At 44.2% G+C, this 122,313-nt stretch overlaps 2 protein-coding genes and 1 non-coding gene across 7 annotated transcripts; 1 reads left to right on the forward strand and 2 right to left on the reverse strand.

The window, feature by feature from the left end:
• Positions 1-25,471: 25,471 nt before the first annotated feature.
• Positions 25,472-91,249, reverse strand: DHX35 (DEAH-box helicase 35). Of its 5 annotated transcripts, none has more exons than XM_045528574.1 (22): positions 91,186-91,249; positions 87,040-87,173; positions 82,499-82,591; positions 73,752-73,829; positions 69,020-69,124; positions 67,356-67,417; positions 66,433-66,502; positions 64,071-64,130; positions 60,862-60,974; positions 59,467-59,563; positions 58,430-58,588; positions 56,246-56,456; positions 52,331-52,455; positions 48,677-48,731; positions 45,136-45,231; positions 42,381-42,475; positions 40,294-40,371; positions 38,826-38,955; positions 36,499-36,580; positions 34,068-34,139; positions 31,826-31,937; positions 25,472-26,654 (listed from the first exon to the last, which is right to left on the reverse strand). In XM_045528574.1, exons 1-22 carry the CDS (start codon positions 91,223-91,225, stop codon positions 26,610-26,612), a joined length of 2,112 nt encoding a protein of 703 aa, XP_045384530.1. In that variant the 5' UTR covers positions 91,226-91,249; the 3' UTR covers positions 25,472-26,609. The 5 variants fall into 5 exon arrangements, 4 of the variants coding, with proteins under 4 accessions (XP_045384530.1, XP_045384533.1, XP_045384531.1 ...); XM_045528576.1 differs by lacking the exon at positions 25,472-26,654 and adding an exon at positions 31,630-31,710 and having other exon boundaries at positions 91,186-91,231; XR_006729474.1 differs by lacking the exon at positions 36,499-36,580 and having other exon boundaries at positions 91,186-91,231.
• On the forward strand, positions 83,068-83,173 carry LOC123622926. Its single transcript, XR_006729668.1, has one exon. It is a non-coding gene; the product is annotated as a U6 spliceosomal RNA (small nuclear RNA).
• A 7,058-nt stretch (positions 91,250-98,307) lies between the features above and the next one.
• FAM83D (family with sequence similarity 83 member D) lies at positions 98,308-121,017 on the reverse strand. The gene is made up of 4 exons (XM_045528578.1): positions 120,422-121,017; positions 107,343-107,510; positions 102,305-102,429; positions 98,308-100,068 (listed from the first exon to the last, which is right to left on the reverse strand). The coding sequence occupies exons 1-4, from the start codon at positions 120,896-120,898 to the stop codon at positions 99,099-99,101; spliced, it is 1,740 nt and encodes a 579-aa protein (XP_045384534.1). The 5' UTR covers positions 120,899-121,017; the 3' UTR covers positions 98,308-99,098.
• Between the last annotated feature and the right edge of the window lie 1,296 nt (positions 121,018-122,313).

A 122,313-nucleotide genomic window follows, 5' to 3' on the forward strand; every position in this document is an offset into this window, starting at 1 on the left:
AGCCGCCTAAATGCCTGTCACAACCCCCTGCACTGCTGTCCATCCCCGTCACCTCTTTCCCATAATCTCCCCCCAGGCCACGTCAAGAGCCACCCTTACAAGCTCACTCAGAGAAGAGGGGCTGCACCCCACACAGGGGCTCCAAGGACCCTCCAGTTCAACATCTCTGGGCTGGGAAACCTGACTTCAGCCTTGGCCCAGGTTGGTCCCGGGGGTGGTCACTCAGGCCCCCTGGGCAGTGCAGTGAGCAGCTCCCAGCAGGGTGGCATGGGGACCATTCTCCAAACAGAAGGTGTCAGCACGGGGCTGGTTCACGGGCAGAGCATCTGCCTATGGTGACATTCAGGAGACTTTATTCCGGGAGCGAAAGGCTGGGTCTGAGCATGGACAGCCCAGCCCTGGGACCACAGGGGATAAAGCCCCCCCTCATCTGGGGAGGGGAATCAGACTCCCCCCCAGGACATTTCTCCAAGTCAGAGGCCCCAAAAAAAGAGAGCTCTCAGCATCTGCCTCTCCTGGGGGCGTTGGGGGCTCAGGTCCCAGCTGCACACTAGGTAAAGTTTCCTTCTCTCTGGGAACCTGAGGATTCTTGTCCCTTCTCAAGCTTCAGGACGTACAATCTGGCGCCCTACTCAGAGGGCCTGGGGTGGAGGGTTCCTGCCCCATCCCACAGCAGAGAGAGCACCTTTTCCAGGCAAATAGCCTTGGCTCCAAAGCCAGAAGCAGGAGAATGGAACACCTGGGTCTTTGGAACTTGCAAGAACCCACTTTCTCTGACACCCAATTTCTTGAGCTGAGCAAAATCCATGAAAAAAAAAAAGGTTGATCTTGTACAGTTAGCCCTGCTGAGTGTGAGCCTATGTATGTGTACAGCCCACGTGGGTGGCAGCCTCTGACATGGTCACCAGTGACCCTGACCTCCTTGTGTGCACACCTCGTTAATCCCCTCCCCTTCAGTGTGGGCTGGACCTAGTGACTAGTTTCTAACAAATATGGCAAAAATGCTAGGATGTCACTTCTGTGATGAGGTTATAAAAAGACTATTGCATGTGCGAGTGCCCCTCTCTCTCTCTCTGCTATGTGTAAGGTGTCCTATGGAAAAGCCACATAGCAAGGAACTGATGGAGACACCACCACCACCACCAGTAGCCAGCAGGAGCTGAATCCTGCCAACAACCTGTGAGTGCAAAGGGAAGTGGATCTGCCTCGCTTAGGTCCTCAGATGAGACTGCAGCCCCAAGAGTATGACAGTAACCTCAGGAGAGACCCTGAGCCAGAGGCATCCAGGTAAGCCCTGCCCTAATTCCTGACCCACGGAAACTGTGAGATAGTAAGTGTTTGTTGTGTTAAGCTTCTAAATTTGGGGGTAACTTGTTCCACAGCAATAGATAACTAACTGATATTCCCAGTACACCGAGCTATCAATCCTGTGTGTATATCTGCGGTAGATGCTTTCACTGTGTGTGTACCTGTGTGCATGCCGGGTGTTTATGTAGTATCAGTTACCATTGCCACGATAATGCTGCATAACAAATAACTCCAGTACTCATAGACTTAAAACAGCTATCACTGCTGCCAGGCCAGAGTCGGCAGGGTTCACTCATGCGTCTGTGGTCAGCTGAGGGCCAGGCATGGAAGCTCTGCTGGTCTTGGCCGGACTACTCATGTGTTTGCAGGTCAGTTGGCTACAGGATGGTCCAGGATGGCTTTGGCTTGAATAACTGGGCTCCCCTCCACCTGGTCTCTAATGGCCCCTCACCCTCTAGCTCAGGTGTGTTCATGTGCATCTGGACAGGGTTGCAAGAGAGCTAGTGGCAGTTGCAAGCCACCTTGAGGCTGAGGCTCAGGACCAGCTCAATGTCCCTTCCACCTCATTCTACTGTCCAAAGCAAGTGTCAAATCCAGCTTAGGTCAAGGAGAAGGGAAACAGACTTTATCTTTTATGAGGAGAAACTGCAAAGTCACATTCAAAGGGCATGGATTCTGGCAGGAGAGAAGGAATGAGGACATTTTTGCAATCTATCCCAGCTACCCAAATGTGCGGTGTGCACCCTTCTGTATTATGCAATCCTTATGTCTTCATCTCCAGTGTCTCTGACTTAAGTCAACACTCTGTGTTTAAGGTCTATTCACTGGTTTTCCTAGCAATGTGCACAGTGGTCACATGCAGACAAGTTCAGAAGTTGACTACATGTGTGTGCAGGCACTAAGTCTCAAGAGCACAAGCTCACTGTTTGCAAATAGAATGTAGTCCGTGTACACACAGAGACACGAGACGCAAACCTATTTGATAGCCACGTAGTCAATGTGTGCACACACCCAGATTTTCCTTGCTTTGTCTACAGTGTGTACACCCACATGCTACCACACAAGTGCACGCAAGCAGGCACACCTAGGTTAGATGGCCCAGTCAAAAGTGTTGACATTCAGACACGCACACATTTGTGCACATACAGTTTTAGGAGCTGTACACAATGATCATGTGATACCCACAGATCCACCCACAGGACCGTGGCTCTGGACACAGCGCTGTGAGTGGTCTGCTTACCACGTGCACACCGTGCACATGACCCCCCCACCTCGAGGCCACGTGCACACACATTCCAGGTGGGTGACCCGGGATCAGCGTGCGAACCCACCAGCAGGCCCACATGGGAACTGTTGAATTCGTCTCCACTGGGCTGTTTTCTTTCTGCTTCCAGAAAGATAAATGTCCTCCTCTCAAAGATGAGCTGTCGACCCCACAAATCACTGCTCCCCGGCGCCTGCACCTCCCACCCCCGGCCCTCCCCATCACTCATCCAAAGGGGAAATGCAAAGAGAAATAATAATTAGACAAGGACAAATCGCTGCGCTGAGTTGGGGATGGCTCCACTCAATAAAGGGCCGTTTCCCTGGCAACCAGGGCAGGTGCAGGGAGGCAGGTGGTCCTGGGAGGCCCACTAGGGGTGGGTGGGGAGAACTGCAGTCTGGGGCTCAGCCCCTCGTCCAAGTCCAGCAGGAGAAGTTTAAGGGACCCGGGATCTAGAAGACCAGGCAAGTCCAACCCCAACCCTAGGAACACTCACAGATTTTGCTTTAAAAGCACACGTGCAGGGAAAGGGAGATTAATGACAATATGTCAAGTCTTGTATTCTACATTAAATGGTGCAGAGCCTACCACTTTTTTGCAAAGACTTATTTATCTTTTACTTCTGAAGAGCTGAAATTTCTAGGACAGATATTTTATTTCTAAACACTATTTACTAAATACTATTTAATACTAAGTGCTGGTTTTAAAATTTTGGACAATATAAACGTATATAAAATAGAAAATGAAAGTTCCTCTCCTGTAGGCCCTGCTCTACTTCCGAGATGGTGCCATTAGCCATATCTAGAACTTTCCAAGGCACATACAAATAGAGACACACCCAGCAAGGTACTAATAGACCTATTCTTACATAGCACTTACTGAGTGCCAAGCACTGTTCTAAGCACTTTCTGTCCATTAGCTCATCTAATACTTATAATAACTTTATAAGGTAAATACTATCATATATCATTTTTTCGGATAAAAAAGCCAAGGCACAGGGAGGTTAGGTAACTTACCCAGGGTTCCACAGCCAGTGTGTAAAGTAGCAAAACCAGGATCCAAACTCAGGCAGCCGGGCCCAAGACCCAAACTCTCATCTACTGCACTCTACTGCCTATTATAATCCCTAAGACGTGAATTTCCTTCCTGTTTCATGCCTTTCTTTATAGAACACTTGATTCCTCCCGCTGATAGAGCTGGGGGGTTGGGAGGGGAAGGGCTCCAAGGCTTGTTAGAGAGGGGGTGAGGGAGCTGCACTCCGCCATGGGACCTGGAGGGCCGAGGGGTCACCAGCGCTGACCCATGAAACTTCAGAGCCTCGTGACGAGACCCATGTCCTGGCCAGGCACAGGGGAGGCTCAGGTGCCCATGTTTAGATAGGTCACGTGGCTCAGGACAGGGAAAGAGGCCATCTGGATGGAAAATCAGCCTCTCTTCCCATTTCACTGGGCCACATCGGCCTCGGGGGTCTCATACATTCCCAGGAGGAAGGATGGCGCCCTGAGGACCAGCAGGGCTGGGAGCCACCCCCACCCATTCTCTGCCCCTCTCAGCTCTGCTCTGCCCCGGGGGGCCGACCTCAGAGGACAGCTTCCCTGAGCCCCCTCACCCTCGGTTCCTGGCTGAGCTGGGCCAGTGGGAGCCACTGAAGGGTGGGTGGAGAGCAGGGACAAGGGTCTCTTCTCCAGGGGCCTTCCCTGTGTCCCCTCATTCCGGCTGTTCCCCTCTAATCCATGAAGCTTCAACGGGAGCAATTTCACCCAACAGGGCGACCAGCACTGGTTCCTGGGGAACAATAACCTCACATATCACAATAGTTTGTGACCTCCAGCAGGCCACAGCACAAAAACAGACAGACAGTATATCTGTGGTACTGAAATCTCATGGTGGCAAGGAGGGGACAATTAGGGGGAAAAAATGTCTCAAAAGTCTCCATGCTGGGAGGGGCTGTGCTAGCTTCCTAGGGCTGCCGTAAGAAAGTACGACCAACTGGCCGGCTTAAAACAGCAGAATGTGTGCTCTCAGGGTCCTGGAAGCCAGGAGTGAGGAATTGGGATGTCTAGAGGGCCATGCGTCTGCCAAAGTCCCTAGAGAAACATCCTTCCTGACCTCTTCCAGGTCCTCATAGTCACCAGCAATCCTTGGTGTTGCTTGGCTTGTGGCTGCGTCACTCCAATCTCTGCTTCCATCGTCACGTGGCCTCCTTCCCTGTGCTTCTGTGTCCAGACTTCCCTCTTCTTATACAGATGCCAGGCCCCAGATGAGGGCCCCCCACCCCGATCCAGTACGACTTTGTTACGGACTGAATACGTCCCAACAAAACCCACATGCTGAAGCCCTAACTCCAGCATGAAGTATTAGGAGGTAGAGCCTTTGGGAGGTAACTGGGTCTAGATCAGGTCATGAGGGCAGGACCTTCACGGTAGAATTAGTGCCCTTATGGGAAGAGGAAGGCACAGAGATTCTCTCCCCACCGGCACACACCGAGGAAGGGCCACGTGAGCCCACGGTGACAAAGGTGGCTGTCTACAACCCAGCAAGCAGGCCCTCACCAGACACCAAATCTCCTGGCACTTTGATCTTGCACTTTCCAGCCTGCAGATCTGTAAGAAACAAATGTCTGTGGTTTAAGCCACCCCGTCTGTGGTACTGTGTTAGAGCAGCCCAGCCTAACACAGACCTCACCTTAACTTGATTACATCTGCCAAGATCCTGTTTCCAAACAAGGTCACATTCACAAGCATTGGAGGTGAGGACTTGAACATATTTTGGGGGTGACACAGATCAACCCACAACAGGGGGCCATGAGGAAACACTGCCCTGTGCCCACAGACCCTGCGGGGACCTCCACTTTCCCCTCTTCTCCCCCCACCTCCTCACCCCCAGAGGCAGTAACGGCTTCCTGCTGTTGCCCATGCCTGGGTACCCCGACATCCCTGGCTGGTTCCTTTAATCCTGCCCACCCTTCTATAAACAGTCCCTCCATTAAATTCTCTGAAATTGAACCCTAGCATTGTTCTGAGCATTTTATGTCCATCTCTTTCCTGCCAGAACCTTGACTGATTCATTTTGATTTCAAAAAATAATGCTATGGCACATTGAGAATTCTCAGACACTGCAAGTGGAGCTGTGGATTGGTACAACCACTTTGGAAAACAGTCTGCAGGTATCTCGTGCAGTTGAAGGTGTGCACATTCTGTAGCTGCGGTTTCCTGTGCTAGATACCTGCCCTGGAGAAACCTGGATCCATGTAGTTCACAGACATGGAGTAAGAATGCTCCTGGCAGCATTGTTTGCAGTAGCGAGAAACTAGAAACCATCTGCAGTCTGTCACATGTAAAATGGTTCAATTATAGCCATTGCATATTATCTTTATTATTATTATACATTGTAGTCATACAACGAAATAATATTCAGCAAGGAAAATGAGCCTTAGTTACACACAGAAAAACATGAATGAATTCCCCCCCAAAACATAATGTGAAATAAAAAAGGTGAGACACAAAAGGATATATATGATATCATTCTATGTATGTACAGTTCAAAACAGGCAAAAGTAAAACATGTTGTTCAGGGATCCATACTTAGGAGAAGAAAATTATGAAGAAACGCAAGGATTCTACAAAATTTCTGACCAGCACTCTTTAAAAGTGTGGAGGTCATGAAAAAACAAGCAAAAGACTGAGAAACGATCACAGACTGGAGGCAACTAAAGAGATACGGTAAGTAAATGCAATCAGGGTCCTAGATCGGGTCCCGGCACAGAAAAAGAACATTTGCGGAAAAACTGGTGAAATCTGAATAAAGTTTGCAGTTCAGTTAATAGCACTGGGCCAGTGTGAATCTCTCAGTTTTGATGAACACACTGTGGTTGTATGAAATGTCTCCACTGGGGGAAGCCCAGTGAAGGGTATACAGGTATACAAGGGATATACAGATATATGAAGCACATACAAGAAATCCTTGTACTATTTTTGCAACTCTTCTGTCAAGCTAAAATTATTTCAAAATAAAAAATTTTTTAAAAAAGCAATGACAATTACTATACAAGAATAGTCACCTCTGGAGGGAGTTAACTGGGGGAGAGGCGCATGGGGGCGCACCACCGTTCCACGTCTTGGCCTGGATGGAGGATGTGTGGGTTGCTTTATATATAGTTTACATTTAACTGGGCAGCTCTGTTTTATGCACTTTCCTGGGTATTAGTTATTTCTCACAATTTTTTAAATGTTAACAAAAAGACAAAAATTATTATTAGGCGTGGCAGACACATGGACTAGAAACACAGGTGCCAAAGAGGAAAGAGAGGAGAGGGAGGCACGTGGTACCTTTGGTAAAGAGAGAAGGTGAAGGGAGGGAGAGGGGGAGGCAGGTGGCGTTTCCTTTACCCCAAGTGCTCGGTGAATTCCATACATACATACGGACGTTTTTGCACAAACAGGATGTTGCCACACATGTGATTCTGCTCCCTGGACCATATGTCGTGGGCACTGTCCTCATCAGCATCTACGCAGAGCAGGGCTCGTTCTTCACCCACTGCCGCAGTCCCGTTGTGCAACGAGTCTCCTCACTCACGATCCCAGCACGCCTCGGCCGGGATTTCCAGAGACTCGAACCCCAAAATGGAACATCCAGTCAGGGTCAGAAAGCTGTTGCCAAGGATTAATTAATGTGGAAATTTTTTTCTTTCCTGTTGCTATGTATTTATGTATTTTTACTAATTCTTATGATAACATATATATAACAGAGCATTGGCCATGTTGACCATGTGTTCGTGCACTGTTCGTTCGGTGACATTCAGTACATGCTCAGTGCTGGGCAACCATCACCATTATTCATCTCGAAAACCTTTTTATCACCCCAAACAAAACTCTGGACCCGTTAAGCAATAACTCCCCACTCGCCCTCCCCCAGCCCTGGTAACCTCTATGCTACTCGCTGTCTTCACGGATTCGACTAGTCCAGATATTGCACATAAGGGGAACACAAAACAAGTGTCACATGAGCCCTGTTGGGTTTTTGCCCCCCCTGAACTGTCTCCTATTCAGGCTGCAGCCTGGCAGAGGGGGAGGCTTGGAGCAGAGAAGGGGAGCGAAGGGGGGAATTCCTGGCTTTTAGGGTTAAGAGGTGAGATGTGGAAGAGGTGTGTTGAGCGAGCTTTTCTTCCTTCAACGGGAGGGAATTAAAACAAGGGAAACGTTCTAAGGTAGAGGGAGGAGAAGGGTTGGAGAATGGAGGGGTGAGGAAGAGCTGATGAATGTCTGGAGGGGAAGGCCATGTGTGTCCCCACCCTGCTCGGGGTCAGTGCCAAGTATAGGATTGGGGAGATCGTGCCTTGGATGCATTTGGGGACCTGAACGTGGAAGCGACATGGGCCCCATTTCCCACCTGCAATCCTCAGTCCTGCTAGCAGAGATGGCAGGGGAGATGCACAGCCGAAGGCAGCCCCAGGACATTTTCACAGCCCCAAAGCAGCTCGGAGGGAGAGCTGGACGATTTTGTGTGTCTGAGAAGTTCAGAAAAGTGAGCGGAGACACCACACAGGTAGGGTCACAGTGCTGCATGGCTCTGAGCAAATGTTGCAGGTGGGCTCAGTGTGGGCCCACGGGCACCTTCAGAGACACCAAAGTTGAAGGGCCACAGCCTGGCAAGAACTTACCGCATAAGCACCCACCATCTCCAAGTACTGTGCCCTCCCAGGAAGAGGAGGCATTGAGAGAAGAAATTTTAATTGGGGACCCTCTCAAATGGCCGGTTTATCTTAAATTAACTAGAACTCGTTTTCTTTTCTTTTGAAACTTTTTTAGAGATGGGGTCTCACTATGTTGCCCAGGCTGGACTCAAACTCCTGGCCTCAAAGGAACCCACAGCCTCAGCCTTCCAAGTAGCTAGATCTCCAGGCTTGAACCACCACACCCAACTTCAACTAGAATTAATTTTCTGCCATCTCATGGAAGGGGATGTGTATTGGGAGGGAGGAGAGGTATTGAGACAGAAACCAAATTCAACCACAGAATAACAAAAACTTACATTTCTTGCTCACCTGAATTTTGGGGACTAAGCGACCCCAAACCACTGTGCACATTTTACGTCTCGTGTCATTTCCAAATTGCTCTCCACAAAGGTTGCACCAGTTTGTTCTCCCCTAATACACACGAGTGTGCCACTGCCCCACACCCACGCCAATGTGCACTGCCAACCTGAAAGGTACGCTTGTTTTTAAGAAAAAAAAATTAAGTTCGCTTCTTTCTGACTGAACAATTGGTAACAGCGACCGCTCCGTGATATTATGAATTCTGTCCGCAGCAGCTCTTGGCATAGAAATGGGAAGGGAATATCACAGCAATTTTAATGAATTTGGAACAGCAAGTTCTTGGCTGGGAAAATATTGTGGCTTATTGAGGGATGTTGTTCCTTTGGGGGTTGTGAACATCATGTTCAAGGCAACATCCAAATGGAAATGACTTTATCAGAAGAACGCAGGGAGGGGATGTTGTGGGTGGTCTGCGGGGCTCATGGAGGACAGAACCCCGGTGCTGGGGCCCCCAGAGCCCAGGAGATCCCACCGCCTGCCTGGCACCCAAACTCTCCTCCTCCTCCCCCTCCTCTCCTTCCTCTTCCTCCTCCTCCTCTTCCTCCTCCTCCTCATCCTCTTCCTCTCCCGCAGAACCATTTCTCTACCAACCACCGTCACCATCTATCAGGTCTCTGGACGCCACCCAGGGCATCTAAGTCCTCTGTCAACTCTCCTCCTCTCTCTTTGCACCAACGCATGGATTCTCAGGGCTGCAGGAGGCCTCCGAAGTGGTCAAAGTCAACTACACAACACACGCCTACACTCCCCTACGGCCGTATCAGTGATGGGGTCCTCCCTCTCCCCAACACAGCCCGCCCCATCCTTGAACCCCTTGAGTGTAGGAAGTCCTTTTCCCGAGGAGCTGGAGGCTGGGTGTCCTCCAGGGACACACGGAGTCAGCAGAATCCCCCGTCTACGTGACGACCCTCATTCCTCCCAGGACGGCATCCAGTCCCCTGTATTAGTTTCCCAGGGCTGCCACCAGTGACCACAGACTTGGTGGTTTAAAACAACAGAAATTTCTTCCCATGCAATTCTGAAGGCCAGTCCAAAATCGAGGTGTCGGCAGGGTTCGTTCCTTCCGAAGGGTCCCAGGGAGAATTTGTTCCCTGCCTCTCTCTGAGCTTCCATTGCCGTGGGCAACCCTTGGCTTTCCTTGGCTTGTGGCTGCATCACTCCAACCTCTGCCTCTGTCTTCATGTCAGCTTCTCCTCTGAGCTTCTCCTCCTCTGCGTCCATGTCTCCTCCTTTCCTTATAGGACACTTGTCATTGGATTTGGGGCTCAGATAACCCAGATAATCCAGAATGATCTCATCTTGAGATCCTTAGCTAATTAAGATCTCAAGCTAATTAAGATCTGAAAAGACTCTTTTTTCCAAATAAGACCCCATTCACAAGTTCTCAGTGGACTTTTGGGGTACTGTCATTCAACTCAATACACCCTGTAAGTTTTTTATTCTGCCAACAGAACAGCCTCAGTCCTTGCGCCATTCCTTAGGTGGCAAAATGGCAACTCCACTCTATTTCCATTGGTGCTGGGGCGGTGTACCTAATTGCCCCAAATACCAGCAGACATTGTTCCATCTTTTCTACCAAAATGTCATGCAAACACTTGCCAAATGCCATTGCAGCTTCAAAACACTCTTTATCAAATTTCCATGAGCTATAAGGAGCAGCACTGGGAAGAGAAAGTGCTCAGTATGGACTCACTTAGCTCTGCCATGGACTGGAGTGAGGTTTCGAGCCACTCCAAGCCTTGGTTTCCTTGTCTGAGAAATGGGGATAATGATCCCCACCTCGTATAGCAATGCTCTGGCTCTCTGGGAACCTCTTCTCCATCTTTGGCTTCGGATTCTTCTCAGCAATGTCCTTCTCAGTTCACAGAATTCCCATTTCCTCCCCATTTCATTGCCTCCACCATTTCAAAGCCCTCAGCAGCTTCCTGGGCTACGGTTGCTGTTGTGTTCTGGTGAGGATGCTGCCAACAGCGGCAACAGGCCCAGGCAAGTTCACATTCACAGACAGTCTGGTCCAAGACCAGCAAACAAAGCACAGAGGGCCCAATTTTGTCTCAGTTCCTTTGCCAATGCCTGCCAACCTTCTTCACCTGGAGACACACACGGAACGTGACATATCCCCCAAGCTCGCTAGGTAAACAAGTGGGGCTATCCTGGCCCAAAGGCCCCAGCCTGGGGGCTCCACCGGTGCCAGGCCCCCTCAGCCTCTGCAAGGCAAGAAGAGATCTGCATCTCAGCATCTTTGGAACCATCTGTGGTCCACATTCAGTGCAAACACAGTGACCCGTATGTCTGTGTCACCTAATCCATGTAGTAAAAGTAATAATAAAGCAGGGCAAAGGAATTGAGAATGAAAGGGGTGTTGTTTTAGGTGAAGTAGCAGGAAAAACCTCTCTGAGGAGGCGACATTTGAACAGAAGCCTAAAGGAATGAAAGTGTGAGCCAAAGGAGGATCTGCAGGGAGAGCATGCCAGACACAGGGAATAGCAAACACAAAGGATCAGATCAGAATGTGCAGAAGAATTACTCAAGACATTTTTAAAATGCAGATCCCTTAGCCCCAGCCTCAGATATTCTGGTTTAGTGAATCTGGGAGGGACCTAGGAATCTATTTTCATGTGTCACCGGTAATTCTGGTGCAGGTTATATATTTCTCCGATGGTTTAGATCCTCAGTCATCCTCAATGAATCTGTTCTATGCTTTTATAAAATCCCAAGAGCTTTGGGGTTTAAGATCTACACATCCTAGAGTCAGCTGCCAAAGTCTGGCAGATCCTCCCAGCCCCTTCCTACACTTCCACAAGCCCTTCAGCAATAAAGAGCAAGATGGTGCCCAGCCAGGGGCTCTGGGATGAGGGGTCTGGGGGCCAGACAACTATAAGTGCTGGAGGGTGAAGGGTCTGAATGGTACGCAAGCCAAATGCTCCACCCCTCACCCCAATGGGCAAGGTAGAGTGATGGGAAATGCTCCCCCAAATGCAAGCTCAGGCTACCTACCTGGTCCCCCTGGTACCCACACTATGCTCTGAAATAGCGGCCCAGGCAGGCCTGGGCTCTGGAGTTGGAAATCTGGGTTCAAATCCCAGCTCCACTCCTTACTAGCCACATGACTTAAGAAGCGATTAAGCCTCTGAGCTTCAATGAATTCATCCAAAACATGCAAATAGAAGTAATACCTTTACCTTAGGGTTAGCAGCTGACACATAGAAATCTCTTAGTACAATCTCTCGTCCACAAAGGCATTCCATAAAATTTAATTCTCAATATGAGTGATATTATTTAATGCAAATAAATTCCATGTACGCACAATCCCAGTCTCCCAGTCTCAGTACAAAACACATCCCAAAAAATCAGAAAGTTATTGGAAGTGACTCTACTCTTTGCTTGGAACCCTCAAAGACTGGCAAAAGATGTCAAATTCATTACACATCACACTGCTTCTTAAAATTCCATGTGCATATCCTTTATTCTTTACTTTTCTCCCCCCACAGCCATCTGGGCACCCCCTCCAATTTCCTCTTTCTCATCTCCTGGCCTCAACCTTCTTTAACCCCTGCCATGCCAGCCCTTCACTCTTCCTCCTCCTCCTCCTCCTCCTCCTCCTCCTCCCTGTCCACATCTGCCTCTCTTTATTGTACAGCTTCACCTTGTAGGTACAATTTTCTAGTCCCCACTTTTCTGTCCATCCCCCTACCCCATAGTTATCACGACTGTCATTATAAATGTTGCATCTTTGGGGCTACAGGCAGAGAAAGTGGTGAGATCACTGAAAAACGAAGAAGAAACAGTTGAACTCACAAGCACACATGCTCACCCCTCAAAAGCAGATGTTGTGTGCTATGGCCGATGCACATAAACACGCAAGACACATTTGTGCACACAGACCATTTGTAAATGCTGTGTGCTGTGGTACATGTACATGTATGCACGCAAACAAGGCATATTTGTGGACACATTTGTGCTATAGCACGTGTCTGTGTGCGCACATGCCATGTATAAATGCTGTGTGCTGTAGCATGTGCATGTACATGCAAAGGCATGAACAGGCACATTTGTATGCATATGTGATATCGTGTGCACATATAATGTGCCTCGTATAAATGGTGTGTGCTGTAGCACAAGCACACACACGTGCCACCTGAGCTCCAGGGTTCCGCGGTCCAGGCCTGTGGCAAACCGCGAGCCCCAGGCCAAACCGCAGCCAAGCCAGGCCTCCCCCAGTCCATCCTCCCTCCCACTTGCCTCAAGAAACAAAGACAGTTTAGCAAGAACCCCCAGCTAAGCGGGTTTTCTAAGACCTTCAGCAGCAGCCGCGGGGCTGAGCTGAACGTCTCACTTTATTAGTGAGTTTGGCCTTGGGTGTCTGGCTGTTTGATCAATCCTGCCGGGGGTCAGTGATATTTCCTCTCGGGCCCCCCGCCCCCGCCCCCGCCTCTCCGCCGCACCTGATGGACAGCGTGCCCCTGGACCGCTGATCACCTATTGATTTTCCAGCCCGAGGCTACATCCGCCGCCAACTGCCATCTCCAGCCCTGTCACCGGGACCACTTGGTGACTAACTGATCCCCCAGCCCCTCCCAACCCCCCGCACCCCCCCTCACTAGCCTGACTTGCCCTTCTGGCTTTGTCTAATCCCTGCCCTCTCTCTCAGGGCTGAGTGCTGGGGCCGTGGACAACAAAATCAAGTTCTCCCCCCACCCCACCCCACCCTGCTACTCCCCAAGGGGGCCTAGCTTTGAAGCCCAGCTGCGTGAACTTGGACAAGTCACTTTATCTCCTTGTACCTCAGTTTCCTCATAAGTATAACTGGAGCAGTATTAGAATCGACCCATCATGTACGTAAGGCAGGCGTTTCCACTGCGTGTTCTGGGTATGTCTGGGGGTCCCGAAGACCCTTCCAGAAGGCCCATAAAAGTGAAACTATGTTCATAACGATACTAAGATGTTATTTGTTTTGTTTTTGTTCTTTGCTCTCAACAAAAGTTTGTTTGTTTTAACTCTCAGTGGAATATTCCAGTGGTCACATGACATATGATGGCTCATAAACTTGAATGCTCACACCTGTAATCCTAGCACTTTGGGATGCCAAGGTGGGAGGACCACTTGAGGATAGGAGTTCAAGACCAGCCTGGGCAACACAGCGAGACCCTGTCTCTGCAAAAAATTTTAAAATTAACCAGGCGTGGGGGCACATGCGTGGAGTCCTAGCTACTCAGAAGGCTGAGATGGGAGGATCATCCCTTGAGCTCAGGAGTTCAAGGTTGCAATGAGCTGTGATCATGCCGCTGCACTCCAGCCTGGGTGACAGAGTAAAACCCTGTCTTTAAAAAAAAAAATCTGAATGCAGAAGCAGGTATGAACTCTGGCTGTCTTCTATTAAGCCTGACATTATAGAGATTTCCAAAAATGTAAAACAATGCCTTGCGTCTTTCTCCCTATGTTTTGTGTGTTGGAAAATATAGTTATTTTTCATAGAAATGTGTTATTTACGCTAACATGTAGCGTGTTTATTATTGCTATTTCAAATAAAATGTAAACAAATGTTATTAAAATTACTCAGTGTTGACTCCTATAATGGTAAATAGCAACAGATACAAGCTACATTAACAAGAGCTCTTTGAGAGCCTCAATGATTTTTAAGAGTATAAAGAGTTCCTGAGGCCGGGCGTGGTGGCTCATGCCTGTAATCCTAGCACTCTGGGAGGCCGAGGCGGGAGGATAGCTCAAGGTCAGGAGTTCGAGACCAGCCTGAGCAAGAGTGAGATCCTGTCTTTACTAAAAATAGAAAGAAATTAGCTGGACAACTAAAAATACATCAAAAAAATTAGCCGGGCATTGTGGTGCATGCCTATAGTCCCAGCTACTTGGGAGGCTGAGGCAGGAGGATCGCTTGAGCCCAGGAGTTTGAGGTTGCTGTGAGCTAGGCTGATGCCACGGCACTCTGGTCCGGGCAACAGAGTGAGACTCTGTCTCAAAAAAAAAAAAAAAAAAAAAAAGGTCCTGAGACCAAAAAGTTTGAGAACTACTGGTACAAGATGCTAGCACAGGGCCTGGCTCACTGCAAGCATTCAGTAAATTATTACTATGATTCAGAGTGACTATCTTTGAGAGTTAGAGTGATTCCCCAGTTGAGCTGGGAGGTCTCCGGGTGCAGGTTTGAGAAGGTTGTCCCTGATTAGGGATCTAGTCCTTGCAGCCAAATGACACAAAGGCAGGATCCCTCTGCTGGCTCCTGGCAGGCCCTTCACCCGGCGCTCACTGTCAGCTTGGGGTGTTCAGCACCATGGCCAAGGGACGGGAGCACATGGCTGGACTTTGCCCGGGCGCCTGGCACGGGCTGCACCTCATGATGTGTGTGTGCTCGGAGCTGCCCAGAGGGAGGCACCTGGTGCAAAGAGGGAAGAGGCTGGAGGAAGAGATGTAAAATAGCTACTCCCCATTCAGCTTTCACCTGGTCGCAGGGACTGTTGTAGGCACTTCAGAAAAGTTAAGTCATTTGATCCCTGCCACAATCTTAGGAGGTTGTTTTAAAAATGTACCCAGGATGATTTTGTTGTAATCAGGCATGGTAGGTAGGACGGCAGAGACAGAGACAACTGCCTCAAAAGGAGAGTCTATTACTTACAGTTCCCCATAGGAAGGGACGCCACTCAGGGACACATGGGGAAACATGAGGGCAAGTCAGGAGGCAGAAGGAACACAGCAAAAGCGTGGACAGACGCATCTGCTGTGGAGTTCACAGGGAAGGGATGGGCAAGGCAAGGTGATCAGTTTAGGACAGGCTGGTTTTAATAATCTTAGTTTGCATCCAGGCTGTAGTGGTTGTCCCTAATAGTCTGGTACGTGGCCCTGGGGTGATTTAGGGCAGGGGGAAATTGGCTTGGTGTTTGAGACATTTATAAAGCAGGTGCTAGGGGCTATGGCCTTGGATCGGCTGGTTTGCATAGGAAAGGCTGCTTGCCCACAAGCCTTCGCAGGCTCTAGGAATGTGCTAGCCTTGGGAGGGGCAGCCCCTCCCTGGGTCCACCAAGCCCCAAGATGTTGAAGCATCATAAAACACAAAATATAACATGACTAACACAGAAGTGTATGCTATTACCTGCATTTGCAAATGAGGAAAGCGATGCAGGAAACTGTCATGCTGAGGTCACACAGTTGCTAGGTGGTGGCAGCAGGACTAGAACCCAGGTACTATGGCTCCAAAGGCCAAGCCCTTAACCGCCATGCTACTCTGCCTCACCCAGGGATGCTCCCATGTCGGGGCTGCTCACGGGCTGCTCTACAGTGACCAGAGCCTGGAGGGGATGGGGCCAGGGTCCAAGAGCTCTTGGTTATGCCCATGGTCTAATGGCCCTGGCACAGATGGGCACATCCCTGGGACCAGGCTGTAGCTCCCAACACCATGCCCGTGGGCAATGCTCCTCGGTAGCTGCCAGGCCTCCTGTTCCCTGGGCCACTTCCCAGGTACTTGGGCCACTCAAGGCTGCAGGAGAAATGCAGAAATGAGTAGCCTGGGTGGCTTGGACATCCCAGTGTCCCCTGAGATTCACAGAGGCCCCTCTGCTCCTCCTCACGGGGCCTCAGGTCTGCAAAGACCCTGATGGTGGAGCAGGGGGCTGTGCCGGGGGCCACCTCCCAGGGTCCTGGCCTTACCCCCGTCTCCCGCGCCCTCCCCAACTCCACTCTGCAGGACGCCGGCAGGCCAGGTTGACGATTAGAACCCCACAAAGGAGTGCTGGCGTTGTCATTTGGTTTTTCTTGTCGCTTATTACTATCATGAACTGGGCCTGGAACATGGCAGATGCATGCCTTCGTCGGGGAGGCGGTCAAGATTTAAGGACCTGGTGGATAAAGTGCGGCTTTGGGCAAAGGGGACAGAGAAGGGGACTCTGGCGCGGGAGGTGGGGGCTCCTTTCCCTCCGAGGCGCGCGGGCCGGGGCCCGAGCAGCTGCCCGGGCAGGTGGTGAGCGAGCACCGGAGGGGGACACGGGTCTGACCCCGCTCTGGGCCCTCTTATCCCGCAGGACCCCGAGCAGCACCGCGCGGGGGCGGGGTGGGAGGCAGCGTCCCGGCCGCCACACGCGGAGCGCCAGCGCCGCCTACCGGCCGCCGCGAGCAGCACCGGCCGGAGGTCCCGCCGCCTCGGCCTGCGCGGGGGACCAGCAGCGCCCGCCGGACTCGCGTGGGGGCTCCGGCCTTGCCCCGCGCGGGTCCTGGGTGCGGACCCCGCACGGGCTGCATCCGCCCTGGGCGAGGCTGTGGCCGTTTGAGCCTCAGTTACTCCTTGCAGGGGACGAAGGAGTGGGCGCTCAGCGTCTCCCACCCGCAGTGTCCCTGCACCCCCGTCCCCGACCATGCCCCGGCCTTCCCTGTGGTCAGTCCACCCCCGCAAGGTCCCCCCGCCGCACGCGCGCGGCACCTTCCGCAGAGGTCATGGTTGCCGCGTGCGACATTGCCTTCACTTTGAAACTGGCGTGGGTCAGAGACCGAAATCGAGGAACGTGGGCTGCAAGACCCACATCCAGGACAGCATCCTAGCTCCTGGGACGCGACCGGTGACCAGAACCTAGGAATGGCCCCCCAGCATCCTGGTCTCAGGCGGGTGGCCCGCTTAGCTGGCAGCTCAAGTGTCCCAGCAAGCCAGGCGGGAGCTGTACGGCCTCGAAAGTCACACAGCATCAAACCCTTCACACTACTCCATTGGTCAAAGCAGTCACCAGCCCGCTTAGATTCAAGAGGAGGGGACACAGGCTCCACCTCCTAAAGGGAGGAGTGTCAGAGAATCTGCAGCTAGCATCTGCACACCTAGGCACCAGCCCATCTATTGATTTCGGTTTTGTGGCCCAGGGAAGGTGTCACCTGGCTAAGGCATCTCCCGTGCTCCGCCTCCAAACTCAGGTGCTCCCTCCTGAAACTCAGGCTTGGCCCCTCCATCCCTGCAGGATGAAAGGTGGCCAAGAAGGGATTCCCTGAACCCGATGCACCCGGGGGCCATAAGGATGGTGCCGCGGAAAGGGGGTGCCACAGGAGATAGCTGAAAAAGCGACATGGTTTGACTCAACCGCCACTTCCTAAATCAGACACTTATGCGGAAGGGAGGGAGGTTGGAGGATGCAAGGAATGACGAGGAGATCGGGGCACTGGGGGAAGCGTTCTTCACCTGCCTCTGCCCCTCCATATCTGCTCTGCCAGGTTGCTAAGAGCCAGGGACCAGAAACACGTCCCCTCCTCCCCTCAGCCCCTCATTGCCAGGCGGGGATGGCAGTCCGGGGAGTCACTGCCTCCAGGCGGCCAGCAGAGGGCAGCAGAGCGCCGCTCTGGGCGCACTGACTCCAGGGCATGGAACCCGCCAGACACAGGCTGAGTCAGGGTGGGCTGCAGCCTGCCGGTGGGGTCGTGTTGCAGCAGGTGAGCTCCGGGCAGCAGGGACTTCGTTGTGTTGGCTGCCACGTCTCCCAGGCCTAGTAGGCAGAAGACACTGGATACTATTTGAATGTTGGGGTGAGCACACTGTGTGTATGCGTGTGCAGTTGTCTCTGATCTGCAAGCGCTTCTGGGTGTGTCCATCTGATCGTGTACGGTCCAAGCACAGGTGTGTCCTGAAGCCACCATTCGCCTGGAGCGTCCAGCAGCCCCACTCTTCTTCTGCTCAACACTTGCTCCCTCAAAAACCCAATGTCCCAAGCCCCGGGGCCAGGAAGGCCTCTGTACACCCCTCCCAGATGTACTACTCCCCTCTGCCCATCTGGGGAGCTCTCATCACTGAAGCCTGTTCTTTCCTGGGCTGTTCGTCCCATCTCCCTTAAATAAAAGGAGTGCTCCTTGAAGGAGGTACCTGAAGGGACCTGCAGACCATGCACCAGGGAGGCTGGGACAGGTGTGGAGCGAGGGGCAGCAGGGAGCCTGCTGTGACAGTTGGACTTGGAGGGAACAGAGGCTTCTGTTTACCGAGTAACCCCTGGTCCAGCACCTTTCTGGAGCTCCACGACGGAGCTCAGTCCTGCACCGGTGCACATGGCAAGATGGGAGGGAGGAAGGAAGAAGGCAAGAAGGGAGGGAGGAAGGAGGGAGGCAGAAAGGCTGTAAGTTGTTATCAATATTATCCCCATTCTGCCAATATGGAAACTAAGAGGAAGACAGAAATTGTGTTTTGCCAAGGGTCACAAAGTTATCTAATTGTGGGAATGGGGTTTAAGTCCACGTCTTCTCCAGACACATGCAATCACTCTCCTGAATGATTTCATTTATATGAAATTTCAGAAAAGGCACTAACCCATAGTGACAGCAAGCAGAATAGTGATGCCTGAGGCCAGGGGACACTGGGGGGCTGTTGACCACAAAAGATCATGAGGGAACTTTTCCAATGAAAATGTTCGTATTTTATTTTGGTGGTCATTGTGGCGTATTGGTTTGTCAAATGTCATTGCTTATCCTATTAAAGGAGTGCATTTATTATATGTAAATTATACCTCATTAAAGGTTTTTATTATTATTATTAATACAGGTCTTCTGACTCAGATATCAATTGTCTTGTCTCCACCACTCAGGTGACATCCAGTCGTGGTGTCACTGATCTGGGTCCGGTGGCAAGAGTTATTCTCACACCCAAAGACTGTTGGAATGCCATCTGAGCACAAACCCGATCAATCCAGAGAGGCTACAGGGGCCGGGTGCCAAGGCTCACACCTGTAGTCCCAGAACTTGGGAAGGCTGAGGTGGGAGGATCCCTTGAGGCCAGGAGGTCAAGACCAGCCTGGGCAACATAGTAAGACCCCATCTCAACAAAATTTTTTAAAAATTAAAAATTAAAAAAATAAAAAAGAGGTTGCAGGGATACAAGGCCCTTTAGTCCTAATTCTGGCTAGGCCAACAGACCAATCAATTGGCAAAAATCACACGTAAAAATTTACTCCATCTATGCCCACTCTGAAATGGGCTGGCCATTGTCACAGTTCAAGAGAGCTGACCTTGGTTTATTAATCTGGGAACAGGAAACCTGCCCTGTTTCCCTAGAAGCTGGGTTTCCATGACCCCACTCACCACTGGGACAGGTACCATCCCAGAATCTGCCCTCCTTCTGAGTCTGCAGCTGAAGTCAGGAACACCCAGGATGATCTAGAATACCCTTTTCCAAGCAATGAAGTTTAGAGTTAGACTTAAATGTAATAAGTTCCCTGGTGGCCTCTTCCAATTTGCATGTTGCCTCACTAACCTGGCCCCGATTTCTGCCCCCTACCAGGCAATCCTTGGAAAACCAGACACCAGTGCTCACTCAGCTGGTTCTCAGTGACCAGCAAGCCCACGGTAAGGAGAGAGGGAGCCACATCTGGGGGCAGCAAACACAGCCCAAGTTCACCAGCTCCTCAGAGGATAAAAACTCAAGGGATTTTTAGAGCTTTGGCATATCCAATTCCCTTTAGCCTCCTAACCATCCAGCCCAGCTCTGAAGGCAAAAGGCTCTGGAAGCCCAGTGCCAAGAGTTAAAGAGTCCCAGTAGGTTGAGAGTATAAATTCCATCGAGGCTGCTGATCGGCAGGAAGGACTCACAGCGACATAATGTGTCCTACTGGTTCTCGTCTTGGAAACATGGAGGAGCTCTGCCCAGATAAACCCCACGGGCTCCCATCCAGCGCAGCAGCCCGTGCACTCACAAACTGGGGGGTTTCCTGTGAGTTCATTTGCCTCTTTCTCTACTGAAAGGGGCTCAGGGCTGCACGCCTCGCAGTCCACCGGGCTCAGACAGCCTGCTGCTGGGGCTGGCTTCAGCTGGCCAGTGAAAACGAACTCTACCATGGGGCCTGTAGAATAAATAGGAGTTAAAAGGGTGTGACAAAGAGATCGTCTATCTGAATAAAAATGTGCTGTGACAGGGAATGTAAGCATCAAGACATCTTTGTGTTGTTCACCATGCTGCTCCGCCCCGGGGAAGAAGTGATTCCCACCAGGATGTGAGCCGGGGGCTTCGCAGCAGGCCCACCAAGGCCAGCGTCACGACCTCCTCACTCCCGGGGCCACCGGTGAACATGTCTAAAACCTCAGACAAGAAGGGATAAATGTCCTAAAATTCAGGTCTCTTCCGGATGAACACTTGAGGCTCCTTTGGCCCCACCTTGTTTTTTAATATTTCATTTTTAATTTTCTTTTATTGCATTCCTCGAATCCTACTCCCACCCCATATAGGCCACACTTTTAATGTGCATCTTCTTGTTTATATAGGTTTTTGCAATTGTATTTTTTTTACGTGGATGTATTTTTAGTTTCTATAAACAGTAGTGTCATATCAGTTTCTTTTTTCACTCAGCTATTTTTAAGGTCCGTGTTATATGCTGTCTGCGGCTTGAAACTGCTCCGTAGCACTCCATGGTGTCACGCACTACATTTTACCTGCACGTGTGACAGGTGACATTACTCCCCACCACACTAGGTGAGCCCCCGTAGACATGTCTCCTATGGACGTGGATGAGACTTTTGGTGGGGACATACATCCTAAAGCAGAATTTCGGAGTCGTGGGGCATGCACAAGCTTCATCTGATGAGCAGTGCGAGGCCCCTACAGCCCAGCAGCACGTCCATCACTGATCTAATGAGTGCAAACTGATAGCTGATTGTAGCTTTAGTTTGTGGTTTTCCAGTGACTGAGTTTGAGCACCTCTTCATTGGCTTGGTAGACTTTCGGGTCTGCTTCTATAAATTGCCTTTCCTTCCCCTTGCCCATTTTTTTTCTATTGGGGTTGTCTTTTTATTGGTGATTTATAGGACCTCCTTGTGTATTCTTGACATTGAATCCTTTGTTGGTGTCAACCATTGCAAACACCTTCTCCCAGCTCCCACACCTACAGGTAGGCCTTCTGCCAGCCACTCAAGCAAATTAAGTAAGCACAAGATAAGAGAGAAGACAGGGGGAGTAACGAAGTAAAATAACATAGGTAAATTCTTGAGTTTAAAACTAGTACATAAAATGCAAGATGAAAATTACAAAATATATTTACAGAACCATGGCAAAACTAAATGAGATTTTTTGTAGCTAAATGTACAAAATAAAAGTTAGAAACAAACAAGTAGAGCGTAAAAAAGACCAAGAAGTTAAACTAAAGGTTAAGGGGGAAAAAATTACTTTTAAAGAGCATAAAGAAAAATCACATCTGTATTCTTTATAAACCTTCACAATAAAAAGGAAATAATGCAGAGGTCAGAGAGGCAGAGATTAAGGGGGCAGGGCACGCCCACGAGTAAAAACGAAACACCAAAGAACGGCTGGGAGAAAACACGGTGACAGCAGACACTAAGCAAACCTAAGACTGGACCTGAAAACAGAATGAGCCTAAACCAGGAAAAAAACGACCAAGAGAAAAAGGCTGAAATAAACAAACTGGGGCAGGGGAGGGCTGGGACGTCCCCAGCACAGCCCAGCAGCAGCGGCCAGGGGGCGGGAAGGAGCCCAGGCAACCTCTGGATCACTCCTGGGTTCACCCATCAGGCTGAGACTAGCGAAGGGCCTGGCTAGGACCTTTGTATTCAGAGCCACTGGCCAGGCCATGGTCACTGGACAAGGACTCAGAAGCCACAGGCAGTGGCCAGTGCTGGGCCCCGGCCTGGCCGTGGAGGTTCTGGGGCATTAACCACTGTACCCCGGCACACCCACTCCCGCGTGGCCTCCCAGCCTTGCTCGCTGCCTACAGGAGAATCCACACGTGGGCGTGGAGGCCGCGTGTGCCAGAGGGCCCGGGGGAGCGCTGTGCTGGGAATCTCTTTGGCCCTGCTTAAGCGGGCAAGGAGACAGCCTGCTCGAACAAGTTCAATACCACCCAGGAGCGCACAAGGTAACAGTTCCACGATCCACCAGAGATGTCAGCGTGTCATCCTTGCTTGCTAGAGGCAGCAATGACCGTGAGGACCGTGAGGATGGCAAGCCCTCCCCAGACCACCTGCCATGCTAACTAGCTAGTCACCCAGCGTGACCAGCTGTTTGTCAAATGACTTGATTGCCTATTTCCAGTCCCAATGACTCAGAAAAAAAATACATCAACCTGACAAGAAATCCATCATCCTGTTCCATCATAAGTTGGAAGGCTGAGGAAAAATCCAGATGAGTCACTGGAAAGTGGAAAATATCTGATCTTACCTTGAGGTGAAGAAGGGATGTGGGGGCCGAGAGCTGCCAACGCAAACCCTTCCAGTGAGCTGCAAAGACAAGCCCCCCAGCTGCTCCGAAGTTCACCCGGGACTCAGCTGCCTGGCAGCGCTGACGGATCTCCCCAGCGCTGTGGGGCTGGTGCCGACGCTGCCGGCTGGCCCCCAGCGCACTCAGCCCCAGCCCAGGGGTGCCCGGACTCAGGGGTTTCATCAACCCACTTTTGTTTTCATTTCAAATTGGTTTTCAGTTGGGTGACTGATGTAGGATTGTTAGCATTTTATTTTTCCAAGGGAAACATTAAAAAACTACCATCTAATATCACCATCACTTCCTAAAACATTTTAGCACCAAGGAAAGACTAAAGGATGGTCTTTTATGTAAAGTTAAGCTTGGCCAGGCACAGTGGTGTGAGCCTATAATCCCAGCACTTTGGGAGGCTGAGGCAGGAGGATCACTTGAGCCCAGGAGTTCAAGACCAGCCTGGACAACATGGCGAGACCTCATCTCTACAAAAAATAGAAAAAATTAGCAGGGCATGGGGGTGTGCGGCTGTAGCCCCAGCTACTTGGGAGGCTGAGGCAGGAGGATCACTTGAGCCTGGGAGTTCGAGGCTACAATGAGCTATGATGATGTCACTGCACTCCAGCCCAGGCGATGGAGCAAGACCCTGTCCCTTTTATATAGATACACACACACACACACACACACATATATGAAAAGTTAAGCTTTACAAAATGCTCATTATTACTCGTTTTACAGAGAGTCACAGAAATCCACAACCTGCCTAGAGTTGAATCCCAAGTGTGCTGATCAGTGCTTTGGGGGCACAGGCAAGTGGGCTGGGGCCGGGGTCTAAGTACATGTGAGGGTACAACCAACCTGTGCAAAAACAAATTTATCACCTTTCTCTCCAACCTAATGTCCCGAACCCTCATCTGGGGGCTCCCTTCCCCCTGGGCTGCACATCCTCAAGTCTCCAACTCCAGTCTCCTTCCCCTGTGGTTCCCAAGCCCCCCACTTCATCAGAACCACCTGAGATGAGGCTTTTAAACTTACAGCTTCCCAGATCTCACCGCCAGATATCTGGTCCAGGGCCCCGGGACAGGGTCTCACGGTCATCCAAATTCAGGCACCACGGCCTGTGCCCCCCACCCAATCCTCCAACTGGTCAGCAGCAGACGTCCTGGCTCAGGCTACAAAATGACAGCCCTTAGCTGTCAACGCTGGGTCCTGGAAGGTGAAGCTGAAGGGCAGGGCTGGGATGCTGGGGACAACCGGGGACGGAATGGCAGGGCAGGCTGTGCCAACACCGGGACAAAACAGTAGAGACAGGCACATGGAGCTGGGGGACTGGGCAACTCTCCAAGTTCATGGCCAAAGTGAAAAGCTCAGCGGTGAGGGGACAGCCAGGGCAGCAGAACGTCAGAACAGCCTGTACTTTGACCAGGAAAGAGTCCTGTCGTGGGGAAGCCTCTTTGCACATTGCCCTGGCCTGCAACCACCCTGCTGGCCGCTGCAATCTCCTACTGTCCTCAGCGTCCCCTCTCGCCCATCGTGCACTGATCCAGTTATCTACCATCAAGCGTCTCCACTGCCACCCCTGTGCCATGCACACGGCCCAAGGGCTCAACAGTTGCTGACTGGACTGAGTGACAAGTCCAGGAGCTCTGACTGAACCAGGGGCTCCTAGTGACGGCAGTGTCCAACCCACAGGGGAACCTGCTACGGGAGAGAGCGGAGGGGCCTTTGCAAGCCACCAACACAGAAGCTCCCATCTCTGGGCCTCCAGGACACCACCTCCTCCACCTTTTCCAGCACAAATTCCCTCCACCCTCTCACCTTGCTCCAGAGGGAAGACACAGCGACACTGTGGACAATTTCTCTAATGATACTTGAAGACCCGTGTGGAGCCTGAGGGGACTGATTCTGCAGCACTACTCGGGGACAAAATATTGTGAGCTGCTGGGCAGTCAGGCCCTACTGTCATGCCTGAGGACTGGCAGTGGGGCCAGGGACGCAAGACCTACAGGAGAGAAAGTCAAAAAGCACGCAGGGGGGGACCGCTCCCTGACAAGGCCACGTGGGTCTTCAGGTATGTACAAAGGGGGCCCTTAGCCATTGTCGTGGGATTTTGCAGCTGCCTCTGACAATCCACAGCCATCTCCACACCCCCAGGGGCTGGGACGGAACACAGGATAAACACGGCAGGTCCGCCCTGGTGAGGGCTGTCCTCTGAGAGGTGGCAAGTGAAGACGGGCCTGCTTCAGTCTGCGCTCCCAAGACCACTGGCCTCCCACCTTGGATCTCCGGCCCCAAACCTGGAGCTGCGGCTCCTATACCTTTTCCTCTTCCACTGCGACATGAGCTTACAAGGATCGGCCCCAGGCCTAAGGCCAGACTTTAAAAATAATGTGTCTGCCCTCTCTACAGAAAGGTCCCAACTAGAAACTGGCAAGAATGAACAGCTTGTTGGAACTTCCTTTAAACGCCTCGTGCTTTACTCTGAAATAAGGTCTTGAGGGCGCTCGACCAGATGATCTCGCTTTACGGGGCTTCCCCTGTCCACGTGAGCCCAAAAGCTGCCATAGCATCAGCTTCTTCGCTAATGTCAGGCCCTCACTTGGAACAATTAACTGAACCACCTTAAAATACAGACCACGAGAGCCGCGCGTGGGAGGGAACACATTTACTTTAGGTATAAAGGTTTACTATTATTAACAAGTTATCACTATTATTTACATGTTTATAAAACAGAAATAAAAATGACATACGTGTTTGGTGCCAAAAGTGGCATGTCCAAACTAATATCAGTACAAAAATAAATTTTCAAGCTACGTGTTTTTAAAATAAATGTCATTGAAATCGTAAGGGGGGAAATCTGTATCGGTCGTGTGCTGAAATGCAAACATCATCACAGCAAAGCAGCCCTGGGGCAATGCTATAACCAGTGCCTGCTGGAAGAGCCGCCCCGTGTGCTCTCGCAAGAATCCAAGCAAACAAAAAACAAAGATACAGTAGTTATGTTCCTGAGCTACAGAAGTTTAGAGCGTCTAAACTGTTGTGAATTCCTGCTAAAGGGGAGCCCCTGTGGGCTGATAAACTTCACTAGTGCTCAGCCAGTAGCACCAGGACACGGTGGTGTACTCTGAGAGGAAGCTAAGCCCACTTGTGAAATCGAAATCCTTGACTAACACAGTGCAGAGTCCCCTGTGGCCATCACCAGTCCCCTCCAAGTCTCCCGGCTGGAGATAAACACGGCCAAGAGCAGAGAACAAACAGAAGCTGCTTGCTTGTCTGGGAAGCCCAGTGCCTGCCAGACATGCCCCTCGGTGATGGTGGCAGAGATCCCCAGCGTTTCCGAGGCCTCGTTCCTTTGTAGACACGTGCTTATTCACGCTCAGCAGAGGACCTCACAGTGGCCCCGGCAGGGAGAGCGCAGTCAGCCCAGCAAACCCTCTGTCCACCCCACATGGTGCTTCAGCCTTCGGTGGCCAGATTTCCTCCTGCTGGAAGTGGCATGCGGGGCTAGTGAGCGCGCTGAGTGCGCCAAAGAACGCAGCCCGGCCAACGCCCGCTCTGCCCGGGTGCAGCGCAGCGGGATGCCTGCCCATGCAGCGTCCTCCGGGATCCCAGCCAGGAATGCAAATGCTGAGGACAGTGGGAAGAAAGGGGCTAACGAACGGGCTGCGGCCCACTTCAGAGCAGCTGCAGGTTCCACAGGAGCTGGTGCCAGCTCACCCTGCCTGGGGCGAGGGGCAGCAGCACGGAGAGGACACCAAGCAGCCCCTGAAGCCACAGCTGAGCTCTGCTCACTGGTCCTGGACCTTGGCCCTTTTGGCTTTCAGGGACAGGTGCTGTAAGAGAAGAGAAGATACCACAGTTGGGGTTGGGTAGACAAAGAAACCAGATTCCAACATAATTCCCGTATGAATGATCCAAATCAAATCTTCCATCTGGTCCACACCTTCTCAATAACTGCTGTGTCCCTCAGGAAACTGTCTGGAGGGGAAATGCCCAAGTGACCAATAAAGGAAACAGACTTCAGGAAGCCGACAACAGCCCGAAGCCCAGCCCATGGCTGGACCTGGTTAGTGGGGCTCTGCAGAAGCTGTCAACAAAAGGATCTCTTTTTCATACACAGCTCTCCTTCTGGCCCAGCCCCCGGTGTCCCTGCAGCCAAACACCTGGGCTCAGAAGACTGGGCTCAGGCTGGAGATGACCTCAAGTTTCCACGAAGTTCCTGACAAGTACCCTCTCCTTAGGAACAAAGAAATCAATCAACATACGAAGTATCTCAACATGCCAGGTCCCCGTGCTCAAGGATGGAGATAAAGACATGGCCCCTGCCCTCATGTAGGGTAGAAGCCTGTGGGGAAGACAGACAGGAAAAGGATACCTCCCAGTGAAACTCTCTTTTCCTCCCAGAAATGTCAGTTTCTACCAGTATAAACAACATTCAGCATAACATAATCATGGGCATCAGTTAATAGGATTGAGGGCTAAAAATATTTTTTACATCCCACAGTAAAGCCAAAAGTGCTAGAAATCCTAAAATACGCATTTGAAGCAGCAGGTGTACATGTAAGTTTTTAATCAAGGACCTCTGCTCACCAACTGAGGCATACTTGATACCTCATTAATAATCATAAATAAGTAACTAAGAGGTAGCTCGGGCATGCTGCCGTAACACGTGCTAAGATCTCCACAAAAGGAACTCCCATCCCCCTGTCTGCTCCGTGCTGGTCTGCCTGTTCCTTAGTACACCCACGTGGCCTCGCGACATCAAGCCCCATCACCCACAGAGAGACGGCAGGCCCTGAGAGAATGCAGGGTATGAAAGGAAGCACAGCACACCACCAGCTATGACATGAGAGATGACAGAGTGAACAGGACCCAGGTCAGATTTTCTATCCACTCATGTCTGAGAAAGGACCAGTACAGGCTCTTGCAAAGGCCAGGCTAAAAGGGTTTTCCCCTAGATAACAAAGTTGTCTCCGAGAATAAGGAAAAAAAATTAAGGACTGAAAGGCAAATCTCTGAACAGGTCACCTGTTCTTCTCTTGTCCAGCTGTGGCTCTTGCTGAATTTTCCTGAATTCTCCCCTCCCTGCACTTCACCTAATGTGACCCCTACAGCTAATGTTAGACATCCACAGCCTTAGCTTGGGAATGGGAGGTGACGCCATTGGGCCTGTGGGGCCATTTTTGGTACTTGTGTTCTGGGAGGAATGTTGAGTATAAACAAAGCTGACTCTGAACCATTTTAGGCCTCTTTACAGGGTGAGAGCGACACTGAAAAACAACAGTGATGGAAAGTCACCCAAGGTGCCAGGAACAGTGCCGAGGATGGTCCGTGGGCCGTGGATGGTTGCGAGGTGCTGCACTGTGTTCAACAAAGAAACGTCTACCATAGATGGGCAGCTACCAGAGATCCGGAGAGTTCTTCGAGAAATCAATCTGTTTTGGACAAGTTAATAATAGAAGTGCCTTTGGACTATGTAGTCAAGAAGGGGACAAGTTTCTCTGGGCTTTTAGGACCCTCACTGTGCAATGAGGTTATTGCACTAGGTGATTCCTAAATGTCCCAGCCTCTCTAAAAATACTCTGATCACAGTAGAGGTGATGGGCTGAAAAACAGGCTTTTGGAGAGAATGTAGAAATTTGGGCTTGTCATCTTGTTCAAGCTTCTAAAACTATTTGCTCTTTAGTTTTGTGGGTTTGACCTAAAGAAACTGTAATTTTGAGCTGAGAAGGGAAAATGACTCAGCTTCTAGGCTAATTCTGTTCCTCCAAGATTCTAAATGAATCCAAGACAACTTGAGGTTTATCCCTCTCTAACTGCTTGCATCTCATTACTTTAACAAGCACTTTTACAACTGTGCCATTCTGGTTGGCATTTCTGATCACTTCTGTTGGACTCCTGAAGTCTACTGCTTTCCACCCGAGAGATTTTGAAAGAAAAGATTTTCCTTCACCACAAGTTCATTCTTATCAACCCAACACAGCAGAGACAACACACTCCACATTTTTATCAGTCCCTGCAGCTGATCAGGTTTCCAGCTGAAATGTCTCTGTTGGGACATGTGAAGAACTATAAAGGTTTGAAATGTTTTTTGTTTGACTGGATGAGAATTAAATTCTAAGATAATTTTAAAAGGGCAATTTCCCCTGACATTGCCAGAGGAGGAGGGATGAGAAGACCCTTCCCTTTACAAAGTCACAAACTCAAGTGTGTCTAAGAGTTTAGCAAGTGAAAACACAAGTGAAGCAGGACAGTGGCACTGGGAAGTGTCACCAACAGCAAGCAGCCACTCTTCAGCCTCGCTGATTGCCACTAAGCAGAAACTCAGGCCCAGTGTTATTGGATTTAATATTTCTTTCAAGAGAAACCATAAATCCACATTTAATGTGAAATCTCTCAATTTTTACATGTGGCAATCAATTCGAATTTTAAGTTTAAAAGCACTGCACAATCCAGTTATAGCCCTGATGGAGTAACAGGTCTCTGACTTTCCCTTCTGCTGTAAACAATGGCAAACCTGGACAAAATATCTAAAGTAACTGTTTTCAGGCATTGAACAAGGAACAGCACAAGGCTGTAATCCTTGAAAAAAAAGAAATCCATGCACGGTGAGCTCCATATTCATCCCAGGTCTCTGCCTGCGTCTCCAAGCCTGAGCACAGGGAACTAAATCTGAAGCAGAGAACAACAGTGTGCCCAGACACAGGAAACAGATGAGAATTGAGGGCTGTAGAGACAGCTGGAATTAGTAGGGAAGGGCATAAAAAAGTAGGAGCTACAGAAATCTACACAGGGCTACCCTGAAGTCTTTGGCTAAATAATAAACTACACATATACAGGCCAAGATTTGATAAGGGATAGAATTCTAACAGAGAATAGTTACTGGAGAGTTGTAAGCTGAGAAGGAGATTCTGGAGGTTTGTACAATGCTACAGACACTGGAGCTCTGACCTGTCAGACTGCAAAGACCTCCCTCAGTATCCTAGGCATTCAGCTGAGACATCAAAAAGGCCATGTGTAATTAAAAAAAAAAAAAAAAGCCATGTCTTAAGCATATGGCTACTCTAGACCTGCCCTATTAAAGACTAAAATCAAGGCTCAGCAGAATTAAACTGATGTGCCAGTAAATTGACTACCAAGAAAAAATTCAACATTCTATAAGAAAAAAAAAATGCAGATGTTCTACAACATAGGATCTATAACATTCCATATACAACAAAAAATTACTAGACAACAGAAGCAAGAAAATGTGACCCATAACGAAGAAGAAAAACAGTCCAAAGACAGAACAGACCAGAAATGACAGAGGCATTGAATTAGTAGCTATTATAAAAATGTTCAAAGATTTAAAGAAAAAGATGGATGTAATGAGTAAACGCATGAGGAATCTAAATAGAGAAATAAACTAAAGAACCAAATGAAAACACCACAATGGAAAAATACAATACCTGAAATGAAATATTCTCTGGATGGGTTTAACAGGAGACTGGACACTGCAGAAGAACCGATCAGTAAACCTGCAGACAGGTCAAGAGGAACTATCCAAAAAGATCACAGCCTCTGGGACAAGTGGGACATCATGTGCTCTAACACATATGTAACTGGAGTTCCAGAAGGAGAGTAGAGAGAAATATTAGAGCAGAAAAAATATTTTAAGGAATAATGGTCCCAAATTTCCTATGTATGACTTTAAAACATCAGTCCAAAGATCCAAAAAGCTCAATGAATGCCAAGCAGAATAAACACAAGGAAAATTATAGGTCAAACTACTAAAAATTAAAGATAAAAAAAAAAATCTTAAAGCAGGCCACGTTACACACAGAGGAACAACCATGAAAATGACTGCTGGCTTTTCACAGAACAAACCAGACTGCCATGAAATAAATTCTGTAAAGTGCTAAAAAGAAAAAGAAAAACTTTCAATCTAGAATTCTATATAGCAAAAATATCTTTCAAAAATAAAGAAGAAATAGAGATATTTTCAAATAAATGAATGCTGAGAGAATATTTCACCAATAGACATGGACTATAAGATACATTAAAGGAAGTTCTTCAGGCTAAAGGGAAGAGACACCAGATAGAAATCTGGCTCTACTAAATCAAGATCCACTGCGATGAGTTAAGGATGCACAGAAACCATCAAAATAACCAAGTGGTATAACCAAGCAGGTATAAAAAGCCATTAGAAGAGATAAAAAAAGATACTTTTGAAATATTTGATGAATTCAAAAGCAGGCAGTACAAAAGGCAAGGAGGAAAAAGAACAAAGACTAAATTGGACAAATAGGAAACAAACAGCAAGGTGGTAGGCTTAAACCTAACCATATCAATAATTACATTAAATAACTGTACTAAATTAACTTTCCAATTAAAAACACAGCGCAGACCAAACAGAATGAGTCTATGGGCTGAATTCAGCCAGAAAGTTTTGAATGCTGATCTACCCACCAGCCTCCCAAATATAACCATCTCCCAATTTAAAATCTTGTTAGAAGAATATATACTTTTTTTTTTTTTTGCAATCAATGATCATTTCTTGCAGAAATGAAGAAGAAAATAAAACTACAATCTGCTCTACAGTGCGTACTGCCCTGCCCTCGTGCGCATGGGCCTGCCATGGGAGAGGAGTGGACACAGTGATGTCGGCGTTCAACATCACCCACCAATGGGTTTAAGCCTACACACCTGTTTACGGTCTTTATAAGGCAATCCTCTTCAGAGAACATTTGTGTCACTCCTTGTGAATGAACACAGATCCAAAGTGTGATATAATTTCTTTAGAAATGGTTCAGAAGAGCAAACGGGGAGAGAGAGCTGAAGATACTTTTTTCTTTTCCTTACCAAGTTGGAGGGTTCTGGGATACGGTAACGGCCTTCTCAACCTACGCACTATTGGGGGGTGGGGTACAAATTTAGGGCATTAAATTGGAGAATAAATGCACATTTAAAGATAGGAAGAGGCTGCTAACAGGTGGTTTGGGTTACAGGTTCTGTTCATTCCTACCGTTCCTTGTTGATAAAAGTGTGGAGCCAGCTCCAACAGCCAGGCAGACTCAATGGCAGTCACATCTCTCATATAATACTTGGAGGTTTGTATAACTTCATTGTAGATAACCCTGAAACAAGAAAGAAACATGAGCTAATTTCCCATAGCTAATGATGATAGTCAGAAACCACGATTAGAGATGTCATGTTTTTTCTCTTAACCTTTAACAGGTATCTATCTATTCTATTCCAGGAACTGTACTAGACACGTGCATTTATTTGCTCACTTAACCCTACATGAATTCTAGGACATCTCAATTATCAGCAAAGGTCTTTCCTGGATCCTCAGTCTGCATTTACAGAACTCTGAACAGAGCCTAAGACTTAATTAGAAAATGTGGAAATAGAGGTAAAGGCTTGCCTGATTCTGAAATGGGCTGGGAATTAACTGTAAAGAAACACGAAGGAACTTTCTAGAATGATAAAAACATTTTATATCTTATTTGGAGTGTGAGTTACATGGGTATACACATTGACCAAAACTAATCTTTCATTATATATTAATATAAATTATACCTTTATTTAAGCAAAAAAAAAAAAAAAAAAGACTTATCTGAGGCTCAGGTAATAGGCAACCAAAGAGGCAAGAACGTCATCTCAAGTCCCCAGATTTTAGGAGTGCGAATTAGTAGATATGAGTTTCCGAGCTATCTGAAGTGTTGATTCAGGGTTTCCCCCACGACTGTAAACACGACAGCCACACTGTGTCTACCTGCCCCTCGAAAACCAGTAAATGAATCGCAGCTGATGAAAAGGAAAAGAGAGAGGCCTCTGCAAAGAGGCAGTGAGGGAGGGGCACTTTCCGTGTGGGTCTGCTTCAGCCCGGCTCTACTTACTCCCCATCCCTTCTTCGCCCTTCAGAGCTCCTTGAGAACGAAGCAAAGGCTTTTCTGTTTCTTTTAAGCAACTCCCCCCAAATTTAATCACCCCAAAGTCAGCAAACCCTTAAAAAAGGATCCAGAACTGAGAGGTTTGCCTTCCCTCTTCAAATTATCTTGTACACAAATGGCCATTGGGTAACATTTCTAAACCCAGAACTGACCAAGTCACTCTCTACTAAGAAGCTTCTAAGTCTACACTGGTTGCAGGATAAAGTCTCATTTCTTGGTAGGGGAATAGAGCTCAAACTTCACCACCCATCACAAACACCTGGAGGGCTTGTTAAACCAGAGTGCTGGGCCCTGCTGCAGTTTCTGACGCAGTAGAGCTGGGCATGGCCCAAGAACCTGCATTTCTAACACGTCTCCAGGTGATGGCTGATGTTGGGACGGAGACCACACTTTGGAAACCTCTGGTGTCGGATACAAAGTATGTTACCACAGACCTTTTTGCCTCTAACTTTATCTACTACAATCTTCCCTCCCTGTCTCCAAACATGCCCAGGGCTTCTCCATCTCCCAACTGATGAAGGACCAGATGTTGTTATCTTTAAAATTTCCCATCCATGGTTGATCAATATTTTGGTAAAATAAAATATAAATGAATTACTAGAAAAATGAAATTTAAAAACAAGACATACAAATTACAACCCCCCAATTTTTATGATTAAATTGGGCAAACATAAAAACTTGTCAAAATGCTACAAAGATGCCTAAATATCTACTTTCGACTTCCATACTTATCACTTCCTTCCCAGGCAGTGTTACGACTGGCACCATTTCACCCGCCACCCTGTGGGCCAGGCAAACCAATGATTCCCCACTGCCCAAAGACAGGAGGGTCCTTCACGTCCTTTTCTGCCTGATGACTCTCATTTCCACGTCAGAACAAAAGTTATCTCCATGAAGCCAGCCCTAACTCTCCCTGGCACATGAGATGCCAAACTCAGCACTTTATCCATCCTTCTAGCAAAGCCCTTCTCCTGAGATGCTGGAATCTGTGTCTGTCACTACGACAGGACTGTGGACCCCATTGAATTCATCTCTGCACAACTGTGTCCAGGGCAGGATTTAGCATCTAGCCAGTGGGTAAAAATGAATGTTTGATGAGTGGATGAATGACAAATATCACCATTTGCTTAAGGAGATCTTTGACAGAGCAGATATTCTATACACAACTCAGCCTAACAAAGTCAACCAACATGTATGGAACACCTGTATTCCAGGCCCTGTGCCAGGCACTGGGGACCCAGAGATGAACAAGAACTCGGCCCTGCCTTCAAAGCAGTTGCAAAGGGGCTTTGCAGCGGGAGGGGGATTTACCAGCGAGGCGGCTTCTCTGCATAGAGGACTGACGCAGGGTGGATGTGCAGCTCATGATCATCACGGATAGTCCTTGCAAAATAGAAGAGTTTTGTCTGAAGCACATTCTAAATACTTAGAGCAAGACTTTCCCACAGACGTTTTTAATATTACCAAAAAAAAAATGCATGCAGATTGAACTTCTCACAAATAAAACAATTCTCTCCATCCTCTCTTGTGCCCTTTCTTGACCCCCTCCCCTGCTGCCACCCCAGAAGTCAAGAATAAATCATGTGCAAAGGGAAGAGAAGAAAAGCAACATGTGGACACTTGGGAAAAATATTCAGAAATATAATGCTCTGCCTATGTTTACATTTATCTTCTGCAGGTATTCTTTCAAAACAATTTCCTTCAGGACAGAAATAATGTATGTGGTTTCTTCTATAAGCTTTTCTATTAAACAAAGTTAAATACTCAGGATAAAGACTATAGGGAGAGGTAATAATAGTGGGGAAAAAAGCTCAATATTGCACTATTAATTTCTCTGAAATACTGTATTTCTAATTCCAACTCCAATTTGATTCAACTTAATTCAAAAAATATTTACTAGGCACACAACGATCAGTAAGATCAGACCACAAAGGAACATTAATAGACCAGGATGCTGCTGCCCAAACCACAGTAAAGGAGTGTTCCCATGGGTGCCAGGGGTCTGCTGTGCAGGGGAAGAGCTTCAAGCACCATGAGCGAGCTCCTTGCCAGCACTGTAATAACACCAGGTCCTGGGATCCTGGCTGTCCCACCAGGTAGTGGTGAGGTGATCTCAAAGGAATGACTGGCTCTGGAACCTCTTAGGTGGCCCATATTTTTGTCACCATCACTGATGAAAGAAGTTTTCAGTGCTAATCAAAATTGCTAATTAATACTCTTCTTCAAGAGAGAGGGGGGCAATCCAGATGACAAGTTGGCGGTACCCACTGGGTGACTTCAGCCCTCTCCAGAGGGGGCTCACCTTCACCTGGGAACAGGTGCCTCAAACATGGACAACTCAATGTGGGGACGGGGAGCTCATACAATGGGCAACAGAACCATGATACTGATAGGCTGGAACACTTGGCCTGGAGTTATAAACAGAACATACTAGAAATAAATGTAAAGTGCTACACTTCCATTCCAACAGTCAGCTCCTGGGATACGAGATGGAGAAGACCTTGTTGCCAAAATACAAAAACGCTCAATGCAACTCTGGACTCATTAACAGAAGCCCAGTGTCCAGGACAAGGGACACCTTGGCTGGCCTCAAGATAACAGGACTATAATAGCTTTTGAGGGAAAAAAATTAACGACAAAATAATATGTGGAAGAAATCCAAAGAAGAGTTGGGGAGAAATTCTTTCAATTGTTCCTTTTTAAAGAACAGAAAACAAGAGCTACACTTTAAACAGGCTACAGTGGAGTTATGAAACAAAATGAGCCATGGGACAGAAAAGGTAGACTAAAAATAACAATTCAAAGAACTGGAATGATTTAGTTTGGAGAAAAGAAGGCTAACCTGGGCTTTAGTTTTTACAGTATTTTAATATATTAAAGGTTCCTAAGAAGGCATCAATGATTTTCTATGCCTAGAAAATGGAACTGGAAGAAACAGATTGCAGACTGTAGCTGGACGGACGTACATCCAACTTGTTGAATAAACACTTGGTGACTTCCAAGGACACCAAATATGGCCACAATGTACCAGAGTAAGTGGTGATGTCAGTCCTGCAGATCTCTAAAGACATAATAAACTACCCAATATTGTAAAAGTAACTTCCCTTGGAAAGATCATCTTTAATGGTTTCTTCTAGTCATATTATTCTATTATTAGAATTGAAACATTACCACCAGCCTCCAGGTGTGTAATTCTCATCCCTCTAAAATGTGCATTACAGCATGTAGATGGGCTGAATATTTGAGAACCATTTCCAGAAAGTTAAGACATTTTGCTTAAAGCTATACAGCTAACCTCAACTCAGTTCTGGAAGAAGGTGTGATATAAATTAAAAATAATTATTTAATTTCTCTACTATTTCTACATACTAGCTTTCTGTGGGGTTTGGGTCATTTTTAAGATTTCTCAGCCGGGCACAGTGGCTCAGGCCTATAATCCCAGCTACTCAGGAGGCTGAGGCAGGAAGATCACTTAAGGGCTTTCAGACCAGTCTAAGCAACATACCAAGATTCGTCTCTAAAAAAGTTTTAAAAATTAGCTGGGCGTGGTGGTGCGTGCCTGTAGTTACAGCTAGTGGGGAAGCTGAGGCAGGAGGTTCCACTGGGCCTAGGAGTTCAAGGTAGCAGTGAGCTATGATCACACCACTGCACTCCAGCCTGAGTGACAGGGCAAGGCCTAGTCTCAAAAAAAAAAAAAAAAAGATTTCTCTTTAACAAATGATTTCACAAAGTATCCTGTTACCTATAAGCTCCCGTAGAATGAAACCTCGCAGCATTTGCAAAGAATCCCGAAACAATGCACCTCAGAACTGGATCTGGATCGCCTACACAAGGAGCAGAGAGAGAAGGATGAGAGAGACCCTTGCCTGTCCTGTGCCCTGTGTGCTCAGGCCGGTGCTGTGATGTGCAGGGTCCAGTCCTAGCCCCACCCCTGCACTTCCCAATGCTGGATGCACCTGCGGACATTCCCACCTCCCAGAATGGCTGCTGAGGAGAACAAAGCTGGACTGCTCCTTGAACCTGGGGACCCTCTGACCCCCCTCGGCCACAGGTGATTGGACCAAGGCTGGGCACCAGAACCTAAGAAAGCTATGCCACAGGTTGCCCAGGGACCTCAGAACTCCTTGTCAGGAGTGATGATCTTTCCATAAGACACAAACTGGCATACTACACTACAATGTTATTTTTGTGGTTATCAGCTAAATTGTTTGAAAACTGAAGCAATTTTTCAAATGTTCCATTTTAATTGGTGTTTCTACTGCTATAGTAAACATCATCCATGAATAAAACTTCCCCATTTCTTACAGAATATCTGTAGGATACATTCCAAATTACTGTGGAAAAGGATAATGCCATTTTTATGGCTTATGACAAACAATATTTCATCAATTTTAAGACTCACTGTCTTTTTTTAACTCAATGAAATTAGGATAGCATTTTACAATTATAATGGGCAGCATTTTTTTCTTCCTTAGTGATACATAAAATAATGATGTACCTTACACATGATGGTATCTTAGATCCAAAGAAATATAATACGTTGGTAAGTTTGTTCCCTAAAGGTGGTACTATTTACAAAGCCATCAACAATATGTAAAAATGTCAGTTTCACTGAATTCTTACCAGTAATGCTTTGGCAAAAAGGGCTACTTTCTTTCATTTTACATTTATTTGTTTACTATCTATGTATTTCTTCTTTCGTGAACTTTTTGTTCCAATTCTTTGATCATTTATCAACTTGAAAACTAATGATTTTTTTCTAAATAAATTAAATAAAACCCTTCTATAATAAAGTTTTAAATCTTTGTTTATCTCATGACTGCTGAAAATATCTTTTACTGTTTGCTTTCTCATTTTTTAACATCTAGATGTTCTAAATTTGTACGTAATTTAATCTCCATGATTTTCTCTATTGTTCCTAAGCAAAGAACTGATAAATCCCAAATCTACATTTCTAATCATGATCTGATCCAAGATTCAGTCCCTCCTCTAGAAATTTCTATGTAAAACATGCATTATCAGAGGTGGTATCACTTCCAAAGGATGAAAATCAGTTCTTGAGGGCAGAGGTAGGAGGGATGCCTTAGATAGTACAATGGTCTGGGGCCCTCCGAAGCTCAACTCCACCTTACAAAATCATATTCCCTAGCATTTAATTTCTCTCATTTAATTTCTTGCCTCTGAGCCTCATGTTTCTTATCTGTAGAATGGGGATAACAGCAGCACAAATTTCACAGGTTGTTATGAACATTAAATGAATTAACATGTGAAACATCAGAATGCTGCCTGGACATATAATCACGCAAGAAATGTTAACAAGCACTAGGGGTGTTGAGTACCTGGCACACAGGAGACATTTAAGCCAACTGCTCAAAAAATGAGACATGTCCCTTCCTCAGAAGTGTGGTCTGAGCTGCACAGATCTGGCTCTGCTCATTCCCAGCTGGGTTGTCCTGAACTTAATTTGACTTCTCCCTAGGACTTCACGACTCATCCATAAAATAAGGATAATATCACCTACCCTTCATAGGGCAGGAGATTAGGGAGAGAGTATCTGTAGAACCCCTGCCACAGTGTAACCTACTGTATCCTCTATTGATGGTTAGTGCTGGCACCCAGAGACTGTGTCTTCTCTGCCTCACCCATACGGACTGCCCAGGCTAAACACATAGCACATGCTTTAATAACACTTGTACTTGAAAATAAAATGAAATATTTATTTGATAGTCATAAATATCATCCACTTAAAAGTAATTTTTCTTGCAAAGCCTACATGGGAAAGTCACTTATATGATGTACATTGATGTGAATGTTAACAATTCTTAAGTGTTGTCATGGGCTACGAAATTCCTTTAGTAAGAATCCCCCTCAGAAATAAAAATGAACTTCCTTGGAAAAAATATGCAACTTTACATTCAGCTTTCAGCTGATTCAGGGCAATTCACAATGTGAAACCTGGTGTAGGTACAGAGCACACCGTGCTGCCTCGCACCAGCCAGCACGAGAACTTTAAGGATGCGACCAAACAGCAAAGCAGAGAAGTCCCCAGCTATGGCAGCTTATTCTCACCTTCGCTAGACTTCTTGGGTACTTGAAACTTGACAAGAAGCTTTTTCAATTGTTCTCGTACAGTCGCAGCTCTGACAAGGCCCTTGTAATTCAGGAAATGTTCCTGACACCACTGAGAGTTCTTATTGTGCTACAGAACGATCCGGACAGAGAGAGTTAGAAAAACACAGAATGTTCTCAACTAAGGCTATATTGTGAAGATAACTTTTCTCTTTCCCCATTTTTCTATTCAATGGGACAAGATCTTCAGATTGTAACTGACTCTTTTTTGCTCAATATCTCAAAACAGATGTTAACCACCATGCACACATCTGACTGCACTGCAACCTCCCTCTCTTCACTAAAGGGCAAATGAGAACTTAATGGCAAGCAGAGTCGTTTTCAATCTTAAATACCTACATGAGACGTGAACCATTAGAAAGAATCACTTCCGTGTGGTTCTTTGTAAATCAACTTTTCTTCTTTGGTATGTTTGAGTTTACCACTCTATTATACTACAGGCAAGCAATATGACACCTGCCAATGTAGAAATAATTTGCAAATTATTTTTTCCCCAAAGTATGATTTTACTCTCAACAGTGTTTAATTTTTTCTACATTCTTAAGTAGGATCATTATATCTGAATGAAATTATCTCTTTGAGAATATACTTCTGAAATTATATTCTACACCAGGGAGGAAACTGTTTTAAATATAAGATTTTCCAAGAAGGCAACTACAGAATAATAAAATGTAGACCTATACCTACATTCCACTGGTAAAGAAAGCTTCAGATTAGAGATGATATATTGTGCTTATACAAATGAATTTTAACTGATTGAATCCATAAGACTCATAAGTTTTTCTAAAAACTTTTCATTAACTGAATAATCTTCCTCAAATCTCTGGTAAACCAAAAATTTAGTACTTCCCACTTCTAAAAATATTTTAACAATTTGTAGTGAGAACTTTAAGCATTATTATTTGCTCTTCATTTTATAGAATACAAAGAATAAAAATTAACATTGCCCATGGCTACATATAGGCAGGAGATGTGAATATGCACAAATCCTCACCCAAATGTCTTCTCATGGCAGCTGGGACAGCCTTGAAGATTCAACCCAAAACTGTAAGTTGCTCTCAGCCTCAGAAATATAACAGAATTCTCTACTCAAATGTTACTTTTCTGTCTAATAAACAGTGAATGTGAGATATTTTGAGGCGGAGCTCCGAGCCTGCTGCCACTGCACCATAGCTCCAGGCATGGGAAAGCAATAAGCAATTCCTGTGTTCTTCCAGCAATATAGCACCAGAAACCCAGGCAGAAAGCCGCACCCACCAACTAGAAGTACTGGCACTAAGTCTAATAGGAAAATAAAGGGGTCTCTTGGCCATTCCTTTATGAACTGAACTTCTGGGATCCTCACTCCTAGATCACCTCAAGTGGGTAGATGCGCTGAGGGGGCCCTTTGAGCAGTAGCTGTGCTTACTTTGATAAATGCTTCGTACACGTTGAGCATAGTGAGGTGGTCGCCCTCCTCCACGGCAAATTTACGGTGCACTCGAATCTGGAAAGAACAAAGCAATGTTTAGAAATCGACTCCTGTGAGCCTCTTTACCAGGAGGTAACACTGCATGATGAATAGCATATGGGTTATGGATTCAGAAAGATCTGGTTTGCACCATTCTAGCTCTGTGGTATCTTGAAAGCCCTCCGATTGGTTATCTATTCTTTCTGGATCTCCACCTCTATTTCCTTATCTGTAAAATTGGGAAATTAAACCTCTCTATCAAGATTGCTGTGGATTAAGATAATTTACTACTAAGTACTTGGCACAGAAATCTGATAAACACTCTTTTATCTCTCCCCTCCTTGATCCAGTTGGTATCATGGCTTTCATGTGAACTCCTCCCAGCCCCTGAAGGAATGCAGGCTCCAGAAGGGCAGGGGCCGACTCTTTGGGAGACACTAGATAATTCTAGGCTACCACCAGCTGCACAATCCTGTCAGACCCCATCCTTGAATTTCTCTTTCTGTAAAATCCTGAACAATGCCATATACTCCCATGGGTTAAAGGAGCAGCATATACAACATACACGCAAGTACACAGATACAGCCATGCATTGCTTAATGACAGGGATTCATTCCAAGAAATGCGTTGTTAGGCAATTTCATTGTTGGGTGAACACCAAGGAGTATACTTACACAAACCCCTACACACCTAGGCTATATGGTACTGCTCCTAGGCTACAAACCCACACAGCATGTTACTGTACTGAATACTATAGGCAATGGTAACACAATGGTTAAGTATTTGTGTATCTAAACATATCGAAACACAGAAAAGGCACAGTAAAAATACAGTATTACGAATACAGTCTCATGGTACCACCATCATATATGGATCCATTGGTGACCAAAATGTTGTCAGGCAGCACATGACTGTATATTAACTTCGGAATTTTATCCTTGAACCAAATACCACATACTCTTCCTCCCTTCTCCCCTTTCACTCATTCGTTCACAGATATTCACCAAGCACCCACTGCAGACCAGGCACTATTCTAAGCATATCAGCTGGTAAGAAGCACTAGAAGAGAAAAATAAGCAGGGAATGGAGACGGGAATGGGGGCCTATGTTGCAATTTTAGACAGAGTGGTCAGAACTTCTGTTTTCTCATCTTTAAAGCTGAGTTTGCTTGCCCTGAGGTAGGACTGTTAAAAAGAATAATTTAAAAAAATGAGAAAATAGACATAAGCATCCAGGCACAAAGGCAGGAAAACTTTGTGACTACAGTTATACACAATGAGGGAAGAGCTCAACAATCCCTAAGAAAGTCTCTCTCCTCCTTGCTACACATCCAAATGCAGCCCCTCCATGCACAAGGCTGCTGCCTGCTCCTCCAGCTCTTCCAACAGGAATCGACCTTGAACTTACCTGTGCCCTACCCTCAATCACTACCTCACTCTGACATTCTCTTCACCATAGAGACTTTTCCTTCACAGCCTGTCCAGCATTCACTCTTTCAGTCATTGCTGATGCCTGTGCCTTCGGCAGGGTCTTGGCATCTTGTAAGCTCAAATGTCCCACCTGCAACACCACCATGATGCAGTGTTGTGCCCAGAATCAGCCTGTGATGCCCAGGCACCTGACTTCTTATGTCACTAATATCCCCACCAAAGTTTCTACCAGAGCAGCCTAAATGACAACTTCCCATATGGAAAACTGGAAGTCAGGAGTTCAGTGGTTAAGGTCTGGGACTTTGGACTTCCAACTTCACCAATTTTGGCTGTGCAACCATGAACAAGTTACCTAATCTTTCTTTGCCTCCATCTTTAAACTATAATAACAGTATCTACCTCCCCAGTTTATACTGAAGATAAAATGAAATGATGCCTGTGAAATGTGTGGCACAATGTCAGGCATACAGTAAACACTCAAACTGTGAGCTGGTATCAGCTGGTATCAGCTGCACAGCTTTGTCCTCACTGGTTCCTGCGTAGAGTTTTAACAAAGAAAGTGCGGAGTGAAAGAGACTGAGTGGTATGAGCAGCTGGGAAGAAAGCCGGACTTACTGCCTGAGACTTCTGGTTTGAGGGGACCACAAAGATATTCTGGATCTGCATCATGGCTGCAATGCTTAATATTTCCTGAGAACAGCCAAAATTTCCTATAAAACAAAAAGCATGTTTCATTTCAAGCATACAATGTGCCAGCGAGGAGTGGAAGACATTTTCCCACATTTTCCTTGCATCATACTGTAAACTAACATCATATATTTTATACAGTTTAATTTTTTAAGCTTATAGTATACAAATATTTTGCTATGCCAAGTGGAATGTCCTATATGTGACCCAGATGAACAGCAGCTTTGCAGGACTCTGAGAAAGGAGCTGCTATTCCACTCTGCAGCTGTAACACCAAGGGACTCTGCTGTAAGCCCAGGTGGGGTCCAGACTGGCCCCATCACAAAGGGCAGGTCAGCTCCACACTGCTCCCTACTCTCGTGTGGACGTCCTGGCAGTAAGCCTGAGAGAAAAAGGGGACAGGGAATATGTGGGTTGTGTCCCTTCTGCTGTTTTGCTGCTCCTAGCCTCTTCTATGAAGTGGCCTCCCTCTCAAAAGGGCTCATCTCAGCTGGGAAGCCCGAGGCACAGTCAGACCAGGACAGCACTCTGTGGGCTGTTGCTAGCACCTGGGAACAGGGTCCCCAGCAATTGACACCGGGGCATTCAGCAAACTGCGCCGCCTGTCCCGTCTCCCCACAGCCTCCTGTTCACGAAGAATGTGCTCCTCCAACCCCGCACTCAGAGTCCTGTTTTCCAATGTAAAGCTAAGGGCATTTGGTTGTTCTAAAACAAAATTATACTTAAACTTAACTTTCACCATGCTGGGTCTGAAATACATCTTTATAAATTGCCAGTTGATATAAAAGTTAGACAAAAGCAAGAAAATATTATCTTTCCTGGGGTAGCGGGGAAGACAAACTAGACTGTCTAGATGACTGTGATTTCTAATTATGAAAAGATCTCCAGGTTATGTATACTTTTATCCTAGAACTCATGTCCTCACAAAAATCTGAAGGGGTCAGAGAAATTGGAACCCTTGTGCATTGCTGATTGGAATGCAAAATGGTGCAGCCACTGTGGAAAACAGTGTGGCAATTCTTTAAAAAAATTAAAGTTAGTGAAGCCATTTTGGAAAAGAGTGTGGAGGTTCTTCAAAAAGCTAAAAATAGAATTATCATATTATATAGCAATCCTACTTCTGGGTATATATCCAAAAGAATTGAAATTGATATGTCAAAGAGATATCTACACCTCCATATTCATCTCAGCATTACTCACAATAGCCAAAACATGGAAGCAACCTAAGTGTCCATCAGTGGATAAGCGAACAAAGAAAATGTGCTGTGCGTGTATATACACAAAGAAATACTACACAGCCTTTAAAAAGAAGAAAATTCTGTCACTCTCGACAACACAGATGGGACTAGAGGACATTATGCTAAGTGAGATAAGCCAGACACAGAAAGACAAACACTGTATATTCTCCCTTATATGTGGAATCTAAAAAGTTGATCTTACAGAAACAGGGCTGGGGGAGGATGGGGAAAGGGAAGATGTTGATCAGAAGGTACAAAATTTCAGTTAGACCAGAAGAATAACTTTTAGTGATTTATTACACTGCATGATGACCACAGTTAATACTGTATTATTACAGTTTCCAAATTGGTAAAAGAATAGATTTTTAATGTTCTCACCACAAAAAAAAACGGTAAGTTGGTAAAGTGGTAGATATGTTGATTGGCCTGATTGAATATTTCTACCATGTATATATAGATCAAAAGATCACATTGTACCTCATAAATATATATAATTATTGTCAATTAAAAATAAATTTTTAAGCACCCTGGGAGGCTGAGACAGGAGGATGGCTTGAGGCCAGCAGTTTGAGACCAGCCTAAGCATGAGCAAGACCCCATCTCTACCAAAAACTGAAAAAAATTAGCCGGGTGAGGTGGCAACCACCTGTATCCCCTGCTACTCAGCAGGCTGAGGCAGGAGGATGGCTTGAGCCCAGGAGTTTGAAGTTGCAGTGAGCTAGGATGACGCCCTGCATTCTAGCCGTGGCAACAGAGTGAGACTCTGTCTCAAAAAATAAACAAATAAAAAATAAATAAAAATTAAAAAAAAACAAATTTTTAAAAATTTAAACAAATTACCATATGATTTAATAATTCCACTTCTGAGTATATACCCAAAAGAAATGAAAGCCAGGACTATAATGGCAAAAGGTAGAAGCAACCTAAGTGTCCATCCACAGATGAATGGATAAACATAATGTGGTATTATACAAAGTCAGTGGAATATTATTCAGCCTTAAAAAAAGAAATCTTGATACACATTATGACATGAATGAACCTTGAAAACATTATGTTAAGTGAAATAAGTTTCTCACAAAGTTATGACTCCACTTATATAAGGTTCCAAGAGTAGACAAATTCCTAGAGACGGAAAGCAGAATGGTGGTTGCCAGGGGCTGGGGGTGGAGGGTTAGTGTTTAATGAGTATAGAGCTTCAGTGGGGAAGATGGAAAAAGTCCTAGAAATGGATGGTACTGCTGCTGCACAACAATGTGAATGTACTTAATGTCACAGAATTATACACTTAAAAATGGTTAAAATGGTAAATTTTATGTGAGGTTTTTTTTTTTTTTTTTTTTTTTTAATCACAATTGTGCCCTCCTCCTCAGTGTACTCAGAATTCAGGGAAATAACTCCTCTGATAATCTAAATGAAATCAACGTGAGCCATCAGGCTCCACCCACCTGATTCAAGCAGCATTTTAGCGAACATGGGATTCAAAGGAAACTCTGCTATTCGCATGCCAAGCGGTTCGGTTAGGCGACAGTCTTTGTCCAGACCTGACATAAGAACAACAAAAGAAATCAGAAGGCATGTACTACTGTGCTGGAAGATGTACAATTGTTAAGAGAATAAAAGATGATGTATGTTCAAATGAAGGTATCCAAAAGATGATTCATGCACTAGCAAACTCAGTCTGACACCAAAGTGCTATTACATTAAAAGAAGAAAAGATCTCCACTGAGCTCTGAATATCTAATTTTAAAAAACTGATACTTCCAATGACTTTTCAAGGACTTAATTAGAAGGAAACAGCCCTGCAGCCTTCTCTTGCTCTCACTCTCCTCAATCCACAACAGCCTCACTTTGTTCTCACTACTCCACAGAGGTGCTCTTTCCAAGGACCCAACAACTAGGCAGTGCCAAAAACAAAGGCCATCTTCTGTCCAGTCTCCGGCAGCATCTGACTCTGTGACCACGGCTCCCATGACCCCCTACTCTCCTGATTCTCTGCCACCTTCCTTGCTGTCCCCCCTCCGTCCCCACCTGGATCATTTCCCACATCCATGACCCAACAGGCCACAGATGTGCCAGGATGGTATCCCATCCCTGTGCTCTTCTCATACGACATGAGCAAGTATAAGGCCAGCAACTCGGAATCTAAATGCTAGCCCAGGTCACTCTGGAGCCAACACCAGACCTGTTTATCCAACTGCCTCCTGGAGAGTCGAGAACTGGGCTGACTCCTACAATTCCCACCTTTACCTCCTTGTCTCTCCACCACCTGCCAATATCTAGGTAGTATTGGATTCCAAGACCCCTGAAATGTTGACTACTGTTTTCCTAACTAAAATGAATGCTGCAAAAGTTCAGAGTAAGACAGAAAAGGTCAGTTCTCTTCTGTTCCAACATAATCACCTCTTTGAAGGTGAAAATTCAGCTTGAAACTAAATTAAGCTGGGGATTTCCCTCTACCTTTTCCAACTTAGTACCGCAGTGAAGAAATAGGAGATATTTTAAAATTCATTCTGTTTGATTGCAGAAAAATCAGCCTAATGAGAAACTCCTATGCAGCCAATGTTTTCTCATCCTCATTTCAGATTATCCCAGGAAACCTTGCTTTCAAGTGCCTATTACTTGCTCAAGAACAGGGAAGAGAAACCTGTTCTGACACACACTCACTCTGGGCTAATCTTATGTAGACTCAGCAGAAGGCCTTTTACGTCACTGGAGATCTTTTAAATCAGTAATTGGGCTATTCCTTCATAGAGAAGTATCATAAATATAATGAATGAAGAAGGACCCCTACTTCACCTCACACCAAAATATTAACTCGAAATGGATCACAAACCTAATGTAAGGGCCAAAACTATAAAATTCTTTGAAGAAAGCCTACGAGTAAATCTTAATGACCATATGACCATGGATTAAGCAGTGACATTTTAGAAATGACACCAAAAGCACAAATGACAAAAGAAAAAACAGATAAACTGAGCTATACAAAAACTTAAAACTTTTGTACCGCAAACAATACTATCAAGTAAGTAAAAAGCCAACTCACAGAAATGGGAAAAATATTTATAAATCACATATCTGATAAGAATTTGTACCAGAATATATAATAAACTCCAACTCAATAAAAAAAAAGATAACAACACAAATAAAAATGGGCAAAGGATTTGAATAGACTTTTTCTCCAAAGAAGATAGGCAAATGGCCAATAAGCATATGAAAAGGTGTACAACATCATGAGTCATCAAGAAAATGCAAATCAAAACCACAAGATACCATTTCATATCCACTAGGATGGCTAAAACACAAAAGACAGATAATAACAAACGTTGGCAACAATGTGGAGAAATGGACTCTCATACGTTGCTAGTGGTAATGCCCACCAAAAACTTGTATGCTAATATTCATAGTAGCATTATGTACATAGCCACAGAGTGGAAACAATCCAAATCCCATCAACTAATGAACAGATAAAAATAACGTGGTATTTTCATACAACAGAATATTACTGAACAGTAAAAAGGGATAAACTACTAATACATGCTACAACATGGAGGAACCTTGGAAACATCACGCTAAATGAAAGAAGCAGCTATAGTTTGGATGTGGTTTGTCCCCACCAACATTCATGTTGAAATTTGATACCCAGTGTGGCAGTGTTGGTGGGACCTAGTGGGAGGTGTCTGAGTCACAGGGGTCCCTCATGAATAGATTAATGTTCTCCTCAGGGATAATGGATGAGTTCCCATGAGAGTGGGTTATTAACAGAGTCTGGCTCTCTCTTGCTTCTGCTCTCACCATGTGATCTCTGCACATGTCCATGCCCTCTTCCGATTTCTGCCATGAGTGGAGGCAGCATGAGGCCCTCAACAGATGCAGCTGCCCAATCTTGGACTTTTCAGCCACCAGAACCATGAACCAAATAAACATCTATTCTCTATAAATTATCCAGCCTCAGGTATTGTGTTATAACAATACAAAGTGGACTATGACAGAAGCCAATTTAAAAAAAAAAAAGACCACATATTATACGATCCCATTTATATGAAACATCCAGAAGAGCCAAATCTACAGTGATAGAAAATGTCTACAGAGATAGAACCAGATAAGTGATTGCCTGGGGTGGAGGGTGGAGGACAGGGAATGGGGAGTGAGTGCTTGGGTGAGGGGTTTCTTTTTTGGGTGATAAATGTGTTCTAAAATTAGATTGTGGTGATAGTTGCACAAGCCTGAGAATATACTAGAATATACTGAAAAGCCACTGAAAAGCCACTGAATTATACATCACAATTGAGTGAATTGTATAGTATATATAAATTATACTTCAATAACGCTGTTTAAAAAAGAGTAGCACTCAGAATAAATCTCAAAAAACAAAACCTCCACTAAAGCTTAATACCAAAGTGAACATTAAATCAGTTGCGGCACCACTCACAGAAGAGCCAGTACATCCAAAAGAGGTGGATTCAGGCTACGATTTTCTCTATCTTACGATAAATGCCGCATTTTCAAACAACAGTAAATAGAGGTTCCCTGATAACATAATGTTTCCTTGCCCAAACAATAACACAAGCTGGTAATGAACCCAGTTCTCCACAGACAACTCCAGGAATAAAATGGTGTTAGGGAGAGAAACACTGAGTTGCAGGTTCAAGACATGATAGGGGGGATGGAGAAAAAGGTCCAAGGAGGTAACATCTGAAATACTGGTAGGGAATCGCCAATCTCTGGCTGCCTCTTAGATACGAGTATGGCCCTATGATGGTTATTAATAGCTTTTGAACTGGCTTGCTGTTATAAACTCACAGTCATAATTGTCCATCATGTTCTATGAGTCTAATTAGGGTCCCAACTTCTTATTTCAATAAAGAGTATCATTAAGAAGATTATATATATGGGGAGAACCAATCCTATTCCTAAAGACACTAGGGGCCCTCAAGTGAATACAACCTAACATCACATAGGAGAACACGTAATAAAAGATAGGCATACCTCCCAGAGCATAGAGTAATTCCAAAGCTTGAACCATCGACTGCGCTGGAGGGGGCTGCAAACAAAACAAAAATCCTCCTAAATCAATTTCTTTGGGCAACAGACATAAAAATGTAACCATTTCCTGCTCAAATCCACTCTCTCCTCTAACATGCCCCTTACTTCCCAGCCTTCTCAGCACCCGTAGTATGATGCAGCCTGTAGGCTCAGCTTGATTAAACGCTTCCCCCTGAAGCCCTCCCTCAGCCTCCCCTCCATCAGAAGCAATGGGTCCCTACCTCAAAGTCCCTCTTCACTTCCCCTAAACTCTCCTCAACATTTCTAACTTTCATTTCACAGGCTCAACCTTCGACCACACTGGGAACCCCAGGATACTACGGCACCTGGGAGGCCTTATCTCTGCATCACCCAGAGCCCCATGCCAGGCCTTGCCTGCGGTGGGTGAACAGCATACATAGAATTTGAATTGCTGAAAATAAGAGAGAATGCTAGAGAACCCGAAGTTAAGCAAAGCTGATGCTGTGACGTTCAGTCTGATTCTCTGGATCCACACCTCCTCCTTTCTTTCTACAAATCCTTACTGAGCACCTACTAAGTGCCAGACATTATTATTTTCTTCTAAGTTATTTGGTTTCTATAAGCCAGGTAAAATTATAGTACTTTTTCAAACTGCATAGCTTTTTTTCTGAATGCATTCACATAACCAATGTATTTAAAGGATTGCATTGTTTCAGCTCAATTTTACAGATGAGGAAAGTGAATAAAAGTAAGTAAAAGACATTTGAACAAGGTCATAGACGCAGGTGGTAGCAAAACCAGCAGCTGAACTCACCTCATTTTTTCCAATCTATTTCCCCCACTTGGTTTGCCAAGGAACAAAGTAGAACTTTTAAAAGTTGTAATGAATGCACACCCATGTACAAACACTTACGAGGGCAGAAACTAAACCTATCTGATTCATTACACAGAGAGTATTCAACAAATCACTGTTGAGCAAATCATGTAAGTGATCCACAAGCCTCCCCTCAGTGCCATGAAATCTTTCTTTACAAAGAGCCAAAATGTACAACACCTAATGGAGGAGCTTAAACCCTCTGGGGATCTCTCAGGAATAGCAGAGCTCTGAATTAGGTTATAACGATTACAGAAAAAAACTAACAAGCTCCTCTCTGACTCCTTTTAAATCCCTGCCCCTATTCCCAGTCAATAATCACCAATCAAAAAAATTTACAGCCCACCCCACCCCAAAATCATATCCATAGTATGTTCACCTAAACACACACCAGTATTTCTCTAAATAATCCTCAGCTGACTTGGGATCATATAAACATTGTTTTAACATATTTGGAATTACTGTGTATGCATAATTTTAATTTGTTCTTTTCACCACGTTTTTCTATTCTCATTGTCACTTGTGTCCAAAGAAGCTTCACAATAATTACTTGGGGTAGCTGCATAACACTCCTTCATGGTTATACTCCACAAAGAAGTCAATTTTCTTATTCCTGGGCAATTGAGTTGCTTCCAGTTTTTCACAACTGTGAATAACACTGCTAAATATACAAAATCATGTGTACCCTGTGATTTCAACTATAAAAAATACAATTCACGCGAAAATGACTAGAAGGGACTATATGAAGATGAATTTGTATGTATTTTTTTCCATTTTTCAATTGTCCAAAAGTTTTGTTATGATTTTTGTTTATATTTTGAAATTTAATATAAAACAATGCTATAAGCTTTACCATATATACAAACTTTTTTCTTTTGAATTGTTTTTTCAAGAGCAATTTCCATGAGAAAAAATAGCAGGCATTTCTATAGCTCGTTAAATATTATCAGAAAATCCTGCATGAGGATAGAAACAGAGTATAAAACCACCAGCAATATAGGAAGAATTTACTTTTCCAAACTGCATCAGCTCTGGATTTCATCATTCTTCTTCACAGTTGATCATTTAATTAGTGCAAAGGCTTCCTCTACAGCTATCTCCGCGTGCACTCATCTCTCTCCTAGAGAGGCTCAATGTGTCCTAAAGTCAGTTTATAATTTGTGCTGTTTCTTTCCTTTAGATTTTTCTTAGTGGATGTTTGATTTACTCTAAATGTTGTATGTATTTTACTCTAAATGTTGTATGTACAAATGTTGTTTGTATTTTTTAAGATATTTATCTGTCATTTCTGCCTAAGTTTTCCTTTAATCTTACATGAGGCTTTTCATCAGCTTTTAAAACTATATGTACTGCTCATCTTTTCTTTACAATATCTTTCACTGCACACCAATAATCAAAGGGTACATTTTCTCTATACTTATGGTAAGCACACAACTACTTTCTTTGGAGGGGTTGGTATTTGTACATTCTGTTCTTTCATTCACCTAGTTTACCATGACGTATGACATTAGGGACTTTATTATCCAAGAATCCAGACCTGTCACACAATACCAATACAGTTGAGATAGAACAAAGAGTAAAAATGCAAGTTACAAAATCATAAAAATTGTAGAAGGAAATACAAGTGAATACGTATTAACTGATATAGATAAAATAAGTGCTTCATAGTAAGGCACAGTGGCACACACCTGTAATCCCAGCTACTCGGGAGGCTGAAGCAGGAGGATTGCCTGAGCCCAGAAGTTTGAGACAAGCCTGGGCAACACAGCAAGACCCCATCTCAAATAAATTAAAAAAAAAAAAAAGGAGTGCTTCATAAGCACAAGAATAGCATAAAGGCAAAGATAGAAAGATTGTACCGTAATATGTTTACAAAGTCTGCACATTAAAAAACAAAGAGCCAGTAAAATACAAATAACAGAAAAAAATAGCAAAAAATATTACAGACAAAGGTTAATCTCTTTAATATTTAAAGTATTCTTGGAAAGTCACTAATAAACACTAATTCTAACAGATAAATGACTTAACAATTCAGAAGAACTAAAAAATGGCCAATTAAAAATTTACCTTATAAGAAATCAAAAAAAAAAAAAGGTAAAGATAACACCCACTCCCTCTCTGGGCAATCAAATTAGCAAAGCTAAAAGAAAGAAACACAGCATGACAGGAGCACCATGAGCTGGACATTCAGGCACTGCTGGAGCTGACACAGTACAGCAATCTGGCCAAGTATCAAGAGCTATGACAAGACTACAGCCCTTTGACCCAATAATTCCACTCATAGAAACCTGCCTTAGGAAATGAGCAGACTTGCAGTCAGCCATAGGGTCTTCTTGCAGCTCTACCAAAGCCCTCGGGGCTCCCCCAGTCATGGTGCATCTAGGCCCTCTTGCATCTAGGCCTACACACAGACTCGCTGTCCTGGAATTCTCCACCCCTCCTAAGATGGTGAAATCCTACTTGGATTTTAGGTTTCATTTCAGACATGACTAACGAGGCCAGGGGCTCTTCCTCTCCGAGCACTGGGCACACTGCTCTGTAATTGTCTCTCTCCCCCAGCCGACAAGAACAGGAGTTAGGTAAGAATGGGAATTGTGGCTGCCTTATCTGGCTGTTTTCCCCCATACCCTGCAAAGTACACACAACACATGACCTGAGGAGTGGGGAAAAAAAGGAAAGATGGCATGCCCTACAACAATGTCCTGACATCCCCCATGAGCTCTCCTGCCTCCCTGTGGCCCCAGACGGCAGGCAGGACTTACCGACATGAAGTGGAACCTGAGGACATTGTCAATTCCCAGTGCTTTCAGCTGCAGGATGACAGGTGCCAAATTGCTACGCTGCATCTCAGGAACAGTAGATTCAGGCAACTTGTCAAAGGCTTCCTCTGAGGATAGGAAATCAGAACTGTTTGGGATCAAATGTCATAATCAAATGCAATCATTGTGCCAAAGGGACAGTTTTTCTTCTGTACCTTGAACAAGAGCTCTAAGATTCTAGGAGCAGATGCATATGATATTACAATATAATGTTGTTATTATATTTAAGAAAGACCATTCTATTTAAAAAATACTTTCGATAAATATATTTGAACAATACACCTTTACAAAAGTTTGTCTTTTTACTTTAGAATGCTGTTTTTCAAGTGCTTTTTGTCAGCAAAACATTAAACCAAAACAACAAGTGTTTGTGGACTCAGCATCGGTGCCCAGTTACCAGCATGTCTGCTTGGGGTAGAGAAGTCAAGGAGGTAAGAACTGTATACATAAGCTAAGAGCAACTTCAAAATAGCTCACCAAAATAGCAACCAAAATACAACAAATGACCAAATCTTGTAACAGGCAAAAACGGTCCAAATCAATGAGCCAGACACTCAACATCACACCCAGAATCAGATGCTGCCCCAAACACATTAAAGAATGTTTACATATCCCATCAGGAACAAAAAGTGACCTTAAACAGGAATACACATCACAAGACAGAGATGGGGCAGAAAAGGGGGTGGGGATAGGAAGAGACCTCAGGAGCCTCTTTATAAAAACTAGGCAAAAAGGGTGGGGGTGGGGCGGGAAGAGGAAGGAAGAGATTAAATCATTTTTGTATATGTTCAGAAAGCTTATGGATTACATAGAGAATGCTCCACCCACAAAATCCTCTCACATCAGTCAACATTTGAGCTGATGCACATCCTTCTTAAACAACACAAGGGTGGCCCAACTGCTGTTCAGAATATAAAGCTTTAGTGAACTAAAGAATTAAAAAACAAACCAAAAAAAAAGTGTCACGAAGAAACAGCACTATCACTGAAGAACATGAAAAAGGTTCGCTCTGAGAAACAACCAATGTTCTATGGACTGACCGATAGAAATTGCCAAATGCATGGGTCTAACTGGAAGGTTCTGGATGACAGGCAACAGGAGGAAGTTCCAAATGGGATACTCCCTTCAGTTTCAAGAGCATTTTGGGTCCAGCTTTTTGGTAGGATGACCACATTTCCCAAGCACTCTGCTGACCAAGGGAGAAGGGAAGTTACCAGACAAGAGGACGACCCTGCCGAGAAGATGCTCACAAGCAGCAGGTGTTTCCTGTGAGTCCAGTGACACCCGAACTCTCCTGAGGACAGGAGTATGGGAGGCATTGGGCCAGGAGCTGCAGGAGCCACAGCCAATCCCCTTGCAAAGCTTCAGTGATATGAAGAGACCAGACTCGGAGGAGGAACAGGCGAGGCCCCATGAGTGGTCCTCCCAAAGGGAAACGGAGGCTCAGGGAAGGAGGACAGCACAGCCAGCAGAAGGCACCTAGGGCAGCTTCAAAAGGGAGCGGCCATTTGAGAGTATTTAAAGGATAAGGAGGAGCTTTTGGGCAAACAGGAAAAACAGCCCGAGGAAAAGGTATCTAAGTGGGACAGGAGAGGAAAGCCCAAGAAGAGTATCATTCAACTAGGAGGCAAGTGGGTAGGTGTAGGCAGTTAGTAGGAGAAGATAAGGTGAGAAAAAGTCCTGGAAGGTTCTGGGAGACTGTGAAGGGTCTGGGGTCTGGATGCTAATGCACTCATTGCTGTCGGGTGGCACCTCCCCAGCCCCACTTCCACTAAAACTGCTCCTGCTACAGGAGTCAGTGACCTTTCACCCAAATCCACCTGCCTATCTTTAGCCCACATTCTAGTACATGATTTCTATGGTGCATGAAATGGTGCTGGCCCTTTCCTCTTTAAAAGTAACTTGAGCTCCTTAAAAGCTAAACACAGAATTATCATAGAACCCTGCATTACCCAAATGAATGAAAAGCAGGTATTCAAATACACATACATGCACATTCACTACAGCTCTATTCACAACAGCAAAAAGATGAAAACAGCCTATCAACAGATGAATGAATAAACAAATTGTGGTTTATCTATACAATGGAATATTATTCAATCATAAAAAGGAATGGAGTACATGCTACAATGTAGATGAACCATGACAATGCTAAGTAAAAGAAGCCAGACACAAAAGGTCACTTACTGTATGATTCTATTTATATGAAATATCCAAGAGATAAATCCATGGAGAAGGACAGATTGCTGATTGCCAGGAGCTGGGAGTAATAGGGAGAAACTGCTTCACGAGTAAGAGGTTTTACTTTGGAGTGATGGAAATGTTTTGAAACTATATAGAGGTGGTGGTTGTACAACATTGTGAATATAATAAATGCCACTAAATTGTTCACTTTAAAATGGTTAATTTTGTCATGTAAATTTCACATCAAATTATTTTTAAAAACAAAAGTACCTTGAAACTTTCTCCTCCTCTGCATTTCAGAATGTCTTTTAGTCCTGGCTCTCCTTTTCCCACTCCAGCCCTTCCTTCTAGCATCTTCAGTGGTTGCCCTTACTTCTCTGGCCTTGAGTTCTGCCTATTCCCTCCCTGCCAAAATTCCTTCCCTCTAAGTACTTGCACACTCCAGCCTTCTGCCTGGAGTGCTGAAATTGAGCTCCCCTGCTACCCCTTCACCTGGATAACTACTGAGCTGCCAATAAAGTGAGGCTCAAACACCACCTTGGACATGAAATGCTCCCCAGGTCCCCAGCAGGGGAACACTGGGCCTGTTCTCTGCTTCCAAGGCTCCCTATTTTTTATGGCAGCCCTACCACACCATAATATGATGCTCTATTTGTGGATTTGCCTCCACCACCAGACTGTCAGCCACGTGGCCACAGACCATGGCTTACCTATGCCCCAAATCTCCAGGCTCTAGCACCACACCCAGCACAAAGCAGGTGCTCTGTAAATATGTGTTAAAGAAAGAACAACATCAAAGACTGAACAAGGACAATGGTAATCAGAAGGGAAAGGAAGAGATAAAAGGCAGAGCTAAAACCCCTGGACCTTCTTCAGAAGTAGCTACAGCAACGGAAACAAACAGAATTAAAAGGAAACAACCCTGGACCTGGTGAGTGAGTGCAGATGGATACTGGAGACAGGAGGGAATAATCAGTGACCTAGAAATTGAATCTGGACAACTGGGGAAAACCTCAGCATCACTCCCCACAAAACAGAAGTGCAGAGGAAACAGCAGCTCTGGGCACATCATCACCTGTAGGAAAGGCTGTATTCAAGCTGGAAAGAAAGCTCCTAAGGGCTAGGAGAGTGTGTATCGGAATCTCATTCTGCCCCCTCAGAGCCTAGCGTGGTGCGTGGCACAAAGGAGTTTGCCAGCTGTTTGTTTTCTATGAAAGACTGTCAGGACAGACTCTCCATTTTAGCCCAGCAAAGATGCTCGGAATCAGAGGTAAAAGTGGAACCCAACGTGAGGCCCCACAGAATTCAGGGATCTCAGAACAGGAAAACACCCACTAAACCAAGAGAAAGGTAAGAAAGACAGGACCTGAGACAGAGCCCGTGCTCCAGGGGCACATGGCTACAAACAGGCCTGCGCCCAGGCACCATTTAGGTTGGAACAGGGATGGCAAACAGGTGGTGACCCGCAGGCCAGCTCTGGCCGACAGGGAGCAGTGGCAAAGAAAGGCTATGTTTGCAGAGAGGAAGGCGGTGGGGGTCAGGTCACACAGGGCCTTGTGAGGGAGATGTGGATTTTATGTTAAGTTCTACGATCAGGGTAAATATTTGCTGCCTTCTCCAATGCCCAGGCTGACTACGAGACCGTCCAAAACCCTTAAGGAAAGCCACGATAACCTGTATAAAGGCGGTAACATTTTCCCGAGCGGCTGCGGCCCCCACGTCCTGCTCGCTGGTTGGCTGATGCCTGGGACACCGGCACCACCACCAAGCATTCAATAGCTGTCCTGGGATTGTAGGCTCGGAGTTTCACAAAGCCACAGTCGATCACATACACGACACCGCTGATTGTGACGGAGGTTTCCGCCACATTGGTGGCCACGATCACCTAGGTGTCCCACAGAAAGAAGAGAAAGAAGTCATTTTACTCGTTTTACTCCTAACAAACAACTAAAAATGCTAAAAGATCTGATGATATTTACAATATTGTACAATCTGTGAGAGGCTGTTTGGTATATTAGAAAGAGCCCGAGTTTCAGAGCCAGGGTGACCCGGGTTTGAAGTCCCCCTAGTCATGTGACCCTGGACAAGTTACTTAACCTCCTGAGCATCACTTTCCTCACCTACATAATAATATTTACCACCTCCCCCAGGGTTGCTGAAGGGATTAAATAAGACATATACATAAATTGATCAGAGTCTACTACTTGGCACACAGTAAATATTCAACAATGTTAGTTTTTCCCTTTTGCACAACCAAAGTAAATCACCATCTTCATTTATTCACTCACATTCTAACTATTTTCAGAAGGTGTGCGCCTTGCCACACACTGTTCAAGGTGCTGGAGATGTATGATGAACAAGACAGATACGGTCCCAGCTCTCCCAGAGTTTACTCTGGCATGTTTGGGGTGGAAATGTGCTAAACATAAATAAGAAGTTAATTTCAGACAGTGACAAATATTATAACAAAAATTTGACCAGGTAATATGATGCAGCATACAATATGTATAATATATATTATAATATTGTAATAAAAGGGCATATTAACAGTACATTGGTTAGCCAGGGAAAGCCTCTCTGAAAGATGACTTTGAATGGAGACCTGAATAACAGGAACCAGCCAACCCTACAGAGATCTAAGTAGAAAAAACAGTTCAAAGGAAGGACATCAGAGCAGCCAGAGTACACAATAAGTACAAGATGAGGCCGGGGAGGGAGGCAGAGACCAGATCATGCATGGCTCTGGGCCACTGTGAGATGTTTGCATTTTATTCCACGTATTCTGGGAGCTGCCCCCATGGGTTTTAAGCAACAAAGGACATGTATATATGGCACTTAGAAATTTTCTCAGGTACTTTTTGTTTCATAAATCATCTTATAAAAGTCATTTTATAAATCATCATTTTATAAAAATCTTCCTAATATTTTTATATAGTAGAGAGTTAAGATTTTATGCTATAAAACTATCTAAAAGTTATCATTTATGTTAGACAGCTACAAAAACTGAGACCAGAGGTTAAATAACTCATGCCAGGGCACACAGCAACTCCAGGGCGGAATCCAGGACTCCTGATTGGTTGGCTGCAATTAATGTTTCACTGGGCAGACTCGAGTTCCTCCATCCCAATGGCCAAGAGGCTGAGCACCCTCTTCCAAGTGGTCTGAAACTGGAAGTGGATCCTCAGACCATCCCTCACCTACTTTATTCTCTGCCACCTGTTGATAAACAGCTACTACAATATAAGTGGACGTCAGGCCAGTTCTATGCAGTCCTCATGTAATGGAAGGAACAGCACAGACAGGCCCAGGGGTACAATGAGCAGTGAGCAGACTGGCTGCCTGCTGGCTCCTTCAAACTGACGCTTTCCACCACACCCTTCCCCACCCCAAGTTCAAAGCTAAAGATTTCCATGCCACACCTTGAATTAATTGATTTAAACTTGGCTCTATAGGCAAACTGATACCTAAATGATTTAGACCATTCCTAGTAACTTATCTATTGTTCCTGACTGACCACAATCCACCAAAACAGTCCCACGAGCCAAGGCAATGTTGTGTCATGGGAAATATTGGGCAGGCAGAAGAGAAGCAAAGAGAAGCCACCTGCTCTGATAATTACTGTCAGAGTAACCCTTCTGTAGGGCGGATTTAGAAATCTTCACCACACATTATTTATGGTGTGCTTTTAAATCTACTACACAGAAACATGAACCTAAAACTCTGACAGAAACATTCCTGTTTAGCAAGTTTCACATCAATTAAAAAAAAAATCTTTCCAACATATGGAAAGGTTAGCAAAGGGGCACTGATGTGATTACAAACGGTTGCAAACACCCATGGTCCTCAAGAGAGTCTCACCTTTCTGACACTGCGCGACACCCTTTCAAACACTTTCATTTGCTCAAAGGAAGGCAGTCCCGCATACATGGGGAGCACTCGGAGGTGTCTCTTCATCCCAGTGCGAGCTAGTGCTCGAGCCTGCTCGATCAGCATAGATACAACAGTTTCTACCTCTTCCTAAAGACAATGAACCAGGAACCAAAGAAACCGAGATTAATTTGATTATCATTTCATCATACTGAAAGAAAATGAGAGTTGGGATCAGGATTTTCATTTTGGTCAGATTCAAGAATTTCACTGCTATCATGTTCCACTCTGGGATGGTATTTAATCAAATGCTACTGAACAATGATGCAAAGTGGGGTAAAAGTGTGTAACTAATATTAATTACTAAAAGTCTATGCTATCTGCAATGAACAGTAAAGTTCCCAATAAATAAAAACAATGACTACTCAGCTCACATATGCGTGTCAAACAAGCATTTCGTGCACATGGACAAGTTGTAGCATACAAAATTGTTGCACGCTTTCTCCAGAAAAGATTACTGCACTGAAGAAATGTTTGGCAGTGGAAAGAAAAGATTACAGGTGGAGAATAAGCTATGAACAGTGCTACCACTTGGAGTGCACACTTGGGCTTGTTCAGTTTTTCCTATTGCCACTTGTCATCTCTAGGATGAGTTGTGACACCTTTGTGTCACTGGGAAAAGAGGTGTGTATGCAGCAGCAGCACGCATGCAGCAAAATGTTCCTAATGCAATATCCCCTTCTGGCAAACAGTACAGCCCACTGACACAACTCTCTAATTTATTTTGGAATCAGCTAATAAATTTGAAATACATTTAACCCTTGGCAGACGGAACAGGCAGAAGCTAAGGACTCCCTAACAGTCTAGTTGGTAGATGAATGACATCACACCAAACAAGCATTTATGCAATTAAGTAACCACAAAATACAATAAAACGTGAAATAAATGACTGAGTAAATTAGCAGGGCGTGTGTTAATTTTGGTGCTGCCTTAACATGCCCCATCACAGAGAGGTCCGGTGGAATTACCTGGCCAGTAAGAAATGCTAATATGTCTCCATCACCCTCCGTCTGGTGAATTTTCACCACCGTTTCCACAGTTGATTTGATGTAATCTGGAACAGGACTGAAAAGACGTGGGATGAATTCATCCGTAGAATATTCTCATTAATTATAGATCAATTACCCTAATAATCTGGCAGCAAAGCATCCGAAAAGCTAGTTTGGGCCTGCCCAGCAGGTAATTAGTACATGGAGAAATAAAATAAATATTCACTCTTTTTTTTCCTTTGTTAAAATGCAGCATTCAGGAATAATCCATAATTATATACAAACCATGATTCTTAGCTTTATGTGCAAAGAAATAAAAATGATATATCCATGCAAGTAGATGTGCTATCTTTACCATGCAAAGACACAGGGCCAATGAAAAATCAGGGACTGTGGTCCTGGTGCTGAATCCCACACTCTTCCCAGCCTGTTTTCCCTCCCAACCACTGGCAGCATGTATGAGTCAGTGGACGCAGCTGATGGATGGATGTGCACTCCAGCCAGAACAACTCAGAAGTCAAGTCCACAATTCTCTGGATTTATCAGCCATTGGACCAGACTCCTGGTCTTTGCTTGCCCGGTGACTATGTACAGGAATTAGGATGGCTCCTTTCCTGTCCATGGGGCTCCTCCCAAAAATGCCAACCAGGCCTTCTCAACAAGGATGTAGAGAGCTGAGAACCAAATCATCATGTCACCAGCACTGCTCCCACTGACAGACACCCTTGTGAACTCCAGTTCTGATAATTACCAAGCTCCTTGCCTGCAACCTTTCCCCACTTCACTCTCTCCAACTGAGCTACTGGCCACAGATTCAGGGAAATGTGCACATCAGTGTCAAGAGTTTAAATTACAGGCCAGGCGCGGTGGCTCACGCCTGTAATCCTAGCACTCTGGGAGGCCGAGGCGGGTGGATTGTTTGAGCTCAGGAGTTCGAGACCAGCCTGAGCAAGAGTAAGACCCCGTCTCTACTAAAAATAGAAAGAAATTATCTGGCCAACTAAAATATATATAGAAAAAATTAGCCGGGCATAGTGGCGCATGCCTGTAGTCCCAGCTACTCGGGAGGCTGAGACAGTAGGATCGCTTAAGCCCAGGAGTTTGAGGTTGCTGTGAGCTAGGCTGATGCCACGGCACTCACTCTAGCCAGGGCAACAAAGCGACACTCTGTCTCCAAAAAAAAAAAAAGAGTTTAAACTACATTCAGCAGTGATGCTGAGCAGGGTTTCTGAACATTTTAGATCAATGACAGTAGACACAAAACATGCTCCTCCTCGTCCCCTTAGACCTGCGAGCAGATGCAGTTCCCTGTCACTCCACATTACAGACGGAGTTTTCTAATCACCACCATCAAGAATTTAAGCATCATCAAACCTTTGCAGATAAAAGATATCCACTGGGAATGTTCGCCCTTCCACTGTAAGGATCACACATGTATCCCTGGTTGGGTCACTGGTTTCATTTTGATTAAAGAAATCCCGAAATTTCTAAAAAAAAATAAAATAAAAAATAAAAATAAATTCTTCATTTCTCTCAGAAAAAGAGTTCATAGTAATTCATGGAAAGAAAGGTGTGATTCAAGTTTGACACAGGTTAAATGAGGCTGATGTGGAGCTCTATGTGGAAAGCACAGATGTGCTCATACAGTTATCAGTTTATAATGGAAACTTTTTACTTCAGTAGGTATGTTCCTGCCCCCACTGTTACTGGTTTTAGGCCACTTGATGGCAGGGATAGTGTCTTCTCCATTTTCACATGCCCTACAGGAGTTAGCGCAACAGTTTGTGTGGGGCAGGCCATCAATTGTACACGTCCCCAACACTCCCACAGCACCCTCTTGGGAGAAGTAGCTCTTGGCAGTTTCTGCCGAGCAAGTGACCACATCAAATTCAATGGCACTTGACCAACAGAATTGCAGCCTATGATGAGACCTGGCCAGAGCGGGGAAGGAAACAACAGCAAAGATCCTCTCTTGGGGTACGTGTGAGCCCCACACACAGATCCCCCATCATACACACAGATCTCACCACTACCCTCACAGGAAAGGCACAGGATGGGAAAGAGGACAGGATAAAGGGAGGAATGGCTCCAGCTCCCCAGGGGCCCCGCTGAATGTTGCTGAAGCCCCAGCACACTTTGCATCATAGCAAGGCATGACAAATTTCCTACTTTCTACCATCCCACTTAAAAAATTACTTCCAGGCCAGGCGCAGTGGCTCACGACTGTAATCCTAGCACTCTGGGAGGCTCACATGGGAGGATTGGTTGAGCCCAGGAGTTCAAAACCAGCCTGAGCAAGAACAAGACCCTGTCTCTACAAAAAATAGCAAAATTAGCCAGGTGTGGTGGTATGCGCCAATAGTCCCAGCTACTACGTAGGCTGAGGCAGGAGGATCACTTGAGCCCAGGAGTTTGAGGTTGCAGTGAGCTACGATGATGCAACTGCACTGTAGCCCAGGTGACAGAGCAAGACCCTGTCTCAAAAAAAAATTACTTCCAGAAAGTCATCTGTATCAACTATAACTGCTGTAGGCAGATATGAAACAGGCTATTTTTTAAATCTCTGTGCCACACCAAAAGACAATGACAGGCAATTGTGAGCAATTAATAAGTATAAATTAACAATGAATCTAAGAAAAGACTCGGACATTACAGTTTTCAACACAACAAAAACCGCTTAGAATACTTTTTAAATTTAATTTGACAATTTTTAAGAGAGAGAGGGAGGTGAAAAACGTAAGAAATAAAATTGAGATGCTCTGTGCAGCTTGGCCATGGAGGAGGTAACTGGAGGTGAGGTTAGGTTTAGTCCTCAAAATAGCATTCCAGCAGATGTCACAGGTGAAGGAGATAAGAATTAATTAAAGACAGCCACAAAGAAGCTTTAACCCAAAAGTTATCATGGGCAGACCTAAGACAACAGACTCCTACAGCCTGTGAAAAGATCAGAGAAACCAGTCTGGGTACACACAGACATCTGTCTTAGTTATGCGGAGCTTTTTCTCTCTCCAAGTTGTTCTGCACCCCTGAAACCAGGAGACAGGAGCCAGGGGCCAGGCCCTTTCCACACTTCTCCCAGATCACAGGATTGGCCTCCTTACTGGCATCGCCACACCTACTCTGGTCTCTTCTACACAGCACCCAGAATAATCTTTCTAGAACCCAAATATGATCAAGTCATTACCCTTTCTCACACCCTCCCAACCAGACACAAGATGGAGTCCGTACTCCTCCACGTAGCCTATAAGGCCTTCCATCATCTGATCCCTGCCAACCCCTCCATCTGAATCTCCCACTGCTTCCCATTCAATCAAAATTCATTTGACCCAAGCACCTGCTCTGTGCCAGACACTGCTTTAAGTGGAAAGGATAAAACAATGGGCAAGACAAAGTCCCGATCTTCATGGAGCTTTCAGTTTAGTGATGACAGACACACAGTAAACACCTGAATATACATAAAATGTCAGGTAGTGATGAGTGCTAAACAGAAGCAAAATGATCAGAGTGGAAGGACAGAGAGCAATAGGGGTGTTTTAGATAGGGTCATCAGGAAAGGCCTCAGAGGAGATGACAAATGATCAACCTGGCATGAAATGAGGGGAGAGCCAAGAGAATGCCTGGGGGAAGAACAGTCTAGAAAGAGGGTCCCCCCAGAGCAGAAGCATGCTTGGGTTATTTTGAGGAACAGCAAGGGGATCAGTAGGGCTGACGCACAGGGAGCACTGGAGAAAGTGGAAGGAGATGAAGTCAGAGAAGTGGCTCGGGGACAGATCACCCACATGAGCCTGGCAGGCAAGGTAAGACTCAAAGCTCCTAGAACACATGATTTCACGCCCCTGTGGTTCCGTACATGCCTAGGGTCCATCTCCACCTCTGCACATCTGGAAAACGGCTGTGCATCTTTCAAGCCCAGCTGGGATGTCATCTCCTCTGAGAAAGGTTCTGGGCACCCCCAGCTGGCTGGAGTTAAGGATGGCCGACCTCAGTACCCTGAACACACTAAACTGGAAACACGTATGTAAGTGTCTGCTTCCCACAATGAGTCAGGGAATGTACAAATCACCTGTAGCTAGCATGGTGCTTAGCATACAGATATAGCAGGTGGCCAAAAATATTTGTTGAGGTAACTGCTGTTTGAACTATTAGCCAGCAAGAGAGAAAAATAATGTGAACTCAGCCATAAAAAATTTTAACATGGAACTTATTATATATACACAGGAGAAACTTCAATTATATAGAAAAATCTAAATATATATGCTATAATCATAAATAAATTCAAGAACATAGCCTCATACTGAAAAAAATTTAAAAAAAAAGAAGCTGCCCATGTATGGAGATAGTATGTTGAGAAATAAGACAAGTAGGTAATTAGGAACTCAATTAATTACAGACTAATTTCCACCCACAAGCTGAATGGAGTATCCTCTCATTATATGAAATCTAGGACATCTGATGGTCCCAAAAGGAAGGTAGGCCATCCTGCCAAAGATAAGCTCTTGCTACAGGTGATTTCCCAAGGGTATATCCAACAATTCCAGTGTTTGTGGGGGTTGCAGGGGCGGGGAGCGGGCAGCTGCTCTTACTTCTGCATCCAGAGTAGCTGAAGCCACAATCAATCGAAGATCTCCACGCTTTTTCTGAATCTAAAAAAAGAAGGCATTAGGAACAATGATAACAGTGCAATACTTAAGGATAAAATAATTTGATATCTAAAATTTACTTCAAAACAATTCAGCAAGTGTATTTTTTTTTTTTTTGCCAAGGGGAGCTTATAGATGAAACAAGATTGACCACAAATTAGTAACTCTTAAAAATCACAGGCAAAAAGGGGTTCATTATACTAATCTTTCTAGTTTTGTAAATGCATGGAATTTTCCAAAATAAAAAGCTTCTAAAAATATCATAGAAAGTATAAAGGAGCTTTAAAATCCAAATTTGAATTTACTGAGAATAAAACCATTTTTTCCTGATAGTTGAGTCTTGGGATAGTCTGAATCTATGTATATACAATTAAAATATGAAAAAGTATATCAAAACTAAATAATAAATGACAGCACCAAGACAGAAATATAGACAAAAGATATTAACAGTTATTCAAGGCCGGGCGCGGTGGCTCACGCCTGTAATCCTAGCACTCTGGGAGGCCGAGGTGGGTGGATCGCTCGAGGTCAGGAGTTCAAGACCAGCCTGAGCAAGAGTGAGACCCTGTCTCTACTAAAAATAGAAAGAAATTATCTGGCCAACTAAAATATATATAGAAAAAATTAGCCGGGCATGGTGGCTCATGCCTGTAGTCCCAGCTACTCGGGAGGCTGAGGCAGTAGAATTGCTTAAGCCCGGGAGTTTGAGGTTGCTGTGAGCTAGGCTGACGCCACAGCACTCACTCTAGCCAGGGCAACAAAGTGACACTCTGTCTCAAAAAAAAAAAAAAAAAGCAGTTATTCAAAGAAACAGATAATTAACAAGCATAGGAGAAATTATCAAATTAAGCTATAGCAAAAATATATGAGTTTTTTTAATCTATCACATTGGCAAGGATTTATTTTTTTTAAACCTAATACTCAGTGTTGGTAAATATTCGGTGAAATAGGCCCTCTTATTACGCTGTTCCTAGAAAAGGTGATAACGTGGTGGGATAATTCCTCATAAGTATCAAAAAGTCTAAATCTTTGGCCAAGGAATAAAATAATAATGACAATAATAACAGTGACAGCTAACAGACTGAGTTATGTGCTATTCCAGAGTTCCTGCATACAGCTGTAGAGTACACACTCTGCACAAAGATGCCTAGCTGAGGAAGCTACGGACATCTGAAATCCAGCCCACCCTTCCCCTCACCTAGCTATAGACAGATGGGACATCTTTGTTGATTTTGCTCCTCATAGTCTGGTTGTGACTCTATGCCTGGCACCATCCTAAGATTTTACATTATCTTATTTAAGCCTTAGAACAAATGATTTAGAGCAGCTCTGCCCAATAGAACACTTTTCAGTGATGAAGAGGCTCCTTAACTGAGCTGTCAAATGCAAAAGCCACTAGCCACATGTGGCTGTAGAGCCCTTGAAATATAGCATGTGTGACTGAGAAACTGAATTTTACAATTTTATTCAACTTAAATCTAAAAAGACACAGGTACAGACACAGAGACTATTAACCGCATTTTAGAGATGCATAAACTCAGTAGTTGGAATTTGAACCCAGGCAGTCTAACCTAGAGCCCGTGCTCTTAATCCCCGTGTTCTGCCACTTCTTCCTAGAGTCTCGTGACTGGGAATTTGTCAAAACAAACAATTAGAAGATACAGGAAGGGAGGCCAGAGTAGAGGTAAGGTGGAGAAGACCGGCCATGAGTTGTAATTGATGAAACCGCATAATGGGTACTTGGGGGTCATTATACCTTTCCCTCTACTCTGAGGTGTGTTTGAAACCTTTATAATAAAAAGTTAAAAAAAAAAAAAAAGAGAGAAACAAAATGGAACAGATTTAATTACAGAGGTGCTCACTGCAACAGTATTTAAAATATTTAAAATCTGGAAGCCATATAAATGGCTAACAGTAGGGGAAGAGTTAAATACTTTTATGGTAGAGATGTGATTACATACCCATTAAAAATAATGTATTCAAAGAATATTTAATGACACAGGGAAATGATCTTGATATAATGTTAAGCAAAATATGCAAGATACAAATTAGCACATATAATACAATCCCTACCATGTCAAAATGGATGCACATATACACACAGACACACAACACAGAAAAAAAAACAAAACATACAAACATTCTACCAGTGATTTTTTTTCTGAATGGGTAGGATTATGGATGATTTTAATTTTTTTTCCTTGGTATTTTGTTAGATTTTCCAAATTGCTATAATTACTTTCTTGACCAGGCAACAAAACAAAAACACACACACAAAAAGTTGGCAGTGAAGGCAAAGGCATACCTTTTTTAGCAAGCCAATGGCAATGTCAGTGTACAAGGTCCTCTCATGAGCTTCGTCCAGCATGATGGCGCTAAGAATCAGAGGAAAGCTCTCCGTGAGCACCTGAACAAACAACCCCACGCAACGTCACCGAGACCATCAGAGGGACTTCTGGGTATTTAGACCTCACGCAACCACTTGTATCAAAAGTAAACCCAAATCACTCCTCTTTGACAATCAGGTAATTCTTAAGCTAATAAAAATGGTGACATTAATATACCTTAATAAAAATACAGTATACTATTGCTATCTTTAAAGAGTTTTACCATCCACATTGAATTCCAATAGGATTTAGTACCTGATTTTAAATGACAACATAACCTATCACCCCACAAAGCACACAAAAATCAGAACAAGGCTCAGCCACCAGAAGACTGTTAAGCTTTAGCGAGAGTCAAAAAGGCAGGTGATCACAGCTGTCATGCATGTGTATCAGACAGTCAAATGTGACATCCTCTCCCAGAATACCAGAGTCTGGGTGGAACGGCTTTAATGCTATAGTGATAGACAAAGACACACAAGGAGGGAGAAAGTGATAAATAATTATTTGGACTCTGTGTATTACATTCAACAAAACACTGGCCAGTTAGAGTTCTCCACGGTCACCTTCAATCCTGGGGTGTGACAGAGGCAAGACAAAAAGGACAAGTCGACAGACTTTAAATAATGACTGGGATTTTAATGTGTACATTTTTGACTGTAAGAGACTATCCCACCTAAATTCTGAGACAAACATCAAGGGTCCCAAAAGCCAGGGTCAAGAGAAACACTTTGGGGCAGCTGAACACAGACATGGATCCCAGCAACTAACACAACTGTTTCTCAATCTGTTTGTAGACTTTGGAAACTTTAGGAAAGTTATCATAGGAAAAAAACATATTTACCTATATTTTGTTAACAATGGATCAACCATCATTTCCCTGACCAGCATTCCATCAGTAAGAAACTAAAAAATAAAAACACAAAGTTTTAGAAATAATTTATATGGTATATTAACAATTTTTTTAAGTTCAAATACAATTTTGTATTGTTCAAGTACAACCTCTTCACCAGCAAGTGTACAAGTCAATTTCCACAAAGGACTAGGAGAAAATGCCCCATTATCAAGCAGCGTAATTACTTACAAAAGACTTCAAACACAGAAGCCTCAGCTGGGGTTACAAATCTTTTAGCAGAATTTCACCTGCATTTATTACGTGAACATCAGCTAAGCCCCATTTCCTCTGGGCCTGCACCACTGATACGGTTGAACAGGCAGTGAAGACAAACCCGTGTCTACCCAAAGGAATATCAGGAGTCTGAGATAACTGTTCTTCAAAGAACATACTGAATGTGGTTTTGGGTGTTGTTACACCTACAAACAAATACCGTACGTTAACAAGGCTAAACATCTCCCCCGTATGCTGTATCTTAAGTGTTTTTACTTTTTTGTTTTTAAGAATGGAATACATTTCCATATTTTTCTTGGACTTAGTACTAACTGCCACATACACACATAGGAGCAAAAGTGAGAACTTGCCACCAATGACAAAGCACCGGTCAAGAACTAACTGCCTTAAAATTATAACCAAATGGAATACAAAAACTTTCTATGAAAGACTCAAAAAGAACCACGACGTTATGTAATCCACTGAAAATTATCTAGTTCAAGTATATTTGATGGTACAGAAGAATATTCCCTTTACCTAGTAAAATTAATGTCAAAGGTAACAAAATACAGAAATTTGAAAAACAGGGTCCATATTTTTACAAATCATTACATTGTTCACTTAGCTCATCTGATTATTTTCAATTTTCCTCTGTTGCAAATTGAGAAGTAAATGAGATTCTAATAACCAATTTGCATTTCATCGAAGCATTTTCATTTACTGTTTTATTGCACTATCTGATTAGACTTTGATTCTGGCATAGTGGTATGTAGTAGACACCCTGTTGAGTTGATTATACACTGATTACTATTGATACTAATATTTTTTTCTTTTTTCATTACAATAACTGGCCTGACAAGATACTAATATTTTAATATTAGCAACTAGGTCAAAGAACACATCTATAAAATCCTTTATCACGTAAAAATGGAAAGTTCTAACTAATGAAAACAACATTTATGAGTTCTATGCTTTATTAATATATACTACTCTTTCCCTGTTCTTAAGTCTTTTATAGGCTTATTTCTATAGTGAGATAGCTATTTGAGTTAGTGGAAAAACAATAAAACACACATAAGAAAAGACAGCTTTGAGTCCTCATTTGATCACCAATGGGCATGTAACATCAGGCAAGTCATTCAACCTCCCAGGCTCTCAACCTCTTCATCTGTAGAACCAAGAACTAAACCTTACTTCCAAGTTCCTTTCTGGGCTAAGATTCAAGGACTCTCTGAAAGAGTTCTGTACCTCCCAGGAGACTAACTTCGCTGAGAGCCAGGATGATTTCCTACACTTTCTGCCATGGTACCAGTATCCTGTACAGCAGTGAGAGGCTTGTTTTAAATTCCCCCCAAAAATCTTCCATATTTACACTAGGAAAAGCAGCTTGAGAACTTCACCTTAATTCTTGTAGCCAGCAGGTCGGTGCAGTCATCGAAGCGAATGCAGTAGCCCACCTCGTGGCCCAGCACTGCACCCCTTTCCTCAGCCACTCTCCCTGCAACCTTTGGGAAGAAAGATCATGCTGAAAATAGAGACATAGAAATTACTGCACAGAGCACACACTATGGAAAAATCTAAAGGTCATTTATTTTTTAAATAGTTTGTGAACATAGTGAAAAATGAGAAGAAAAGGGGCAGGTTATTAGAGAAAAAGCATCATGTAACTTTTGCTATTAACTCACACATTTATGTATCGCAGTTCATTCTATAATTGTCTTGGAGCAACATATAAGAACATACACAATAAAAATGAAATCACTTAAAGATGTTACAGATAAAGATCAAAGAAATTACAAATAAAATATCAAAGCCAATGAGGAAAATTTAAAACCATAGATATGCCAAAGTTATTAAAGTTCAGCCACAAGTTCAGCTCTAAATTTGGTGGCCAAAGCAAAAAGGCAAGTAAAAGAAATAAGATTCACCCTGTTCTCCAAGAAAGAGCACACCAACCAGCAACAACTTTTCATCTCCATGCCTTAAAACAAAGCCTATTACACTGGACCACAAAAGCAAGAGAACAGGAATGATCAAATTCAACACTGGGCCAAGTTCATTTTCTCTTTGGAGGCAAAAGAATAATGCTTCAAGAGCCAGACACTTAAAACAATTCACACCAGTGTCCAGCTACCAAAACCACTAAAAGGGGAAGTGAAGACTTGCTTAGAAAAAGGGGGCAGATCAGTACATGAGAAGATTAATAAAGGATCCAACCTAACATAATAAAGTAAAAGTAGAAGACAAAATCAATAATATATTATAAAGACCATAAAGTCTATCTGCGGATAGAATTTCACCCACCAGTATATGACAAATGAAAGGTGAGTATAGGAAAGAGAAAAGAATCCAAAGGCAGAATCCCTGCACTTCTCCAAGAGGGCCATTCAAAGGGTATTAACTTATTAATAGAAAATATTTGAGGCCAGGCATGGTGGCTCATGCCTGTAATCCTAGCACTCTGAGAGGCCAAGACAGGAGGATTACTAGAAGTCAGGAGTTCAAGACCAACCTGAACAAGAGACCCATCTCTACCAAAAATAGAAAAAATTAGCCGAGTGTTATAGCACATGTCTGCAGTCCCAGCTACTCAGGAGGCTGAGGCAGGAGGATCCCTTGAGCCCAGGAGTTTGAGGTTGCAGTGAGCTATGATCATGCCATTACACTCTACGCAGGGTGACAGAGCAAGACTGTCTCAAAAAAAAAGAAAAGGAAAGGAAAAAAAAAAGAAAATACTTGAAATAATAAATAAGCATAAAAGTAGAAGAGTAATAATGCTTATCATTTAGTTTAACTTAAAAGAAAATACAGAGTTTAACATTCATTATGTAAACTACCTAACTGAAAAAAAACCAAAGGGAAACAATACTGATAGAGGTTTCCCAGGGACCTGGCACGCCAACCCCCATGGAAGGAAGGAGTTCAGTCTCCCTCTTTCACAGGTGAGGCAACTGCCTCTCCCCCAACCCACCCACTTCCAGAGTCCTGAGTTGGGAACATGGCTGGTACAGGAGGTGGCCTGAGGCAGAGCTTACTGATTCAGCCATTCCACCCCAGCAGCTCCAGGCTCAGGAATGCAGAGGCTCCCTGCACTCAGCTTCTGAGCCAAATACAACCAGGCATCATCGCCCATCAGTGTTTAAGACACTGAAGAGCAGGTGAGGATCAGAAGTGGCTCTGCCTAGTAACTTGAAATCACTGATCTGGAAGGCCAAAACAGAATCAATCATCCACTGGCTGGTATATACCACACAGTCTTTCAAAATACCTTATGAAACCAGAAATTCATCCTACACTGCTTTTTACCTCTGGTGGTTATATTTCCCCAATAACCAGCATTTCACCAGGACAGCTTTGTTATTGTTAGTTTCAATTTCAACTCTATACACTATGTTATAGATCTTGGAAAATGGTACAAATAGAGAATATGTGCATAGAGATACTGGGAACTTACAGAAAAAATAGACTTATAAGAATGAACATAAATAAACAAATCCTCTCCATAAAAATATAATCATTTTATGGGTCTATAAAGTAAAAGCTAAACCTGTTTATTCTTTTTTTTTTTTTTCCTTCTCTTTTTGAGACAGGGTCTCGTTCTGACGCCAGGGCTACAGTGCAGTGATGTCAATATGGCTCACTGCAATCTCAAACTACTGGGCTCAAACAATCCTCCTCCCTCAGCCTCCAAAGTACCTGGGACTGCAGGTGGGCACCACCACACCCAGCTAATTTTTCTATGTTTTGTAGAGATAGGGTCTCGCTCTTGCTCAGGCTGGTCACAAACTCCTGGCCTCAAGCCATCCTCCTGCCTCAGCCACCCAAAGTGCCAGGATTACAGGCATGAGCCACCATGCCCAGCCTTGTTTATTCTTATTACTTCACTATTTGTATACATTTTCTATAAAAAGTATATATATTTATTTTCAAACTTTTTAAAAATTGTATCATTTATAATCACACTAGGTCATATTCTATTGGCTTTTTTTCCCCATTGCTAGAGGTTTCTCAGAATCTATTGGCTTTTTAATGGATTTTTATCCCTATTGTTTAAATTCTGCTCCTCATCAATAACCTCATCAGGTGGGCTGGACTAACATTATCTTTTTGACACCCAGTCACTGAGCACCTACTCCCGGCAAGTACTGTGCTCCACGCTTTCACAAATTGTATCTTATTAAACATACATACAGCCCATGAGATAGGTAAGACACCCCCATAATTACAAATGAGGAAACTGCAATAAGACAGGTGTTAGAGCTTTGCTGAATCACAGGTCAAGAAGGGCCTGGTCTTGAAGCCAAACCTAGACCATAAGTCTGACAAACACACTCATGACTAACTGCCTCTTCACAGTGATCAAGCAATAGCTTATGCAACCTGTTTTTAGGCTCTGAGATTGTTCTCAGATTTTAGTCTGCACACAAAGTACTTTCTGAGATGCAGCATTTCAAACTTGGCAGCTCTATTAATATTACATGGTTAATTTATACACTGTTTGTTCTTTCAAGAGAAAGCTTGTGGTTTCATGGAAGTCATCCATGGCTACAAATTTGAAGCTAAAATGCAAACTGATTAAGAGGTGGGATTCCAAACCACAAACAGGAAAAATTGCTGTAATTTTTAGGTAACTGAGTCACCTTTCAGTGACATAAAAGGTTAACTCTAGCATTGCAACATAGTTTCCAAACTGTTACCCCCATTTTCATACACGCACGCACGCACGCAGGCAGAACTTGTAAAATGTTTACCAATAATTTCTGACTTGAACACCATTCTAAAATGGACTTTGGGAAAAAGGATTATACAATAATTAAAACTCCACACAGAGTAAAAACAGAATTAATTTCTTAACCCAGTAAAGATGGCAAAATAAGACTATTTTTGCCCACATTTCCTTCTCTCAAAGCTAATTTAAAACCAACAAAAGAATTTAAACATATTATCAACAATAAACTTCATCTTCAATGAAAGAAGGAGACAGACACAAGCCCAAATAATACACCAGGAAGCACAGTATGCTAAGATATAACAGAGGAAAACTTGCCCAATATAAAGATCGATTTGAACCTGAAGATTAAGAGTTTTTCCATATTTAGAAAAAAACTGAGACAAAACAATCAGCATCAAGATATACTCTGGTGAAAAAGCAATTTTATAAGCATTTAAGTAGAAAAAGTAAGGTAAGAAGGTAAGGAAAAAGCCCCACTGGACCATAGACTTCTATACAGTGACCCTCAATGCCAAAAGGCAGTGAGGCAAAGTCTGCACAGCTCCCAGGGAAAGAGAATGTGAATCAAGAATTTTAAATCAACAAAGACCACAATCGAACATACTCAAGCATGTTAAAAAAACTTACTGAATGATAAAATTCAGCCAATTAAGAAATAAAGTGAAATGTGCAATTCAGGGTTAGCAAAACCATGGAAAATAATTAGTGATAAGCATTCAATCCATTTACGATGGAATTAAGGTTAAACAACTGTGGGAATTATGCTTACAAATATGTATCTTATAAATTTTGAAATGAAAATAACAGTACTATATCTACAACAAATGGAGGGAGGAAGAGTAGAAAGAAGAATATATATGCTAATTTCTTCTTCTTTCTTAACAAGAAACTATACCATGTAGTTTGAAAAACAAGTAACACCCTGGGATTTTTTGTAGCTTTTCAAGCTTCAATAAATTCTCTTGTGTTGAACAAACACTTGTCTAAAGTTCAGTAACTACTCTTGTTTCACTTCAGTTTCCTATTTTGTTAAATTCAACAAAAGCAAACATATGGTTATGATCTCATTTTTATTAATAAAATTATTTATGTCCAGCCAGCCAACCATTCATCTTTAAGAGAAGCTTGGAATAATGTTCACAAATATTCATGATGTTTTTGCTGGATGGTGAAATTTTGGATTTTTTAAAATTTGTTTTGTTTTTACTTCACTATTACTTAAAATGCTCATAATGTGCAGGTATCAATTTTACAAAAACATTCAAATCATAGTTCTTTTTAAACTGAATAATTAAATTCTTAAGGAGCAACTTCTATTTATTTGGAGCTTTTAGGAAATGGAAAAAGTCACAGAAGTAGAAGACGCAGACAGAATGTTTGCAATACAAAAAGAAACTCACTGTAACAGCAGCCACTCTCCGAGGCTGGGTCACTCCCACCACTCTTCCTTCGGCAGTCCAGCCAGCTTCTGCAAGGTACTACAAACAAAATCACATCTAAGTACACATCTGATACCACTTCTCCAGAAATAATGTCCCCCAAGGTGTCCCTGCACTGTATTTAAAATCACCTAGAAAGGAAATAGCATAGTTCTTGTCCCAGCAGAATTCTGAAAACTGTTTTATATCTGAAGGATCTGAGGCTTGGAAGGAAATGTTAGGTAGTTTCCTTAAGTTCACATCAATGCTGATCAACAGAAGAACCAAGGCACAAATTTAGCATTATGACTCCCTAGTCCCACAAAATTTCCATGTATTACAGATGCCTCAAGGAACAAAAAATTATACATGGGCCACTCAGAATAGTGCTAAATCTGTAGAACAAAGAATCTTAAAGTACATGCAGAGATGGCTCAATGTAAATATCAGTTATACAATACATTTTGGTCAAATTAAATAAAAATAGTTAGATTCTATATATATGAATATATGCCATTAGATTATATCGATATGTATCTAATTTGAGTAAATGTAATTATTTGATTTATTATTTGATATACGTGTATTTATTCGATTATATGCACTTAAAATTCAATATGAATAAAAGTGGTTATCAAAGTTACACATTCTTCTAAATGTCTGATTGTTTCACAGTGACTATATATTACTTCTATAATAGAAAAACCTTTTAAAAGCTACTGCGTGTATCTGCTCATTTGTTCAAAAGAAATAAAGGAAAGATAATATAGAAATGAAAAAAAATGGTTGTCTACAGGGAATGGGTGGGAAAGGGGCAGAAAGGGAAATGGAAACAGGGTGACAGAGATGAAGAGGGAGTGGAATGCTCTGCACAGATCTTTTCGTGTAGCTCTGACTCTTAGAACCATAGGCATGTTTCACATACTCTTTAAATATCCAAAAGACAAATAAAACCAACCAGAATGTAGACGGAAACCAGGAGGATATAAAACATTAACAAATGAGCCTTTCTGTACTACAAATGACTAACATAACCAAACTCACACTAAAGCCAGCGGAGAAGAAAAGAACTAACCCAAGTAATGATGGAACACAGCATCTTGACTGGATGCTTTAAGGCTACAGATAAAAAGAACTATATATAAATGCTGTAATCTAGTTAGTAAATGTTAGTGAATACCCAAATAGGGGTATGAGTTAGCAATTCTGAAACTATTTTATGTGCATACTAGAATTAAATGAACTTGTAAATATATTGTAGATAATGAGGACTGGGTTTCTCACTGTTGAAGAAAAGTTACAAATAAGGAAAAGCTAAAACGAGTCCTATGGTATTGGATTGGAATCAGAAGTATCAGCATAAATGCCTGATGTTTAATATAGAGAGACAGATACAGATTTATAGATGCTTTCATATGTATGGGTTAATATTCACACATATATTCCTAAGCCTGCTCACTGAGACTCACAGCAGTGACATCTCAGTAGCAATGAGCATGCTGAGATCCAGATCTTGATTCCTAAACACTGTTCTCCAATAAAAGGAGCCAGGGCTTGTTCAGGGAAAAGAGGAGCCTGAAACAGCTTGTGGTGCTAGAAAGCATGGAAGTAGTTAAAAAAAAGGATGGAGGCTTTTTTTCGTAAGAAAACAGAAGCTAAAACAAGAGCTCCTAATGGTCAAAGCTGGAATGATACGAGCAACAACAAAAAAAATGATAAAATTGAATTTTAACCCATAGTAAAAAATACATATCTGTGAATCCATACTGACATGCACAAACAATCTAACACATAAACAAATAGGGAAGAAAGGACAGTTCTTCCTGACAGAAGAGTCTATTTAATAAAGGGAGTGGGAAAGAGGAAAAAAGAAAATCATCACTGCTGCAGACAAGATGCTAAATTAGTGGGTGAAAGTTTGAAGAAAAACAGATTATTTGCAGTCTGAAAACATTTTCCCCATGATATATATCAACTGAAAGGGAAAGACAGGAGCTTTGCAGGAAAACCTGGCACCTTAACCAAGTGACCAAGGTTAACATCACCAGTGCAAGATACAGCAACATCACAAACCCCCTGATAAGTAAGATGCACTAAGAAGGACACAATATCATCTCTGTGGTATTCTTGCCAAAAATGCATAAGTTCCTTCTAATCATAAGAAAACATGACATAAACCCAAACTGAGGGACATACTACAAAATAAACGCCCATTATTCTTTAAAAATGTCAAGATCCTGAAAGCTGAGGAAAGACTGAGTAACTCTCACAAACTGGAGGAGATGAGGGAGAAATAACTAAATGCAGAGTAGGATCCAGAACTAAAAATGAACATTAGTAGAAAAAGCAAAGAGATTTACATAAGATCTGTAGTCTAGTATTATACCCATGTTAATGTCCTGTTTTTGATTATTGTACTGCAAGTGTGGTGAAGGTATAAGGGAATTCTCTATTTTTTTTGTAACTTTTCTATTAGTCTAAAAATAGTTAAAAATAAAGTTTAAAAATGACTGAAAATTGTTATAGAAAATATATGTTTTTTGCTATAAAAACTATCAAGTGGCTCTTGTATTAAATACACACACAAAATATCACCAACTGCCCCATCAATACAAATACAAAAACAGAACTACAAGGAAAATAGCTAAGATTCACGAGTACCTCACTAAGTGCCAGAAACTGTGCTGAGTATCTTACAGGCATTGCCCCATTTATTTTATTTTTATTTATTTATTTTTGAGACAGGGTCTCACTCTGTCACCCAGGCTAGAGTGCAGTGGCATCATCACAGCTCACTGCAACCTCAAACTCCTGGTTTCAAGGGATCCTCCTGCCTCAGCCTCCTCAGTAGCTGGAACTACAGGCACATGCCACCATGCCTGGCTAATTTTTCCTATTTTCTGGTAGACATGGGGGTCTCACTCTTGCTTAGGCTGGTCTCGAATTCCTGACCTCAAGCACTGCTCCCGCCTTGGCCTTCCAGTGTGCTAGGATTACAGTCGTGAGCCACCACACCCAGCCCCATTGCCCCATTGCCCCATTTAATCCACACAACAAATCCTATAAGGAAGGTAACATACATTATCACCAACAATACATACATGAGAAAACAAAGAGGTCAAATAACTTGTCCAAGGAAATGGATAAAAATCGAAGTGCTAGAATTCAAGCTCAGTAAACCAAAGCCATGACACATACATAACTGGGACACAATCTATCATCTAAATTCAAACACACATAGTTAATTTCTTAGTAGTAGTGTTAAGTGAAAGAAAAATAATTTTCATAAAAACAAACAACCTATCCATGAAGCTAGCCACCTCAATACACTATGAGTCAGACTTCTACTGCAAGCTCATGACTGCTGAAAGGTGGAAATTTAAAGACACTGAAAAAGCAGGTGTAGTGCTCATGTTAAGAGGCAGAGGGAGCTGGGCACAGTGACTCACACCTATAATCCTAGCACTCTGGGAGGCTGAGGCAGGAGGATCACTTGAGGTCAGGAGTTCAAGACCAGCTTCAGCAAGAGCAAGACTCCTTCTCTACTAAAAATAGAAAAAAATAGCCAGGCAACTAAAAATAAAAACAAAAATTAGCTGGGCGTTGTGGCAAGTGCCTGTAGTCCCAGCTACTCGGGAGGCTGAGGCAGGAGGATCGCTTAAGCCCAGGAGTTTGAGGTTGCTGTGAGCTACGCTGACGCCACCACACTCTAGCCCAGGCAACAGAGCTGAACTGTCAAAAAAAAAAAGGCAGAGGGGTGTCATGGAGGAAGATCACTAAACCGTAGGCTGAATTCCACCTCAGTTCTCCACTCTTCAAGGACCAAAAAAATCTGATCTTTCCAGCTAAAAGATAGAATTAGGAAGAACTCCACCAATAACAGTACTGATAACAATTGTAGTTAAGAAGAGCTTGTTTTCATAGCCCATTTTTTTGAAAGAGTAAAAAATATCATCTAGGTTCCACACATAGTTTGTGGAATTTTAAAACTAGTACGTCTTTGGTGCTTTAGCATGCTGTACTTTTCCAAGGCAAGACACTCCATAAATCCAGCAAAACAGTTTATTGAGAAAAACCTGCTTCATATACTTGCTGTAACCTTCAGTTCTCAGCCTTTCCAATCTTCCTAGGCCATAACTCAAATTTAGCTTCACGATAAGCTGGAAACTGTGACTGTCTCAGAGAAGGGAAAAGGAATGGCCAGGAGAAATGGGAATAATCCTCCACAGGAGGGGCAGCAAATATTTGGGCCAGTAACACACAATCTATCACAGTGATCTAGTCATTGTCAACAGCAAAGCTTAGGAGATTTGCTGTCCACCATTTAGTCCTTTGTTCTTTTTAAATTTTATACTGCGTATTAATAAATGCATTCCTATTCAAAAAAGTGCTTATAATAAAATACAATTCCATAAAATGATTAAATTCAAATGCACATGTGCTTTGAGCCAGTAATTCCATAACTACATTTATTCTATAAATATACCTATGTGCATACAAACTAATACATCTGCAAACTGACTCACTGCATCATCATGATAATACAAAAGTGGAAACAACCTAAACGTCCATCACTGAGGATTGGTAAAATAAACTATGTACACATACTGGAACCTATGGAACTGAATAAAGAATGATATTAATATATTATGTGAAAAAAAGACAAGGTGTGGAGGCATCACACTACCTGGCTTCAAAATATACAACAAAGGTATAGTAACCAAAATAGCATGGTACTGGCATAAAAACAGACACATAGACCAGCGGAACAGAATAGAGAACCCAGAAATAAATCCATGCATGTACAGCCAACTGCACATTGAGGAAAGGACAGTTTCTACAATAAATGGTGCTGGGAAAACTGCATATCCACATGCAGAAAAATAAAACTAAACCCCTATCTCTCACCCTATACAAAAATCAAATCAAAATGAATTAAAGACATAAATGTAAGGTGCCCAAAATTATGTAACTACTAGAAGAAAACACAGGGGAAACGCTTCATGACATTGATCTGGGCAAGGATTCTTTGGATAAGACTTCAAAAGCATAGGCAACAAAAAGCAAAAATAGACAAATGGGATCACATCAAACTAAAAACCTTCTGCACAGCAGAGAAAACAATCAACAGAGTGAAGAGACAACATACAGAATGGGAGAAAATATATGCAAACTATACATCTGACAAGGGGTTAACATCCAGAATATGTTATATAACAAACTCAAGCAACTCAACAGCAAAAAATAATCCAATTTAAAAATGGGCAAAAGATTTGAAAATAAACAAAAAAAAACTACCTTCATTTACTGTCATATTACCCAACTTGGAACCTTAGCCCCTACTCTGTTTCCTCCTGGCCATCTTTCCCCAGACTCAGCCCTCAGCAGGCTCTCTCTGTTCCCTGGTAGCTAAGCCTCGCTAGGGTGAACGACCAGACTGTTGCGATATATTTAGCATTGTTCCAAATATGTGCTACCCATCCCTGTGGGAGGATTATATACATTGTTACCCTGTGCTATCTAGCCTGGCCACGTAACTTGCTTTGGCCAATGCTATGTGAGCAGAAGGGCCACTTCGAGTCAGAAGTTTTAAGTGTCATCTCAAGATTCTGCCATGTACCACAAGATCAACAAGTCCCACATGAAAGCTGCACCGTCAGCCTCAGTCCCGATGATGACACGGAGTAGCCTCAAAGCCAACCCAAGATGACCACATAATATGAGCAAGCAATAAACCTTTGTGTTTTTAAGCCACTGAGATTTTCAGGATCTTTGTTACCAAACACAGTTTATCCTAGGCTAACTAAACAACCACAAACTAATTCCAAAACAAACTAAAATTATGGACTGTCACGTGGCCTTTTACCTCTGTTCTACATTCCTAACCTCACTACTCTGCAGTGTCCTCACGTGTAAAATGTAGTAACAGTACCTACCCCATAGGGTCTTTGAGGATCTGACAGATGTGACAGATCATAGATCAACACATGTAAATTGCTCCCTTTATGTAGCACTTATTACTGTTGTTATTATAATTACTTGTTACTATGATTATTATATTACTCTCTAAATAATAATCACCCAGTAATTTAACCTGGCCCTTTTCCTGTGTCTGTCTGTAAGACTCAAGTAACTTGCTGGGCTCTTAATGCCCTCTGCATATTCAGATACCTTTTTGCTGCAGGCCACCACTTCCTCTGCTGTCTGCATTTCAAAACGGTCCTTTCTCTGCTAGCTCATTCCCCTCTGCCTACCTTTCCCTAGCTGCACATTAGATCACCTGGGGTAACTTTTTAAAAATGCCTATGTCTGGGTCCCTACCTAAACCCATTATTCAGAATTGGAATGGGGGAGCAGACAAAAGAATTGAGAACCACACAGAAATGTTGTCATAGCCACAAGTCTGGACCACACAGTCAGTAATACATCATTAATATGTTCAAAAATGCAAAGGGATTTCATCACCTTCCCCTGGGAATCTCTCACCATAAAATCCTACCGCTGGACTTGCTCTCTCCAAGACCAACAACCCAGGACTGAATCATGTCTCCTGTTCCCCGGCCACTGCCGCCTACCCACCTCTGCAGAAACCTCACTCCTCTTTTGCTTTCTCTGACCATGGACAGTCTTGTGGTTCCTCTGCCATTTCCCTGGCTGCCATTTTGTTTCCTTTCTGCTCCTGACACCTAAATGTTGACGCCCCCAGGGCTTTGTCTTTGGTTTTCTTCTCATATCTTTCTGTTCCCTCTCACTCCTGCATGTATCAAGATGTTGTACCATCAACATGTGGATAATCCCACATCCATACCCTCTACGTGTGACCTCTGCCAAGTTTCAAACTCCCAATACAATTTTCCTATTAATAATGATGTCATTAAAGATCATCAATGATATAGGAAAAAATGTCTGTTTAAAAACCAAACATATTAATTTCCAACAAAAAAAATCTTTACTTTCCTATCGTATTTAGCACTACCACTATTCTCCAAGGCAGATCCTCCAAGGATCTTTGTCATCATAAATATCCATCTAGTTTCTAATTTCTACAGCCCCAAACTCTACAATTACTCTCATTCCTATCCTCCCCAGATTATCCCACTATCACCTCTTCATCAAGGACTCATTACACCACTCTTCCCTAGAGCACTGCAGTAGCCTCTAAGGCCTGCCTCCTCCAGTTGCTAAGTCATCTTGTATTTGAGTTTAAAAACGTCCCTAAAACTCAGCTCATGATGATTACATGCTTAGAAACCCTAAAAGGATACAGCCACTCTGATAATCTTAGACATTATTTACTAAAGTTGAACACAGGATCCAGCAATGCTACTCTTAGGTATAGCCCAGCAGGAATGTGCACATGTGTTCACCAAGACAAGCAACAAGAACGTTCATAGCAACACTATTCATAACTAAAAACTGGAAAGAACTCAAATGTCAATCAACACTATGAAGGATAAATAAACCACAGAATACCAATACAGTGGAATACTATATAGCAGGGATTGGCAAACACTTTTGTTTAAGAGCTAGATAGTAAATTTTTAAGCTTTGAAGGCCTTAGGGTCTCTGTTGCAACTGCCCAAGTCTGCGTTATAGCATGAAAGCAGCCGTGGGAAGTATGTCAATAAGCAAGTGTGGCTGTGTGCCAGTAAAGTTTTCTTTACAGAAACGGGCAGCCAGCTGGATTCGGGCCAAGAGCAGTAACCTGCTGCCCCCTGCTACACAGCAATGAGAATGAAAAAAACCACAGCTATACTCAACAACAGAGAAGACTCTCACACATAATGCTGAACAAAGAAGCTATATTATTCCTTTATAAAGTTCAAAAATAGGCAAAACTAACCTATGGTGTCAGAAGCCAAAATAAGAGTTGCCCTTGTGCTTATGTCTGTTGGGATGGAGAGAGAGGGCAGTTAGAGACCAGAAGACAAGATAGGGCTTCTGGGATTCTGGTCTTGTTCTGTTTCTTGAACTGCATGCTGGTAACACATGTGTATTCACTTGTGAAAATGTATCAAGATGTACAATTATAACATAGGCACTTTCCTTCACGTATTTTACACTTCAATAAAAATCAACCTTAAAAAGGAAAGAAAAATCTCTAAGGTCTCTCAACTCTGGTCACTTAATTATCAATCTTCACTCTTAAGTCAAGGTTCTTAAGACACACTCTGAACTCACCCTACACTTCTTCACTCCAGTATCTCTAACCACAATATTCACTGGATTGAAACACCTTCCCAGTCAGCTCCCACTAACCAATCATTCAAGGTCAATTTCAAATGCCATTAACTTTCCAAGGTCTCTCTTGACCCTTCTTTCCACTCCTATCCACATGTGATTTTTCCTGGTAAAAGAGGGTTCCTGCACAGCATTGCATAATTCTATAAAAGCCAATTTTTATTTACAACTATTAATGCTTCATTTTGCCCCATCTCTTCAATTGTCATTATATGGACAAAAACTACAAATTACATATCTTTGAATGAGTCCCTACTGTTCCTTGCAGAGGATGGCTATTTTGGAATTATAAACCAAGGACAAACTGTTACTTTAGTACTAATCAAAGAACTGTAAGACTCAAAAGTTTAATAAAAAATATCTAGTTGAGGTGAATATTTCCAGAGAGGAGACCTTAAAAATGCAAATGATGGTAAAGACAATTCTCAGGTTACAAACTCTGTCCAACCAAGTCTAAGTGTAAAGACACAGATTAAACATGTACTCACTTGAGGAATCTGCGTGCTTTTCCCACATCCCGTCTCTCCAACAATCACCACTGTCTGATAGTTTTCTATCAAGTATAAAATATGATTCCTAAGCTGAAAAAGAATAACCATACACTGTAAACAGCGATATACTGTCTCAAAAGACCCAAACAAAGATATATAAACATTGCAAAATGAGCTGTTTCCAAAAGAAAGTAAATTTTAAAAAGAACATCAAAATGTATGTCTAACTCACAGGTAATGTTGGTGTAAGTGTGAGCTGATACAACTGCAATTGAGTATGATACTTATCAAAATATATAATGCACATCCCCTTTAATTCAAGATCTCACTTATAAAAAGTTATATTATAGACATAGTAATATTAATACATGTGCACAAAGATGTATGTGCAAGCATACTCATTATAGAATTGTACCCAGGAGCCAAAAATTCAAACAGCCTAAATGTTCATCAACAGGAGTTTGGTTAAATCAGTTAGGAAACACTCCAATAACGGAATAATTTGCAGCTGTTAAAAAGAATACATGTCTATTTGTCCTAATATGGATCTACAAGATGTGTTAAGGGTGCTCAGTTCGGCAGTACATATGCTCAAATCAGAATGATAAGAAGATGATAGCATGGCCCCTGCACAAGGACGACATACAAATTTGTGAACCATTTCTTATCTTTTAAATAAATAAACAACAAACAAAAAAAGCTACATTAAGGAAAGAAAGCAAAGTCTAGAACTGTGAATAATACACTAGTGATATGGTTTGAATGTTTGGCCCCTCCAAATCTCATGTGGAAATCTGATCCCCAGTATTGAATGTGGGGGGCCCGGTGGGAGGTGTCTGGGTCATGGGGGCGGATCCTTCACGAATGGCTCAGTGCCATTCTCATTTTATTACTACATGTCTCCCTGTATTGGTAAGTTATCACTTCATTAGTTCTCACTTTATTAGTTCACACAAGAGCTGGTCGTTTCAAAGAGTCTAGCACCACCTCCTCTCTCTTTTTGCTCCTTCTCCCGCCATGTGACATGCCTGCCGCCCTTCCCCTTCCACCTTGATCGGAAGCTCCCTGAAGCCCTTACCAGAAGCAGATGCTGACACAAAGCTTCTTGTACAGCCCGCAGAACTGTGAGCCAAGTAAACCACTTTTCTTTATAAATTTCCCAGCTTCAGGTATGTCCTTTATAGCAGTGAAAGCAAACTAAAAGAACCAGTATTTATATTTTTAAAGAAAGGGTAAACACATACATGTTTGCTTATATGTAGACTATCTTTGGGGAAACAAACAAACAAACAACAAAAAAAAAAAATCAAGAAACTGGTAACAGTGCTGCCTCCAGATAGGGGGATGAGGTGGGTGTCTGGGGAACAGGGGTGTGAAGGAGACATGTGACTTTTGTGCAACATGCGTATATTACCTAATTTAAAATGTTTTCATTTATTAACTTGTAAAAAGTCCCAAGAAAAAAGAGCATGCTTCACCTTTACCTCTAAATCCAAGTTCAACAACAAAGCACCCACAGGTTACATATATATTTCAAATGGGCCTTCCTTTACCCATTCAGTGTGAGCAGAAACACGGGTGAGCACTGAAAAGTCACAGATAATTCCGTCTTAGCTTCCAAATACATTTTTGTACACATATTTGATTATAGGCACACCTGATGGTCCAAAAGTAACGAAGGTTTTCCATAAACACCTGGTTTGGAATGAAGTAAAAAACTGCCTAATTCTCCCACTCTGATCACTGCTCAACTCATCTGGTGTCACACCAGCAGTGTGTCTGGTGAGGATCGGAAAGACGAGGACATTGCCAGTTTCTAACTAGCAAATAAGGTATTGACTTTTGAATTTGGCATTATCTAGGGTCTAGATATATAGTTCTCAAATCTTAGTGTGAAAATCTCCTGGGATATTTGTTAAAAATGAAGATTCCTAGCCCTACCCTTGGTTTCTGATTCAGCAGGTGAGGCCCAGTAATCTGTACTTCCACAAAGCCAAAGGAGGTTCTGCTGCAGAGGGTCTAATGACCATCCATCTAGATGCTTTCTTCTTGGTTGCTTAGAATTTGCGTGTTCTTTGTTTGGGGTGGGGGAAGGAGAAACGTTTAAGTTCACATGTATTTTGTAAATGGCAGATCCACTGGATGAATAGATGGATGGATGAATGGGTGGATAATCAAGGAAAACTTAAAAGACAATTTGAGTGTAGATAAATAGAGAAACAGACTAGGCATTCCAGGAAATGGAAATAACACAAGCAGAAAAAAGAAGATGTAAATGAGTAAACTATGTATATTCCCGAGAAGGGAGGCTATAAAACGCCCATGAAAAGTTCAGGTTTGGTTTAGAAATGAGTTACGAGAGGTGAAGTTAAGGCTTCACTGTAAAAGGTCTGGACTTTACTTTCAAGGCAGGGTAGGCAGTGAGAGTTTTGAGAAAACTGGTCAGCAGGGGCACACAAGCCTAATTTGAGCATGAAGAAACCGAAGGTATTAATTCTAGCTTCATGTGCTAAAGGCCTACAAGGTCTAAGAAGCATTGCAAATGGAGTCAGATGTATGACATTTAAGAGAGTTGACAAGATTTCCAGTTTAGAGACTGGGAGAATGACATTACTACCCACAGGCACAGTGAAAGCAAGAGTTGGTGAGGAAGGTGGGAATGAGCTTCAGAGAGGTGGAGTTAGCGGGAATAAGAGGACAACTTTGCACAGCAGTGTCCCTGGCCCAAAGAGAACACCAGGATACAAAGTTGGCCAAGAGAAGGTTGCCTCATAATGGCGCTGGGGAAAAGGGGTGATCTTTAAAGATTTGTTGCTGCTTTAGGTCCAACTTCTGTTTTTAAAGCTACTTTTAGTTTGAATGGGGGAGGGGATGGTAAAGTGGTAACTGCATCCTTTTCATGCCTACATTCATCTTTAACATCCTTCAAGACCTGAACCATGCTTAAACTCTGTTTTGCTTTATATCAATAACTTATACTCTTCTTACCATTTCAATTTCATCAATGTTTCTCAACTTCCTGTTTTCCTTTCTTTTTTTTTTTCATTAGCCATTTCATTTATTCTATCTTATGAGCACAGCTGGAGGACAAAGAATAGTCAAAAGGCCAAAATTTAAATATTCAGGTAAACAATAATTTCTCTTGTACTTGAGCGTCTACTACATGTCAGGTATCTTACTAAATGCTCTGCACGAATTACCTCACCCAGTCCTTGTAACAATCCTGTGAGGTAGGTGCTACTAGTAGTGCCATATAACAGATAAGGGATCGGAAGCTCAGAATGGTGAGGCAAGGTCACAAAGCATGCAAATGGTGACACTTAGGTTTGAACTTTGAAATCTAGCTGAATCCAGACACTTCATCACAGCTAAAACTGTTCCTCAGTGGTAAGGAAGCAATAGTGAACCTCTCACCTCATCTCCTGTGAGTCAAACTCGTTAACATAATGAATGAGGTTAGTCACTTGAGGAAGAAATTCAGAGACCAGCAAGTGACTACAATGTTTGGAGCCACATAAAATCAAGGCAATTTGGCTAAATTAAGAAGACTGATGTTTCATATCCACTTGGAGAAAGAACATATTAATAGAAGAGTAATTATCAGCACAGTCTAGACAAAGGAACTCCCTGAGTTAAGAACTTGGCACCTTTCACCCAGCACTGTCCAGGAGAAAGAGAGGAAGAGATGCAGGTACTGGTGACCACACCTACTTGGGTCATACCAGACACATCTTTTGCAGCAAGGAGTTATTCATCACCCCTCATAGGGAGCTGAAATGAATACCCTTCAAATTTATCTAATCTGCTTTTGGCTCTGCACTTCCTGATTACAATTTGGCTTCCCATGTGGACTTGCCAACAGGGAGAAAGTGTGTCCATCAACTGTGTACATCTGTAGAGGAAAACTACAGTTCACCATAATCAAACATGTTCTGAATGAATTCTAGTTTATACTTTGGTCTCTTGTAGCTAAGCATACATCCATTTCATGAGCATTAATAAAATTGAGTATCTGGATGTACGCATTTGCTATGCAGTAACCACACCAAAATCCTGTCACTGTCTCAGCGAAAGTGACAGTATTAACTGACCTGAAACAACTTCATAGTCCCAATTAATCTTGTTTAAAGCAATGTCTTTAAGAAGAAAGCAAAAATTAGTCATATGCTGGTAATTTGTTGAAGCCGGAAACATAAACGTTCACTGTGCTATTTTCTCTACTTTTCTGTATGTTTGAAATTGTCCATAACTGAAAGCTACGAAGGGAAAAAAGAACATCATTCCTACTCTTTGAATTTTCCAATATGTAAGATCTAACTGAAAAATCTAATGACTTTCAAGATTTCAAAACGTTAACACACATATTTTCAAAAGAAATCCCTTAGCATTAAGGGTTTTTCTGAGATCACTGTGCTCTAAAAAAATCATTAAGAGCAAAAGGACATTATCCGCCCCCAGCATCCGCCCCCAGCGACGAGCACAAAGCTATTGCAGACACACAATTCACGCCCCAGACTGAACATGCTTATTCGACGTACCTTGAACACTGGCAGCTTCTGCCTCTGTTGCTCTATTGAAAGGGCAGCATAAGGGTTGTAAACAACGGTGGTCCCAGAGTTTTCAGTGATACTTTGTCTCTCTTCAGAGATGCTGACACCTGGCCCCTCTGTACCTGCAGCAGAAATAAATGTTTTTTCAGATTCTCTGATGCAGTGAACAGAAAGAGGTGTAAAGGTTATAAATTTTCAAAGACGAAGATACAGAAGAGAAGCAATGCTTTTTTTTTAATCTCAAACTACTAAAAGATATTCAACTTTAACTTTAGGAAAGCATCTAGAAAAGTACCTATCAGAACCCAAAAATCTTCCCTAAAAGCTTCACTGCAGTGTCAAGAACAAAAGAGATGGCAGTCCCACTGGGCTCCAAATTGGTCATCCAGAACTCTATATTACAGAGTACAGTGTCTGTAGTTCTGGCTTCTATGCCCATGTTATTATTGAATTCTTAACAGAAGTGAAAGAAACCCAGTGGGAACTAGCTGAGGCAAAAGGATGAATCCTGTTACTGCAGGACGGCAACAAGGCTCAGAGACAACAGCACCTGGGGACTCAAAGCAGCCATGGCTTTCCTCTTCTCTCATTTTAACACCTCTTGCAGGTTCCTTTCAATCCCTTAGGTGGCTTCTCTATAGGAGCTGGAATAAAAGGCTGCTGGCAGAGCCAGAGCTCAAGCTCACACCTCCTCTACCAATCATTCATTCACTCACCCAGCAAGGATGGTCCAAGGACCTCCTCTGCACCAGGCACTGCTCTAAGTGCTAGAAATACAGCAGTGAGCAATACAGATACTGGCCCAAACCTCTCAGTAGAATGTAACTTAGTGCATGAAGTGGTCATAAATGTTATGGAGAGAAATAAAGACACTGCAAGGGGGACTGGGAGTCCCAGGTGTGTGCTGTCTATGAAGGTAGGGGAGGCTCTTTTATACTGGACAGTCAGGGACTGGCTTCTTCTCCAGCTTAGGTCCAACGTCCACTCTGATCCAGTCAACCATGACCAGCGGAGTGGGATGCAGTGAATTACAGCCCCACTGGAACCACAGTCAGAGTGGTCAGATGGGAAATGCTGTTCCCAGAAACCGCTGTGCTGAGCAGACTAAATACAGATACCCACCACGGCTTCCTGCTAACAGCAATGACAAACTGGTGCTCAGGATGGTGAAGAACAGGAAAGCCTTATCTCATCATGAAAACCTGTTGAAGGTACCATAGACTTTTAGCCTGAAAAGGAAAAAGTCTCAGGAGAAACGTGGGTTCAAATTTTAGGATCAGTTTCCATAACTTTTCATGCTGATTTGTTTGTATGGCCCTAGGACAGAACTAGGAGTAATAAGTAAATGACATGAGGTTCACAATCAACTCAACATAAGGAAGAAATTTCTAAAAGGTAGAGCTGTTCAACACTGGAGTATGCTGCCTTATCAATCAATAAAAATCCTCCCCAGAAGTTCACTAATGTGCCGTACAGCCTCCTAGTGGGGCACTACAGGGATAATTACCAAAAACTACCATCTCCCAAGTCTTCTGAACTCAGAATCTGTGAAAGCACAGAAGCTTTATGACAAGAATACTCAGCTCTGTGATTTATTCTTACATTTTTTCAGGGGTCCCAGATTCCTTCAACAATCTGATAAAGGCTATGAACTCCCTCTCCTCAAAAGTACACCAGAATATAAAATGCTGGAGGTCCACGCACCCCCTAAAGCTAAGTTAAGAATCACTGCTTTAGATCTCTGACCCTTTTCCATTTACTTCCAGGAACATAGTTGTGTTCCAGAGGTTCAATATTGCCAAAAATCAGTAAGTGGGGCACTGCTGTGTTGCTTTTGCCAAAATGTTGACCTTCCTTTCAACAAGATAAAAGATAGAACAGGACCTGGAACAAAGCCTGTACTCAGAGAAGCAGGTTTCCTTTCCTTTCTTCCTTTATTATCACTACATCTTTATTTATTTATTTATTTTTTGAGACAGAGTCTTACTCCTTCGCCCTGGGTAGAATACAACCTCAAACTGCTGAGCTCAAGCAATCTTCCTGCCTCAGCCCCCCCAAGTAGCTGGGACTACAGGTGGATGCCACCGCACCCAGCTAATTTTTTCTATTTTTGATAGAGACAGGGTCTTGCTCTTGCTCAGGCTGGTCTCAAACTCCTGAGCTCAAGTGATTCTCCCACCTCGGCCTCCCAGAGTGCTAGGATTACAGGCATGAGCCACCACGCCTGGCCTCTCACTACATCTTAATCATTTCTTGTAATCTTTATCCAAGAAAACTATTGCAAATACTTTATCCTCTTTTGCTGTGTTTTTGTCCTGAATTCCCTCCTTTCCAGACCACATTGTAAGCCTTCACATTCTCTCTGGAACATTTTAACGCTGCTCCTACAAGGTCTCTTATTTCCTCCCACATCAGGGTTAAAATCCATCCATGGCGGGGGAGGTCTTCTTCACTACCCCCTCCTCCCTCCCATGTCTCTAACCTACAGCCCAGTCTATCTCAGTATGTCCCATTGTGAGCTCTTTTACAAGAAGAGATATAGTTAGTCAATAAAGAGCATATCTTCTTACGAAAGACTTCATTCAGCCAAACCAGAACATCAGGGCTGCTTTCCCTCTACAAATATCCCACAGCCCACTCTGGCTGCTTATGCTTGTTTTTCCTTAAGAGTATACTCTATGTTTAAGGGAGTAAAAACTTTGTAATTTTTAGTAAGTAGTAGTCAAGATGGGGACCACAGTCTGACCCTAGAGCCCATGTTCTTTAACATTTTGTTCTGCCTCATTTATTCAATTGAGAGAGAAAGAGCACCCTGAGAGCAGAGCCCTGGTCATCTGTAATTATCTCGTGATCACAGAGTTAGGTGTTCAACAAGTGTACCTTCAATGAATGAACTAAACAATGGAATAGAACTCTTCGAGTAATTCCACACTGTTTAGCCAGAATAGTACTCTAGGTCTGATTTTCAACAATTCATTCAGGCCTTTAGTATACTTAACATTTGCACCTGTTACTAAAGGCTTGAATAAATAAAAGATATCTCATTACTTGATGAAATCTTAGTTTGGGCTGCAGATAAAACTCAGGATGGATAATAGGCCAATGATTTGAAATGCTGAATCATAAAACTATTACTAAGTGACAAACTACAGATTTTTTTAAAAAATTAATTAAACACATCTCTTGTTTGGGTTTATCTCTCACATCACATATGCATGGTGGGAATTTCACGGAACTACTCTAAAACACCCTTTAAAAGCTTTCCTTATATTACCTTCTCTGTGTCATGTCATTTTGGCTGCAATATACTTTGCACATCCAGACCTGCAGAGGTGCAGGTGGTGCAGAAAAAAACAAGCTGGTAACTGTTAAGAAACTTGGTTTTCTAACAAGAAACTGATGGACCGGGAGGTAGTAATGCATCTAGCGTGGTCTGGCATACACACATTCAATAAAAATACCAAAACAAGCAAAGCATTTTGTGATTGTGATTCACGTTAGTCTGCAAGAGAGGAAGTGGGTGGCAGGTAATATGAAGGAGAATGTTCACTTTCTGTAGACATTCGGGGTGGACAAGAATTACTCTAAAAGAAAATACTCCGTCTTTTTTAATGAGTACTTACTCCAAGTCAGACAACGCGTTGTGCCCACAGGACAGATGTTGTTATTCTGCCCATCTTACAGGTGAGGAGACTTGCCCAAGGTCACCCTACTACTATAATACACGGACGAAAATTCGAACCCGGGCAGTCTGACTCCACAGCTTGAGCTCCCAAGCCCTGAGCAACATCACCTGTCGGGCCCCAGTGCAGCCCCAGGGGTGGAGGCATTAGGATTTCCCATCTCGCAAAGTGGGCAGGACAAGTATCAGTAACGAGATAAACGAGGCTCCAGGAGGCTGTGGCATTTTAACAAGGTCACACAGAGTTTCCGCCTAGGCTAGGGGAGGATCCCCGAATCCCTCAGGACCACTGTGGGGGCCTGAGACGCACAATCCACCCGCACAGAGACGGCAGTGCCTAGCTCGCCGAGGTCAGGACTGACAGCAAGTCCGCAGGCCCCAGGGCGGCGGCTACTGCGCCAAGATCGAAGTCAGGCCGTCGCATCTGCCCAGCGTTCCGCCAAAGGCCTTACCCGGTCGCCAGAACTTCACCGGTCCCAGGGGCGCAGCCATGCTGGGGTGAAAGGTCACGAGGAAGGCTCCACCCCGCCGTCGCGCGAGAGCACGCGCGGCCCAGGGGGCGTGGCCCGAGAGGAGCCTCAGCCCAGGCAGATCCGGCAGCGTGACGACCACGCCCCCATGGTCTCCGCCCTCTGAACCACGTGACCTACCGCACGTCCCTGGGGAGCGCTCCGGCCACGCCCCCGGACCCACGTGGCCCCGTCCCGCCATATTGGAGAGAAGAGCGCGATTTTCTGCTTCGCTTTAGCGTTGTGGGTCAGTGTTCCGGGTGGCCTTGTGCGAGCATGTCGTTGCCGGAGTGGCGGCTACACGCTGGCGGATGGGCGGGCTTTGGGAGAGCACCGTTGGCGGGAGAGTCTTGCCGCTGCCAGCGCGGCATCGTGCACGCGGTGGGCGCTGAGGCAGTGCTGCTTGGATTAACTACGAAATACTGCTACAGGCTATCCTAAGTTTGCTACTTGTCTTTTAGTCTCCTCATTTCCAGATTGGCGGGCAATAATAGTAACTACCTCGTTATTTATATGACTAATTATTGGGGGACCAGGTACTGCGGTTTCAGCCCCTTCATGGAGCTTTCGTCCACGGTGGGAGTGGGGGTTTATAGTAAATGAATAAATGCTCGATAGAGAGTAGTGTTTATTGTTATCAGCCAATAAAGCAATGTGAAATGGTATGGGAGCCTTTAGGGACCTGGAGCGCAATGCTGGAAAACGGGCAGGGGAGGGGGGCATGGGTTGGAAGAAGAGACTAGAAATGGGTAGATCAGTTAGGGCAGGGCACTAACAGCGTTTCCGACAGTCGGATGCTCATGAATCAAATTCTTGTTAAAAATACAGATTCTAGGCTTGGATCCAATCTCGAATCAATCTCCAGGGGCGTGGCCTGGGAACCTGCATTTTAAGAAGTTTCCAGATGTCTTATATCAACAGCTTGGGAAGATTCCACTAATTCAAAGGAGAGTTAATGAGGGCTAATGAGCTCAAGGGGAGGAAGTACTTTATAGGCAGGCAACTAATTGGATGGAAGTGAAAGGCTTCACAATCTTTCCATTTTTAAAGTTGTGAAGAAAATTCTGAATTCTTTGAGAGATATGGCAGCTATGACAAGTGATATCTGATCTTTTTCTTTTGCCCAAATCATTTTTAAGGGGGCCTGGTGAGTCACACCTACAAATGGTAAAATCTCAATAAAACTAATTCCAGTATAGCATCACCTGAAAGATAGAGGACGCTTATTTTAACTCAAGCATTGCTTTCTGCTGATCCCTGATCTTTTGAACAAAACCTAACTCTTTCAGCCAACTGTCAACTAAAGAATCCCTAAATCCACCTATGACTTGTAAGCCCCTGCTTTGAGATGTCCTGCCTTTTTGGGCCAAACCAGTGTATGCCTTCCATGTACTGATTTGTGATTTTACCTGTAATCCGTCTCCCTGATGTATAAAAACCAAACTCTAACCCAGCCACAGCAAATCCACTTGCTCAAGGCTTCCTCGGCGTGGCTTGGGGCCATAGTCCTCAAATTTGGCTCAGAATAAACCTCTTTAAATTGTTTTAGAGTTTGGCTTCTTTTCTGTTGACACAAGAGTAAGGGCTCTGGAGACAAGCAGCCCTGACTTGGAGTGCTGACTTTGCCATTTCCTAGCTCCTAGCTATCATTTAATCGTAGTTGTAAAAAGAGGTTTTAAAAAGGTATTAAATGAGATGACATGTAAAGTACCTAACAGGATGCCAGGATGTACTAGGCAATCAATGTCAGGTCTCAGTACCTCAGCTCAAACAGAGCAAATCCACCAGGGGGAAAAATCTGAATTTACCTGCATAGATTCATTTAACAAATAACCTCCTTTGATTTATTTCCATAATAATGAAAAGAAGGTTCAATACATGTTAATCCTTCTGCCTAGAGTTCTCCATCCATCCTTTAAAATGTCCTCATCCTTTAAGGGCCAGCTCTGAATTTGCCTTCAGAGCAACTTAATGCATTCCTCCTATAGACTCAGAACCTGTATGCTCACTTTTGGGATAAACACTTACTTAGTTGAACTATAGTTAATCTGCCTCACTGTTATTATTATACTGAGAACTTCTTGGGGACAAAGACCATGTCACATTCATATTTATAGCCCAGTAACAACACCATGCTTTATACTTAGTTCTTCACTACATTGATCCTTCTTTGTTTTATTTTTCTTATTTTCACTAAAGGCCCAAATACAGAAAACAAGGTTTACACATGAATACAAGCAAAAATGAAATAAATACCATTTAAAAAATTGTTTCTATATTTTATGTTACTCATGACTTAAGAAATCTTCCTGTTTACAAAGAGACAGTAGATTGGCCATTCTCAAGTTATTGGATCATAATCTTAAAGCTAGAGGAGAACTTCGTCAACATCTAACCTAAATTCCTTGTCTTATAGAAGAGAAAATTGAGGTCCATAGAGGTTAGAAGGAATCAGTCAGAATCAATGGACTAGTTTATTAATAGTATCAGAACTGAAACTACAACTCAGGCTTTCTAAGTCCCAGGCCAGTGTTTTTTCAACCACGTGGGCCATTTAAATCCATTAGAGCTAGCTCTCCTAGAAGAGAATTAGTTCATCTGCCTCAGAAAGTTCTCAAAGTCCAAATGTCCCCAATGGGTTTTATTGCTTAGACAGACTTCTTCTATTAAATACCTTAAATAATAAGTGTTGATGGTGTGGTTTTATTGTCACAAACTAGAAATGGTCTCAATAGACTATTAGTCTTTCTAATTAACTATTTTCAGAAAGAATGGCCTAAAGTAACTCCCCTAAAATTAAAACTTATTTCTTGAGATGGCATCCAGAATTTATTTGGTTCATTGTCCACAATTTTATAAAAGTTTAATCATTTTGTTACATAGAGGTGAATTTTGCAACTTCCAAGTGATCATAGGTTTTCCAGAAAGATAATGTTCTTCAAAATCATGTTACATGGGTACAACATAGAAGTTTTTCTGTGCCTATGGTAATTGGTACTTTCTGCTTTGAAATATTTCCAGACCAAGCACATTGACCATTTTTAGGAGACATAGGATTTAGGGGTTTTCCTTTTTGTACCACTTGAGGCTTTTGTGGATACAAGTGATAGAAAACTCAACCCAACCTAAGAAAAATGGCTCACTTCAATTAAAAAGTCCAAGAGTAGTTTGGCCTTAAGACACAGCTGCATCAGGATACATAACGACATAATCAGAACTCTTTCTGATCATGTCCTACTTTCTACTGACTCAGGTGTAACATGGTAAAAAGATGGCCATGTTAGCTCTAGCCACCACATCCAAGCAGCAAACCTTTTTCCAAAATTCTCTGGCAAAATGGCCATGTATCCATCTCTAAATCAATCACAAAGGCCAGGGAATATGATGTATTAATTGGCTTAGGCCTAGGTCGCACATTCCATCCTGAGGGTCAGGTGTGGTCAGCTTCACCAAAACTACATGGACTGAGAATTGGGAACAGAATGGTCCCCCAGAGGGAAATCTGAGGGTGAGATTATCAGAGGATGAATGATTGAATAAATGAATGAAGCAAAAATAACAGATGTCCACTACAACCATCCATGTATCCATGTGCTAGAACTGTTAGCCTGCTAAGAAAATCCCAACTCCACTTGAGTTGCCTCCATCAAGCCAGACCAGAGAGAGCTGCTATCCCCCAAACTGAAAAGAGGTGGTCCTCTGCAGAATTGCTTTACTGAATTGTACTACACTGGGGTTTTCCACTGAGTCTAAGGTATAGCCCTCCACAACTTGTAACATATGTAAACCTGTCTGGTTTGTTGGCTTGTGCAGAGATCGTCACGTTCACACATATTCGCACAAACAAAAGTGTTTGCTTAGCTTCAAAGACATGGGTACAGAGTTGTGGAGAGAATCACGGAGAAAGGCACTCAGCAACCAGTGGTGCCTCTGTCTCACTGGCCCAAGGGACATGCAATTCTAGGAAGTCAGTCAAATTCGGAAGGCCTCCTCAGGTCTGCAAAGTGCTTTCCACGTAGGATGACCATATGCTTTATTGTTCAAACTGGGACACTTCTGAGAATAAAAGGTGTTAACCAGATGGGGCCTGGGATATAACAGACATAAACTGGAACTTTGCCAGGCAAACTGGGGCATACAGCTAGGTGTGTGGCCCCAGTAAAGCCTAACCTGACGATACTTAACTGACTGTATTCAACACAAGGTACATATTCCATGCTCACAGAATGTCTGAATACACTCAACTCATTCATAGCTTCAGACAACTGCCCTTGTGCTGTTCAGGGCCTGGGCATGCCCCACAATATCTGTCATTGCTTATCATTAGAATGTGCTTATCAGAATGCTCCACAGTACCATTTTTATAAGAAGATCCTTATAAGAAATTCTTAGTACCAGGAATCACTATTCTTTCTGTAGCTGAACTTTCATCTTAAGGATATTGTGAATGGTGCATTTCACCAGGTTTCTTTCTGTCTTGGTTACTGGAAAGCTTAGTTAAATGTGTGGCCTACACGAAGTATTTGTGTATGTCGTGGCATGCACTTTCAGCCTCATTCCTGACTCCATTTTGTAGCCCTCAACCTCGCGTCCTTCGTGTAACTTTTAATTGACAAAACCTCGTACTTTAGGTTTTCTTGTTAATCACTTTAGGTTCTCTACGTAAAAGATAGACACTCCCCATCCCAACTTCTTACAGAGGTGGGATGGCCATCTCTTCAGTTGATTCCTTAAGTTTTACAAAAGAATGTCAACACTACAGTTTGATTGGGTTGACCTTAAAATTGCATGGATTGATCACTAATTCAGGCAAATCATCAAGAAGAGAAAAAAAAAAGACAACTAGATTTGAACAATGAATATTTATTTGATATGGAGAAATTTTTATCAAAGTTATTTATATGTGATAGTGATATTGGGGTTGTTTTCTAAAAGTGAGTTATCTTTTAGAGATATCCCCTGAAATATCTACAGCCAAGTCTATGATGGCCAAATCAGACAGCAGAAGGATAGAGGAATATAATTCTCTCCCAGGGAGAGGTAACAAATATTTTTAAACCATATGGGCTGCCACACTTGCCCTCCTGTCCCCTGGGAGTGGGCCCAGTAATCAACATTTCAAACCAGCACCACAGCAGACTCTGCCCTATAGTGACACTTTCCAGACTTGAGCTCAGAAACACTTGGCTTGAGAGACGAAGCTATTTTCTTAGGATTCCATGTATCTCTGGCTCTTATTTCTAATTTTTGGCAACACTTTCAGAGCATAATGGTTTTGAGCCTTGCTCCACAAAAAGAGGACTTTGTGGTCAGATAAGTTTGTGACAGGCCATACCTGCCTGCTCTGAGAAATTCACTGTGACCGTTACTTCCAAGTCCTGAGTAGTCCTGCAGGAAAGAACCCTGTTTGAATTTATTTGGTCCAGCATTTCCCAAACTAAACACAGAACCTTTATTGTGTAATCCTATTAACAGTTCCGTAGAACATCAAGTTAAAATTTCAAACAAAATTAAAATACACTATCACAGATTAGGGCTTTGTACCTACATTTGTTAACGAGGCTAAGTTTTTGTTTCCCAGTCACCATTGCACTGACTGCCACTTCTCAAGGCACTCTCTCCAATGCCTCCATATTCCGTGTACACAGTTGTGTTTAACAGTACTGAACTTAGAATCTGGAAACCTGTGTTTAAATTCTTGTGTCACCATTTATAAGCCATATGTTCTTCAATATGCTACTTAATCTGAGCCAGTTTCATCTGAAAATTGGAAATAATAACTGTCTAACCTACGTAGCTCTCTACTACACTGTTGTGAGGATCAAAGATGGCACACACGAAGTGACCTAAACCTGGCCAGGTACAGTGGCTCATGCCTGTAATCCCAACACTCTGAGAGGCCAAAGTGGGAGCCTGACTTGTGGCCAGGAGTACGACACCAGCCTAGGCAACATAGCAAGACCCCGTCTCTACAAAAATTTAAAAATTAGCCAGGCGTGGTGGTGTTCCTGTAGTCCTAGCTACTTGGGAGGCTGAGGCAGGAGGATTGCCTGAGCCCAGGAGTTTTAGGTTACTATAAGCTACGATTGCACCACTGCACTCTAACATGGGTGACAGAGCAAGACCGTGTCTCTGAAAAATGAAAAATAAATAAATGAAGTGACCTATATCTGTAAAATGGTTTCAAATAACAATATATTTATTCAAGGCTTAGCCCAGAGTTGTTTACAACCAGACATGGACCAGTTTCCTTACGTATGCTTCACGGCCAGATTATAGCACTCACCCAGCAAATAACCTGGTCATCCTAAGACAGTCCTGGCACACGCATGAGTGCAGGAGCACTCAGGACCAGGTGCATCAGCATTCTAGGTGGCAGACGACGCCCTCCCCTAGTATAGATCTCTTTTTCTCTAGCCAAGTCAAGAGAAGGAAGAAGCCAGTATTTAACTCTCTTCCTTTTGTCTGTCCATGTGAATGAGACAAAAATAGGATTGCACAGCTTGATTAGCAGGGTGTAGAAACCAGTTACATTGCCTGCCACTGGATCAGGAATCTAGGATAATTGTCAGTGTCCTCTTTTGCCCCTACTCCAGGATATCAGATTGCTAAATCACTGTCAAAACACCCATCTGATGAAACAAGGCCCATGGGGCCACTAGAGCTAATATCAGGGATGAATCCAGGAACATACACTACAGCCTCCTTTGGCAGAGCAGTAGAGAACCAAGGTCCAAATAGAAGTAGCTCAGCCTTCTCCTCTGAAAAAAGAACAGCCAGAGCACGTGCGAAGGCCTGCTATTTCTGGCCAGTTTCCTCACTCAAACTATAGAGGAGCATTGATATTCAAAATGCTAATGAACGTATAATGCCAATACTAGCTTTATGTCTTCTAAGTTTTAAGTGGATGTATTTTCCCTTTTACAATCTGGATCATCTATTTCTTCCCCACCTTGACACTGTAAGAATAATTGCATAGGTATCTAATAGGTGCATTCATTTGTGACATACTCCTAGATTTAAAGAAAAAAGTGCCAGAGAGGGGGAAATAAAGTACTCAAGCAATCAAAAGTTGTTTATATTTATTTAATGCTAAGAACACAGATATTCTAAAGAGATACACAAGAAACAGTTTTGTTTTTCTCAACAGGATTTTGATCACAAAAACAGTGGTGATCCAAACCTCTGAAACAGAAGAGCACACAAATGAAGAAAAATGCAAAACATATTTCATTTCTTACCTGAATTGACTTTAGAACACCTAAACATTCTCTTTAAGAGATATCAGTACAGTCATGTGTCACTCAATGACAGGGATACATTCTGAGAAATGCATCTTTAGGCAATTTGGTCACTTTATGAACATTATGGAGTGTATTTACACAAACCTAGATGGTATAACACCCTACACACCTAGGCCATATGATATAGCCTATTGCTCCTGGGCTACAAACCTGCATAGCATGTTACTATACTGAGTACTATAGGCAACTGTACCACAATGGTAAGTATTTCTGTATCTAAACATAGAAAAAGTATTGTAAAAATATGGTATTATAATCTTATGGGACCACCATCATACATGTGGTCCATGGCATCATTATGTAGTGCATGACTCTATTAAAATCGTGCAAAAAACCTGTACCTATAGTGTTTAAACCATAAAACCAATACCTGGTTTATACATGAGAAAAATAAAAGCATGTAAAATAATGTATAGCTTATAGAATTCAAAGACAGCCAAGGTGACTACAAGTCAGGTGAAAGAAAGGCAATGAGGGACGTGCTATTTTTTAAAGCAGGAAATTTTGATGATGTCAAGCCTGGCTGAGCCCAGGCATCTGAACGCTGAGCAGTTACTGATAAGAAGGGTAAAGTGCTAGATCTCTAATAGCAAGCAAATTAACTGGCGCTCTGTTAAAATTTCCAGAATTAAAGCCAAGGTAGTTTTCAGTAAGGAACGTTCTCCTCGAGAGCATGGCCAGCATGTGGTTGAGCCGGGACCTGATACCAGCAAAGTGAAACTGTCGCTCTTTATTCAAGTTTCTAAATGAGTCTCTCAAGTACAGATCCAAGTGGGGGGTGCCCAGGTACTTGGGATATCCGGGACTGAGAGAAGTGTGGGAGCCAGTGGAGCTTGCCACGGAGCCTTGGGAAGACAAAGAGGAGGAAGACTTTAAACTGGAAGATCTCGACACAGACATTTTTGAGACTGGTGACCCTTCTTTCGACTGGGTTCCCTGAGAAAATAGAATGTTCTCGTCCACATCAGTCTGAGTGGTGGCCGACCTGGACCAAACCACAGTTTGGGAGCTCCCTGCCCTGGTGGAGACTGCGGCCTGGGTGCCAGCACACGCGGTGCTCGTGCTGACTTGTGTCCCCACCTCATTCGTGTCTACCGCGGGCACCTCCTCTCTTGGCTCTGTTTGTGTGGCCACGTCGGCAGCCTTTCTGCCCTGCAGTTGATCCTTGTGGCTGTTGAAGTGGCCTTCCTCACTAATGGTGGATGACTCAGAGTCACGGCGCTTGGTCCCTGCCTTGCCCTCGGTGGGCACCTCCAAGTCCAGGTCGCTCTTCTTGGGAGTGCTTGAGAGTCTGGCCAGCCGCATCCGCAGCAGGTTGCCCAACGTGGGCTCCCTGGACAGCGGTTTTTGGTCAGCTAGATGGTCAAACCTGTTGCTGATCCGGAAGTTAGACAGGAGTTTGGGGTTGATGGGCTCTGATTGGGCATAGAGGATTCGGAACTCTAGGTCAAAGTGTTCGACCACTTGGCCAGATAGAATTACCAAGTTACTGCTATTTAATTTGCCATCTGTCCATGTAAAACTGAAGGATTAAAAACAAACAGAAGCTGGTAAGGATGAGCAATTTTAGTTTACTTATTGTCAATCTGAATAATATAGCCTAGATATTCTGCCACATAAGATTCACAACTTTGGTGACAGCATACCTACCATTTACCATGCATTCAACTAGCCTTAGCATATGTATATAACACATATATGCATTCGCACAAAAGTAAAAAGGACAACCCTTTAACTAACACACTGAAACCTTCCCAGTCCTCAGCCTCAGAGTTTTTAAAAACCAGAAATATTTCAGCCAACACCCTCATTTTAGAGGTAAGGAAACCAGCTAGAGATGTTACAGCAGGGAGCTACTGCTGGACCCCGGGTCAGGCCCAGTCCCTACAAATTGCTAATGCCCTGCCCCTTGCTACCTCTTACAGCATTGCCATTTTCACAAATCACCATTGCTCATGACATGGTCGGAGCTGATTTGTGGCCATTTGCCCTCGCCTGTCCAGCGGGAATCCCTTCCCCTTCCTCTGCTAACATAACTCACGCTCACCCCTATCCAAGACAGCTTTTATTATTACACCCTCTCCAATCACAATGGGGCGGCATGTCATCCAGGTGAGCCAGAGATCCTATCCCCTTGGGTGCTGGGATTCATCCGGGGGACACGTGACCCCACCAGGCACAAGTAGTTTTTCAGGGATTGATGGCAATACTGACAGAAAGAGAGTTTCACTCTTTGGCAGACGCAGGCCATGTAAGTACGCCAGGATCTTTGCCTTCAAAGGGAGAGCCTGCCTGAGAAAGTGGATCAACTAGAGAGAGGCAGAGCCAGGGGACAGTATTCTGATCAAGGTACAGCTCCTAGGTCAAAATGAGCTGAAAACCAGCTGTACCTTCCTACACTTCCAAGTTCTGCAAGTAGGTAAGTTTCATTTTGCATAAAGCAGTTTGAGTTAACTTTCTTACACTTGCAACCACCCCACTGGTACAGAATGTATACCAGAAGTGGGTTTTAAATGAGATCATAAAACATAGTGTCAACTCTGTCTCTTGCAACCAAGAATTCAGCTAGTGCAAATTCCATCTGAGAACTGCCTTCAAAACCTGAGAAGAAAGATTCTTCTGAAATGAGAGAATGTAAACAAAGCACCTATCCAACATCAAGATTATAAATTATCCTCAACAAATGGAAGCTATCATCGTCATCAATGGCAGCATGTATCATTTGCAGAGGGTACTTTTTTTTTTATTTTAGAACAGCCATAAACCATTTGGAGCTAAGTTTCCCTGATACAGATAAATCCTACTTTGTGTAAAAAAAAAATAGTTTCCTCCTGTTCCTTTTAAACTTCTTACAAAAGGAAGTCTCAAAAAAGAGTTCATATTTTGTTCTGAGCAATCATGGTGCTGTTTGAAAAGAAAAGTATCAAGAATTTCTTAATCTTACATTTCATCTTCCATGAACTTTCACATTTCTACCTTTACCCACAGTTGACATGTAATTATCACTCAGGGACATGCATTTCTTCAAAAATGAGTTTTTCTTTTTGAAACTCTACAAACGTACCTCATACACACCATCAGCCAGTCTAACGCAGAAGTAGCAAAGCACACAGCCATTGGAGGCACGTAAGTGGCACTTCTGGAGATTATACCAACCACTCGGTATGCCCACCCTCTATCCAACCTCCCTGCTCTCTCTACCTTAAGACAAAGTGAAACTTCAAAGGTGGGGTCAGAAACATGATCAGTATTTTCTAGACTCAAGCACTACATTATAGGCTAGAAGCAAGGTAAATGACTTAGGTCTGAAGGTGACAGCTTTGGCTCTGCCTTTAACACTGATGCTGATGCCTGTAACTGCCCTTACCATCAAGTGAGCAGGGCAAGTGGGGTCCAAATCACTATGGAACAAGGACTCGAGATTGTGTGTGTCACCATTAACCCCCAATTTGTCCACCTGGGCCAGGGCCTAAATCTAGGACTTGCTGACTGTGTGGCCTTGAGGCAAGTTTAACCTCTGCATTTTAATCTTATGGACGACAGGACAGGGGAGGTGACCTCCACCTTGATTACCTCCAACAGAAGGAAGCTTTGATTAACCAACTCTCACTCACACACTCACACACACACACGTGCACATATCAGAATGCCTGGCCATAAAAGCTCTCAATGGGAGGAAGAAGAAACTTTTACCTTCATATGACATGTTTCTTCCAAAGAGTTTAGATTAATAAGTAATGGACAGGTTAGAGACTTACCTGTAGGAGCCTGTTGCCACGCGAATGCCATCAATCAATGTGAACTTTTCATGAACCTTCCCAATAATTTTCGTTCCTGACCTTGCATAGTAGATATTTCCTGTAATGGTCCGAACTGTCATCAGCTGTTGGCAGGGGAGTGGGAGGAAAAGAAACGAGTAATTCAGCAACACTCAGCTGGTGAGCAAATGATTAAGACAAAAGGGCTTAGTTTACACTTCCCTGACAAATTTATTGGCAGATGTATGGCTTAGGGTCACCATTTAGTGGCATTGCACATGATATGCTAGCCGGATGGTTCTCAGGACTCCAGTAATGTTACTCTCACACTCGGCCCATCTTCTCATATGTCCTTTTCCTATGTTTATTTGTGAGACCCTTAGTTCATGTGTACACGTGCTCTAAAAGATTTACCTTTTTGGGATACTAAACAACAGAATCCAAGCAATGATTCTGAAGCAAAATGTAGAGGATAAAACCAAAGAAAACATCCTAGTAATAAATAACATTTTAGCAAAGGCTGAAGGAAACTAAGCTGATCTTTCTCCTACTCTTTTGTTCAATGGCATCACATCAGAATAACAGTCCAGCCTCACATACCCCCACCCTATAATGGGGATGGAGGAGAGAACATGGGACAAGCCTTCTCTAACATAGGATGCTGAGGCTTAATCTGCACTGTCACATCTACAAGTACCTAATTACCAAAATGGGACACTGGCACTACATGGGGGCCATATACTGCACATCTATGCATAATTATCCTGTCAAATGACACACATAAATGTATACAGAATGGTATGCAAAAGACTAAGACAATCTGCGGTCTCTGGAGCTCTATACAGTTAGAAATCCTACACACTCAAATAAAATGTTTAAGATGTCTGACTCTTTCATTCATTCCACAAACCTGGAGCTCCTACAATGTGCCACGCTCTGAGACAACAGAGATATAAGACATGCTCCTTACCTTCAAGGACTAGAATAGCAGAGAGAAAACTAACTGAATGATTAAAAAACCACAGTCAGACATACCAGAGCAATGAACACCTAAGTCCACACCAAAACCTCCCCACAAAGGTTCATGGCAACTTTATTCGCAATAGACAAAAACTGGAAACTAGCCAAAAGTCCTTCAGTGGGTGAATGGTTGAACTGTGGCACAACCATACCATATGATAGTACCCCAAAATAAAAAGCAACAAACTATTGACACACGCTACAACTTGGGTGGGTTTCAAAGGCATTGTGATGCGGGAAAAGCCAGTCTCAAAAGGTCATGTACTACACAATTCCATTTACATAATAGACTCTAAATGACAAAATTATGGAAATAGAGAACAAATGAGTGGTTGCCAGAGGTTAAAGATGGTGGCAGTGAGGCACAGAGGGGGCACTGATGTGACTGTAAAGGTTTTGTGGTGATAAACTAGTTCTGTATCTTGACGTACATGATGTGATGAGAAAATGGCATAGAACTACAGACACACAGTGCACCAGTGTCAATTGCCAGGTTTTCTGGGTTTTTTGATTTTCTTTTCTTTTCTTTTTTTTTTTGAGACAGAGTCTCACTCTGTCACTCCGGCTACAGTGCAGTGGTACCACCATAGCTCGCTCGCTGCAACCTCAAATTCCTGGGCTCAAATGATCCTCCAGCTTCAGCCTCCCGAGTAGCTGGGATCACAGGCACACACCACCACACCCAGCTATTTTTTCTATGTTTTTACAGAGACAGGATTTTGCTCTTGGTCAGGCTAGTCTTGAACCCCTGGTCTCAAGCAATCCTCCCACCTTGGCCTCCCAGAGTGCTAGGATTACAGGTATGAGCCACTGCACCCAGTCAAATTCCAGGTTGTGATAGTGTCCTATAAGTTGAATAAGATGTAACCACTGGGGAAACTGAGTAAAGGGTATGTGAATGAAACTTCTCTATACTATCTCTGCAAGTTCTGTGAATCTATCATTATTCAAAATAAGTTAAAAACAAAAGACAAAACAAAAACTATGGCAAGATATAATACCACTTCGGTGGTATTCTTATCAAAATGCATTACCTGAATTTAACCTTGAGGAAAGAAATTCTACAGAAAACTTGCTAGTATTCTTCAAAAGTGTCAAGACCCAGCTGGGCATGGTGGCGCATGCCTAGAGTCTCAGCTACACGGGAGGCTGAGGTGGGAGAATCACTTGAGCTCAGGAGTTCAAGATCAGCCTGGGCAGTATAGAAAGACCCCCATCTCTTAAAAAAAGAAAAAAAGGCATCAAGACCCCAAAAGACAAAGAAAGATGGAGGAAAAGTTCCAGATTAAAAGAAGCTAAGGAGACTCAACAGCTAAATGCAAGGTGTGGTTCTGGATCAGATCTTGGACCAGGAAAAGGGCATTAATGGAACAAGTGGTGAAATTTATAAGGTCTACAGATTACATAGTATTATATCAAACTTATTTTCCCGATTTTGTTATTTATACTGAGGTTTGTAAGATGTTAACATGTGGAGAACTTGGGCAAAGAGTATTTAGGAATTCCTTTTATTATTTTTAACTTCTTTATAAATCTTAAATTATTTCAAAATGAAAATTTAAAAACAAACTAGGAAATTTCATAGAGGTACAAATGGAATTGGCAGGAGGAGAGCTTCCTAGAGGAGGTGACGACTCCTGAGCTGAGTCTTAAAGGATCAATATACAATAAAAAGCATAAAAAATACTATTTGGGCAGATTTAGGTGTGGTTTTATGTATCTTTCCCTTTGGCACACATCCAAATGTTGTGCACACTCTGTGACTGTGGCCAAAGCACATCTGAGCACCTGCACACGCATGTGTGACCAAGTTCTTGCAGACAGGACAACCCAACGTTCTGAACCAGCTGAAGAGTCAGGGCATGTTTGGCAAAGCCAGACCCCATACAGCGAGGGCACAGACACACACACCCGGGCTAACGAAGCAACCAGGGGAGACAGTGCTTCCCTGTGAAAAAGGTAAGACACTACAAAAATTGAGGAAAGCATATATAAGTATTATGTACCCATAATAATTTGAAATTTTTTAAAAATTGGGGAGGCCAGAGGTATAGACCTCCTTTAAACCTTCTTACAGAGGATCTGGACACCCATTAAGGCAGGAGCCAACACTGGGCAACTGAATTAGTAAACACACCTAGATTTCTGCCTAGTAGATGAATCGGAGCCGATCAAACTTGCAATCAGAACTATTCTGATTTTTCTCCTGCTAGCACATATCCTTAATTATAGAAAGAGTGCCTTGAAATTAAACATTGACACCTTCAATTTCTTCACCTGGCTCTGTATGAGAGCAGTCATGGGCTGAATGTTTGGTTAGATGATAATGTTCTTTTCTATGCCAACATGTATTTTCCTTGGGTCTGCCTGACTTCATTCTTTAATTTACTGTTGGGTTACATAGCTGTCTCATTTCATTCAGTCTCTAAGCCCCAATCCTACCTCAATCATGAATTTGCTTTGTGACATCAGGGATAGGTTAGTAACTACCTAATTAAACCCAATCCTCCATTCCCTCATAGAGGAAACAACCAACAAGAACTCTGTGGGAGAAGTTAAATAGCCAAAATTTTGCAAACCAAATTGCTTGATAATAACAAGATTGCAAATTAGAGTAACCTAAACCACCAAAGCCCAAGCTCTTTGTTCATTTTGCTGACTGCTTTATTTCTGGTACCTAAAACAGTACATGGTGCATAGTTGGTGTTCAAAGAGATGAACAAATTAAGTTCCAAAGCTCATGGGTTAAGTTGCTTAATTTAAAGAAATAAATTCTGTAATAAACATGACCATTTGCTTGCTTCTTTCCACTAAAGAAATCTAGGTAGTTGAGTTGTGTAACCTTACATTTCAACACTTAAACTATTTCCATGATCGGAGACGTGGACATAAAGTCTAATTTTATAATAATGAGAGATGAGCAGCAGCACGTGCTAGTCACTATGAACACGGGCTGGACACAGGAAGATGAAGGCAAAGGCCTCCTACTTGGTAGCTGCGGACACTTGGGCTCTCTGTGTCACCAGTCCCTGATCTGAAACACAGAGATCATGCCACTTACCTGATAGGACTGCAGCGAGGAGTAAGTTACATACCATCAAGAGAATAGAGCGATACCAAGGACAGAGTAGGAGATCAATAAATGCTGGTCGCTATGATTAAAAGTGGAGCCTCCTGGAGCTACTGTCAAAAGCAGCAGCTTCCAAGGCGGCTTCCAGGCCCTGGACGGGAGAGCTAGTCCAAGCTTTGTTAGGAGGCAGCACAGTACTGGGGAGAGGCCGAGGTATTGAATCCTGTCTTTTCTTTTTGACAGTTTAATTGAGATATAATTCACATATCATACAATTCACTATTTCAAGTGCACAATTCTATGGGGCTTTAGTTTATTCATAGATACATGTAACCATCATCACAGTCAATCTTAGAACATTCTCATCATCTTAAAAAAAAGTCTGTGCTCTTTAAAAACCACCCCATCCTTCCTGCCCACCCCAGCCCTAAGCAGTCTACTTAGGACTAATCTGCTGTCTCTATAGATTTCCCAGTTCTGGACTTAATGGAATCATGTAACATGTGGCCTTTGTGCCTGACTTCCTTCACTCAGCACAGTGTTTGCAGACTCATCCATGTTGTAGCATGTTTCAGCACCTCATTCCTTTCCATGGCTGAATAATATCCAATTGTAGGAACAGACAACATATTATTCATCCATTTATCAGTTGATGGATATTAGATTGTTTCTACCCTTTGGCTATTAGGCATAAGCCTACTACAAACATTCATATACAAGTTTTTGTGTGAATATATTGTCTTCACTTGTCTTGGGTAGATACCTAAGAGTGGAACTGCCAGGTCACAGGTATCGTTCATTTCCTGTGAGACTTCAGGCAAGTGACTTTGTTCAAAGCCTGTTCCCTCACTTGTCAACAGGGAAACCACCACCAACCACCTTGCAGATCACAGATGCTCGGGTCACATTTGTTGGTTGTGGTGAAGATGGAAACAGTGTACCACAAACCTTTTCCTGTTCCGGATGAACTTTCAGATCCATGCACATATCCAGAAATTGAGAGAGTAGAGCCTGGTCCAGAAGGATATACACGGCAACTCCCTGTTTCCTGCATATTTCCTGCAGGTCTCTGAAGATGTCGATGTCTGTGAAGACGTCCATTACCACTGCAATCACCTGTGGGGTAAGGCAGAGGGGAGAGCACGCTGTCAGCTCACAAGAACACACAGCCTTACAGCTCCTTGTCTGAACTCTGGAGCCCATCTCGAGCTGGGAAAGGACCCCATCCCACAATTATCCTTCCTTCCTTCGCCTTCTGCAGTGTCAGTTTTCCCCTCACCATGGCCTCTTTCCACCTCCAAAGACACTCAGGCCCCGTATCCTACAAACCTTGACTTGGCCCAGCTAACACTCCCTACTGCTGTCCAGCCGCTCTCCTCCACACTGGCAAATTTCTCAGGGATACAGAATAATCCCCTTCTTGCCCTCCTACGAATCTGCTCCATTCAACTTCTGCTCCTTCAATAAAACCCCCGTGTCTTACAGGCTTGGTTCAGACCAGCAGGCTGTCCGCGTTCTGTGGCTCACACGCCATCATCTTAGGCATGTTCCTTTCCCCACCAGGCTTTAGTTTCCTGTCAATGAAACATTAGATTCTCTCTGAGGTCCTTTCTGGGGGTTAGCATTCTCCGAATCTATGATTTTAATTATTGTCTGACTGTGGATCACAACCTCTGACTTTTTTAGTGTGATCTAGAAAGGCCCACCCCATCTACCACCAACTCATGGCTTGAAAGCAGTCAAACTAGGCACGCAGATTCTCCCATCTTCTGTCTCCCTAACACTGCACACGTCTCAGCATCCTACTCTCTCCACCAGCCAGGCCGTTCCTGCCATCTGCTATATGGGATCTAACCAAACAGCTTCCACAGCACCAGCCTCTCCTCAATAAAAGGTGGTCTCTGCAGTTCTTCGGTATCCATCCACGGTGCAAGCCCACAAGAACAGGGGAACATTTCTTTCCTAAGGATTCTGCCCTCAAGCTTAGACCAGTCCCCTCTTCTCCCCAGCGTGGCTCCCTTCATGCCTCCCAGTTGATTTGCCACACCCAGCATCAGACTATAGCTAAGAGACACCCTTAGCCACGTGGCCTTGGGCAAATTACAGCTATTTCAAGTGTCTGTTTCACTAGCTGCAAACTAGGGTGTTCTGGAGAACTAAATGACTATCTTACATAAAGTGCAAGGTACGAAAGATCCCTTATATCTGCTCATTTATTCCCTCTGCCAGTCCAGTGCTGGAGCTGCCCAGACAGGCCACCACAGAGACACCTGCCAGCTCCCAGCTTTCCTTGCTCTTTAAAGGGAGGCTGCTCTGGCCACAAAGCCTCTAATCACACCCTTTGCAGGCTTAAAACTGTGGCCCTCAGCTAACTCGTGGTGGGGGTGGTGTCAAAACATCCAGGCTTAGAAACAAGTCCCTACAAAACGCGTTGGAGGTTGGGGGTGCTAGCTAAGGAAGTCAAGGTTCTGGACCTCTTTTGCAGTCTGGAGCTGTAAAGGCCTTCTCCCCGCCCCCCACTTCAACGGTAAAATCCTGTGTCTGTCAGCATCACATCAGCGCTTCTTCTGAACGTCAAGATTTTCACTCATAGGTCTCACCCTTCACCCTTCAAGCAGAGGCCCTTGAATGGGACAGATTCATCTCTGTGGTCCCAGAGGTCGTGGGAACTGACAGTCACTACCCCTTAAGGATTTGGGGATTAAAGAAGAAATGCAAAGGCAAAGAGGCAATTTTGCTGTCTTTCTCCAGCACTCCAGGCCCAGGGGCCCGTCCAGCAGGATGAGGGACTCTGAAACGCCGTTCTGGGCAGTCACTGCTGTGAGAAGTCAGAAAGACCGGCTACCCCTCTGCTGCCTTCCCATCCCCTCCTCAACCCTGATGACGCGCCAGCTGTGAGCTACTCTTGCTAAGGGCACGCTAAAACCCACTGGACAGACGGATTTTAAAAGAAGTGTTCTTTCTGAACTGGTGGCATCTTCAGAAACTTATATTCCCCAGTGGCTTTTATAATGTCCTATTTTGAGAGTTGGATCTATTCCATTCATTCAGGTTACATAACACAGTGGTTAAAAGGCAGAAAGGCCTGAGTATAGAACCCCACTCTGCCACTTACTAGCTGTGTGACCCTGGGCAAGTTGCTCAATCTTTCTGAGCCAGTTTCCTCCTTTAGAAGATATGCACGATAGCACTAGGTCACAGGGCTGTTGTGAGGATTAAGTGAGACAAAGCATGAAAGGGGCTTGGCCCAGGGCAAGGCATGAAATAGGCACTCAGCTATGCAGCCAGCACCCCTTCGCAGTCTACTATGGGCTGCACGCTGTACTAGGCGATGAAGAATTCTTCACAGACCTGATTCACCCTCAAGGAGAGGACACAGGATACAGGGAAGCAAAATTATACCCTCTGTAAGAGGCAATTAAATCAGGGGTACACTTTGGGGGAGGGCAGTAAATCATTTCCCTTGCAGTGATGGACACGCTCTGGCAGGATGCCACGTGACGACAGAGGAAGGGGTAGGAAAGGATAGGGTAGGTACCCGTTTGGCTGGAACGTACAGTATGCATGAAAGGGAGCCACAGGATGTGACTGGGAAAGGTGGACCAATGAGCAAGATCACAGAATGCCTTGCATGTCAATCAAGGAATCAACATTAAACTTCCTTCCCCACACTGCCTGGGTAAGAGTAACGAGTTCCAAGTGATAATCCAACAGGATAGAAGAAATGGACGCTGGAAGTGGTTGGGGTAGGTTTGAGATCGGGCCCCAGCTTCCCCAACACAGGCCCTGCAGCACAGCAGGCGCGTGGATGTTCCGTAGGTTAACCAACGTCAGCAGGGAGACTAGAGACAGAAGAAAAATCAGACTTGCAGGCTTCGATGACAGGCCCGACAAGAAGGCTTGAGGGTTGCAGAGAGCAAGAGGCCGTGGGAGAGCCCAGCAGTGGACTACATGGGCTGGCGGCATAAAGGACAGGAGTGGGAGGCTCAGGTCCACAGAAAAAGAAACAAGCTTCAGAGAGAGGCTTCGAAGCTGATTTCAATGTGGTGGTGGTGGTAAAACCTTCACAAGGAGGATCTGAATACGCAGGTGTAAGAATGAGTAGAGCTCACAAGAAAAGCCAAAACACAGACACCTTCCTGCCTCTCCAACTCCTCACTCTTCTTTCAAATATTGGGTGTGAGCCCGATTGAGCCAGGCACATCTTGGGCACTGAGGGCCAATCCCTGTCCCTGAGAACCCAGCCTAATGAGCAGGAGACGAGCCAGGGATAACACAGTGTGACAGGCCAACTCGCACACCCCCAGGTGCTACTGGAGCAGAGACCAGAGAAGTCCTGCCCAGCTGGCCGGGTTACAGAGCTGCTGGGGACAGGGACCTGGGCCCACAGCACAAGGCACCTGCCAAACTGATTTTTGATTCACCACTTAACAAAACAATTATACAACACCACCTTTGTTATACGGTGAGTCAATACCTCATTTGCTATTTCTGTCCTTGTTCGGTTTTAAAGCCTCAACCTTTCCTGTGTGTTGGATTTGAACACTGGTCCCTCACCCCCTCAAGGTGTTCAGAGGGCTGATGGAGGCTTTTTCTTCCCCTGACACCCTCGATACCCAACATCCCCTCCTTCCTTACTAAAGCAGGATTCTCAAAAGCTTTTGTCTCATGGCTCATGCCTGTAATCCTAGCACTCTGGGAGGCTGAGGTAAGAGGATCACTTGAGGTCAGGAGCTTGAGACCAGCCTGAGCAAGAGCGAGACCCCATCTCTACTAAAAATAGAAAAATTAGCCAGGCCTGTAGTCCCAGCTGCTCGGGAGGCTGAGGCAGGAGGATCGCTCGAGCCCAGGAGTTTGAGGTTGCAGTGAGCTATGATGACGCCACTGCACTCTAGCCAGTGACAGAGCTCGGCTCTGTCACAGAAAAAAAAAGTCTTTGTCTTTTAAGGAGGAGCAGTCACACTGGTAGAAGCAATCAGCCTTCCTTCCTTCAAAAACTCATTCCACTCCCCTATTTCTCCCCCTCCAGCCCTTGTGGGCCCAAGCCCTGCACAGCTGAACTAGACCCAGGGCTGGACTGGGCGGTCTCTCCATGGAGCTCAGCAAGTCGCTGGACTCATCCACAAGCCAGCCAGGCCCTGCTCTCCAAGGCAGGACACACCTCCTAGGTGTCACGCTGCAAACTGCTGGGCCCAGAAGAACACCTGGACTTGAAAGATGGTGTAGAAATCGGTCACTGTTCCCACTCCCTGAGGCAAGATGTGGGACGGACAAGAGGAGGACATGTCTGGAAGGCGGAAAGCCCATGCCCATCAAGTGCCCACGGTCATGGTGGGCACTGCCCTGTCCTAGCCTGTGCTGCCCAGAGCCCGCCCATTCTCTCAGAGCTGGAAAGCTGTGTGCGTGGTGACTTTTGAGAGTCCCTGCTAGGGTCAACACGCATCTGCAACTCAGTGCAAATCAGACACAGCATGAGACTACGGAGGAAGCACCCAGCTGGTCAGAAGCCTGCTAGCTGGCCCACTACCCACTGTCCCTGCACTTCTCTAGCCTCATCTGGATTGGTCAGGCCAGTGTCAAGTCCCACGTCATCATCTTGGGTGACAAATCACAAGCCTACCCCTCTCAGTCCAACTATCCCCTGCTGATTTGTACCAGGGGACTCAGGGACCCACGAAGTTGAAGAGCAGAGATCACTGTGGTACTCTCAGTCTTTGGGAAGGTCACAGACTTTGTTTACATTACTTGTCACGTCGAACTGGAATCTCTTCCACTTGCCTCCTTGCACAAAAGCTCTAAAGAGATATCTAGAGATTTTAGAACCCCATTAACTGTTATCTCCAACTTACAGATGAGAAAACTAAAGCCTGTAGAGGTTAGGTAATTTGTTCAAAGTGGCGCACTTAAGCAAATGCTGGGGCTGGAATTTCAACCCAGGTCTGTGTGACTCTAGAGCCATCTATAAGAAAAGTACTAGACTAAATATTATTCCAAACTAGTATAATGTGATTGGGAGCTTCAAAGGGATCCTAAGAGGATCAGCAGAGAATCTCATAAAGTACAAAGGCTCAAGCCCACCAGGGAGGCCAATCAATACCACCTATCTTGTACGTTTTGCTGGTTCAGTCAATGAGAGATGCTTGGCAGTTCTTGGCATCTAGAAGGCCTCAAATGGCAGCTACTCATATCCTTAGTCCCAATTCTGCCGCAATCCCTGGGCAAGCCATTCTACTCGAGCCACGGTGTCCTCAAACAAGGCCCCTCTGGGAAGTCTGTGATTCATGCGCTCTCAGTGGGCGGGTCTGAGCCCTGACCAGGCATCGGTGCAGCCCATGGGGCCACTCGGGGCCAGTCATTCCAGTTCTCATTCCAGCTCTTCCTCAGCGTGAAGCAGGAAGTTCGTACCGATTGCCCCTTCTCACCCAGAGTCACAAAGCAAGGTCAGGTGTGCAAGGTGCTTGGAATTCCACCAAAGGCCTGGCCGCTGGGCTCCCTGTGGTGACCACAGGGCACCCACTGATCCCTTCGGTTCTTCTCCTTATTGTCCTGGAGATCCTCTTGCCAAAAAAAGCAAAAGAGATATTTTCTCCCCATTCATTACACGTTTTAATAGAACAGAAATGATCTCCTTGGGATCTCTTTAAAAAAAATCATTTTGTATGAAAATGTCTTTATTCTGCCTCATAGTTGTCTTAAGTTGTTAGTAGTTTACAATATAAACATTATGATGTTTCTCGAATGTGGTCCCTTTCTTTTGTATCAGTAGTGTGGGTTTTCCTCAATGTTTGTTGATCCTTGAAATGTAAAAATCTTTAAATAACTGTCTTGATATCATCTTCAGGGTTTAAAAACAAAAAAGAACATAAATTTCTACAGCAAAACCCAAATTTGTCTGTGCACACTGTCTACCCTGGGTCTCACAGGCTGTTACCACGAAATTAACAATTGGTATCAGAGGAAAGTACCGGTGGGGCCTCAGCCTGCGCTACCTCTGCACATGCAGAAGCCACTGTTCCACTGTGCAGAGGGCCTGGCCACACACAGCTGCGCTTCCACCGAGCTGCTGCAGCGTGAAGTACACAGGTGGACGGGCTTGTTCGAACGGAGGAAAAAGCATCAAGAAGTTTGGGAGGCAGGGAGGGCTTATCATTTTGAGTTATTTTTATTTCACAATCACATAAAACATTTGCCTGGTTCTAAAACCAATCTACAAAACAAGGTATATTCAGAGAGATCTACTTCCATCTTTGTCCCTCCCTCCCCATTAAGATAAAACTTTCAATTAGTTTTTGGTTTACTCTTCCTTTTTTTTAAACATAAACAAGTTTACTAGGTATATGTATTATGGATACACATATGTATATATGTTCACATCTCCCCTGTAGGTAAGAGGTAGCATACTATACACATTGTTCTAGACTAGTACGGCCCAGAAGAACCTTCTAAGATGATAGAGGAACTGAATGTTTAATTTATTTAATTTTAATTCATATAAATTTAAATAGCCACATGTGGCCAACAGCTACTGCATTGGTCAGTGCACTTCTAGACACTTCACATCAGAATACTGAGCTAGTCCACATTCCTTCTTGGAGCTGCCGGGTACCCCACTGCAGAGATGGATCAGTTTACTGGCCAATCCTCTATTGATGGATATTTGAGCCCTCTCCAGTCTTGCTATTATTTGCTATTATTATTAGTGCTGCAACAAATAGCCCATTGCATACGTCTATTTGTATTTTTGCCAGTGTATCTTTGGGATGGATATACAGAAGTAGAATTGGTAGGTCAATGGGTAAATACAACTGAAATTTTGCTGCATATTGCCAAAGTCCCCTCCAGAGGTTATATCATTTGCATTAAGATTTCTTCTTGGCCGGGCGCGGTGGCTCACGCCTGTAATCCTAGCACTCTGGGAGGCCAAGGCAGGCAGATTGTTTGAGCTCAGGAGTTCGAGACCAGCCTAAGCAAGAGCGAGACCCCGTCTCTACTAAAAATAGAAAAGAAATTATACGGACAGCTAAAAACGTATATATACATATAGAAAAAATTAGCCGGGCATGGTGATACATGCCTGTAGTCCCAGCTACTCGGGAGGCTGAGGCAGGAGGATCGCTTGAGCCCAGGAGTTTGAGGTTGCTGTGAGCTAGGCTGACGCCCCGGCACTCTAGCCCGGGCAACAGAGTGAGACTCTGTCTCAAAAAAAAAAAAAAAAGATTTCTTCTAAAGCCAATTACCCAGTACATTTTTGGTTTTTGCTTTTTTTTTCCCCCCCTAAGAGAACATATCTTCTATCCATAAGGGAGTCAGAGAATAATCATCTGATGGATGCTAGGCGAGAAGAATAAAGAAATGGCAGACAGAAAGCAGAATGGTGGTTGCCAGGGGCTGGGAGGAGGGGGGAATGGGGAACTAATGTTTAATGGGCAGAGTTTCACTTTGAAAAGGTGACAAAGTTCTGGAGCTGGCTGGTGGTGACAGCCACACAACAGTGTGAATGTACTTAATGCTACTTAACTGTACACTTAAAAATGGTTAAATGGTCAAGTTTGTTACATATATTTTATCACAATTTAAAAAAAGAAATGACTAAAAATTCTACAATTCTTAACCTGACATACAAAATCAAAAGGGAGGAATAAACAGTAGCCCCACTTGAGTCTGGTGGGAAACATCCTATAATGATACACTAGTGAGAACTTCACAATGTTCACAACTGGGAGGAGAGGATTTTGCCCCCAGAGGACATTTGGTAATGTCTGGAGACATTTGTTTTATTGTGGTAAAATACATAATATATAATATAAATTTGCCATCTTAATAATTTTTAAGTGTATAATTCAGAGGCATTAATTACATTCACAATATTGTACAACCATCACTACTGTTTCCAAAACTCTTTCATCACCCCGAACAGAAACTATGTGACCATTAAGCAATAGCTCCCCACTCCCATCTCTGGAGCCGTTTTTCAATGTCATGACTACTTGTGGTGGTTGGGGCCATGCTACTGGCATCTAGTGAATGGGGGCCATGGATGCTGCTAAACATCCCACAGGACAGCCCCCCAGGACAAAGAATTACCCAGCCCCAGTGGCACAGTGGTGAGGCTGAGAACCCCTGCTTTGGGTTAATACCAGCATCGGGAACAGGAACTGATCACACTGCACAGGTTCTACTGTAACACAGAGGAGAGTTGAGCAAGACTGGAAGAGCCTTAATTCGGATACATCCATGTACACACCAAGGGCCTCCGACAGATTCCACAGCTGCTACACCTCTGGCAGGACTCTCCAGCAATGAAATGATCGCCACCACTAATGCTTGGGTTATCAAGAGGGTGCCCAAGGGTGAGGTCATAGCAAAAGTGGCCTTTGGGGAACACAAGAGCATAGGGAATAGGGAGCTGGTAAGAGCGATGGCTCTAAGGGGTGCAGAACCTTCTGGTGGGGTGAGCTTTGTCTCTAAACTCCCATTCACAAACTAGGACCGGCGGGACAGCCAAATCAGAAGTACATCACCCAAAGGAGGCCAGGCAGCACCTGCAGGTGGCGGTCACAGCCCAGCCAGACACTGATTGACATAGAGCTGAAAGAGTCATCAACTGATAGAGTAGCATAGGGGTGGATCCACAGCAAGTGTGTAAGGAAAAAATCCTGTATAGTCCAAAATTATCTGCAAAAGCCCTTAGGAAGCAAGCACGTGGGCTCTCAAAAGGTCCAAAGCAGTATATCCTTCAGCTTCGGTGAAGCTCAGTTGAGCAGCAGTCAGCCTGTGTTCAAGCCACTCTATACGTAAATTGTGTGTCCTTAAACGTTGCACCTCACTCAGAGTGGCAGAAAGTCCACACTTTGAAAGGCATATAGAAGTGGAGCCAACACAGGGGCTGGCAGATTCACAACCCCCAGCCACCCCCGCCCAGGGACACTAGCTGACTGGAAAGGCGGACACAGAATCACCTCAACTGCATAAAATATTTCGTTTTCTTTCTTCCTAGCCCTTCCCTCCTCTTCTCTGCTGCCCTCTTTTTCCCCTCAAAAGCGTAGCTGAATGAGCACATGCAGACAATAGGCCTCTACAGTATTTATTGAGCACCTATTATGTGTCAGACATACCCCGGGTGATTCTGTGTGGTCAGAGAGCTGCTGGATAACACTTACTCCAGAACCATCCATGCAGGCTGCAAAGCCAGGATTAGACCCTGCCATTTACCAAGTGACCCTGACCGCCTATGCCCGTACACTGGTCACGGAGCCTCATATCCTGGCTCCTTCCAGAGACACTCCTGAAGATTCAGGTTGGTCCTGAGATCTTCTCAGTGAGGGCAAATAAAGCTACACAGGGCACACACCTGGGTCTGACCCTGCTCCCCTGCAGCCTGGACCAGTCTCTGGGTCATTATGTGGGACCTTTCATGTGGAATTCAAAGTTCCTTCATTCACCCACCAAAGGAGTCCCAGGCACTTACTCTGCTCCAGATACCAGAAATATCTATCTGGCCCTATCTCTCCTGGGGGGTGGGGATGCTAATTTGCAAAATGTAAACCCCAGGAACCTATATATTCTCCGGGCATCATAAACAACCTTCCCAGTTTGATGGGCTGAGGAGGGTCTCCACCAGCTTGACACTTCCTCCTCTAAAAAGTGACCACCCCGTCTTCTTCCTGAAAGGGACAGATCCAATACTGTCATTTTCCTGTTTATTCAATATGCAACATAGAAATTAAGAGTCCAAATCATAAACTGTTAAAAAACCTTCAGCCTGTTTGAAACTACCAAAGTTCCAATCGTTCCTCATAGCAGGGAGGCTGTGAGCAGTGGGATTGAGAGTGGGGGGGCTCCAGAGCTAGAGCTGGGTACACTTGGGCTTGGGCCCAGCTCTGTCCCATACTAACTGTACGATCTTGGGCAAGTTACTTAACTTCTCTGTGCCTAGGCTCTTCTTAATTGTGGCCTCCTCCCAGGGTTGGGAGGGTTAAAAGAGATAATTCAGGTAAAGGGCTTAGCACAGAAATGGACCCACTGGAAGTGCTCGATCATATCATCATTAAGGACCTTTGCCATCAGAACACAGCTTCTCATCTCATCCTGAAAACAGCGTGAGACCCGTACCTTCAGGGTCCTCGCTGTCACAGGTACTGGATTTTAAAGGATGTGGCCAGAGTGACACAGCCACTTGTGTGTACACAATTTAGAGCGATAGCACCTGGCCAGCCACCAGACCTGCTCTGTTACCTCTCCCCACCCATATGCATGCCTCTGTCCACCTCACCACAGGCTCCTGACCCTGCACGTGGCAGAGCATGGTGGCTAACGGCGGTTCAAAGACTGTGCCTCGATTTCAGTCCTGACTCCTTCATTCCCTAGCTGACGACCTCAGGGCAACGACTTCTCTATGCCTCAGTTCTACCATCTGTAAAACCAGATGATATTTGCACCTACCTCAGATTACTTAGAACAGTGCCTGGCAGGTAGAAAGCATTACTTTTTTTTTTTTTTTTGTAAGAGACAGAGTCTTACTCTGTTACCCAGGCTAAGTGCAGTGGCTATTCACATCATAGCACACTGAAGCCTTGAACTCCCAAGTTCAAACAATCCTCCTGCCACAGCCTCCCTCCCGAGTAGATGGCCTACAGGCATGCACCACAGTACCTGGCTTTTTGTTGTTGTTTTTAAACAAAAGAGATAATCTCCAGGACCTCAAATTCAGCATTGTCTTGAGCCCAATTCATCTCAGCATCCCTTACCCTCACCCTCATTCTCCTTCCTGTATTCCAGTTTGGTAGCATCACTGCCCACACAAACTAAAAAAAAAATCTCAATCCTCCACTCTTTCTATACCTTCCTCTCCTAGCCTTGCCTGCTCTCCTGCCCCTCCCTGCCATTCCAGTCCATCCAATCACTGAGTCCTGTCAACTCTACCTAAAATTCTTTCCCTGCTAGCACTGCCTTAGTGCAGACCCTCTTCTCATATATAGATTCCTACCGCCTCCCCCTTACACCATTCCTGACATGCCTCACCCCCTCTCGAACCCATCCTCCTTCATGCTCCCACCAGAATTACTGCTCAAGAACACAAATCTGATCACGCTTCCCTCTTCCTCCTCCAATGGCTCCCCATTGCTCCTTCGGTAGCGTGCAAAGCCCTCAACAGCTTGGCTCCAGTCTTCTCCTCCAGCCTCCTCTCCTACCACTAACCCTCATGCACTCTCTGCTCCAGCTGTGGGGAATGTGGCTACCCCCAAATATGCCAGGTCCTTTCACAACCCTGGGCCGGTCCTAATCCACTGGGCTGGGCTGGCAAGCCCCACCTAGCTCCGAGGTCACTGCCACTCAGGAGACTTTCTTTAGCAACCTCCTCAAAGCTTCCCACCAGCAGACTGTCCACTCCCAAGTGCAGGCAAGGATCATGCCTTCCCCGGTGGCCCCAGCTCCTGGTAGTATCTGATACACAGTAGGCACTGAATAAATAAGTAATTCAGCAGATGGCAGGTACACTGAAAATACTCACTGGATTTAAAGGTAATGCACCACCTTTATCAGTTAAAATTGCCCAGGTTCCAAATACAGAATCTCACAGGGAAGAGTAGGTAGCTAGACTAGCGGAAAGAAAAGGGCAGGCGGTTGTGTCCAGAAATGTCACTAATACAAAATGTGCACAGGATGGGGGACAGTGCGAGCTCCAGGCTCGACCCCTTCCAAGGCCAAAGTGTGAGTTTACAGACAGTTTCCCTCTGGCCTCTAGACCCTTCACTGTCATTAAAGTCTGAGGCTGAACAAACGGCTAGTGCAATCCATATCTCTCTTGTTCATGGAGATCTGATCCTTACTTTTCTCAAGTTCCAAGTGCTCAAGTCCTGCTGAAGGTGAGCTTTGGGAATGCACAACCACTCCACAGTTCTGCCTTTTCCATCTTTTTACTCTCACTGAACCCACAAGTAAAATGTCTGCTGCATCAAAGGACCCTCAGCCCACCCAAAGCACCACAGGGCTGACCCCAGCCTAGCTGCACCCCGAAAGCAAGGCATTAGGTCACAGTATCCACTACCACTGCAACCCCCTGGTCAGGTGAAGCACAACCAACATCAGGAGCACCGGTGAGAGCTGGGGCTTATTCCTGGACTTGGATATTTCACCAGACTTAATGCACAGATATCTTCACACGGGCAGACACACTCAGGTCCCAGCCCTACCAAGTGTTACCACCACCTGGGGCTTTACCTGCCATGTCCCTGGCACAGGCAGACAGCCAGGACGCTGGGCACTGCCAATCAGCAAGTAAGCTGACTATGGCTCTGGAGTCTGAACTAAGGTGTCTGCCACCACACCATACCTACCACACGGACCTGTGTCCTGTATTCTTCCTCCCTGATCCCCAGAACCCTGCTTCAGCTTCGTCCTGGCTGGCAGGCAGACAAGACCTCCCACTGCACCCCAATACCATGCCATGCCAAGAGACAGACAATAGGACCAAAATCCACTATGTACAGACAGGCCGATCTAATACAGCCATATCTGCACTTCCCACTCTTGTATTTATCTGCTATCTACAACATAAAATGCGTGGAAGTAATTAGCAATGATAATTGATTCCTAATACCCCATTAGTTGTTTCCGGAGACCATCTTTCAGGAACTTTTCCCTAGGTAATGTGCTTCTTTGGTAATGCATCTCCTAAGAAGCTCCTGAAAGTGGAATCTGCTGTTGGCTGACAGCCAGGAAGATTGGCAATCCGGTTTGATTTTAACTGAAATTTGGAACTAGGAGTATTCCTGGTCCTCCCCTAGGGAGATATATGTGTTAGGAGTTGGAACCCTGGCACAATTCGCATCCTTGAAGATCGAGGATCCTCTCATTACCCGCCGCCACGAGGAGCGGCCAGGGGGATCCGGGCTCCGAGGAGAGACATACAGATTGGGGTGAGTCGGGGACCCCGGGACCACCCGGCCAGCGCTCGCAGCAGGCCTCAGTTTCCCGTTCTTGAAAATGGTGTCCCGTCCAACCAGGGGCCTGGCAGGGTCGCTTACCTCTCGCGCCGAGCGGAGCTGCTGGCGCAGCGCGTCCTTGCAGCCGTAGGGGCCGCCGGCGCCCGCGCCGCGAGGCTGGAAGTGCGCCTCGACGCGCGTGGCGCCGCGGTAGGCACCCTGGTAGAAGGCCGGCCAGCCGAGCTCCAGCAGCGGCGGTTCCAGGTCCGACTGCTCCGGGAAGTAGGTGCCCGACGAGCAGTCGTGCGACGAGCCGAAGGAGTCCTCGGCCGCCGCCGCCGCGCCCTCCCCGCCGGGCCGCTCGGCCGCGCTCAGGATGGCGCGCACCTCGTCGGGGTTCAGGAAGCGGCCCAGGTGCTCGCGTCGCAGGAAGGCCGCGAAGGCGTCGGGGCCGCCGGCCACCAGCTCCTCCAGCGCCAGGCGCCGCGCCTCGCTGAACAGCTCGGCCGGGTTGGGCGGCCCGCACGGCGACAGGCAGGCGGCTGGCAGTTCGTCCAGGGCCTCGGGCCGCAGAGCCATGGCGGCGCTCGGACGGGTCGGCTCTCGGGAGCTAGGCGCGTGCAGGCCCAATTTATAGACACCTTTGAATCAAACCAGCCCGCGCCATTGGCCGCGCCGCCCCCCCCGGCTCTCCCATTGGCTGCCTCCCTCCCAACGCCAGGGCGGGGCGGGGCGCACGCCGCCACGGCCCCGCCCCTTCCGCGCCATTGGCTGCCCCGCGGCACAGCCGAACCCTTACTCTCGCCGCGGAGGTTGCCGAGCGGAATTTAAACCTGGGCGGTGGCGGGGGAGGCGGAACCGGACTGAGGCCCCAGAGCCCGTCCCGGCCGTCCCCGCGCGCCCCCTGGCGGCCGCCCCGCAGAGCGGCCCTACGTGGCCAGGGCGGTGGGGCCTAGGCAGGGAGCAAAGGCTGGCGCCCGCTCCCACACGCACTGACCGCGCTGCTCCTGGGCTCTCAGACCCTGCGTGTGGCCACCCGTGTCGCCTCTGTCCCCTGCATTTAACCATTCATTTGTTCGTTTAACAAATACCGGTCCATCATGATAGCCACTCCTTTGATTATACTCAGGTAGCCTTCCCTTCTCGCTTCATCATTCTGTGCCTGGTAGAACCCCAATCCTGGTTAAACTCTACTTTCCACCTGCACTGGGGCTGGGGGGAAAAAAAAAGCAACCACACTTGCTGACTGGTCGTGCTTCAAATTCATGATCTCAAGCGGGCCTTTAAGATTGCCTGCTAGCTTGCAATTCCTTTACTCACTCTACCTTTTCCTCTCTCCTTACTTTGAGAGCTTGCTTCCTTTTCCCCTGAAAAAACAGAAGCAGTCAGAAGAGAATCTCACACGCTCCCACCACGTCTACTTCCTGTCTGCATCTGAACCTTCTGCACCAGAGACAAACTGTGCCTCAGCCCAACCAACTCCAACCCTTTTGCCTGGGCACTAGCTTCCAGCTCCTCTGCCGCTGACCTGCATCTCTCCAGCAATTCTCTCCTGTCTCCTGGAACATCGATTTCCCTCTTTACTGATTCATTTCTAGCAGCATACAAGCACACTGAAATATTTTTCATCTTTAAACAACCCTCTGGACCCTACATTCCTCTAGAGCTACCTCCCCATGTCTCTGCTCACTTTTGCAGCATAAATGAGTTGTCTATACTTGGTGTCTCCAGTTTTTCTCCAGTTCTCTCTGAGCCCTTTCCAGTCAGGCAAACACCCTGCCCGCTTCTTTTCCAAAACCTCTTGTTGGGGTCACCGTGAGTCCCACAGTGCTAAATCTAACAGTCAATATTCAGGCCTCATCTTTGTGTAAATGAGAGAGCATATGTACAACTGTAAAGTGCTTCATAAATGGAAGAGGTTACCATTATTATTTAGCACCCAATAAACTTTTAAAATGGATGAATGCCCGCCGCTGTTAGCACACTTCTCCCTG

This window comes from Lemur catta, chromosome 17 (assembly GCF_020740605.2).
Source record: "Lemur catta isolate mLemCat1 chromosome 17, mLemCat1.pri, whole genome shotgun sequence".
NCBI lineage: Eukaryota > Metazoa > Chordata > Mammalia > Primates > Lemuridae > Lemur > Lemur catta.

Coding starts and splice junctions, on each gene's coding strand:
- DHX35 (XM_045528574.1), bottom strand. CDS start 91,225: ATGGCTGCGCCCCTGGGACCGGTGAAGTTCTGGCGACCGG. Junction 87,174..91,185: donor GGTGAAGTTCTGGCGACCGG/GTAAGGCCTTTG, acceptor TTTCTGCTGCAG/GTACAGAGGGGCCAGGTGTC. Junction 42,476..45,135: donor TAAAATGCTGCTTGAATCAG/GTGGGTGGAGCC, acceptor TTTGTTTTATAG/GAAATTTTGGCTGTTCTCAG.
- FAM83D (XM_045528578.1), bottom strand. CDS start 120,898: ATGGCTCTGCGGCCCGAGGCCCTGGACGAACTGCCAGCCGCCTGCCTG. Junction 107,511..120,421: donor AGCTCCGCTCGGCGCGAGAG/GTAAGCGACCCT, acceptor CTTACCCCACAG/GTGATTGCAGTGGTAATGGA. Junction 100,069..102,304: donor GTGGCAACAGGCTCCTACAG/GTAAGTCTCTAA, acceptor TTAATCCTTCAG/TTTTACATGGACAGATGGCA.